Source organism: Lemur catta, chromosome 7 (assembly GCF_020740605.2).
Source record: "Lemur catta isolate mLemCat1 chromosome 7, mLemCat1.pri, whole genome shotgun sequence".
NCBI classification, from domain to species: Eukaryota; Metazoa; Chordata; class Mammalia; order Primates; family Lemuridae; genus Lemur; species Lemur catta.
This window is the reverse complement of record NC_059134.1, coordinates 61,935,036-62,079,214: the sequence shown is the minus strand read 5'-3', so window position 1 is coordinate 62,079,214 and position 144,179 is coordinate 61,935,036. Positions and strand designations below refer to the sequence as shown.

Genomic DNA, 144,179 nt, shown 5'->3' with positions numbered 1-144,179 from the left:
ACAGACAAGTTTTCCTTCATGCAAGCTAGATTCAGAACTACTTTATCCATTTCACAACAAAAATATCAAACACTTGTATAATACTTCCCATATTCCATAAATTATTCTAAGCATGCTACATATTTAAAAAATTGATCCTCATAATAACCCCATTGAGTTATGTACCATTATTTTTACATTTTATAGCTGAGGAAACTGATGGACATAAGTGTTAAGAACCTTGTCCAACATCACACTTAGTATAATATATGGTAGAGCTGAACTTGAAATTTTTGTGCTATTTTCCCTTGATTCTCTGGATACCAACAAAAACTCCTTCCCAGGTTTTTTATTTCTCTAACTAGATTAAAATTCCTTTTAGTCAAATTTTTGCTGATTTTGAGGCATATTCCAAATTTCATTTCTATTGAAAAAATACTTTTGTTTATCCAAGAGCACATTTCCCACACTGCTAACAGAGTGTAATGCCCCTAGTTGTGCTCCTGGTCTCAGGCACTTCTTTTCTTGTCTATTTTCTGCCTTTTGATCTTTATTTAAATTTCCAGTGCTTCCTCCCCTAAATATTTAAACATGTTTAATTCTCAATTATTTTAAGGAGAAACTATTCTAATACTCTTCTTTACAAAATAGACAAGACTTTTGTAAATTTTGTGTTTTACTCTTCTGCCCCTCCTATTTACTGTACAATCCATTATGATGTAACTTCTTGTAATTAAACCGCCTTACTGATGAACTCCTTGTGCTTGAATTCAGACTATATAATCCTAACTTCATCTTGCTAGCTCTTTCTGCAGTTTTACACATTACTAAGTAGGCCTTTGTGATAAGGGCTTGTGATTCAATTCAGTGAATTGGATTAACAATCACCCCAGTTAATGGTCTTGCTCTATATTCACATTCTTTGACCTATAAATTTGTAGTCCTAACCTCTACTACCTTGAGTTTGACTTTGAGACTTGTTTTGGTCAATGGGCAGTGGCAAACTTGATATAAGCATAAGCTTTAAAAAAATACATGTACTTTCCACCTCCTCTTTGGAACCCAGCCAGTGACATCCTGAGAAGAAGTTTAGACTTTCCCGCTAAGAATCCGTGACCATACATTTTTATTAGTCAAATTTTATTTTTAGGTTTTTTTTTCTTTTTAAAGAAACTATCAAAATATTTTCCAGAGTGGCTGTACCATTTTACATTCCCACCAGCAACGTATACATGATTCAGTTACCCCATATCCTTGCCAGCATTTTAGGCTGTTATGAGGTTTTATGTGATCCATTCTAATGCTTTGCATACCTGTCAAAAATCAGTTGGGCATATTTTTGTGGGTCTATTTATGGGTTCTCCATTCTGTTTTGTTGATATGTATGTCTATCCTCTGCCAATCCAGCAGTCTCAATAATTGTAGCTATTATATAACAAGTCTTGAAATTGGGAAGATTGTTTTCTCACTTTATTATTCTTTTTCAATTGTTTTAGCTATTATAGTTCCTTTGACTTTCCATATAAATGTTAGAATAATCTTTCTGTATCAACCAAAATTCTTCCTGGAATTTTTAGAGTAATTTAATTAAACCTGGGTATCAGTTTGGGGAGAATTAATATCTCCTCATTCATGAACACTGTATGTCTCTACATATATTTGTATTTTTAAAATTTCTTCAGTATTGTATAATTTTATTACGTAAATACTATAGAGGGTTTCTTTTGGATTTACATACATATAGTTTCTTATTTTCTTGCTTTTTGTAAATAGTATGAATTTTTAAATTTTCAGTGTCCATATGTTTATTGCTAGTACATGAAACTAGAATTGATTTTGTATATTTATTTTGCTTTCTATAACTTTATTGAACTCATTTATTAATTTTAGAAAGATTTTATTTTTTTGGTAGTTAGATATTTTCTATGTAGACAATCATGACATCTTCAAATGAGAGGCTTTAATTGCTTCATTTCTAATTTTGTGTCTTTTCTTTTATTATCTTGCTTTATTGGACTGCTAAAACTTCCAGCATTGTGTTATAAAAAGAGTGGTGAGATGAAATACTTTTGTCTTGTTTCCAATCTTGTACACAAAACATTCCACCTTTCAACATCAAGTACAATGTTGGCTACAGGTGTTTTGTAGATGCTCATTAATCAAGTTGAGAAAGTTCCTCTCGATTCCTATTTTTTGGGTGACTCTTATTTTTTAATTGATAATGGGTATTAAACTTTGTCAAATGCATTTTTTACATCAATAGATGATCATATAATTTTATGCATAAGTCTGCTACTATAGTGGATTACATTGATTACTGAATACTGAACCAGCTTTGCATCCCTGAAATAAACCTGACTTGGCATAATGTATAATTTTAAAAAATATTTTTGAATTCTACTTCTTCATATTTTGTTAGAGATATTTGCATCTCTATTGATGAGGAATGTTTTTGCATCTATATTAGTGAGAGTTTGTAGGTTTTGTTGTTCTGTCTTTGTTTTTTTTTTATTTCAGAATATTATGGGGGTACAAACATTTTGATTACATGTTTTGCTTTTGTGTGGTTTGAGTCAAAGTTATATTTGTGCCCATCACCTAGGTAACAAGCATTGTACCCATTAGGTATAAATTTACCTCTCCTCTCCTCCCCCCTCCCACCTACTTGGTTTCCATTGAGTTTTACTACCATATGCTCACATGGGTGTTGATGGATTAATTCCAATATAATAGTGAGTACATGTGGTGTTTGCTTTTCCTTTCTTGTGATACTTTGCTTAGTATCTCTAGTTGCATCCAGGTGGTTACAAAAGGTATTAGTTCACCATTTTTTTAAATGTCTGCATATTACCCCATAGTATACATATACCACATTTTATTAATCCACTCATGTATTAATGGGAACTTGGGTTGATTCCATATCTTTGCAATTGTGAATTGTGCTGCAATAAACATTTGCATGAAGGTATCTTTTTGATAAAATGACTTCTTTTCTTTTGTGTAAATAGCCAATAGTTGGCACTGCTGTTCAAATGGTAGGTCAACTTTTAGTTCTTTGAGGAATCTGTATACTGTTTTCATAGAGGTTGTACTAATCTGCAGGTCTACCAACAGTGTACAAGCCTTCCTTTCTCTCTGCATCCATGCCAGCATCTATTGTTTTGGGACTTATTAAAAAAAGGCCATTCACACTGGGGTAAGGTGATATATCATTGTGGTTTTAATTTTCATTTCCCTGATGATTAATGATGCTGAACATTATTTCGTATGTTTGCTGGCCATTTCTCTATATTTTTCTGAAAAGCTTCTATTCATGTCTTTTGCGCACTTTTTAATGGGGTTGTTTGTTTTTTTCTTGCTGATTTGCTTGAGTTTTTTGTAGATTCTCGATATTAGCCCTTTATCGAATGTAGAGTTTGCAAATATTTTCTCCCATTCTGTAGGTTGTCTATTTGTTTTGTTGATTATTTCTTTTGCTGTGCAGAAGCTTTTTGGTTTAATCAGGTCCCATTTATTTATTTTTGTTGTTTCTGTAATTGCCTTTGGGATCTTGTCCATAAATTCTTTTCCTAGGCCAATATCTAGCAGAGTTGTTCCAACATTTTCTTCTAGAATTCTTATGGTTTCATGTATTAGATTTAAAGCTTTTATCCATCTTGAATTAATTTTTGTGAGTGGTGAGAGATATGGACCCTGTTTCAGTCTTCTACATGTGGCTATCTGATTTTCCCAGCACCATATATTGACTAGATATTCTTTTCCCCATGTCCACTATGAGGAAAGATCAAATGGCCAATATGTAGATGATTTTATATCTGAGTTCTCTGTTCTGTTCCATTGGCCTATGTCTCCATTTTTGTGTCAGTACCATGCTGTTTTGGTTACTATAGCCTTATAGAATTACTTTTTCTAGACATGCAAAAAATGATGTTGGTATTTTGATGGGGATTGCATTGAATCTGTAAATCACTTTGGGTAGTATGGACATTTTAACAACTCCTGTTGTTCCTATCAGGCTTTTCAACATTTTTCACAGAAATTTTCCTGAGTAAATAAATTCTTTCTTATTCTCTATGTTTTTATGTCTCATGTTCTGGTCATCTTGATTAAGTACTCTAAATTTCCAAAACCTGGTTTCTTCCAGTACACACTATTTCATTCTTACAGCTCATTCATGATGTAATCATAGTGGATTTAACCTTAATTACCAGCCTGGCAGTCTGGAGAGTGCAGTAACCATAACCTTGTATGTGAGAAACTTTTTCATCACATTCTTGAATAAGGGTAGTGCTAGGCTCACGATATAAATGAAGGTATGTTCCAGTTTGTAAGTCAGATCCTCAGGAGCATCCTTCCAGATATCTATATTCCATGTTTCATAGTCCCAGATTTTCTAAACCATCATGGATATTTTATTAGCACAAAATTTTCTTATTGGTTATTAAACAACTATTGAGTTTTGAGGCTGAATTTTCATGCTCAAGTTTACTTCTCCACCATGTAACCCTTTGTACTTCCAAGAGTCTCTATGTAAGCTTTGCAATTTATCACACTTAGCTTTACTAAATATCAACTGCCTTTTTTTTCTCATCATTGTTCCACGTGGTTTCAATACAGCATGGTAATAATCAGTCAACTCCACTGTCCTTCTACCCATTGCCCACCCCCAGCCCCTTCTTTCAAGTGCCTGAAATGATTGCACTGGCAAGGGCATCTCCTTCCACAGGGACATTTGCCCACATCACCATTGGTGAAATCTTCAGCAATTGGGTCACCACTTGTGCTAGGGACTGACTGTGCCTTACATTGTATCATTCCACTCCCATTATGATCTCTGTTGGTTTTAGTTAAGAATTGGACTACACAGGATCAGTCATCCAATACCTTTATTGGGAAAAACACCTGTGAAATTCGAAGGCTAAGGAGGCTGTAGAAGGTGAAGAGAGCCTTTAGACCATGATTCAGCTCTGGTACCTGTGAAAAGAGAGAGAGATTGCCTAAGAAGTGCGTCACCTCTCAGTGCCGCTCTAAGAAAGTCTCAGGCAGGACGTGGGGAGGCCCCACACTTAGGTTGACCATTAAAGGAGTTTCATTTTTGGCCAGAATGTCTTACCTCTAGCTCAAATTGTCTTGCTGTGTCCAGTCATTGTCAGGGGCAGCTCAGGGAAGCATGATCTTTGTGTGAATGTCAAGGCATATTCAAAGGTGCAGAAGCCAGAGGCTTTCAGTCTACCATGCTACCCATATCAGTCAGTTCTCTTGAAGGGACTTGTGAGAGGTGCAAGTCCATGGCTACCACAAAAGAAAGAAAATACTACATAATCCCAAATAGAGAATTAAAAAAAAAAAACCTGCCATATACTCTTCAGAAACATCAATATTTGTGACAACAGTCATGAACCTATGTTATATAAAGCAAATTATGTCAGACACTGAAAGACAAATACTGCATGATCTGACTCATATGGGAAATCTTAAAAAAAAAAAAAAAGGAGCAAAAGAAAAGAAAAACTGGAACTCATAGTAACAGAGTATAATGATGGTTACCAGGAGTGGAAGGATGGGGGAAAAAGAAAAATATTGGTGAAGGGTACAAACTTTCAACTTGTAACTTTTTAGATGAGTAAGTCCTGGAGACCTAATGTATAACATGGTGACTACAGTTAACATATTGTGAACTTGAAATTTGCTACAGAGTAGGTCTCCAGTTCTCTCATCACACACAGAAAAATAAAAATGCAAGTTGATAGATATGTTAATTAGTTTGTGGTAATCATTTCACAATATATAGGCATATTAAAACATCATAGGCACCCTTTAAATATGCACAGTTTTTATTTATCCATCCTACCTCATAAAGCTGGAAAAAAATCAAAAGTAAAAATTGTGAGGAAATGCCCCATATTAAAATAAAGACACATGACAATCAAATGAAATATTTGATCTTGGGTTGGATCCCAAACATGGAAGTAATTGCCATAAAAGACAATATAGAGTTGTTTGTAACAAATTTAAATATGGACTATGAATTAAATTACAGTAAAGTATCAATGACATTTCCCTGATTTTATTGATGATTTTGTACTTGCGTAAATCATAATGTTTATTCTTAGAAAATGCACACTAAAGTATTGAAGAGTAAACAGGCACAGTGTCTCCAACTTACTTTCAAATGGCAAAGAAAACTAACATATAAATACATATACAAACATACATATGAAAAGAAAGAGAAGCTATAGAATAAATTCAGCAAAATGTAAAAATTTTGTGTATTTCGAAAGAATGTACAGCATGTCTTATTCTACTCTGGCAACACTTATGTAAACCTGAAATTATATCAGAATAAAAACTTACTTTAAATTTTGTTTCAGATATTTAGCAGGCAGTAAATTACTTAAACTGTTATGTTATTTTTTTTTATTTTTTTATTTTTTGCATTCAGTTTTACCTGTAAAATTTGTCAGATCTAAAATTTTATTATTTCTTTATTCTAAATAAATGTTCATTTTGTGGTTATATTGTATTTTTTAAAAAAAAGAACTCTTCAATTTTAATGTGCTTCAAACCCTAGAAAACCTGGATCTGAACCTAGCACATGCATAGAGATAAACAGGCCCACATAAAGAAAAAAATGGTGGCAATTCTCATTTTCTTTCTCTGTCTCCTTGTGTCTCAATCTCTCTCTCTCTCTCTCACACACACACACACACACACACACACACACACACACACATACACACACACACACACACAGTAGACAATACATATGCAGCTCAATGGCACAGGAAATATTTCTTGTGGAATTCAAATTTCTGAATTAAGAAAAACAGTTTCACTTTCTCCCTGGCTTCAGTGATAATCCTCTATATCCTTGTATGAAGTTATACACTTTTGACTGATATTGGTTTAAATGAAATTATATTCCTTAAACTAGAAGAATCCTCTTGTTTTCCATACTCAAGACTCTATAGTTGTATAGAAAACTGCTCTTCAATTTAAATCTTCAATGAATACTTCAGTTCCTTTTGCCTGAATATCTTTTCTGTGAAGGAATACAAGGTGCTACTTTGGAAATCCATGGTCTGTATTCCTTCTCTCTTCTCATAACATTTGATCTTCATTTCCTTTGTGCTTTGAAATCTTTTATTAAGTGGCTCTTGTATAAATTCCTGACATTTCAATTCTGCTGGATTGTAATGTGTAAGTTATTTTTTCTGGAATCACATGCCATCTCTATTTTGTTTGACTGAACTTCCCATTTATCATGGTAATTCTTAGATAATAGAAATATCATACACATATCTTTATTCACAGTATCAAACATGTATTTTCTTAAATTATCTATATGTCCTAAAATAAATTGTTATTAAGGAAAGTGGTTTTATGTGTCCATAGGATATTGGGGTTTTTCCTTTTAATAAAATCTGAATAAAGTCAAATAGATTCATGTTTGCGTGGAAAGCCAGACTAATAAGGAAGGTACTTCACATTATTTTCAACATACTTGAGAACTGATAGACCTTACCCTTTATATCTAACTAAAGGGCAAGTGACAGCATACAATATGTAAAAAAAATTATATCATCTGTAATGCATCTAGACCAAATTAATATTCATATTTAAGAGGTATCTTATAAAATATCTCAGCTAGTTAATGACACACTTTGAGCATGGCTCCAATGGAAAGCAGCCTGAATGAAATTGAAATACACGGCAATAATAGGTTAAGCCTTATTGTTGTTGTTCATTGGTCTTGAGATCATGAAAAAGAGAACAAAATTTTTAGGGTAGGGTTTTCACTGGGATAAAAATCTCACATGAGCCTTATGCCTTACAGGTTTATTTCTGATCTGCTAAAGATCTTCTCACCTGTTCAAGTTGCCTACGTTCTTGCATAGCCACAGTAGTAGTACCACAAGAGTAGGTATAGCAGAGGTGCTGGTGGTATAAATAAACCTGGTGAGTCAGTCAGGGTTTCCGCAAAAAAACAAAAGGTACATGCAATGTGAGTCCCAAGAGAATTTAATGAAGTTGCTATTAACTGAGTGGTAGGTGGGATTAAGGACACAAAAAATGGATATTAAAAAAATGATAGATACTGGATCTGGAGAGACTAATATCAAAATGCCTTTATCTCCCTCTTGGCCTGAAGGGGAAAGGGGAGAAAAACATTTCACTGAATAACCATAAAAGCTATAGCTACAACAGACGAGTTGATTGAGAAGTGTCATCAGGAACATACTCAGTCCGAACACTGATGGCAGAGCAGGGGCTGGAAGTGGAAGAGTAAATAGCACAAATTCTCTCTTTTGCAGTATAATCTTCTGTTGGTGCATCCCATTGGCTTAATTCAACTGAATGCCCCAAATTAAAGAAGACTGGGCTCAGAGTATATGAAGATCAGTCCTCCAGGGCACACAGCAGGGCAGAAAGGTCAGGGAGCACATCTAGGGAGGCAGATAGAACACGTAGGAGATCCTTGTAGTTACGTATATCTTTTGGGTTCCATTTGTTCAAGCATGGTCATTTCCTCAGTTTCTACTGAAAACCCCATCATAGTATGATTTGACTTTGCTCATATGTAGTGTTTTCTTTTCCAGCCTGTTCATTCTATGTTACCGGAGCGATGCTTGTTCAGGCAGACTGACTTTGCTCCCAAGTCACAGCTAACAATGTGCAAGCATGACTTGTAATTCTGCCCCAATCACTTATTTCTTTGGTTGAGTAGGTGTACGTGTGTGTATATATGTTTGTTATTATAGTCATTTTTATTTTAAGGATAAATAAAAATACAAATAATTTATTTTGCTTTTTTTATTCTTAGATTTGTTTGATAGAAAATATTTCCATATTCTCATAAATATTTATATATTTAGCTCTTGCCAATACTTCAGAGTATCTGTGAATGTTTTTTCTTTCCTTTTCCTTTCAGAAGTATTCACAATTTTTTACATATAAATACGAACATGACTCTCAAAGGCATTTATTGATTACTACATTGTCTTTCAAATTCTACTATCCTGTTTACAAGAAGCTAAAGTTCATGTACATGATAGAGAAGTGTTTTATTTCTTTTGTAAACCCAAACAAAGCACTTTTTGAAAGCCTGCCTTAAGTTCTCTGGTCCTAAATGCATAAACTATAGGGTTTAGGGAAGGAGGGATGATGTTGTGCAGCACATTCAGTAGAACTGGAATCAAAGTAGCTTTCATCTCTGCCAGGTGGGTTACTGAAATCACTACAACAACAGTGTAGAAGAAGAGGATGAGGATGAGATGGGAGCTACAAGTGCTCAGAGCCTTAGATGCAGCTTCAGCCGAGTTCAGTCTAAGCACAGACCGCAGAATCAAAGTATATGACAGTATAATAAGACTCAGATCACTCCCCATTCCAAGCCATGCCAGAACCAACTGGCAAATGCTGTTTGGCCTCCTGTCATCACAAGCCAGGCTTGTGACCCCAAGGTTAGAGCACAGACAATGCTCAATTTCATTCCTGGAGCAATAATTACGTTGAGCAGCAAGTACAGGCACTGGAATGACAAACAAGCCGTTTCTGAGCACCATGAACAGAGTAGCTTTTAAGATTAAGGAATTCGTGACAATTGATGGGTAGCGAAGAGGGTGACAAATAGCCATGTATCTGTCAAAAGCCATGCAGAGGAAGATACCAGACTCCATGCCAACAAAGCAGTGAATGGCATAAATCTGAGCAAAGCACTCAGGGAGGCTGATGACCTTGGCGTCAAACCAGAAGATGGCCAGGATCTTTGGCATGATGGTGGTGGCCAGGCCCATGTCCACCACAGAGAGGATGCCTAGGAAAAGGTACATGGGCTGCTGCAGAGAAGGGTCCTGGCAGATGGTGATGAGGATGAGGATATTTGCCCCGATTGCTGAGAGATAGAGTAGTGCCAGAGGCAAGGATAGCCAGTGTTGCCAGCTGTGAATGCCGGGGAGTCCCAGCAGGATGAATTCAGAGACCTGGGATTTGGAGCTATTGGAGACTTTGAGAGATGCAGACATGTTTTCCTATGAGAAAAAAATGTTTTTCAAAGTTGCTTCTCTGAGCATAATCATCATTAAATATTATTTTGAAACTGTCTTCATATATCATAGTTTGGTGCTATAACAAAATCAGTTTGTCAGTCCTTCTCTTTTAGTAATTTAAGATAAATAACAAGGAAGTTCTATGGCTTTAGAAGTGAAAATAAACTTAAAAGTCACAGTTATCGGTGTTGACTATCCAGGGAAATTTCACCATGAATCTGAAATCTCTATTCATATTGTCCTTATGTATCCCAGGTTGGAACCACAACACAAGTATGATTCTGTTTTGTTTCTTAAATGTTTCTATATATTTTTTGAAATTTTGTGGAATCCAGCAAATATGTTTTCTTCATATTTGTTTCAATGTCGGTTCAATCAGTTGCATATTAACTAATGATAACTACATTTTTTAAAATGTTAAATTATGGGAGTTGAAAATTTGAAGCTGCATCATTTCAAGTTCGTATAGAAGTCCATTATTGCTCTACATAACCTTTCAGAAATTTGTTTCCATGAACCTGTAAAGATGTGGAGAAATAAACCATGTTGCAGATTGCGATAGGGATAGTTTTCTTTGATATTTTGCTTTGTGCGCACTTCTGAATAGGTTGCAATAGCTTAAAAGAAGTGATCATGGCTGAATTTTTCAATTCAAGAAGGCTTACAGTAGAGGTATACCTTAGTTTATTTTTAATACTTAAATCTTAGAGAACCTATAAATACATATAAATATAGGATTTAGGTATAAGTAATAACATCTTTTTTATTATTGTGGTAAGAACATTATTATTAGATCTGGTCTTTTACATTTTTAATGCTGAACACAGTATTTTTAACTATATGCACACTCTTTTACAGCAGATCTCTAGAACTTATTCATCTCATATAACTGAAACTTTAGACCCCTTGAACATCAATTTTATCCTATTTCTTAAACGAGAATTACTTGTCCATAGTATGGAAGAAACTCTTGGAATGCTCAGAATCATGTTATAAATTAGAGTCATTATCTATCATTAAACTCTGCTGTTTTCCTAGTGCTTTTTATTCCCTGTGGTTGCCCTACCAGCCATACCTGAAACTAGCAAACCAGCCTGCCCTTGTCACAAACAATTGCATCCTTCTTCTGGAGGTTTCCTTTACTTCACTTATGCACCCCTTCTCCTTAGTCCTACTGCTTCTGTAACTGCCTGGAACAATTGTCTCTCATTTTTTCATGCTTATTTTCTGCCAACAATCTGATCTTTCAAAAACTGGTACTCCTTTGCTTGACATAATTCATGCCGTCACACTTTCTTTCAAGTAAAGTCCAAACATCTTAATGTGTGAATAAGCCACTCTAAGATATGACACAAACTCAGTTGAGTATCATCTTTTCTTTTAACTTCTTTGTATCCTACACTTCAGATACACATACTTGCTCTGTACTAAAATTATTGAGTTTTCAAGATATATCATTCTCAATATTTTTGCTGTGGTAGGAGCTCTTGCAGGTTTATGAGCAAGAGAAAAAAAACTGGATTGCTAATATGTCAAGTGTTTAAAATGATATCTTTAAGGCAGGATGCTAGAAATTACTTACATTAGTTATAGGTTTATTCTTGATATAATTACAATTAAATACAGAAAAAATCTGGAAAAAATAAAATTCTTTTGTGTATCACCATCAGAAGAAGATTCTTATTGACAACTAAATGTATTTCCTTTCAGATATTTATTGCTACCTCTATTTTTGAAAAAACATATGCTCCTTAATAATGGAATAAACCATTTTTCTTTAATAGTGAATATAATTTGATGAAAAGTAAAATCATCTGAATGTATCAATATCAAAATTAAATGAATAAAAAGCACAAACATGGTTGGAGATAAATATAGTTTTACTTTGGCCTTTTAGAGAATTCTGAAGGAGTTTAGCACAATATCTTTATCATGAGAACTTGATAGTATGTAATCCTTTTTATCATACACGACCTGAAATTTTTTGCCAAATGCTCATTTATTACTCTACATCCTCATATTATGTAACCTTTTATCTTTAATGCTGTCTCATTTTATAAAATGTTTTTTCCTAATATATGTATTATATAGTTAAGAGGCTAATTGTTTTTATATTTTTATAATTAAATTCGAGCATGACATAGAATGTAACACTGGTATGTAAAACAGTTAACATATTAATCTTGAAAATAATCTGGCAGGATTTTTATAGACAAGATGACTTCTAGTGCACCATAGGAGCCTGATATTTTCTAATTCTAACCTCAACCTTTTTTGAAAAGATTCTCCAAAGCTCTAGAGCTAGAGCAGAGGGAAGAGTCAATCTCATTTGCATTATATTGCTTAAACAACATAAAGTTTAGGACGAGGCATCAGATGCTCTGGGATTTAGCCAATGAGACCATGTGAAGGATTTAGCACTTACCATGATTATGAGCAGAGACTTTCAGTCTGGGGGCCTGGCAATGGCTGGAGTTACCTATTGGGAAAAGACAGAACTTTATGAGAAAGAAGCCTTTACATGAGATGAAGGTGTGTTCTTAGCTGAGATATGGTAAAGATATTATGAACTTCTGGAATTTATGGAGAGTAGTAAGCATCTCCGTGATCTAAGGATAATAGACCTCCTCTGGAGATATGAGGAGAAAAAAGGCCCATAGAGAACTGAATTTCTAGGGCGTCAGATCCCAATAGAAAAGAAAGTAAATTAACTCCGAGAAATATTTCCTATTAAAGTGAACTGAGGATTTATATAAACAGAAAAACACCTTCATTTATAAAATCAAGATGAGCCTATAATGTGTAGGAAATTTTGTTAGAGTATTTGAATTGTTCTTAAGCACAAAAATTAAGGGAATTCTAAATTCTGTGGTCAGGAGGTTTCTTCAAATATTTTTAAAAGACAAAGTATTCATTCATTCAAAAATATACATTTTGAGTTCCTACTGTTTTTAGAAAACAGGGTAGGCATATTGTGATCAAAAAAAGTCACAGTCCCTGTTCTCATGGAAATTGTGATCTAGAAAGGTAGAATAATATGTGAAAAATCAAGCAAACATATAATTATAGACTTAACTAAATACATTAAAGCATAAGAACCCAGTTATATGAGAGCATATAATCTATCTTGTCAGAAGAGGCTATCAAGAATAAATATGAGTTTTTTCTGAGGCCAAATGTTTGAGTAGAAGTTAACTATGGTGTATGTTTGGTGAATGGAGAGGGGAAGTATTTTAGAAATTTTAAAATGACATGCTTGAAGCTGTGACTTGGGGGGATGGGCGGGACATGGGCAATATATATAACCTGAACTTTTGTACCCCCATAATAAGCTGAAATAAAAAATAAATAAATAAATAAAATAAAATAAAATAATGCTTAAATGAAAGGGATCATGGCCTATTCAAAGTATTACAGTAAAAGAGGGTAAATGTGGCTGGAACTTCCAAGATGTGGTGGAACATGATATATAGTGTGAGATGATGCTTTTGAGGTAACAGAGGCCAGAGACTTGTAAACAAATTTATGCTAAAATAATATGAAGCACTGAAAGTTTTTAAGGATAATTCAGGCATAGAAGTAATGTGGAGATAATAGTAAATAAGACAAATACAAAAAAAGTAAGTAAATTAGATGTGCAGTGACAACAGTAACCCAAGGTGAAGACAGCAGTATCTTGAATAGGATAGAACAGTGAAGATAAAGAGAAGTAGATGGATTTTGAAGTTATGTTTGGGAGTAAAATTAATAATATTTATGACCTAAGAATAATTTTAAGGTCCCAGCATAGTCAGTGGGATGAAATGTGTCATTAATATACCTAGAGATGATTGGAGAAGAACCAGAGTGTAGGGAAAGAAAATGATATTGGGTGAGGTCATGACCAACATGAGGTGCCTGTCACTGAAGCATCCGAGTGAAGATAGTTTAGCAAATATATGAAAAAGTAGGTCCACAGAGTAAAGGAGCAATCTGACAATAAGTGGAGTGATCAGTTTGATATTCCATTGTGTATATAAACCACATTTTCTTTATCGATTTATCCATTGATGGACACTTAAGTTGATTTCATATCTTGCTATTATGAATAGTGCTGCAATAAACATAGGGGGGTGCAGATATCCATTTGATGTATATAAATTAATAAATGTGATTCATCACATCAAAAGAATGAAAGACAAAACCACATGATTATCTCAATAGATGTAGAAAAAGCATTAGATAAAATTTAACATGCCTTCATGATAAAAACTCTTAACAAATCAGGCATAAAAAGAATATACCTTAACATAATAAAGGCCACATACGACAAACCCACAGTTAACATATCGATGGGCGAAATGCTGAAAACATTTCCTCTAAGAACTGGAACAAGACAAAGATACTTTCACCACTCTTATTCAACATTACGCTGGAAGTCCTAGTCACAGCAATAGGTAAGAGAAATAAATAAAAAATCATCCAAACTGGAATGGAGGAAGTAAAATTGTCCCTCTTTGCAGATTACATGATCTTTTATATTGAAAAACCTAAACACTCCACTCAAAATCTCCTAGAACTGATAAATGTATTCAGTAAAGTTTCAGGATGCAAAATCATCATGCAGTAATCAGTAGAGTTTGTATACACCAATAGCAAACTAGCTAAAAAAAAAATCAAGAAAGCAATCCCATTTATAATACTACAAAAAATACCTAGGAATAAATTTAACCAAGGAGGCCTAAAACCTTTGCAAAAAAAAAAACTGATCCCAAATTCTTAAAAGAATTTAATTAGTGAGTGGAATAAGGTGCCTTTCTCCACTTCTATTAACCATTGTTTGGGTTACGTTGTTCAAACTTAGCCACACGGGTCCACTCCTAGATAATCACTAAGATGACCTGAAATGTAAGGAAGGGTATTCTGGCATGTCTCAAAATATTGGACTACTAAAAATTTTACTAATATGGTAAAATACTGAATCTGTGTAGTATTTATCTTCCAGCCCCTGGAGTGCATGTGTCTGAACGAGGCTTACAACATTCTTGCCACTCCTCCTTCATCTGTTTTGATTAACATAATACTTTCATTATACTGGACCAGGGTGATGTGCTAAGGAACTCCCAGACAGTCCAGATTTTTCTGTGTTTTTATAACAGAAAAGAGAATCTACACAGTGCTGAGGAATGACTATAATTATATATAGTTGTCCATGCCAGTGAATGCAAAAATCTTTCTGAACCTCTCTTCTGATACTAACAGATATGAGAAAGAATAGATTCACCAGGTCAAGTCTACATACTATGTACTTGAGAAATATTAATCTGATATAGCAGAGATAATACATCAGGAGTAACAACTGCAACTAGGACTATTACTTGGTTAAGTTTCTAGTAATTTAATTTCATCCTCAAAGATCAATATGATTTTTGTAGGGGGCAAATAAGATGGGACAATCACATTTGAATACTTTTGCTCTTTAGGGAATAATTAACCTCTGCCATTATCCCTACAATATGATGTTGTATTTTACTTAATATACTGGCCAGTGAGGGAGGGGTATAAAATTTCGGAGACTTCCCTTTAGTCTTCTCCTTTAAAAGAACTTTAACCCCAAAGACCAGAGAAGCACTGTGTAGGTTCTGCCAATTATTACATATGCTTATTCTAATCATGCATTTGGGGACTGAAGAAATAATCACTAGGTGGATACACAGATCACAGATCACATAAATCAGAGATCCTATTATGAATTATACCTGGGCCAGAATTTCATGTATTACCAGGCTCCTTCATGCTTTCATCCCTGAATAGCAATATCAACTCAGACACCATGTCCAACAGTCCTTGGGATGTTTGGGTATTTGCCTTTCTCCAAATAAATGGCTGTAAGATGATTTGTATTATTATAAGCCTCATCCACAATTATTTTTGAGATACATCTTCCTCTCTAGACCTAATCACTGCTAATTTGGACACATCCAGCCACTATACGACAACACCCTTAATATTCCTAGAAGTCCTGTGGTACAGTTTAGATGTTTTTAGGAATCAACATCATCTTCACAGACTTCTTAACAAAGGATCTTACAACCGTATCCTGACAGGCACAATCTGGATTTGATCCCAGCCCCAGGCTGGTTACTTATTTATTTATTTTGGCTAGAGATGCTTGTGATAAGAAACAGTTTTATTTTCCACCCAGCAAATCCTGCCCTCTCTATATTCCTTTTTTAAAAAAATAGTTTTAAATTATTTTTTAAATTTTTAGTTATTATGGAGAAATAATATTTGCATAAGTTTGTAGGGTACATGTGATGTTTTGATACAGGCATACAGTGTGAATTAATCAAATCAAGGTAATTAGGGTATACATCATCTGAAGCATTTATCATTTCTTTGTGTTAGGAACATTCCATTTCCACTCTTTTAGTTTAAAATATAGCCTAATTTATTGTTTATAGTCACTTTGTTGTGCTATCAAATGTTCATTTTATCTATCTATAATTTTATACTTATTAACCATCTCGACTTCCCCCACAGTGCTTACTACCCTTCTCAGCCTCTGGTAACCATCATTCTACTCTTTATCTCCATAAGATCAATTGTTTTTTATATTTAGCTCCCACATATGAGTGAGAACATGTGAGATTTGTCTTTCTGTGCTTGGCTTATTTCACTTCACACAATGTTCTCCAGTTCCATCCATGTTATTGCAAATGGTAGGATTTCATTCTTCTTGTGTCTATATAATATTCCATTGTGTACATGTATTATGCCACAATTTCTTTATCTATTTGTCTGTGGATGGAAAGACACATAGGTAGATTCCAAATCTTGGCTATTGTGAACAGTGCTGCAATAAACATGGTAGTGCAGATATCTTTTCAATATACTGAATTCCCCTCCCTTGGATATATACCCAGCAGTGGGATTACTGGGTCATATGGTAGTTCTATTAGTTTTTTGAGGAACCTCCATACTGTTCTCCATAGAGATTATAGAACAATCTCTTTTGATAAAAGCCATTTTAACTGGTGTGAGATGCTATCTCATTGTAGTTTTGATTTGCCTTTCCCTGATGACTAATGATGTTGAACATTTTTTCATCTACCTGTTGGCCATTTGTATTAATACATCTTCTTTTGAGAAATATCTGTTCAGATCCTTTGTTTATTTTTAAATAAGATTGTTTGATCTTTTTTTCTATTCAGTTATTGGAGCACCTTATATATTCTATTTGTTGATCAGATGGGTGATTTGCAAATATTTTCTCCCAGTCTGTAGGTTGTCTCTTTGTTGATTGTTGACTGTTTCCTTTTCTATGCAGAAGCTTTTTAGCTTGATGTGATCCCATTTGTCTGATTTTGCTTTGGTTGCCTGTGCTTTGGGAGTATTACTCAAGATGTCCTTCCCCAGATTAATGTCCTGAAGTATTTCCCCAAAGTTTTCTTTTAGTAGTTTCTTAGTTTTAGGTCTTAGATTTAAGTCTTTAATCCATTTTTATTTGATTTTTGTATAGGACAAGAGATAAAGGTCTAGTTTCATTCTCCTGCATATGGACATCCAGTTTCCTAGCACCATTTGTTCAAGAGACTGTCCTTTTCCACTGTATATTCTTGACAACTTTGTCGAAGATAAGTTCACTATAGATATGTGGATTTATTTCTGGGTTCTCTATACTATTTCATTGATTTATGTGTCTGTTTTTATGCCAGAATCATGCTGTTTGGGTTACTATAGCTTTGTAATATAATTTGAAATCAGGTAATGTGATACTTTCAGCTTCATTCTTTTTTGCTTAGTGTGACTTTGGCTATTCTGGCTCTTTTTTGGTTTGATGTAAACTTTAGGATTATTTTTTCTATTTCTTTGAAGAATGTCATTGGTATTTTGATGGGGACTGCATTGAATCTGTAGATTGCTTTGGGTGGTGTGGACATTTTCACAATATTGATTCTTCCAATCCATGAGCATGGAATATCTTTCTATTTGTGTGTGTGTGTGTGTGTGTGTGTGTGTGTGTGTGTGTGTGCTCTTCAGTTTCTCTCATCAATGTTTCATAGTTTCATTGTAGAGATCTTTCACTTCTTTTAAGTCTATTTCTAAGTATTTTATTTGTACCTACTATAATAAATGAAATTACTTTCTTGGTTTCCTTTTCAGATTGTATACTGTTGATATATAGAAATGCTACTGATTTTTTATCTTGATTGTATATCCTTCAACCTTACTGAATTTGTTTATCAATTCTAATAGTTTTTTTGTGGAGTCTTTAGGTTTCTCTAGATACAAGATCATATCATCTGCAAACAAGGATAATATGCTTTTTTAAGCAGAAAAAGGTATCAGTAATAAAAAAAATCTATATAGCAAGAAAGGAAGAAATAATGGCTATGTATGTTGAAAGTTTATATGAGGATTAGAATTTGAGAAAATTTACTTTTAATTATTTCACTTTTCTTTATGTAATTAAAATTAATGTAGTGCTCCAAGCATGAGGGTCAGGAGGTGTATAAGGGGGTTAACCTTAAGAAAAACCTACAACTGCAAGCCAGCAGCAGATAAAGCATAGACATCTAGCACTGAGATCGCAGTTGAAATGAGAAATTATGAAAAAAGTAATGCTTACAAAATGCATAGCTGTATACTTTCTTCAGAAGTTTTCCACTCTCTGAGTATATGACACATTATAGGATTGGTCCAGAGTTGGGTTGTAGGTTTTCATGCTAGCAAGATGGTCAAGTTGGAGAATAAAGAAAGCAATTCAGTTGACAAACTGTAGTGTTTAAAATTGTGTATAATTCTTAAAAACCTGTTAAGAATATCTCACTTTGAGGATTTGAATGAAAAACTAATACCAGTGCCTGTCCATGTATTGGTGATCTTCCTATAGAATAGGGTAATGATTGTTTTTCCTTTGAAAAATAGTATTCAGCATACTTCATTAAATTTGTTTATTTGTAGACTGCTTATCCCTACATGTCTGAAGTATAATAACCAAAACATTAATATTCCTGAGACTGGGAGGTTTCAAAAGCTGAACTTTGGTTTTCTACCTTTAGAACTAAAACTTTCCAAAAATGGGAAGGTCTGTTGAATGTCCATGAGAGAGTTTTATGTCCCCTCCACATAACAGGGTAGGATAGCATGAGAGAAATGAGAGAACAAGCAGAAAATTTGCACCATCAATAACTTCAAAATTAAAAGTGCTAATTTGTTAGTGAAATGTACTAGACCAATTGTCTGAAACTATTTTTCTTAAAAAATGGAAGGCTCAGTATGTGTAGAAACTGGTTTCCAATTCCAGTTTCATGGATACAGTTAGGAACTTTCCACCACATGAGTTTAACTAGAATCAAATTTGACTTTCTTTACATTATAAACAGATAGATAGATAGATAGATAAATAAATAGCAAATATTTCCCATTCTGATTGGTTTGGTTCAGTCACCATCCCATATAGGTCCAGGAAATAAGAGTTAATGACCTCTGGAAGCTTCTCCCACTTGTATAAATATATGAGACTATTTGAAAATTGCTTGTCAGAAGGTAATATCCAAGGTCATTCAGACTTAGCTTGGCTCCCTAAAGGCTGGAGATAGGAGTATATCTATGGGATAGAGAGCCCAAGTTTAGAAATGAAGAGTTATTCCTGACCTCTCCTGTACCCGCATCCTTAGAAGTCCTACTGTTTTATACTAAAGGATTCTAGGTGTCAAGCCCTTGTTTTGCCACTAGGTACTATTGTGGGTATTAGACCGATCTTCTCCCTCTTCTTGGTTTGAAGTTCTGATGGGGAAATATAGAATTTATGCAAAAGCACAAATCCCTTGCAGCTCTAATTTCTTTAACTGCGGCTTTATTGTCCTGTCTTCTGACTCTTGCAGATGGCAAGATAGCAGCTATAGCTTAAAGTATAAAATTAGAAATCCATGCATGGAGTATTGGGAGAGGGCCAGGGAGTGAAGACAGACCTATGGCTATGCAGAGGATCTTCTAAACTGCAGCAGGGCAGAAACTCCCCAGGGCACGGTTGGTTGTTTTCAATGTCTGGGTCCCACCTAGGTTGCCAGAATCTTCCTATGTTTACATTTTCCTGAAGGGAAAGGAAGAATGCTGAATCTCCTTGCCCTATTCTGTGATTTATTATTCTTGGAAATGTTTTTTCAGAGGACATTATAACCTATTACAACCTCTTTCCAGTCTCGAATACTGAAGATTTCTTAATCTTGAAAAGTTACTTTTATTTTGGATTAAGTCCCTTCTATATACTCCAGGGTCACTCAGATGCTTTGATTCCAATTCCCTGTCCCCTTTGAAACACTCTGACAACTCTTTCACGAATCTCTTTGGTCTTAACTCCATATACCACAGGGTTAAGAGCAGGTGGGAATAGCAGATAAACATTAGCCAAAAGAATGTGAATATGGAGCGGAACGTGGTGGCCAAAGCGATGTGTAAAAAAGGAGAAGAGGGCTGGTGTATAAGAGATGAGGATGACACAGATGTGGGAACCACAGGTCCCTAGGGCCTTGGAACGAGCTTCATGGGATGAGAGACGAAGGACAGCTTGTGCAATGAGAGCATAGGAGAGACCAATGCAGAACAAATCAACCCCAATGACCAACAGTGCTGCTGTCAGCCCATACACACGGTTAGGCCTGGTGTCCCCACAGGCCAACTTCACAACAGCCATGTGCTCACAGTATGTGTGTGGGATCACATGGCTTTGGCAAAAGCTCAAGCGCCCAATGAGGAAGGGACACGGGAGCATAAGCAGGGAGCCTCGCACCATAGCTACCACCCCGATGCGGGCAATGATGGTGTCAGTGAGGATAGTAGCATAGCGGAGTGGGTGGCAGATGGCCACATAGCGATCAAAGGCCATGGCCAGCAGCACAGTGGACTCCATCATACAGAAGGCATGAATGAAGAACATCTGGGCCAGGCAGGCAGAGGCAGATATACGTCCAGCCCCACACCAGAGGATGCCCAGTAGCTTGGGAACTGTGGAGAGTGAGGCAGCTAAGTCGATGGTTGAGAGCATGCACAGGAAAAGGTACACGGGCTTGTGCAGGGCTGGCTCGGTGGCAACAACAACCAGGATGGTTATGTTGCCCACAATTGTGGCTGTGCCCAGGCAGCACACAGGGAGTGAGAGCCACAGGTGAAATTCTTCCAGACCTGGGATACCCAGGAGGAAGAAAACAGAAGGGTCCATGTTTGTGTGGTTAGGAGATTCCATCGACGTCTTCTCTGGTTAGAAACCTCCACACAGTATCACATTACCTGCAGAGACAACACGGAATAAGGACATGAATGAGACTATAGTGACACTAGCTATATAATGTTTGGCAGGCTTCATCGTCTATCAAATGACAATAATAGTACCTATACCCCTAGAGTTAAAAGAACCACATGGGTTAGTATTTGTAAACAGGTTTGAATAGTACCTGACATACAATGCTTGTTAAATTAAATAAATGAATGTAAGAAAGGGTTCAAATAGCATTTAAATAAATGGGAATTATCTCCTAGCTAAGGCTTATTGTCCTCAAAGAAAGGGATGCACCTTATTAATTCTTCTTAAGAATATACCTGAGTACACACACACACAGACACACACACATATATTCTTTTATGGAGTATGAGATTATATGTGACTGTCAGTCTAGAATATAACCTACAAACATAGTTCACTGGGTAAAGTTGGACATTATTTTTCTTGACCTTTAAGTTAGAATAAGCTCTTATTTGGGATGCAGTGCTTAGTAATTATATTTTACATTAATATACCCTAGTAGTTTCCATAATGCACTAACCGACACATATTTTCACATGTACCTGTTCAACCCTCATCTGAAATTCTATAAGATGCTTCATCTGGCTTTCCCTAATTTGTTGAAGTTTACCCTTTTTGGACTTTATTCTATTTTCAAAATAGAAATTTCTAACATTTTCTAGTCTACCACTGGGTCAATCCTTTATTTACCTTCTATAATATCTGCAGTCCTTGATGATTTCAAAAAAGAGTATAGTCAAATACTTCTCAATCTCACCCTTCCACAATGGTAATATGTGTTTTGGTAAGATTACTTTGACTGATACCTAAACAGTGATGTCTTCTTGTGGAAAAAAAATTATACTAATCTCTCATTTATCCCACCTTTCCCATACCTCCAGCCCCTAAAGGGACACAATCCACAGCACGGAGTGCTTAAGCTAAATGGAATTATGCAGAATATGTGGGGCTATGGTAAGGGGAAGAAACAGAGGAGTAATCATTAGGATAAAAGCTGGGAAATCATTTTAGCTGGAGGTTTCCAAAATGGGAATGAAAACTTCACTGCCCAGAAGGTCATATCTCTCCATTGATTTAATCACAAATATTTAATGTGTCACACCATGTATAATTAGCCCTATTTTAGAAGCTGGAGATACTGTGATCACTAAAAAAAAGGCCAGGAAATTCAGAGAGTTAGAATATAGTCACCAAAGGGAAATCAACTCTTTGCCACAACTCTTTCTCACTTTTAGTGTGTACGTTATGTTGGATGAGAGGTAAACGGCTTTGTTCCCAAACAGACCGGCTACTATGCATACATGGTCACTGAAAAAATAAATTTAGAGAAGAGGCTTCTCCATTTTTGAACCACACATAAGTTTCTTTCTTATAATATAAGTGGATTTAAGAGAATAAACAACACTCAGAAAGGCCAAATATGTTGGTAACCATTTTTTGTTGTTATTGTTCTCACAGATACAGGGACTAACAGAAGAAGAGGAGGTTGGTGAAAGTACTATTCTGCTCACATCTCAGAACCAATAAACCACATGACCTCCAGAGAAGAGAGAGATAAACTCTTATAACAGGAGTGTGTATGAATCTTGCACACACTGCTCTGTGAGTTTATGCCTGGGTGGACAGAGCCAGCAAGTATCTAAGGTTCCAATCAATTTGAGTTAGAGATTGATCTTCCCTAAGGAGAAAATAAATAACAAAGTGAATATTTGGACTTGGCCAAATATGTGACCATACCTGATGTGATTTGCACATTCTAGACCTCCACCTAATATTCAGGCAAAAATGTAAGCCACATCTCATGCTTGCCTTCATGTACTTTTTGAAGAGGCAGGATATTTCAAAGGCAGAGTATTTTGGAGTTTCTAAAGCACCAAGGTGAGGTGGTTAAAAAAAAAAAGTGTAGGCATTGGAATCCAGAAAACTGGGAACAAATCTTTGTATTTACCTCTAACAAGACATAAATACAAAGCAGTGTTGCTTGAACAAGTAATTTTTCCTTTAGAATCCTACAGTTTTCTGATCTGTGAAATGGGAATAATAATACTTTGCAAGATTGTGAGAATTTAAAGAAAAGTACCTACTATGGTTTGAAGTGCACAGAAGGTGCCCAATAAATTTCACTTATTATTACCATCATCTTCATTACAATGGGAAAATAATCTCATATCCTATGCAAAATCCTCACTGAAGTTTTCTCAACCAACTAGAATCTAGTCTTTCCTTAAATGTTTCTATTAATATAATGTATAACTAGTTTACATTCAATGTAATTTGTTCCACTGTAGGGCCAACTGGTTGATAAACAAATGTTCTTTATAATTTGTTTTTCCGTTTGCCCTCTAGGATCATATAACAACCATCAGGAGATTGAAAAACAGCTTCCCTGGCAGCTCTTAGTTAAACTAGTTGCACTGAGCTATGGTTTTTATGATCCAGATTTGCTCACTGAACTCCTGCAGCTCTCTGCCCAACTGACCCAACACAGATAACGGACCTGGAGTCAAAGTGTAGAGGCAAAGGGGCCCCACTCACTACACCACCTCATCCACTCAGTTTATGCCAGATTTGTCTGCAGTGTTCAGTCTTCCAACAAATCCACTCACCCAGAGCTGGGAGGCTTAACTCGATGATTCCTCTTTCAGGTTTCTTCCTGCTCTTCGGATCTGATTATGCTTTATGACTTTTTTCCCTGTAGAAGCTGGACCGAGCACAGATTGCCACATATTACTTGATTACATTTGCTCCGAATTTGATTGATGTAAGTGAACATTACTTGAAATTCCTGTAGTCTTTTCTTTCTAAGGAACCCCAACCTTTGCACACACCAATCCTTCGTAGGGCTGTGCATTCTTACACTCTCACTCACTTCCATCACTCTTCCACCCCTCTTACAAGTCTTTAGTCTCACACCATTCCTGGTACAGAATATTTTGTGATATGGATAAACTTTTGTGACCCTTCTCACTCACACATCAGTTTAAACTTGTCCCTTGAACCCAGTCACTAATCTGACTCCTGTGACATTAAAGCCAACGCCTTCAGCAAGATAAAAGTTCTCACATCTCAATTGGGGGAAGAACTGGGGGATAGAAAAGACTTTTTATGCCCAGAAACTGCACCACAAACTGAAGGTTGTCAGCCTGTCTGTGCAAGAGCACAGCTGAACTTGGACTACATCTGCCTGTTGTGAAATACTGGGGAAAAAGCTCAAGGGAATCATTGGCAATTTCAGAAATAGCGTAGTAAGTACCTCCCATTTCTTCAATCTGATTAACATATTACTTGCTTCTTCCTTTGGTGGAACGCCCCCATTGTGCTCCCTCTCCAACCCCTCAGCCTAATGCCAGGGTTTAATTCCTGTCTTAGGAGACCTGCTGACTAAAACTCTAACTCAGACTACACAGAGGTGGTATTCAGCAAAATTTCTTTTTTCCTGGCCTTTAAATCTCAGTCTCCCTGCTTTTTTGAAGCAAACTTCCCACAGCCAGTTGCACATTTAGACTTCTCATGAAGACCAAGAAATACTTTTTCCAGAGTCTCGTCCTAGCCCAAACTCACATGATTCCAGGAGAGCAGAGATGAGAAGGCACAGCGTTGTAGGCGCTGAGGGCGCAGCATCCTCAGATCGCAAGAGCATTGCTAGTCTCTGCCCCACTCTCCACTGCCTGAAATCTACCTCACGGTCCCCCTGGGAGTTTGGTGGGTTGTACTAGGGAGCTTCTATGTTCCCTTGGAAATTGGGCATCCACATTTTTCTCTTCTGAATGTAGACGAGAAGAAAATAGGGAGATGAAGCTAGAGGCTTTTGTTAAAGAGGCAGAGAAGACATATTTGTAGTTTACTTCCTTGGAACTCTTTCTCTATTTTTGTTTTGTTTTGGTTTTAATTCCCCACATCTGAGTGCTGGCACTATTTATCTAAGGGCACTTAACATTTGAGGGCCACTGAGGCTACAAGCACTGTGGTTACCTGAATGCCGCTGCATTCCCCAAGGATCTCGGGACATGCTTTCCCTCCCGCTCTTCTCTGTGGTTATCCCTGACCCATTCTGCTATGCTTGCTCCTTCCTGAGACGCTAATAGTATAGAGAATTTACTGTGTATGTCCCCATACTGGCCACTGCTACACAGCTGCAGTGTGACTGACTAGCTTTGTGAAATGCCTTGCCATTGTTTTACATTACTTATTCAAGATGTAGCAAGGTGGCAATGGAACACAATAGGAAATTGTACCCATTTGTAACATTTAGGAGATACGGCTTTGTTAAAGGGAGTTTTTTTGCCATATGAGTTAATTATCTTAGGAACTGAGAAAACCAGAGAAGCCATACAGTAAATATTACCAAGCCCCTATCTTCTTGCGTCCTTTGCAAGGAATCTGTCCTTTGTGCTTATCTGAGCAAACTCTATTGTCAGAGATCTCCTTTGCATTAAACACACAGCCTAACTTTCTATAGGATTAAATTGCTGTTGGTAGGAATACTCCCACGCTCAGAGAGTTTATTTAGGATAGCCGTACCAGTCATGTAATTTACTCCACCATACATCCCAAGCCTTCTTCAGGTCATGAACATGTATCTTAAACTCCTATTCTCAGAAAAAAACAGCTCCAGCCATTATTTAAAACCCCACATTATGCAGGGAAACTGCCAAGAATTGTCAATGTGGAATTATAGTCTCTTTCTACAGTTTACCACGGTTGATCGCTCAGCACCTTTCCAATGCTCCCCTAGTCATGTTTTCCTCCAGCCACACCATGTCTAAAGGGCTCTTTCCTTAGCATGAGCAGTCCCCACACATGGATTCTGGTCAGCTGCATGCTCTTGATTTTAGCTCCTAAGAGATTCTCTAAGCCAGTGGTTTAAAAATTTTGGTGCACTTCAAAATTATTTGTACCTCTTGTTAAAACACAGATTGATAGTCCACATCCCTGGAGTTTCTGATTCAGTAAGTTGGGAGCAGGACTCCAAAATTTTTCTTTCTGACAAGTTTCCAAGTAATGCTGGTGCTGTTGGTCAACGAATCACACTTTAAGAACCACTACTCTAAGAAATTAAATATTTTTTAAAAAGTGTGTTTTCATCCTTAAAGTACTATCTGGTCTGCATTCCTGGTGAGTTCTGTTGTGCAGTGTAACTACCCCAAATATCTATAATAAGTCATCTTAAAAACCTAGAGCAGAACAGGCATATAGCAACTTTCCTTTCCCAGAACACTACCCTGAAAATGTTTATCTGTCTAAAGCTAAAGGTGCCTCCAATCCACCCCAGTCCTATTAATTAAAAGCAAAATAAAAATAGAACAAAAGTGAAATAAGCTTTTCAAATTCCTTTGTTCACCCTTCAAAACGAGTCTGCCTCTCAGCAAGTTTTGGAAAAAGTCCTGGATGGCACATTCCATGGAGCATATAATACCTTTGTGGTGTGTCAACTTGAGTAGACTAAACTACTTTTCTCAGAATCACTATCTGTTATGTTTCCAGTTAAGTGAGATTCTAGAGATAATCTCTCATGAAAGAAGATGGAAGGGAAGTAGCAGTCATTGTATGTGCATACACACAACTCCCAGTTATTCACACACTAATATAGGTGCTGCTGCAAAGAGATTTTGCTGTTCTACTAGAACACCATAATCAGTTGAATTTAAGTTAGGGGAATTATCTTGGGTGGATATGATTTAATGAGTTAGAAGGCCATAACTCGGGGCTTAGGCTTTCCTTGGGAAAAGAGAGACTTATGCCTATAGAAACCAGCTTCATCCCGTGCCTGGGGAGTTTCCAGCCAGCTTGTGATCTTTACTTCTTGATTTCTTACTCTATGTACTTCAGAGTCATCTAGTCAGCCCCCACAATTATTAAATATGTAAGCTATTAAATAATCCCTTGAATGTGTATGTGTGTGTATGTATATATATACATATATATATATCCTACTGGTTTTGTTTTTTCTGATTCAACCTGACTAATAAAAAAATATTATGCTTTGTTAATTTATTTCAATGTATCCATCAATGTATTCTGCAAGAAATTTGGGATGTTTTAGAGAAAATAAAGGACAAATAAAAGGAGCATTAGAAATGGAAAACAACACAAATTAGATAGCAAATATGAAAGCATTGTGTGATATTACTACAATTTCCTAATGAAAGTTAAGTATAAAATCTTAGACCAACGATATACTTTTCAAGGAAATATAATAAGAAGCAAGTAGTATGAGATATTGGTGAATCAAAAAATTAGAAATGTGGACCAAGAATGGTAGTTCATGCCTATAATGTCAGCACTTTGGGAGCCTGAGGTAGGAGGATCACTTGTGGCCAGGAGTTTGAGACCAGCCTGGGCAACACAGTGAGACCGTGCCTCTAAAAAAATTAAAAAATTAGCCGGGTGTGGTGGCACTCACCTGTAGCCCCAGCTATTCAGCTATTCAGAAGAGTGAGGCAGGAGGATCAGTTGAACCCAGGAGTTCAAGGTTGCAATGAGCTATGATTATGTCACTGCACTCCAGCCTGGATGACAAAGTGAAACCCTGTCTCTAAAAAAATAAAATAAAATAAATTAGAAATGTGTAATAAATAGTAAATCTTTAGAAGCACTTCTAAATACTTCTAAAGCAAGAATACATAGAAGTCCACTATCACCCTTACCCCTTCTATACTGAGCATTGTACTGGAGGTCACAGCCATGAAGTAAGAAGAAAAATAATAATAAAAAAATAGGAAACATTAATGATATTACTATTTGCAAAGAAAGTATAAGATAATCTACGCAGAATTTGTTAGACTATAAAGAGAGATCAACAAGACCAACAGTTACAAGATCAACATAAAAAGATGGGCAAAAATTTTGAAAAATTATGGAGTAAGAGATTCTATGCATAGAACAATATATTATTACAAAGAATGCCACACCATAACCCTGGATAAAACACTCAATATTATAAAGATATATGTATAATCTTCTCAAATGAATGCATAAATTAGATGGAACTCCAATTAAAATTCATTAGAAATTCTATTGAACTTGACAAATAATAAAATATATATTTTAAAAAGTCTAAGAATATCCAAGTCTATAAGAGCAGGGTGGGCAGACTTGCCTTATTAGACTTTACAAATTATTAAAAGATATAGAAGTTTGTTTCAAATTGTTACTAAAACAAAACTTGAAGAAAAAGAACTAAAAGCCCAGAAAGAGATCCATACATTTATTTGATATATATGGCATTATAATCAGAAAGGATAGAATGTAATAGTCAGTTGGAGTTGGTTATCAATATATTTAAATACATAATGAAATATGACGATTTCATGACCCCAAAACAACATAATTTCTAGATGGATTAAAGATAAATTCTTAAGTTTATATTTATATTATGTAAAAATCTTTCTATTGCAGGAATATATCTTAAAGACATTGGACAAAGAAGAAAAATTAAGATTAAAATGTATAAATCACAAATAAAGCAATTGATACATGTCTCTTCTTCATAGTTTATATTAGCATGACATGAAATAAAAGCATTCAAAGTAAATAGGTTAGGAGAAAATTGCTGAAACATATATAAGTGAAAAGGTATTCATAAACATAAAATAAAAATAACTCCAAGTCAATTTATAAAAGGACTAACAACCCATTACAAAAGTAGTCAAAAGTATATGAAAAGAAGTTCAATTTGATTAATTAATTAAGGTTAGCAGAAAAAAAAAATACAACTGTAAACAATAGTGAGATATGATTTCACATGTTTCAGGTTAGCAAAAATAAACCAAACCCACTGTTAGCAAGAATGTGGGGAAGTGAGGAATCTCATATTTTGTGTGAGTGTAAAATGACAGAAATATTTTAAAGAGAAATTTAACAATATATAGTAAAGGTGAAAGTATGCATAACCTTCAGCAAAGCAACACTGTTTATTTGTATATATTATGTTGTAGGATATTCCAGTATTATGGAGTTGACAAAGATTTTCTGCTTGAGCAAACTTTAGACCAAAGAGAGAGAAGTCACATAACACCATCATTTTATCATTACATTAAAACTGGGAACAGTCAAAATTATAGTTCTCTGAGAACTGCTTTTCAGGTCATGTTCTGCTTTGAATAAGAGGCCCAGTGAGATATCCTAATGAACGACTTCTTTCATCCTTTCTCCATCCTTGACCTCTGGAGAGTAATGGCTGTGCCCAGCTTACCCAGAAGATGAAATCATAGACTTCAAAATCTCCCTTATATCATGGGAGAGCCTTGGCCCAGCGTAATAAGAAGGCTTTTATATCTTGTGTCACAGGAAAGAGACAGAGGAGGAGAGCCCGGGTGGGCAGGAAACTCCTTCCCACAGACTTTTTCTTCCCAGCTCAGCAAAAAAAAGAGAAACAGTGTTCTATGAAGCACGAGATGGGAAGATTTAAGTTGTGACTTCCAAATGTCAACGCCCTGATTATCAGAAGAAAAGAAGCCAATAGGAAGAATATAGTAGGACATTTTTAGGTAAGTTATGATTTAAATAATTAAAACAACTACCCCTGCTTCTCCTTCTTTCAATCAGATTGTTTTCCCTAAATTCCTTCTATCTGGAGTCCCAACTGATTGTATTTTAATGGCATTTATTTATTCCCTAGCTGCTCAGCAACCTCTACCACAGACACCCAAAAAGTATTGCCTCTCTTCTGAAAGTTGAGCACATTTACAGAGGATATAAGGGGTTGAGGGAGTAAAAAATTCAAGAATTCAGGGATTTAAAGTAATGCAAAAACATTAGCAGGTATGACAAGGCTGAGGCAGTTTGCAAATCCTGGCTCATAGTGAGTACATAACAAGCACTAGTTAATGAGAGGAATCACTTAAAGGAAAGAAATTTAGCGTAAGTGCTAGGCAATAGAGCACAAATATAGGCAAAGCCATGATATGGACAAGGGAGGATAAGTGAAAATAAGATTGAGCTAAATACAAGTTTGTCAAGAAAAGAAAAGAGGAATGTGGAAATCATTCCAGGCAAAAGGAGCTGTTATTCATGGGTCCACCTCTGACCTTATCTCCAGGACTCCATGTACTTGACAGCAAAGTCACAGTGAATTTCTTACTATCCCCTCAATATACCTAAATTTTCTGATATTGTGTCTTTTCACTTATTGTTTCCTCTACCCAGAATGCTCTCCCCTCACGTCTCCATTGACTAACCTTGTCATTGTTTTGGACTGTAGCAAATTGTACTTCCTTAAAATTTTCCCTGTCCTCTATACAAGCGAGAGTCACTTCATGCTCCCTTAAAACTCTTTTACGTTTTAGGCATAACATTTATTGAATGATGTCACTATCTGTTCATTTGCAAATTTATCTACTGGAGAAAGAATAATGAAGAAGAATGAGGAGCAAAGGGGACAAAAAGCAGAGGACAAAGAAAAAGAAGAGAACCTAGTTTTGTGCACCCTCGCATGCGCAGTTCCCGACACAACTCTTGGGCTGCTCATTTTCAGCGTGTCTACACAGGGAAATATGCCCACGAGCTCTGAAACATAAGTTTCTAGGCTCCAATTCCATACATTGTGATTCAATCGGCGGAGGCTACGCATCAGTAATTTTTATATTCTTCAGGTATTTCTAATATGCAGCCAGGACTAAAATAGAAGTGTATGATGCAGTGGTATTTCACAGACCCACATAACAGGGAGTGGGTCTTTTAAAGGTTTGTGGGGAGCCGGAACAGTAAGAACAAGCACCCTGAGGCAGGGATGAACTTATCATGCTCAAAGAAGAGCAAAATGGCCAAAAGTAAAGTGAGCAAGGCAGGAGAATGGCAAACGATGAAGTTCAAGAGGTAAGCTGAAGCCAGATAATACCTTGTCTGTCAAGAGGGTCATGAGTATTCACGATCAGAGTACACCCAGTGCCTTATACATCATGGTACATTTTGTTTCTCATATAGTAAGAAGCCACCTAGGGTTGTGGTATCATGCTGTTTATATTTTTAAACATTTTAAAGATAATATGGCTGCTGTATGGACAATAAGCAGTATGTAGGCAAAAGAAAAGTGGGAAAATGAGTAAGAAGTCAGATCAGTAGTCCAAGTGAAAACTAAAGGTATCCTGGCTTGAATGGTGATGGTGAAAATGAGTAGTGGGAAGTCTCCCCAGAAGAGGGAATGTTGATGAGGCAGGAGAGAGGGGCATAATTGCAGGAATAAGTTTTTGAAGGAGGAAAAGGAAGTGTGATTCAGTTCAGAAGCAGATGAGTAAGCTTTAAATAAGAATGTGGCAGGTCATGCATTGTAATAGGAAAACACAGTACCAATGCAGCGGGTGCTACTTCGGTTGTTGGAAGAAATGAGAGAATTCTGTTTTGGTTTCTTCTATTTTCTTATAAAAAAGAAAGAAAGATTTTGAGGTGGAAAGTGGAAGTGTCAGGAGATGAAGGACAGTAAAATGTCTCACAGAATAAAGCTATGAATAAAAATATGTTGATTGTATGGTGTGTGACAACTCTGCTGAGGACTGTGGTTAAACTAGAATCAGTGACCGATCACTGCTGTGTTTCTTGGAAGTCATGGTCAGCTGCTCAGGTGTAGATGCAAAGCACGCAGAGTTGAGTTTAACAAGGATTACACCTTTACTATGCTATTGCAATTAAGGGAGAGAAGAACAAAGAAGTAGAGTGTAAGCACAAGGAAGTGATTATACCAATGGAACGTATTTTTTTTAACCTGGTGGGGAGGGAAGATGGTAACGGACAGGAAAAGGTGGTAGCATTGATGGATTAGAAATCCTTATGAAGTCAAAGAATAGTTGAAGTGGAAGGTACTGGTAAAAGTGAACTGGAGAAACCATGAGCTAAATGTAAGATCCCTAAAAAAAAAAAAAAAGATCTTAAAGGCATGAAGTTATTCTAGTATATTATTTTTGATATTGTGAGTGACTGAAATGAGGTGAAGAAAAACACCATGGGAAGTGAGGAGGTCAAGAAATAAATAACCAGGCTCCTTTTTGATTGCTGATATGAAATAATTATAGGCCACAATTATGACACAAGTAGTGACAGAACGGCATCAAAAAGCTAACTTGATATCTAAGACAGGTACCCAAAACCTGACTTGATAAGGAAAGGTGGGGGAGGATAATAGATAACTCAAGGAGAGTGGGAAAAGAGTGGTGTGATCTGACAGCTCATGTTTCAAAGAGGCCTGGGTTTTTAAAGTGGAAAAAGAAACAAAGATCTGGAAAGTATACTGGGGAGCAAGAAAATAAAATACATACCCCACTTCAGGATCCGTGAGCAGTGAGGCTTATAAAAGCAACTAACATTTGATGTGACTACAGAATGAGATATGTCCAGAGCATAGTCTGTTGTCTGTTAGAGAAAGAAGGTAAAGTAATTTTTTTAAAAAAAGTAACTTTTTGGCATCAGGCTATGATTTCTAAGGAGCACAGCATAATTTGGATTTTGGAAGTGACAGATAGGCAGGAAATTGAATATTATTAGGAGATTCCATAACTATTCAGTGAAAAAAATATTAGCAATAAAGCCTGACTAGGAAGACTAAGTTTTCTTGACGTGGCAACAGTAAACAAGGGTGTGAGATATGATGAGATTCATTGGGAAGGCATCTGAGGGTGAGATGAGTGTTCAGATGTAACTAAATTGTTTTGTTCAGGTCTAAATTATATTCTTCTGTGATACTGCTCCCCGGATAGATTGTGGTGGTGAAGGGTACAGGGGTGTTGTGTGTTGATGGTGGAAGATGGGTAGTTTGGGGGATGAGTGTTGGTTGACCAAAAGCATAAGGAGCTAGTGTCAAGGCTATGGAATAAGGGCAGTCTTGACAGGAGATATTCTATTTTGTACTTCTTTCTTAGCAACAATTCCATGTCTGGCAATTTTTTCAAAACCTGAATGGCTATATTTATGTTTATTTTCTCTGTGACAAATGGAAAATCTTAGCTGAGAGCATTGGTAAATTAAATTGAGGTGATATCTATTGGCCTTCTGGAAAGTAATGGCTTTTGAAGTAAATTGTACACGAAAAATAATTAGTGACATGTGAGAGCCCAATTGAGATTTAAAAGCTATAAATTAATGGGGGGGGGTTCTACCAGAACTGTGTGACATTTTGTATACATTATAATAATTAGTGTACTGAGATGGGGGCAAGAGTCACGAAGGACAAGAGAACAGAGATCTTGATACCATAAAAAAAATAAAAGTAGGTTTAGTGGGAGGAAAAGATAAAAGATTGGAAGAGTATGAATGCAGGGATGGTGATGGGCACTGGCATTGCAATCAGTTTATCTACTTAAATATTTAATTTACCCAGAAATGAGGCAGGAGTGAGGATCAAGCAGAAGAATATGACCTATAGGGTACCTCCCATATATCTGTCCATAATATCATTCCCATTCTGTCTTTATGTCTTGTTAGCTTCACAATCACTAAAAGAACTAGTTAATGCCCCATCAATTATTTTCTTCTTTGGTTGTTTAGACTAAACCTAGTCAAGATGCTCTACGGATGGAGACCAGCTTTAAGGATGTGGAAGAATGTGGCAGCTTAAATTCTGTGTACTCTTTTGTAGCAATTTTAACAAGTCCATTGATTTTAAGAGTACCAGATTTTAACTGATTTAAGTATAGCTAACAGAGTAATCTATAAGGAGTGCTGTACTACAAGCATTTTAACCAGTTAAGGTCAGCTATCTGTAAGAAAAGCAAAGGAGATCTTTAACTGGGGTCTGTATAAAAATAACAAGTATAATAATTAATAATGAGTAAACTCAGATTCTAGAGTGCAACTGGAATGACATATGACTACATTTTTTAAAAGTCAAAGAATATGCAGGAAATACTTAGTACAGCCAAATTTTATATTTATATTTCTACAACATGAAGGAAAATCCCAAGGATCTTCATATGTCGTGTAGTTTGTTTAAGCGCAAAATTTATTTTAATGGTACTACAGATAACCTGAAATGAATTTCTGGAGTCACTAGTTTCTAAAGGAGTAACTGAAATATTCAGTTATCCCCCTGCATTTCATGATGGAAATTATATCCTGTGACAGTGCTAATAAATTTAAAGATTCACAAAGTCATATCAAAAAGTCATGAAATTGTCATATGTGTTCTCTACAGTGGGCTTCTAATATAACTAAGGAGATCTGAGCCATATGAGTAGTAGATAAATGTCTCTGTCTCATCTTAAGCTTGTTTTCTTGTGTTGCACAGAATCTACAAATTCTCTTCAGCAAACTCCATGTGGGATGTTGCTTGCTTCTATCAGAACTAACTGTTCTCAGTGTTGACTTAGGCATGAGTGCAAAGTTCCTTCAAAGTGCACCTTGTATTACTATTTTCCAAGGATGCTTATTCCCTCTAAGATGTTCTTCAAAATGCTGATGACACTGTTATTCTGTTTATTCAGGCACAGATTTTTCTCTGTGTGTTGTTGGTCCTTTTCCCCCATACCATACACACTATTATAGATTGGTTTTCTATTAGAAGTCCAAGTGTAATGAGATTTTCCTCATTATGCAGATGTATGAACACCTGCTTCCTGTAAGAGCCATTAATCATCCTCAGGACTACAACAGCTCAGAGGATTTCTAAAGACAACTTTACATCACAGTGTTAAGTTAGGTCCCTAACGTGTGGAACTATTAACAGAAGCTGTGGGCTGAAATTGAATGTCTATGACCTAAAGAAAAAATAGACGGAATAGACAACATGTGGGAGAGGGAAGACAGCAGGTACCACAGAGGTGAGTATTAGTGGAAAAGAGTTCTTGATTTAATTATAATACCGAATGTTCATAGATCCCTGGAAGGAGAGAGAAATTTTGCTTAATTCATAATAGGAACTGGAAAATAAATAAGTACTCTTAGGTAGCCCAATGGACTAATTTGAAGTAAACACCTCATAATTAAAGGTATAAAATTTACACAGGAAGGCCAGCTGTGTTGGAAGAGAGATAGATGCATGAGTCAGGTCAAAAGCCTCCAAGGACTGTTCAGCAGGTGCAAATATGCATTGCCTGGAAGATAGTGGAAGACAGCCAACTTATAGCATCCTTACATGGACATTATATCTTTTATATTTGTCCAAAAAAAAAAACTCATAAAGTCCGAGGGGGAGGAAAGGAATCACCACCCAAAAGTGGATCTCTGCCAGAGGGACAAAAATAAAATCAAAGGAACTCAAAGATTTCCTCTAACAGCTCAGCACGCCTGGAACAAGGGGTGAGGAAGTATAGTTTCTCTCTTTCTGTATATTTTGGAGGCTTTTCAATGAGAAGGTCATGACTCTACTATTAGGCTCTTCCATTCTTCCAAGGATCAAATCAGTTTCTCCTATTTTTACTCCAACTTCAGAAAAATTTGTTGAATTATAGAATTGCTGAACTGAGGAGGGTGAGAGTAAAGGTTCACTACAATATCCCTTATACAAAAAAGAAGCCAAATCCCCAAAAAGAAGTGATTGTGAAAACAATAAAGATGATTAGAGATAGAATTGAAACCAGATTGTGGATTCTGTGAACCCAAGGAGGCATTCTGTCATTTTTCTCTAGGTCCCATTTCAGCAAGTCATTAGAACCCAAACCTGTAAAAACAACCCACTACCCATGTCTTATTGGCAGGTGCCTAAACAATTACCAACAGTTTCTACCATGATAATCTTCAACCATTCCAGCTTCATGACCTTCACTCTGATGGGCATACCTGGCTTAGAGTCACAGCACTTATGGCTATCTGTTCCTTTCTCCTCCATGTTTTTGGCTATCTTCATTGGCAACGGTACTATCCTCTTCCTGGTGGCCACAGAGCCCACACTTCGCACACCAATGTACCTGCTCCTGGCTCTGCTGATGGCAGCTGACCTCATATCCACTCTGGCTCTGGTGCCCAAGCTCCTCTGCCTCTTCTGGTTCAATGATCGGGACATAGCTGCCAATGCCTGTTTCACCCAGATGTTTTTCATCCATGGAGCATCCGTGGTGCGATCAGCCCTACTTGTTGCAATGGCCTTTGATCGCTTTGTGGCTGTGTGTGAGCCATTACGTTACAACACATTTCTGAGCCATTCCCTAGTTGGACGCCTGGGACTGTTGGCTCTAGCCAAAGGTGTGATTCTTATCCTGCCCATGCCTCTTCTACTTCAAAGGTTGACCTTCTGCCACATAGTCATTCCTCACACCTACTGTGATCACATGGCTGTGGTGAAAATGGCCTGTGGCCACACCAGACCCAATCGTATCTATGGCCTCTTTGTGATCCTACTTGTGGTGGGACTTGATCTGCTGCTCATTGGCTTCTCTTATGCCTTCATCCTGCAGGCTGTAGTACGTCTCAACTCTCAAGCTGCCATCTGCAAGGCCCTCAACACGTGCTCAGCCCACCTCTTTGTCATCCTTGTCACTTATGTGCCTGCACTCTTTTCCTCTGTTACCCATCGCATTGGTCGCAATATCCCACCTCATGCCCATATTCTCCTTGCCAATCTCTACCTTCTCCTACCCTCAATGCTCAACCCCATCATCTATGGTATAAAGATGAAGGAAATACGGGACAAGGTGAATAAATGCCTGTGCAAAAGAACTTCATAAGCTGTGGGTCCCAGTAATAAACCTGTGAGAAAATGAACAATAAAGACAACTGATAATGCCTTTGCCCAACCATCTAAGACCGAGTTTTATCTCCAGATGAGCTGTGGAAAGAATAGACGATGAGGGATTTCCTTTTTTCTGTTTCTTTTGGCTTAGACGAAGGGCCAATATGTTTGTAGTTTCACTGAGTATGAACTATAAAAGAAAGAGCCATATCTTTTTCTATGTCTATTTAACAGGGATGGACTAATGGTATATATCATCTGATGACACTCACATCTTTGTTCATGTTCATCAATTACATACAAAATTGTTATGTAAATAATCCAAAGTCATCTTTCATTGTCTCAGTAGACAGTTTGTATTTGCTTCATTCTTCTTTCTATTTTCTATTTCTCAAATTCTATGTGTCTTTTTCTAGCTAGTATCTTCTTGCTGAAAGGAACCTGGCATACCTGTTATCTTTGGATACCACCTCAACATTTAATAACTCATCAGGCAATTGGTCTTTTCACCAAGAATTTTTTTAGTGCAATGGCAATGTAGCATGTTTGTTATACTAACAGGATGATTACTATGGAATCTGAGGATAACATATGTGGACAGGATTCAGGAACTGCTGAAGTACATACTACAAAAGTTTTTATTGCAAAAGAAAACTGTATTTAGACGCCTAATTCAAAAGACTTCTATGACTAGGAACTTTATCATTAAAAAAGCATATGTAAGATGCTACCTGTTCCTGAAGTGATATTCCAGGGTGACTCAGATCCTGTACAAAGACCAACTTATATTGTTGTGATGAAGCATTGCATTGTTCATATGTTTTACATCATTGTAATGAGTGAAATTTCTCATTATTTAAATGCATAGAGCCGGGTGCGGTGGCTCACGCCTGTAATTCTAGCACTCTGGGAGGCAGAGGCAGATGGATTGTTAGAGCTCAGGAGTTCGAGACCAGCCTGAGCAAGAGCAAGACCCCATCTCTACTAAAAATAGAAAGAAATTATACGAACAGCCAAAAATATATATAAAAAAATTAGCTGGGCATTGTGGTGCATGCTTGTAGTCACAGCTACTCGGGAGGCTGAGGCAGGAGGATTGCTTGAGTCCAGGAGTTTGAGGTTGCTGTGAGTGAGGCTGATGCCATGGCACTCTAGCCCAGGCAACAGAGTGAGACTCTGTCTCAAAAAAAAAAAGAAAATTAAAAAAAAAATTTAAATGCATAGGTACCAATGGATTGATTACACAATGTAATAAGACAAATACAAAATTGGCTAGTTAGATAAATGTTAAACAAAATGGACAACAATATACACTAGGGAAAAGAAGCCCTATTCAATGAATAATTCTGGGAAATTGGATGACCACACAGAATAATCAAACAGGATCCACATCTCTCGCCACACACAAAAATTAATTCAAGATGGATAAAGGACTTAAATGTAAGGTATGAAACCATAAGAACTCTAGAAGAAAATGTTGGAAAAACTCTTCTAGATATTGGCTTAGGAAAAGAATTTATGAAAAAGACCCCAATGGAAGTCACAGCAGCAACAAAAATAAATAAATGGGACTTGATTAAATTATAAAGCTTCTGCACAGCTAGGGAAATAATCAACAGAGCAAATAGACAGCCTACAGAATGGGAGAAAATATTCACAATCTATACATCCCATAAAGTGCTAATAACCAGAATCTACAAAGAATTCAAGCAAATGAGCAAGGAAAAAACAACCCCATTAAAAATTGGGCAAAAGACATAAACAGAAGTTTTTCAAAAGAAGATAGACAAGTGGCCAATAAACATATGAAAAAGCGATCAGTGTCACTAATCATTACGGAAATGCATATTACAACCACAATGAGATATCACCTTACCCCTGTTAGAATGGCTTTTATTAAAAACTCCAAAAACAATAAATGCTGATGTGGATGCAGAGATAAAGGAACACTTATACAATGTCTGTGGGACTGCAAATTAGTACAATCTGTATGGAAATTCCTCGAAGAATTAAAAGTAGACCTACCATTCAATCCAGCAATTCCACTACTGGGTATTTACCCAAAGGAAAAGAAGTCATCTTATCAAAAAGACACCTACATGAGAATGTTTATTACAGCACAGTTCACAATTGCAAAGATGTGGAATCAACCCAAGTTCCCATCAATTCATGAGTGGATTAATAAAAGTAGTATACGTATACCAGGGAATACTACTCAGCCATAAAAAGGATAAAATAACACCTTTTGCAACAATGTGGATGGAACTGGAGACCCCTATCCTAAGTGACGTATCTAAAGAATGTAAAAACAAATACCACATGTACTTACTATTAGATTAGAACTAACCGATGAGCACACATGTGCATAGAAGGAAGTAAAACTCAGTGGAAATCAAGCAAGGGGGGAGGGGGGAAGAGGGGATGGGCAAAAAACCTACCTAATGGGTACAGTGAACACTATCTAGGTGATGGACACACTTATAGCCCTGACTCAAGCATTACAAAAGTGAGCTATGTAACCAAAAATGTTTGTACCCCTGTAATATTTTGAAATAATAGTAAAAAAAATTAAACAACATGAAACTATGAAGTATAAGAACTACTGAGAATTAGTATAATCACAATATTGGCACAATTTAAAGTTAAACATATGTGATTATTGATTTGAAAGTCAGGAAGAAAGATCTTACATTTCTACACTCCTTTTAAATATATATCACTATGTTCATGATTTGTATAATAATAATATTAATAGCATGGAGAATAAGAATGAGGTATATGCTCTTATCCCTAGCCATAACTTCTAACCAATCCTGATCTCCTCTCTACTCTGGTATATTGAACAATCTATAATCTCTAAGAACATACTTAATTCCTATGATCTAGAACAGAGAAGGCCCTCTGTACTGATTATTCCTTTCCATTTGATTTCACTTGGTCCTGACTAGCCTTTAGAGTAGGAATATGACTACAAACAGGGAAAAAATCATATTATCCATATAAGAGAAAAGAGAAATCATTCCTTCCAGCCAGTTCTGTTGCTAAATCTCTTAGTAAATAAATACCCCAGTTCACTCCTAACATAAGAGTGTTTTTACAGGGGATTTGTTAGGGAAAGGTTGGCATAGGGGAAGGAAAAGAGGTAAAGTCAGATCATTACTCTTAGTTGGATTATTTGTGCTTCTTTGTTCTTCGTAAGCCAGATATCCCACTGAAGTTTAGCATGGATAGAAGATTGATAGCTGACACTGATTTGAGGTCACCATCATGATCAACATGGTGGAATTCAGAGAGAAACTAAAGAAATAAAGTACTGAATAGTCTACCATCATCATATAGTTTTTGAGAACCAGGAGTCCAGGAGCAGTTCAGCAGATGATTCTAGCTCAGGTTCCTTCATGATGCTAAAGTAAAAATATCACCAGGGGCTAAAGTCAAGTGAAAACTGGGATGGGGCTGAAGGATCCACTTCTGAGAAGATATGCCCACATGGCTGTTGACTGGAAGTTGCATTTTCTTGCCATGTGGATCTCTCCATGGGGCTACTGTAGTATCCCCATGACATGGAATCAGTTTCCCAAAGAGTTAGTAATCCAAGAAGAGAGAAAGGAGCTTTTTTGACCTAGCCTCAGAAATGACCATATCACCTGCAAAACCAAAAATGTTTATTATCTGAAACTTTACAGAAAAGAGTTTGCTGACCCCTGCCTTAAAGAAATGTAGCAATCAGAGAGAGAGAGTATGAGAGTGTGGGGAATAATTACCCATAGTTTCCTTTTCTCTTGCCTGCCAAATTCCTTTCAGTGTCCCATAATGGCCATATGAATGTGCCACATAGATCTCCTACCATAGGGAACCTAATTGACTGAAGGGTCTAACTCCTACAATTTGAAATCTATCATTAAATCTGCACCAAAGTGATGCCTCCCTGTTGGCTCTCCCCAACAATGACTGAGTGTGGCAAGGATGCCACCATCATGCAAAGCAGCTATAGATGATTATGTAAATAAATGGGTCTGGCTGTGTTCCAATAAAACTTTCTTTACAAAAACAAGCAACAGGCCAAATTTAACCCACAGTCCATAGTTTTCCAATCCCTGCTCTAAAGTCACAGCATTATTTGTAAAAATGACTCATTGTAATCAACCCACAGTAGTAGACACTAATACAAGATTGGTTAAAGAATACTACAAAAGGGTTTTTAAAAAGTGAGACGAATCTAATATATACTATAATGGGTTGGTGTCAATATTACTAATAGGTTAAACAATAAATTGCAAAATATCATGTATAAACATAGTTCCACTTTATAGTAATAATACTTGTAGAATTTTTTTCACATTAGGAATAGGTATGAACACATACATATTGTACTGGGTTAAATAGCATCCCCCCAAAATTATGTCCACTCAGAACTTCAGAATGAGATCTTATTAGGAAATATGGTCCTTGCAGATATAATCAAGTTGAGATGAGGTTATACTGGATTAGGGTGGGGCACAATTATAAGAGGGAAATTTAGATACAGACAAGTACAAAGGAAGGATGATGTGAGAGGCACACAGGGAGGATGCCATGCAAAGACAGAGGCAGAGGTGAGAGTGCTGTATTTCAAGCCAAGAAATGCCAAGGACCATCAGAAGCCAAGAGAGAAGCGAGGAAAGATTTTCCCCTAGAGCCTTCAGAGAGCATAGCCCTGCTGGCAACTTGACTTTGGACTTGTAGCCTCCAGAACTATAAAAGAAAAAAGTTCTGTTGTTTTAAACCACCCAGTTTGTGGTAATTTATTACAGCAGCTCTAAGAAACTAATACATATGTCAAAATCCTACCAATTATCATTGGGGAGATATTTATATTCCACACTTTATATTTTAGTGTTTACGTTCCGTGTTGTATATTTTGGTGATCAGGCAAAAAGTGCTACAATAAGAAAGCAAAAAGTGCTACAATAAGAAAGTAAAAAGTGCACATAAGTTTTTCTCTAATAATTTCATTTATACGTATTTACATGTCAGTAATACTTTGTGCAAAAGACAAAATTTAGTCACTATAATAAGATACTCATATAACTTTTAAACAACAAAAACCTAGAAACAAACATCTGTCTACCAACAAGTGATTGCTTCAATAAGTGTTGACAAATATACAAAGGAATGCGATAGTCATTGAATATAATAACTAATATATAGATATTATTAAATTAAAAAAGGAACAAATAAAAAATTTAGAATAATGTGTTTCCATTTGTGTAAATCACAAATTATAATTCAAATTTGCCCACAGAAGTTATTTGTTGATTAACTTGAACTGTGCGGGGAGTTAGCTACGCTCCCCGCAAAGAGGTTTTTTCTCTTTCTTCGGATCAGGTCTCTAAGTTGACCACGCCAGTTTGCAGGGAGTTAGCTACGCTCCCAGCAAAGAGGTTTTTTCTTCTGATCGGGTCTCTCAGGCAGGGGTCATCGCAAAGGATGAAAAAATAGTAGGAAACAGAAATAATAATAATACACAGAGCCAAAGATATAGTTTATAAAGTAAAGGTTTATGAAAATAGATAAAAGGAGGGTATCCGGATGGGGATATTTCCTCCCGCCAGAAATATCGCCCAAAACTGAAAATCCACACAGGTATCATATAGGGTAGGTACAGGCTCCCGTTGCCAAGGGCAATGGGATTTACATACTAACAGACAGTTTGCTTTAGGGTCAAAGTCTTCTAAAAGGCTACTACAGATCCTTTAACTCTAACTAGGGGAACAATGATTTGTAAAATCTTCTTGGGGCAAACTTCTAAGTTTTCTGATAAGGCTATTACTTTAGCAAAAAACAGAGACATCTTGGCTCCGGTGATTGTGTTCTTGGGGACAGAGATGATCTCAGAAGTCAACATGAGCTGTGCTTTGTGTTAATTACTTTAACCGCATGGCTCCTTCTGGGCCCAGCTTGGGCATTAGCATATCTATCTGATCAGCTCTCATCTCCGGGGGTCCTTGCCAGCTCGGGCAACCCATGGCTCTAGAAGAGGCCTGTCTTGTCTTTCAAAACAGGTGAGAACCATAGGCCCAATTTACAGCTGTCTCTTTGAAATGCAGCTATTACTGACCAAGGAGACGCCCTCCTGAGATGAGGCAGCTTTTGAACTAACACATTTCTTTTTTCTTTAAGGCAAAGCCTTATGTGACTTCTGAAATCAAATCTTGTCTCCAGAAATACAGGGGCATTTCTATGACTCAACAGAACTGTATATCTTGTTCCCATAGAAGACAAGTAAAGATACCTATCTTACGTTAGGGATGCATTTTTCCTAAATTCACACTTAGTAACTTTCTAAAAAGTAGAATATTCTGTCACCAAATTTATAGTGGTCCCCAAACTGGAGCATCCACCCAGATGTCGATGGCTTATGGCCCAGTTTTAGGGTTTCCATTTATTTAATAGGAAGCCTGATTGCATTAGAGTGAGCAAGATTGTCATGATGCTTTGTTATTAAAAATTTAAAAATATAACCTATATATGTAACCTAAACATTTGTATGCCCATAATATACTGAAATAAAAAAGAAAAAATAAATATAAAAATAAAAACAAGCTTTATAAAACACCTAAAACCCAAAATTGATTGGTTTTATTATTAATATTATATTTAAGTAAATGACAGATAATTCAAATAAAATGGGATTGGAGAAGATTTGATACAAATTGAAATCATTTTCATTTATCACTAGTCAGCCATTGCTTAAGCTTTCTCTGATTAAATTCTAGGTATATTTAAGTAATTCAAAGTGGAAATTACCTGAAATCAAGCTGTTTTTGAGATAGTTCTGCTACACTACAACTGATACTGACAGTCCACAGATCATCTCAAAATCCCCTAAACCCCAGTGAAATTTTCTCCCATCACAGTCAGTAGTGTTTTGCATGACATGCTGGACTGTACTCTCCATTCTTCTGATAAAATATTCAGATTCAGTCCTCTGTCCCGTTCATATTTTACAAAGAATCAAATTTGTAGCTTTTTCCTTAGAACCATAAAATACAGCTAAGTAGAAACAAAAAAACTTTTGCATTTCATTGTATATCCTATCACATTTGATTGCTTTACCAAGTATGAATATTATTTTAACAATCACAAAAATGGATAGTAAAACAATAATGACATTCTTATTTAGTTCTGTGTGAAAAATAAGACTTAGAAAGAAGTAAGGATTGAGATCTATGGACATCTGCGGAAGTTCTTTTCTTTCTGGGAGTCATTTTAATATTTTTCAAAGACTACCTTCTAAGGTTACCTGAATTAGCAGTAATGGTTTGTGAAAACTGAATTCCTTAAATAAAGAAAAATTAATTTGATGATTTTGGTACTAATAGTCAGAAAATTCAGAAGTAAATAATTCAATGGAGTGGGCTCAAGGTATAAGCCCTCTATTATTTTCAAAGACAGTCCAGAATGTACTATAAAGCTTCAGTCACATTGATTGTTACATTTTTTTAATTTCAGAATATTATGGGAGTACAAAAGTTTAGGTTACATATATTGCCCTTGCCCCTATCCCTGAATCAGAGCTTCAAGCATGTCCATTATATTCTAAATCATATGTAGAAATGATAAACAATGTCCCCTAAACTTACTGAATTCCCGTAACTGGGAATGGAATCTGAGCTCCACATGTTACCCCAAGTACTTATTCATAACTTCTAAGACTCCACATAAATGGCCTGTAGAGTTTTATAATGAAGCTTTACAATATAAAACTGATTTCTAAAACTATGATCCTTAATAGAACATTCTTAGAATTATCTCTTTGCAAGAGATTCCTGTCATACACTGGAATTAGTTGAGACAAGCGGAAGAGTTAACTCTAGGAGTTTTCACAAATATGAAATTAGTTAAAATACATATCAATCTTTTAAGCCTAGGAGCTTCCCATTTTTCCTTTTCCTTTGAAGTTTCTCTGGGAATTAGAGATTATATTTCCTGAATATATTCCCTGGGCCTGCAAGGAAACAAGTCCTTTTGCTCAAATGTAAGGCTTCTACAGTAGGGATAATAACATAGTAACTCTAAATTCAATTTGGAAATTTCACTGTCCCTTCTCACTCCCCCTAAACAATCTTCTTCACTTCTTCCCCTTGTCTTGAACACACAAATACAAATACATACCTACATCTACACACATCTTAGCCTTGTCTTGGCATAGTAAGTAGTATTCAACAACTCATTGAAGGTGAGCAAGTTATGGTTTGCTCTTATGCTCTCCCCATATGGAAACATTCTACCCCATCTTACATGTGTTTCATATATGTTGTTATTCAAAGTGCTTTCACATGTATTATCACATAAAATTTGCCCAACCACTCTGTCAGGTATGGAGGGCAGATGTCATTATTTTTATTTCAGAGGTGATAATTGCCTTGCTTTAGACAATCGCCTTGCTGAGTCCAAGAAGGTCTCTTGTGTCTTAGCCTCTCTGACCAAGGCGAAACATTTTAGCAGCTAATCTGCCAATATGATGTATTTCTACCACTAGTGAATTCCTGAAGGAATTACATCCACTTAACATTTCTTTTTCATACTCACGAATGCTGGATTATCAGACAAGTTTCTGACCATGGACTGTTATGGGCTCTTTCCTCCAGCAACCATATTTGGTCACTTTGTCCCGAAATTCCTTAGTTTTCACTCCATAAATTATAGGATTGAGCATTGGCGGTACAAGGAAGTAGAGGTTGCCAAGAATGGTGTGGACATGGGGTGGAATGCCTCGGCCAAAGCGGTGAGTGAGAAAAGAGAAGAGTGAGGGAGTGTAAGAAATAAGCATGACACAGATGTGTGTGGTGCATGTGTTGACTGCTTTGTGGTGGGCTTCCTTAGAAGAGAGACGCATTATAGCCCGGATGATCAGCACATAAGATGAAGCAATAGCTGAGAGGTCCAGCCCAGCAACCAGCAAGGCCACCACCAGACCATATATCCGGTTGACTGTGGTATCCACACAAACCATCTTTACCACAGCCATGTGCTCACAGTAGGTGGTAGGGATGATGCGATTGGTATGATAGGGCATCCGCTGGAGGAGGATGGGCATGGGGAGAATAAAGAGGATGGCTCTTGCCAAACTCACTAGGCCAATGAGCCCAACACGACTATTGGAAAGGATGGTGGCATAGTGTAGGGGCTCACAGATGGCCACATAGCGGTCAAAGGCCATGGTCATCAGTACAGATGACTGCATGGCAGAGATGGAGTGGATGAAAAACAGCTGAACCAGGCAGCCTTGGTAGCTGATCTCACTTTGGGCAAACCAGAAAATGCACAGCACCTTGGGAATGGTGGTTGTGGACATGCCCAGGTCCGTGAGAGCTAACAGGCAGAGGAGCAGGAACATGGGCTTATGCAGGGAGCGCTCTGTGGAGATGGTGAAAAGGATCGTGCAGTTCCCAATCACGGTGACAAAGTACATGGAGGAGAAGGGGATAGACATCCACCTGTGTTTGTCTTCCATCCCAGGAATGCCTTGGAGAATGAAGAAAGAAGGATGGCCCTGCGTGGTGTTGCAAGTAGTCATGGGGGCACCCTAGTGAAGTTCCTGGGGGGAGAAATAAAATAACTACATGAGCATCAATTAAAAAGAAGTTTCAAAATGGAAGACAAATATTGGAATGTTAAGATGCACAAAAGTGATTCTGAAACCATGATAGTATATATTATAAGGCATAGCAATGTACTGTAATATTACAGTAGCAATAATAAAAATCCCTGCCTCTTGGTATTCTAGTCCTTGTGCAATCCCTTCTGGTGCATGAGGGCTGCGTATAGCAACTGGCTTGTAATAGTATAAAGGCAACTGATGTTCGACTCCAAGACTAGGGCATAAAAGGCAGTGTGGTATCTTGAGCTTTCTCTCTCTCTTTCTCTCTTGCTACTTGCTCTGGGGTGAGTAGCCATATGAAAAGTTCCACACTTTGGGGAACTGAGGCCTCTGCAAACAGCCACATGAGTGAGTGCAGAATCTGATCATCCAGCTCCAATCACACCTGCAATTCATTACAGCCAACACCTTAATATGTTGACTGCAACCTCTAGGAGATCCCAAGCATTAATATCAGAGAGGACATATTTTATGTTAAAGGTGTTTCTTAAGGACAAACTGGTTCATAATTCACCAATAAAATATCTTATTAAATATATATAAATATATTAAGAAATAAATGTGTATCTATTTAAATAACATAACTTGAAGTATGTAGAACAAAATTGGACAGAAATACAAAGAGAAACTGACAAAATATACACCCCTCTCAGAAACCAAAAGAAGAAATCCATCAGCAAAAGAAGAGTTTTATTTATTAAAAAGTGAAGATAACCTAAAAGCTTATAATAGATTCCTGCATCTAAAAATTAAGGAATACACATTTTCGGCAGATATGGGGTCTGAAGGAGTGGGAACCTGTGCAATGGTGATGAAGAATGCAGCAGGCAGTGGGGTGCTGCCCAGCTGAAGCTCAGGGAGCAGCCTACCACAAGGTGAGTATAAAGCCAACCCTCACCTAGAACCACTTACCTGAAAGTGGGGCAGTGAGAGAGTGGGCAGCTGGCCCCAGACACCTTCTGTAAATGTGTGTGTGTGAGCATATACCTATGTATGTAGGTGTATCTCAGCAGACATCCATACGGCTCTTGAAGAGCACACTCATGGCCCTGCATCTCTCTATTCCTCACTTTCAGGCACTCAGAATCCATGGTGTGGTCCTTTAAGTAACCTAATTAAAGGTCCCCTGAGTGCCAGCTCTTTGCTATCCCCCTCCATACATACACACCAGGCACCACTACTATTAGATGTAAAATTGACCCTAGAGGTTGCCTGAACTCCCAGGAGATGAGGCTAATTAATCTTAGAGATTCTAGACTGTTCCAGTCTTTGCCAATCTTTGAGGAGTTGGAGGAAAGAGAGGGTGAGCTTAAAGCTGAATCAATGGACAAATGGATAAAGAAACTGTGGTATATATATACAATTGAGTATTGTTCAGCCTTCAAAATGGAGGAGATCCTGCCATTTGCCACAATGTGGATGAACCTGGAAGACATTACACAAAGTTAAATAAACCAGCCACAGAGAGACAAATACCACATGGTCTCACTTACATGTGGAATCTAAAAAGAAAAAAAGAGGCCAATTATATAGAGAATAAAACAGTGGTTACTGGTGTTGGGGCTGCAGTGGAGAAAGATATAGGTAAAAAGATACAAAGTAGCAAATGTGGAGGATGAACATGCCAAAAGATCTAATGTACAATACAGGGACTACAATCAGTAACAGTGTATTGTGTTCAGGAATTTTGTTAAATGAGTAGATTACAGCTGCCCTTGGTACAAGGGGAAAATGGATCACTATGTGAAATGATGGATATTTATGTTTCACTATAGTAACCATTTTGCTACATATATATGTATCTTATAACATCATGTTGTATACCTTAAGTATACACAATAAAATTTATTTTTGAAAAAAGTTGAATTTACACTAGATTGGGGACTAGCAGTTTGGGCTTTCTAAAGGCCCTCATTCCCAAGCATGGCTAGGTGTGGGAGCTAGGGAAGCACTTACTTTGTGGCCGGAGTTATCATGTCCATGGAAATATCAGAGGTACAATTGTTGATGGATATCTTGGCAAAATAGTGTTAGCAGCCTCAAATTCTGTCTATCCCTAGCCTTTTTCTCTTTGTTATTCTCTAACCTTTGTCCTGGGCTGGTAGCTTTGCCCTAGACATCCCCCAGTGCATCTTCGGCAATCCATCTCCCCCCACCCCATCTTCACAGCCTCTTTTACCCCAACATCCTCCCAACTTCTGGGTCCAGATGCAGCCAGATTTCTTTGCTAGTTAGTTCAGAGAAAGTGAGTTACTAACATTTGTCAAAAATATTAAGATGTGTTTTATACTTAAACTTTCTTTGAGTTATTTAAATGAGCCGTATATATCATAAAGATTTGCTCATCTACATTTTAGGATTAAGTTTTCTATTTCTGTGAAGAATTTCATGGGTTATTTGAAGTCTTTCTACTTTTCTGATGTAGGCGTTTATTGCTATAAGCTTCCCTCTTAGTACTGCTTTCGCTGGATAACAAAACAGACTTCCAGTTTCTGATTCTACTTGTATGGAGCTCCGAAGTCACCATTCTGTCCTAACAAGTAAGAGCTAAGCAGACTGAAAAGATGAACAAAACTCTCAGGATTCTTAAGAGATGAGGACACAGGGCAAACCATTGCCCCAAGACGCCAGAGACAGGCGAGAGCAGGCGTCGTAGCTAACCAGCACAGACTCAGGAAAGCTCGCTCCCAGGGAAACACTTCTGGGGTAAGAATGCTGGACTGGAATTGATAGATGCTGGAGGCTCAGCGTGGGCAACTGTGAGGGTTAGGAGGTCCAGCTGTGCCCGGTCACAGGGTTAGGAGCTCCAGGTGTGCCCGGTCAGAGGGTTAGGAGGTCCAGCTGTGCCCAGTCACAGGTGACGCCACAGTTCTGGGAACTTGACCTCCAGGAGCTTGACCTCCAAGAGGTTGAACTCCAGGAGCTTGACCAGGTTGTTAGTGAGGATCAGAGAAGAATTCCCTCCTGTTGCCAGCAGATGGCGAGAAAGATCCACCCTTTGGAAGTGCCCTGGGGCAATGTGCTGTCAACACAGCCTGCCCTCAGGAGAAACTAGTTACCATCATGGAAGGCTGGAGACAAACTGACTGCAGGGAAATACCAACTTCGCTCAGCTCTAGCCTTCCATATGTGAAAAGGGAACTGCCCTACTCTAACCATGCTGACTCACCTAAGAGAGGAGGGGAACAAAAAAGAAAAAAAGTACTTGTAGAGTTCAGTTCAAAGGCAAAAGCTCATTAAGAGAATGATACCAAATTACAGGACTGTAGAACCCCTCCCCTCTCCCCACGCCTTCCCACCACTTTACTAAAGGCCTCTTTACAGCGATCCTTTTACCCAATGTCTCGGGTCTGGCCAAGGGGGAGAATACTATAAGACCTCCAAAAGATGAAAAACACAATTTGAAAAGAGACTGAAAACATCAGAACCAGACAAGGCAGGAATTTTGGAATTATCAGCCCAGCAATTTAAAACAACTATGACTAATGTGCAAAGAACTCTAATGGATTGTTAAGAAACCTGTTAGACAAATTAAACAGTTTATTTGAGCAAAGAATGATTTGTAGATTTGCCAGTTCTCAAAACCAGGAGAAGCTCGGAGAGCTGTGTCCTGCAGCGTGGGCAGGCAACATTTATGGTAGAAAACGGAAGTGAGGTTGGAAACGGCTTGATGGGTTACAGCTTGGTTTGCGGTATTTGAACATGGTCTGATCAGTTTGCTGCCTGTGATTGACATGAGCTTATCTGCTGTGATTGCCTGAGACTCAGCTAGTCCCTCCCATCCGGGGACTGGGGCAGTACTGCCTGCCCAGGCATCCACCCAGAAGGAGCCCTCCAGAGGACCCAGAGGAAGCCAAACCATTCCACGTGCCTGGTAAAAGGCCTGCACTCTGTGGACCCCAAAGTGGACCCTCATCCAGCACCAGCCCTATGGACCAAGGCCCAGGAAACCGTCCAGCCCACCCAAGAACTAGGAGAGATCCCTGCCCACTAGAGCCCTTGTAACAGGTCCACCAACTGGGATGTCCACTGTGGACCCAACCCCAGCCATGTGACCCTGATCCAACCCACTCAGCTGTGATCACAGGGAAAATTCCATCAGCCCAGAGACCTAAGAGAAGGCGGCCATAATGTGCCAAAACTGAAACAAAATACCCTGAACACTGTTTCTACCCTTCCTCCCACCCTATCCCTTGGAAACCACCCTTGTACTTTATGTGTCTATGATTTTAACTGTGTTGCACACTTCATGTGAGTCGAATCCTATGGTATTTGTCCTTTTGTGACTGGCACATCTCACTTAGCATGATACCCTTAAGGTTCACCCATGTGGTAGCATGTGACAAGAGTTCTTTCTTTTAAAGGCTGCATAATATTCCCTTGTCTTAATTTGGTGTATCTTAGTGGTCACCTAAAGGTTTTTTAATGCATTTAAACATGTTTTTACTGTAATTGTAGCCTAATCTCATAAAGTATTTTTCTGCTATCTAATTTAGATCACAACTTGGGTGTGTGTGTGTTTGTGTGTGTGTGTGTGTGTGTGTGTGTGTGAGAGAGAGAGAGAGAGACACTACAGTATTCCTCTGAATCTGAGTGCTAGATTTGCCATTACCCAAACAATCCCATTTAGTAAAACTTATTAACTCTTCCTTTACATATTTAAGAAGACAATTTTTCTTCTATAAGGCCCTTCTGGTATTGGATTTTCCTTATATCATTAACCTCAATCTTCAGTATTTTATATATTGAACCCTGACCTAGAGTCAACTCAATACTTTAGCTCAAGTTATTTCATATTTGCCATATATTCAAGGTCAGTAGGGATGGTGACAAATATTAAGACAATTTTTATTAAAGTAGTAAGTACCTTCATATACTCTCCAGTCTGTTTTACAGGTACTATTTTATTCCAGAGATAATTTGCTGCCCTTGAAAAACCCACAATTATCCCACTTCTGTGATGATAAATGATGCTTAAAATCACAGTGCAGTTTGTTTTCTACAGGGGCGCTTTTGCCTACCTATCACACACAAATCTATCTTGTACATAAGAACTAATTCCTAGAGACTCATATATTTAGAACCTATAGCTTTCAAATAAGAAATTATAAAAACAAGGGGGGTAGGTAATAACTGTATATAACATTAAATAATGTAACATAGCTGTAGATTTCCAAATGCATGTACAGACTGACTATGGAGTACTTTTTTCTGATGATGATTGGTGTAGAAATGTGTGAATTTGGGTGGCTTTTTACATTTTGCCTACCATTGCATGAAACGTTGGGGTTTCTTCAAAATATATGTGTCATATTTCTTTTGGGAGGGAGGTTGTTTTCTTCTGTTTCTTTTCTGAGACTCCTATAGAGCTGAATTTGTAATTTAGAAACATTTAATTTGTTAATCCTGTCTGGGACACTTAAGTAACATCTAAAGCATTATTGCTTTAGAATGTTCAAATAAAATTTCCTAACCAAAACCAAACAAACAAAACAAAACAAAAAAACCTATAGCCTCCCAGTGAACCACATTTTCCAGAGAAGGATACCTGGTGAACTTCCAAAATGAATTACTATGGGTTACTCAGAAAGCTCCCAGGAGAGGTAACTAACTCCCTCTTTCTATGCACTGTCTTAGGTTGCTCTTGTCATAGTAAGAAAAATAAAACTGATCATTGAACACCACATTTTAGGTGAAACAGAATATGGCTAGGCTAAAGGAAAAGGTCTCCTGGATCTCAAAAATATGCTAAAAAGGATTTTGGTCATGTTTTTATGCTGCTTGGGTTCGGTGATATATGTCCCTGGCTCCACAGCTTATTACTAATACTTATAGACTAATAAACACTGACTTCCTGGTAATTGTCTGTATTTCATTTGTTCAATGCATGCAGTTTAGAGTCTTACATACTACTGCATAGCTATTGTCATATCAAATAACTCATCAGATTATCCTTTAATAAAAGAAACACGCAGAACTAACTACAGGCTGTTTTCAGAACAACATTCTGATCAATAAAATTCTGAAAATGGTTATCATCTGCAATGCACAAACTGATGTTTTGAAGGCCAATTGCATCTGCTTTTGGCCAAGAGAGATCAGGAAAATATCCTGCAAGCAGTTATTAATAGTTCATGTCATTCTCTGTTGAACATAAACAAAATCTAAAGAACATACACGATACACAGATAGGACATTCTGTGATAAAGACTGGAACAAGATGGAGAAAAGGCCAATGGGAATAACTCTTCTGGCTAACATAGCTAACTGCTTTTTCTTTACCAATATTTATGCTAGCCTACTTTTGTCTTCATATTTTCTAGATAAAAAATATACTAAAATACAATTCCCAAATACCCATTTTTCTTGACCACATCTAATCTAGAATCCTCCCAAACTTCCAAGATCACAAGCTCACGTCGTATAAGAATCCCCTCCCAACTCTCCGAATTGCTGCTTCTGGAATGCTTTCTTGCTTGCTGCATCAAGATTAATAAACTTAACTTTTTGAGTGTAAATATATTCTTTGTGGTCTTAGGTTAGTAGCTTTAATAATTTCCACAGAGGAGATAATCTACACGGTTGTTTAATTTTCCTTCCCCCAACATACAGGAAGCACCATCTTATGATTAATTTTTTGATAGTACTTTCCCATAGAAATGGCTTAATTATTTAACATGGAAATCATGAGAAGATCAAAAATATTCTCTCAGGTTAGGGACAGGTTGCACATTTTTGCCTCAGCCCAATGGAAAGAGGGCCTAGAATCAAAATGGATCATAAAATTATGATTACTCCAGTGTAGAGAAGGCATAGAATTATTTTAATATGTACAAAATTTCTTCTTTGTTCCCATAATATCTTTTACATCATGTCATTTCACGTGCCATATTTTGTTGTAATTTCATTATTTCCTCTCTTTTTAGATTGTGAGTTACCTAAAGTCTGACACTGTGCTTTATTTACTGGTGAAATTATACTATACCCTGTTACATAGTTTATCATCAATAAATATTTTTAAATGGATGTTCACCTATAAGAATAATAAATGAAGAGTGTTTCTAAAGTTCTTGCAAAAGTTTAGTTCTCTTCAGAAAGTGGGTTTAACATTTTCAGGCCTGAATAGAGGAATGAGGAGTTATTGCTTAATGATTACAAAGTTTCTGTTTGGAAACTTTAGTTTATCAGTTTCTTTAATAAGGTTTAGGAAATAGTGGTTGATGGTTGCACAATATTGTAAATGTAATTAGTGTCACTGAATTGTACACTTAAAATGATTAAAATGACAACATTTGTGTTATGTATATTTTACCATAGCACAATAAAGAAAACTCTAGCTTCTGTTTATATGACCCTTATTCATTGAACATCACATTACAAACTAAGTCAATGGTGGGTAGGCTGAATCTCAGACCTTAGAAAAATAAAGATACATGGATACTAAAGTTGAAAAGTAGAATGAATGCCTTAAAAGATCAAGAGTGTCTGGCAATAAACAATATATGATGAAAAATTGACACTGGAGAATATTACTATATTGTAAAGAAGAATAGACTGGCTACTTGCTTTTATGTTTTCCAAAGGGGAAAAACACCCAAAAAAGTATTAATAGAATGAATTCCTTAAAAAGATCAAGAGTGTCTGGCAAGAAACAACATATAATGAAAAATTGACTCTGGAGAATATTACTGTATCATGTAGAAGAATAGACTGGCTACTTACATTTATATTTTTCAAAAAGGGGAAAAGACCCAAAAAACAAAAAAAAAAAATGGCAATTCTTATGGAAGGTAAGTCTGTGCTGAAGCATGAAGGCTGTTTGGGGAAGGATTCTTGTCACTCTATCAGCCTCGATAGCATTAGCAGGAAACTCTGTGTCCTGGCAATTCTTGTATACACAAAGGGCTGTTGGCTAATGGAGGTAAGTGAAAGGTTAGATCGAGTTCACAGCAGCCCTCAGAATGATGTGCATGTTAAACCCATCACTCTTAGACTATCAGGAAAAATGCAAAAGTCGTCAGTCATGAGGTGAGTATATTAGCTACAAAGTGACATCTTTTGAAGTACTTCCTTGAAAATCTTGTGCTGTAGATTTCCCGTGGACTTATGTACTTTCAAAGTTCTCACAATAAATCAACCAGAAGTCACCGATTTTAAGCCTAATCCCAGATCCAAGGGATCTTGGGCTCTCACAGCCATCTCTAGCCTAGTCTGATACTCTCACTGAAGACTCTAAGAAAGTGCTAACAATAATTAATTAATTAGTGTGTGTATGTGTGTGCGTGTGTGTGTATTCTAAATTCCTTAACTACCTCTAGCACATGAGATTTCTGTATGCAGAGAGAATAACTTCCTGGCTCTTACTTTCAAGTGTACTGTAATTATACATTGCCTCCTCACCTTTCCCTAGAAAGATTCAAGACCTACAGGCCTATTAACAGGCTACGTGATAATTTTACAGGAAAATTGTATTCTATGGTTTTCTGTACATATAGCAAGTGTAGGTGAATTGTTCTAAATACTTCAAAAACTCTCAGATAATACATGATCCTGGCTTGCTAGGATTAGCAGAAACAGCAACTTCTAGTCCAAGTAAAAGAGGTGCTGAAAAAGGTAAAAGATTAATTATAACTTTCCCCATTAGACCTTGGGGTATGTAGCAATTGTATTTACCTCCTCCCCATAAAAATGTCAAATATTCTCAGGCGGATCTGTTTGGTATTAATGCCATATACCAGGGGGTTGAGAACAGGGGGCACGAGGAGATAGAGATTTGCAAGTACAATGTGGATCTGAGGAGGTACTTGGTGGCCAAAGCGATGTGTGAAAAAGGAAAAAAAGGCAGGGATATAGAAGACAAGAATCACACAGATATGGGCTCCACAAGTGCTAAATGCTCTGAATTGGGCATCCTTGGAGGGTAGGCTCAGCACAGTCCGCAGGATCAGGACATAGGAAGTGGCAATGAGGACCACATCCATGCCAGTGATTGACAGTGCCACAGTGAGACCATAAATGGTGTTAGGCTTGATGCTGGCACAGGCCAGCTTGGCTATGCCCATGTGCTCACAGTAGGTGTGGGGGATGATGTGATGTCCACAGAAAGGTAAGCGTTCAATAAGGATGACAAAGGGGAAAACAAACAGAAGACCACGAACCACACCTGCCAGACCAATCTTCCCAATCATGGTGGCATTGAGGATGGCCGTGTAATGAAGTGGACGGCAGATAGCCACATAGCGGTCGAAAGCCATGGCCAGAAGAACAGCTGACTCTGTGGCAAAGACTGCGTGAACAAAAAACATCTGGGTGAGGCAGCCACGGTAGGAAATTATGTGAGACTCAAGCCAGAATATTGTTAGCATTTTGGGCAATGTAGTTGAGCAGAGTACCAGATCAGTGATGGAAAGTAGACACAGGAAAAGGTACATTGGCTCATGCAGAGCTGTGTCTGTCATGATGATGTAAAGAATGGTACCGTTGCCCAACAGAGCAAGGATGTACATGGAGCAGAAGGGGATGGCAATCCAAACATGCTGGTCTTGCATCCCAGGGATTCCAAGCAGAATAAATGCAGAAGGGTGGGGGGCAGTGTCATTGGGCACAGATGTAGAGAGCATAATGATGCAGAGAACAGAGGCTTTATCTTCCTAAAAGTGGTTGAAAAATGAAATTATATCACCTCAGATGTCATTTACTCCTCCTAAATAGTCATTGAATTTCTTGCCTTTCTTCATTCCCACCAATTTTACTCAAATTCATGCCTTCCTCACTTCCTGTCTGTGCTATTAAAATAGCTCTGTAACTAATATGCCCACTTTCAGGATTTCCATCTTCCAGTGAAGCCTCTGCTTTGCTGCCTAAATATTCTAACGTGAGTGTGATCAACTATAATGTAAATATAACCTCTCTAAGTGTGTGCTGTACAGCATACCTGGCATTAAGCTCCTCCATTGTATCCTCCACCGCTTTCTATCATGTTCTGGGCTCTGGGACATTGATCTCTATGGACTACGTTGAGAGTTGCTCACCCTCTCACTTATGGTTGAATTAAGCAATAGGAAACACCAACAGGAGAGCGGAGGGAAGAGTAAGAGTGAGGTTAGGTGTTTATTCCTTCAGCACCCTCCCAGCAGGGTTGTTGCAAGCTCACTGCATCCATGTCTAAACAGTATTCTCTGGCCCTGGTTTCCTCTAGTAACATCTTCCTCTTGTCCCTGAAGTCCAATGGTTGTAACAGTGCCTGCTGTCATGTACCTAAGGAACATCACAAGCACTTGTGATTTCCTTACGCACACCCACACTCTTGTAAATGGTTTCCATATTACATTCTCCTCAATTTACCTGAACTGAGTGTGCCATCTGTCTTCTCCCGGGATCCTGATACAATGGCATGCAGAGTTCTTCTTGACCTTGCTCTTGCCTACCTGTCTAGCATTATTTACCTCCGTATTTCACCATATACTTCATGTTCCCATCACACCTAAGTGTTGTGAAATGTCTAAAAACATGCTTTCTCACACTAGCATGGCTTTTTATTTGGTGCTTTTCCTGCACAGAATGGCTTTCTCCATTTGATCATTTGGCAAATTCCTAGTATTCACTCAAAAATCAGCTGAATATATCCACCTCCATGCAGTCCTTCTATCATGCCTTCTCCTATGGAGAGAGAACCACACATTTTCAACATGCCTCCCTTGGGAGATATAAAGTTGTTTAATAATTATGTGTATGACTCTCTCCCCATTACACTGTGAAATTTCTGAGTCTTATTTTTTCTCTATATCCAGCATCTATGACTTATGTACAACAACCAATAATGCTTAATGATTAATTAATGAAAGATTAAACACAGTAATTGAATTTTTTAAACAGACTTGGGTAAGTGACCATGATTGGAAAAATGATATTCCCTCTTGGGAGCCTTGTTTGTGAATCAGATACGATCTTCCCTTGCTAGTTCTATGATTTCTAACATGTTCTTTTTACTCTGTATGTTCTGAGAGGTGATCCTTATCATCTCTTCTTTAACACATGTATAACTTAATCTAATCTAATTTATGTAATAAATTTCTGTCTGTTTTCTTGATTAATCATATGCATTAGTTGGATTATAAAACATATCTGCCTTGGTCTGCTTTGCCAGCTTTAGAATATAATATTTTAGAGTAGTGATATTTTAGGGCCAGTTAGTCCAGAAGCCACATGAGTATGTGCTTCAGCAAACATCCAAGGAGATGAAGCACACCATGGGAAGGGAAGAAGAAAGGGAGAGACTGGAGCTTACAGGTAAGTTAAACCAGAGAAGGTTTCTCAGAGTGCCTGCTCCATGGTTTGAGGTTATGCCAACAGGAAAGGAAAAAGAGAAAAAATTCTGGAGCCATTTAGCCTTGGGAGACTCTTAAAGATGAAGTCAGAATCATCGTTCTTACCTTGTTGAAGTCCAGTCTTTGGGAGTCAAAGAATCTTGTTTTTAGAAGGAACATTAATATTAAGTTTATCCAGTCATTCTCACCTAAAAAGAATTTTAGAATATGGAAGAACCTAAGGGAGGATTGAAGTATTCTATAATAATTATAAAGAATATTCTTCCTTTAGTCACCTGCTCACTCAAAACTGCATTATCAAAAGACTAATAGTCCATTATGAATTTTGTTTGTTTTAGTAATTGTAATATGTATTTCTTATATATGACTTCAAGTTTATACTAACTTTATACTAACAGTCACTGTAAATTTTGTAGGTAATAATGTTATTACAAATTTTAATGACTAATAAGATTATTTTGTTTATATTTTAAAACCATGAAAATAGATTACTACCAATTTTACTGTACTTTTATACATCCTTAAGAATTCAAAAATTCAGTTATAACTTTCAAAAAACGTGATTATAAACATGTCAATGTGCATCTTAGAAAAAATATAAATGTTTTTGCTTCTATCCTGGTAATACCTCAGATTTTAAATAATAGATAAATTGAATATAATCTTGTCATCTAGTTGGGAAATAAATCACAAAGTGTATATAGTTCAATAATTATGTGATGCTTGACTTTCAAATGTGTTATACTAAAAAGTGATCACATGGCACTTCTTTGTACAATACATCTCTAGTAACAGGGAAATTATGCTTTCTTGAGGCAGCCGTTCTCAACCTCAGACCCTCTGAATTTCAGAATGTTTCCCTTTTCATTGAGTCAACATGTATAACCACATTCCACATTAAACACTAGGATTTCTTTTCAATGTCTTAGGCCTCCAATTTTATACTCTTTCTCTGGCTTCTCTTTCATTTCATTCCTTTGTTGACATTTTTTTTGACAGTCTTTTATGTACCAGTTATTCTTTCAGGTGTTATTAAATATACTGAGGAGTGAGAACATGCATGGTCGAGGACATATTAAGCTTATTGACACAATTAGTCAAATAATCTCCAATATATGCATAAAATGTTTCATAGATGTATTCCATTAAAAAAAAAGTTAAATGAGCCAGTTCCTACTCAGGAAAAGTTTCCCTGAGGAAATGAAATTTAGTTTCCAAATTCGAGTCTTCCTCAAATGCTTCAAACATCTCTTGTATGACTCAACTCCCGGTCTTGTTCCCCTCCTGAAGCTCTCTGCTGTTGTCTAGTCTGAAAAATAAGAGATCAGGACCTAGGTTCAGACTTCCTGGGTTCAAAATATTGCTCTGATGCAGTTACTTGCTAACTGTATTACCTTGAGCACTTTTCTTATTCCCCTCTGTCCTGTTTCTTAATATAAAATTCAGATAATAATACTTCCTAAGGTTTTGTGTAGGCTTAATTGAGAAAAAGCATGTGAAGCATCTATTACATATTAATAGTCTCTGTAACTTCATAAGCATTACCTATAATTCTCACTGTTATTTCTTATTTTAAAATTTCTGAGTTCATTGTTCTATGTACTCACCTCTCAAAAGAGTAACTTTCCTTTTTTAATATAGAGATGGGGTCTAGCTCTTGCTCTGGCTGGTCTAGAATAGCTTAAATTATGTGAAAAGTATAAAGTTAAAACTGAAGTGTAAAAAAAAAAGAGAGTAACTTTAGTTCCTCATTTTGAAAAACATATTGGCTTTTCTTGAGTCTGTAATACAAGGGTGAGGACACTTTGCTTTCACCTTCTCCTAAATCAAAGACTCTCTTCAAAGATTCAAGACTTGTCCTCAGTTAGCTTGGTTCGGGGAATTCTCACAAGATATGAAGTGGGATGGCTCCTCAGTAATTCCAATCCCAGCAATGTGCTACTGCACTGAAGTCCTCTCATTAATTTCCTGAGGTCAAAGAGCTATTGTGACATTTGGGATCCTTCTACCCAAAAGGAGCAAGTGCGTTCTAAGCTGCTGCTAAGAGCAGAGTAAGGAAGAAGGAAATTTTGTCTTATTTCTGTTAAAGGAAGAACTTTAGAGGCAGTCACCTGATTTTGCCCTGGATAAAAACAGATCTAGGGATGCTGCAACTGGATTTCTAGCTTAGTAGGTATCTAAGGTTTCTGCACACAAAATTCCAGGATTATTTACATGGAGGAAATGAGATTTTGAGGGTACCAGCTGTACTCAGATGCTGGGAAGACAGGAAATCAGATGAGTTTGCAGACTCATTTAGGCTTTCTGGGGACACCGTGAGGATCCTAGGTACTCAGGAGCAAAGTTACTCACTAGCAATATATATATAGCTTCACTCCTACCCTACTAGCATGACCAATATGAGTGAGATCAAGACACAACTATTGTGCTCCACTATAGTAATCATTTCATTGTTTATATGTATCTCATAACATCCTGTTGTATACCTTAGATATGTACAATAAAAAGGATTTTTTAAAAAATAAATTCTGACCTCATCATTGTTTTAAGAAAGGCTGCTCTTAGAGGTCCATCTGACTGGCTTGCCTTGAGCCCATACAGCAAATAGCAAGAGACAAAAGCTCTAACTGCAACAGGAAGGATTCAGGTGCAAAGCAAAGAAGGACTTACTGATGATCATTTTTGGCATACATCAAGGCAACTCAAACACCTGAAGAATTCAAGGAACTACAGTTTGTATAATGGGCAATCTGAGATGACCTTCAGAATAGCTAAGGACGTCAATATCTCTATATGATTGTCATCTCTATCTTTCACTACCTCTGCTTCTGGCTTTAAACTATCCTCAGCCTTATTTTCTGTCTACTTTATCCATTTAACACTTACCCCAGCCTCAGTGATCAGCAGTAATGGATAAGACTTGATCTAGCACAAGTAGCCTCATTCCTGAATCTGAGCTCTCATCTCATTTATCCCTACTCTGTGAAGGCTTTTTTGGCCCAGAGAGCCTGTGCCATGGCTCAGAGCACCAAAGGTCTCAGCTGCTAAAAGTAGAGGCAAATTTGCAAATAAGATCTCTAGGGAGAGAGCCATACCACAGTCTTCTTATAAACCCAGACATATTTTCAAGGCAGGAGAAGGGGTCTCCACTGTCCTGCCCTAATGGATTAATAGCCGCCTATCCTTTAGGCAAAAAACATAACCAAATTGTGCCAGAGTGTTGGGGACAGCAATTCAGGTACATGATTATAAACATGTCAATGTGCATCTCAGGAAGGCTAGCTTCCTGAGGATAGAATAGGAAAAGATATATCTTGAGTTGGAATTTGTACAGTGTCCTGTGTTGCCTAATCTGGTGCACATACTGCTTATTTTCAAGAAAAGAATCCCTGTGTCTAATTTGAATTCCTCCAGGTTGACCTTGAGCTTCATTCTTTATTTCTCTTCAAAATTTCTGTGTCCTTATTAGGGTTATTTGTTGTCTTTTCTTCTTCATCTAATTATACCAGATGATAAGCTACTTAATCAAAGGTACTGCTCATTATGGTTCAGTGTGAAGACACATACTTTTCCTACAATCCACTGAGGAAATGACACATTGGCAGTTGTTGATACAGAAGTCAGGGATTCAGAGAAAAGCTCCACACTAGAAATATAGATTTGCTAGTCATCATCATAATGACAATACTTAAATGAGGTTACATGAGATAAAAAGAGAGTGAGTATATAAAGAGGACTGAAGGCTAAACCCTAATATTAAGACATTATATGATGAGTGATTCTGTCACGAGAAAGAAACAGCTAAGGAGACAAATAAGGAGTAGCTATAACCACTGAAGGCCAGTGCAGAAAGTAATATTTTGAAAATGTATATAACATAATATTTTTAAAGTATATAAAATGGTGGTATAAGGGTGAAAAAATGTAATACATCTCCCTCATCCACTCCAAGGTCTGTGGCCAACACCTCTATAATAAAAGACAGAATAACAAAAGAAAAGCATAACAAATGTATTTAATTCAAGTTTTACAGGACACAGGAGACTCCACAAATGAAGGAACAAAGACTTAGGGAAAGCTGTCTCTTTATGCTGAGGTTCCATGCGGAATGGACAACTGTGCGGAACTGTGATTAGACAAAAAGGGTCTGAACAAAGGAGAACATACTGAAGGGAACTAGGCAAGACCTGTTTGTTCAGGTTCTTCTTGGCCTCTCTGTGCAGCACAGCAAAACCCCCTTCCGGTTATGAGGAAGGACCCTCCTGGAATAAGGGTCTGTGGCCTATTTTGGGGGGAGGAAGATCATTTAATGACCGCTCTATGTTTTATGCCTTGATTTGAGAGGGAAGAGTTCTCATTGCTATAACCTGTGGGAAATGTCACAGAGAACTTCTTGCTTGTGAGGCCCTTCCAGTGTGCTTCAGTTTAGAAAGCTCAGCCTGCCAAGACAGCATCCTTTGGGTTATCACATTCTGAGCCCCAGCAGTAGCATAGCTGAGTCTCAGCAGGGTCTTTATGTAGCTTGATCAGCAACTTTTTAAAGAAACTCTGTAGGAGTTAGACATACCATGTTCACAGACTCAGTCTAGAACTCCTAAAACTTCTTGTGAAGGAACTGCTGTATCTTCTGAATCCTTGGCCGAGATTACTTAATAGTGGATGATCAATAAATGCCTGTTGAATTGAAATGAATCCCCTTCTAACCTTAGATAACACAACCCTGGAGACATTTCTCACTGTGGCTGCCGTCTCCCCAGGTATGAAGGGGCCTGCCTTTTCCAATGCTTTCCTCAGGGGCCAATCTTGCTTGGCAATTCTATCTTTCCTTAGTGGTAAAATATCACTAACTTTGTTTTGAGCCTATTATTTATTTATTTATTCTTTCTTTTTCTTTTCTTTTCTTTTTTTTTTTTTTTTTTGGAGACACAGTCTCACTCTGTTGCCCTGGCTAGACTGCTGTGGCGTCTGCCTAGCTCACAGCAACCTCAAACTCCTGGGCTCAAGCAATCCTTCTGGCTCAGCATCCCAAGTAGCTGGGACTACAGGAATGCACCACCATGCCTGGCTAATTTTTTCTATATATTTTTAGTTGTCTGGCTAATTTCTTTCTATTTTTTTTAGTAGAGACAGGGTCTTGCTCTTGCTCGGGCTGATCTTGAACTCCTGACCTTGAGAGATCCTCCCACCTCAGCTTCCCAGAGTGCTAGGATTACAGGCGTGAGCCACCGCACCTAGCCTGAGCCTATTATTTATAGCACAGACTAACTATCTGTGTAGGGTAAATCTCTAACACACATTACATGCAGGTTTGAAAACCATAGATATCCACCTGGGGTATCAGTTTAATCAGGAAGGCTAGTTTCAAAGTCTGGTGGCCAACAATCTGAAATTTACTTCTTTTCCCCTTCCTTCTGCTGTAACAAAATTTCTCACTTGTTCTGAAAATCAGTTCCCACATCTATGAAAAATAATAATTACTTGGAAATGCTCAAAGACAAGGCCAGAGGAATAAGTTGGGTCACAATTTTTACCTTACTATGGAGAAAATAAGTCTTTCTCTATGATGATTCAGAATTTTCTTTCTGATTAGGCTGAATTACAAATCCAGGCAGATGTGCACCATGCAAAATAGTTATTTCATTTGTTAATTAAAACTAATTTGTTTCAACCCCTTCATTCAGCACATATTTATTGAGTGCCTATTATGTGCTAGAAACTTTGCAGGTGATGAGAATACAATGATAAACCAGGCAGACACTAACCTGGTCCTCAATGACCTAATGGAGGGGTAAACATTAAAAAACTACATATATAACTATCACCTTATTAAAGTTGTAGTACATCCTAAAATAAAAAGTACATTGTGCAGTGAGAATGTACACAAGAAATACTAATCTATTTTAGGGTGGAAGGGTGGCATACACAGGTTTTGAGAAAGAATTCTCCAGACAAAGATTAGGGTATAAAAGTATAAAATTTATTTTATCTTTTAGGAAGAAAGAGATAGGGAGAGTGAGAGAGTAGGAGAGAGAAAAGGGAAATAAATGGAAGAAGAGAGAGGGGAGTTGCATGGCGAGGCACCCAAAAAAGACAAGGGAGATGCCTGCACCGAGGATAAGAGGCTGGTCAGTTTTTACGGGAACCAAGAGGAAGGAAAAAAAAATAGTTATTTTTGTCAGTTGAAGCAGAAACAGCCATGGAGTGGAGTAATTAGCAGGAGGCAGCTGTGGGCCATCAGGTTGTCTTCCCTGTTTTTTCTGCTCCTGGCGACTTGATTATCTCTGAAACATAGTCAGGCTTTTCCCAGGGGATGTGATCTCGCCTCTCAGATACGGTTTGGGGGAGGAAACTGAGACCTGGAGTTTGGCACCCTTGCTGTCCACTCAGGTCTTCTCAGGAACTACTTGAGGCTATAAAACAAAGTTTAAAAGGCAGTGAGCTGGTGAATGTAAAGAGAAGGGTTTACATTTCCTTTCTCTTAGGTTCTTTTCAGATGTGAAAATGGAACCCCCTCAAGGTGCCTGTCAGGGAGAGAAAGAACAGAGAGAGAATAGAGGGCTCATTTTCTCTGTTATTTCACTAGCAAGGCTGACCATCTTTTCAATCGAGTGTGCAGGATTAAAGAAGGAATATATGAGGAAGGAATTTTAATTGAAGCCTAAAAAGGAGTCTCTAGGCGAAGGATAGGAAAGGGAAGAGACAAGGAGAAATTTGGTGTATTTGAGAAGCCAAAACTAGGCAAGTATTGTAGGTGTCCTGTAGTGTCAGTCTGCCCTTCAGTGCTGTGTTTGCCACCTTCTCCAAGATACAGAGCTATATTCATCAGCTTTCCAGCAATATCTTTTCAACTGAGTACATAGAAGAGAAGGGGGGGGCAGTTAAGACATGAACAACACGATGACTGAAATAACATACTATGGAATCTAAGCTGTTAGAGAAGGAAGAAAGGAAAGGTTAAAGATAATGGTTTGGAGGAAAAGATTTCTGATAAATTTTGAATATACAGCAAGCTTTTATTGAGAACACGCAGTTTCACAGGTACGTTCATTAGGTGGAGTATAAGAAGATGCCTAGGACTAAGTTTCTGCCTTCAAGAAGCTCATAAGATAGGTGTGGATGCACAAGCAAATAAATATAACAGTTTTTAATGGAGGCATAGACAAAGCAGCCCCTGCATGTGTCCCTTCTGAACTGCCTAAAGGATATGACAGAGCAATGAAAACGGCAACACGCACAGATGCACATGTGCACACACAGAGGGTCTTATCTCAGAATGCCAGTTTTACTCTTTACTTCTTACTCACAAGTAATTTAATATGTTCATCTTCATTAAATGTATGGCTTCTTTATCAGTGGAGATTTTAGGAAATAATTGGTATTTCCCAACGCAGCTTCCTAACAGGAGCATGGATGCCTCCTGCACCAAGTTTTATCTTATGTCAAAAATAAGACTCTGAGTATGGCAACATAAAAGAAAAATATCACTAATGGAATTACTTGCTTAAGGAGTCAGTGAAGGGCAAATGAAGTGTAAATAAATATTAGGTAACCTGCAAGGCTCTTACTTTTACAAGAGGTTGCTCTTTTTATATGACTTTCCGCTTTGTTGCAATGATCCCAAGGAAAGACAACACTTGTGCATGATCCCGAGGACAATGGAACCATCAAAGAGTTTCGAGGTACAAAGTGACACAATCATATGTGAATTATGAAATGCTCACTCTGGTCTTTATACAGAGAATGGATTGGGTGGAGCAAGGTTAGAACTCCTTCAAAAAGATTTCAAAAAACTCTCAGAGAAACAGGTCATCGGTTAGAGCCCAGTTGACCTCAGTGGCCACAATGAAGGTGAGGATGAGATGGATATACCCCCTGGAATGACTTAAAGCTACCTCATACTTAACGATATTTAACTTAGGTGTTGAGTTAATTTTGTTTGAGGATAATTCAGGTAAAATAAAAGATAAGCCACAGGTTTCTGGCTTTGGAATTCATGGTTTTAGTGCTGCAATTTACCATAAAGGAAGAGAGAAAAGAAAAGCACTTTTTACAGATGAAGGTGGTAGGGATTCAAGGTCAGTTTTGGAGAAATTAAGTTTGAGTGCCTTCTGAGCCATTGAGAAGTAGATGCTTAGATGTAATTAAATAAAGAACTCAGAGCTCGGAAACATACAGACCTGGGTTTTGATCCCAGATATATTAATTATATTTCTATTATAAATTTATGTCTCATCATTTGTAAACCAAATTTACTAATATTTCCCTACCAAAATTATATTCTGAATTAAATATATTAATACTTGTAAAATATAGGCCAAGAGTTGTGAAAAGCAAACCCTTAGACATTTCTTGGAACATACAACTAAAGAAAATATGTACAAAAGATGAGCAACTCTATGTAATCTCAGATAGGCAGGGAAAAAGTAAAGAAATAAAGACAAATGAAGGAGGCATTACTCATATATAAAATATAGACTGAAGAAGTGTGAAGCAGTAAGTTTGCTAATCATAGCAGAGAGAATTAATAACTACTTAAAAGGGGAGACAAGAGGTATTGCCTTCAAGTCATAAGCTGAGAAATACAGGAGTGAATTCCATGTTAGGAAATATCTATCCTTCAAATATTTTAAGATTAGCAATAGGAAAGATGTAACCCTCAGTTTAGTGCCCTTCTGTATCAACCATCAGCTTTTTCACACAAGTGGTGAGAAAACTAAACCAAGAAAGCCCTTGATTTTCTTGAACTTTGTAAGATTTTCTTTCTCCCCTCTCCCTCCTGCCTATATTTTGCACTTGGTTGGAATACTCAATTTTCAAATTAATAGCAGTTGCAGCTTTATTTTTATGTCTTCCTATGTATGTTACATAAGATTTAACCAAATCAATTTTACCTAAATTTTTTCCTTCAATGTCCACTCATTGTAACTTCTTCAAAGAAAAGAGGAGAATAAATTTGTCCTGGATCTGCTTTGTCTTCACTCCATAAACAATAGGATTTAGAGCAGGAGGGATGGCCACATAGAGGTTGGCAAATAGGATGAGCACACTTCTAGGGACACTGTGCCCGAAGCGATGAGCAAGGATGGAGAAGGCGGCAGGTGTGTAAAACATGAGGATGACACAGACGTGGGAGCCGCAGGTACTGAGGGCCTTTTGGCGGGCACTCTGGGATGAGAGTTGAAAGACAGCACGGAGGATGAAGGTATAGGAAACAGCAATAAAGATCACATCCGAGAGGACAGTCATGACAGGTACAGCAAATCCATACCAGATGTTGATGGAGATGTCAGCAGACGAAAGCCGAGCAACACCTATATGCTCACAGTACGTGTGCGGGATGATACGTGCCCTGCAAAAGGGTAGCCGTTTTATAAGAAAAACGTCTGGCAGGATGACAGAGAAGCTCCTCACAGTGATGCTCACCATAAGTTTGATGACCACCTGCGGAGTCAGGATGGTGCTGTATCTCAAAGGAAAGCAGATGGCCACATAGCGATCAAATGCCATGGCCAACAGGATGGCTGAGTCCACTACAAAGCTGAAGTGGAGGAAGAACACCTGAGTGAGACAACCAGAGAAGGTTATTTCTTGGGAGCCAAGCCAGAGGTTACTAAGCAATTTGGGCACTGTGGCAGTGGACAAGATGACGTCCGTGGTGGCCAGCATACAGAGGAAGAAAAACATGGGCTCATGGAGGCTGTGCTCAACTGCAATGAGGTAGAGGAGGATGCCATTGCCCAGAACAGCCACAACATAAATGACACAAAAGGGAATCCCAATCCACATGTGAAACTTCTCCAGGCCGGGTATTCCAACAAGGGTAAAGGAGCTGGGGTTGTAACAGCTTAAGTTATACATGGTCTCTGCAGTCTGGGATTCTCTGGTTCTTGAGCCCTGAGGACAAACCAAGTGTCAGAATGGGCTGAGAAGGCTAACAATTTTACTCTCTGCTGAAAATGAATGGGGAAAGCAACTGTCACATTGAGGGCTCCTATATTAGAAGCTCCTCCTGTCCCCAGGAAGACCTGGCACCTGTATGATTGGCAGCCTATTGCCCCTTCTCTTTGCCCTAGACTCACTTAATTTATTTGTATGTTTACTAGTAAACCATATGAAAGGGTTATATTGGTCATTCGGTAATTTCATATCATTAAACATAATAAATTGTGTTCCTTTCTCAATGCAGAATATTTAGGATAAGCCCAAATTCAAAAGAGGAAAAAAAAATAACAAGCAGGAGAATAAGGAAGGGGCAGGAAGGGAAGGGAAAGAGAATAATAAAAATATTAAAAATACCAAAGTGGATGAAGATGAACTGTGAAGAAAGGGGGGAAATTGACTGTTCTAGAGCAAATACGTTTAAGACAATGGGTCTAATAAAATAACTGAAGAATTTGGATAAAGCAGGAGAAAAAGTAACGAGAGAGGAAGGGCAAAAGGGCAGATTCCAGTGCTATGGATGGTGTGGGATTTTTTGTTCCACAGGGATTGAAACATGGTCAGATTAGAGTGTATGCTCACTCGGATGTGTGTATAAGAGAATCTGTGTACCAGAAAACACAAAGGGACAAGTGAGCAGTGTTATCCTGACTCAAGCAGAGAACAGGACACTCAGAGGATAATTTATGAATGAGGGGCAATGTTTTAAACCTTGGAGGATCTCTATTCCTCCATCTTAGTAGGAGGGACAACTCTATCAGTGAGTCTGACGGTGCCTCCATGGCAGAAAACACCTAGTGCTATAGGCACAGACAAGCAGAGAAGATTCTCACCTCCTGGAGATGAAACAAAGAATAACAAAGAACTGTTTACACCAATATTTTCATTTCTGGCCTATCAATATTTGGACCCCAGCTTTCTACTAAACAGAACCTGCCCTTGAAGTTGGCTTTGGCATTGAAAACACCCTTTGAGTTTTAAGTCTGTTTGTGTGACCTACTTGATAGACTACTTTGAACAGGGAAGGAAAAGGAGTCAGGAACATTGATACTGGGGAGCCCAGCATTGGAGAGGCCCCACAGAACATGCACCATGTTTGGGTCTTACCTTCCACAACAAATTTACAAGGCCCTTCAAAAAGCTTTTAAGGAAAGGAAGTGGATCTTGCAAGCAAGTCACAACAGTCTAGGTTATTGTGTTTGGCAGGGTTCTGTAGCCTTGATCATAAGGAAACAATAGCTCCAGCCATGTAGGATTTGGTGATGTCTCTGCCAAGTCCCTAGTAACAGCTTTACATCGTGAGCTTCCCTCCCTTAGTTCTGCCATTAACAGAGCCCTTACCCAAAGTGGGCATATTACATTTACCTAGGAGAAAGCAACTAGTCCCCGCTGTCCAAAGGCAGTCCCCTGAGTGGAAAGTCTGTTCTAAGATATGTCTCCAGGTCTGATGCAGACCAAACTCCTACAAATACTGTGCTCATTTGGATGACATAGAGCAATAGAGTCTTGTCCTCCCTAAAATGGTGACCTCCTGTGGTCTGAAAAGCAAAAGACTAAGAAAACCCAAAATGTCTCTATAATTTATGTTAAATGGCAGTTCGGCCTCTTGGAACACAGATACACTACTCCCTAACAGGAAACACGTTTCCCCTTGAATTTCAGGGAATATCTTTAAGAGGGGGAAAATAAACCACTAATCGTTAAAACTATAAAGAGTACCTAAAAGAAAACATCCAAACCAAGGTCTATTGGTTCAGTCAAATCCCATTCTGATCTCATTGCGTCTACCCAAAGAGCAATTTCCTCCTGAATTCCCTGCTGTACCACTGGTCACATAAGCTGGTGTGCACATGAAATCAAGTGTCCCACCATTGTCTATCTCCTTACTATAGAATCATTGGTGTCAAAAGGACTCGTTTCTCCCAGGGTCGTGTCCTTCAGGGCACAGCTCTGACCTATACACCGAGCAAACTAGAAGCTCTGTTATTTGATAAAATCACAGAGCCAGGTCAGGGCTTATCTCCTCATTAATTGACTGCAGTTTTCGACTCACCAGACTCTTCTGTCTCTTGATTTGCAGGATTAGTGGGAAGTATCTATTCAGAAGGAAGAAAGTAGAAATTTAGGCTGGGAAAGATTCTAGTGAGAGGCAAAATGAAAATATTTATGCCTTTTCCCATATTCCCAGGAGATAACTCAGGCTATATGGCCCCCTCCATTTTCTATTCCCACACAAGGGATGGAACTCACCATATTAATTCCTTTCCCTTAGGATAGCATATAGCTTGAGGGTTTTAGTGGCCTGTGGGCATCGGATTCCTGGGAGTTTCAGTGTAAGACAAATCAGACACAGTCAGTTGAGTCAGAATTCTCAAAAGACTAAGAATGTTCCTGTACTTTCATTGTTCTTTAATTAGTCTATTTGTATAAACTTGTACCAATACTATACAAACACAATTAAAATTATGTTTTAGTATACTTGATATTGGAGAGTAAGTGCTGCAATTTTTTCTTCAAAATTTTCTTAGCCATTCTAAGCACTTTGCATTGCCATGAAAGTTTTGTAAATAGTTTCTCAACTTGCAAACAGACACACACACACACACACACACACACACACACACACACGCACACTTAGGGTTTTTATCTGACTGATGTATATTTTTAATCTAGGTATCAATGTGGAAATATTGGACATATTTATAATAATGTATATTCTTATTATAAATATTTTAAATATGCCATGTCCCCTCACTAATGTAGCTTCTTAATTTCTTCCCTAATGTATTAAATTATCCATATGTGTTTCATATGTACTTAAAACATACAAATGCCTTTTCTTTGGAAGCAGAATATATTATTATCCTATAGCTACTATAGAAAATTACCACAAACGTCATGGCTTAAAACAACACAGATGTATTATTATATAGTTCTGCAGTTCCGACATCCAGCGTGGGTCCCACTGGGCTAAAAGCAAGGTATTGAGAAGGCTGCATGTCTTTTGGGAAGAAAATTTGTTTCCTTGCTTTTTCTATCCTCTAGAAGGTCCTTTCCTTCATCTTCAAAGCCAGCGATGTTACTTCTGCCCTTCTGCCATGATCATATTTTCCTTTGACTGCCTTATTCTGACTTCTTCTCCCTCTTTTAAGAACTCTGAGTGCATTTGAGCCATCTAGAAAATCAGGATAATCTCCCTACTTTAAGGTCTATTGATTAGTTTCATCTGAATTTCAGATGAAACTAAATTCCATTTTGCCATATAACTCAACATAATCACAGGTTCTGTGATTTAGGATGAGGATAATTTCTGGAGGGGCATTATTCTGCCTACCACACATTTTTATAGTTTGTAAATTATCTTTGTCAAATTTACTACTCTTGATTAATTTTAATTTGCTAGATATATTAGCAATAATACGTGCATTTAAATGTCTCATTTTGTTTTGTTATTTTCCCATTTGCTTCTTAGTGTTTCCATATTGGGGTATATTGCTGTATGGGTACATGTTACCTGGCTTAATATATCCTATTAGGTTTGCAGGATCATTTTGAGTGGGAAACTCCCTCTGACTTTTCTTTCTTCGTTACTTTTTTGCTGTACTCATCCTGCCAGTTACCTCAACCTATTCTCCTAAAAAAGTCTGTCCTAAACCAAAGCTTAATGTATTCGTTTGGAATCTAGTTCCAATAGTGAGTTTATGGATATCAAATATCTAGTTGCTGAGACAAAGGAAGATTGTTTCAGTTCCCAAGGTCAAAATGGATCTATACCTCATGCCTGTAATCCTAGCACTCTGGGAGGCCGAGGCAGGAGGATCACTTGAGCTCAGGAGTTCAAGACCAGCCTGAGCAAGAGCAAGACCCCGTCTATACTTAAAAATAGAAAAATTAGCCCAGCATGGTGGTACATGCCTGTAGTCCCAGCTACTCAGAAGGCTGAGGCAGGAAGATTGCTTGAGCCCAGGAGTTTGAGGTTGCTATGAGCTGTGCTGATGCCACAGCACTCTAGCCTGGGCAACAGAGTGAGATTCTGTCTCAAAAAAAAAAAAAAAAAAGTAGAATGATTTCAAATAAACAACCTAATTATGTTTCTCAAAGGACTCAAAAAGCAAGGAAAAAGCCAAACCCAAAATTAGAAAAAAAGACATAATAAAGATCAGCATAAATCTAAATGAAATATAGACTAAAAATAAAAAATGAAAAGGATCAACAAAACAAAAATTTGTTTTTTTAAAAAGATAAAATTGATAAACTGCTAGCTAGACTAATCAAGAAAAAAGAGAAGATCCCAAAAAATAAAATCGTATCAAAAAAAGGAGACATTATAGGTGATACTACAGAAATACAAAGGAACACTGGAGAATATTATGAACAACTCTAAACCATCAAATTTGATGACACAGTGGAAATAGATAAATTCCAAGATAGATATAACCTAACAAGATTGAACTGGAAAGAAATAAAAAACCTCAATAGACCAATAACAGCAATGAGATAGAATCAGTAATAAAAAGTCTGCCAACAAAGAAAAAACCCCAAAGCTGGATGGCTTTACTGGTAAATACTACCATTTTAATGAACTAATGCCAATTCTTCTTAAACTATTCAAAAAACCTAAACATTTCCTTAGGTCTCTGTATGTCCTCTATAATCCTCATATGTCCTGCTTGAAGAGGAATCTAATGAAATATCTCTAGCTTTGGGTTCATGGATTTCTAACATTTTCCCCTTTGAGAAAAGGGGCGAAGTAAGAGGAAATGTGGTTAGAGTGTGAGGGCAGAAACAGATTAAACGCCAGTCTGAGTAAACTTTAGGAGGAAAATAGAGAAGCTATGAAAAAATATTGGTTAAAATTTGTAAAAGGGGGTTACATAATTATTAGTAATACCAGAAAATATTTGAATTACATTATGTGACACAGAAATTTTGTCCACATTAAGAACAATAGAACAGAAACATGACATCACCAAGATTTTAATTCAATTAAAATTATATTTGTAGCCATCTATCTTGGTATCTATTACTCCTTATATACATCACTACCTAATAGATTTGGGACAATAAGGAATAAAATAGAAAAGTTCTTCACCTGACTTCATGAACCTTAGAGTTGGGGGTGCTTAGGGTGGGGTGGGAAATGGGGTTACTGATGCCAGCATTAAGTGACGACAGGCTGTTCACCATAGTTCTCCCCATCGCCTTCTCCTCGTGCATTTTCATTTTCTCACTGAATCCTCCTCTTTAGCTGTGTTCCTAGTTCCAGTGAGGACTTACTGAGGTGTCCTAATGAGGAAAGACTTAAAAGGGAGGCTGCAGAGTAGTACGTGGACTACAGCCCAGCTTTCTGGACCAGTTCTGCGTAGTGACTAGCAGAGAAACGAGAGTAAGGCCTGGCGCTGCTCAGGGAGGTTATAAACACTTTGGAGAAGACAACACGGGGAAGTTGGGAAGTTCTTTGAAACGTAAGAGTTTAACTGCTGTTGGTGTGATAATGTAGTATTTCTGCATGGCTCTCCAGATAAATTCCCAGCATCCTGTCCTCTCTGGGTCTGGGAGCCTTAATGGTGTGTCAGCTGCCCTGCTCTGCAACTTTTCTGTTCACTTGTCCTGTAACATTTCCAAGTCCAGACCAGGAACCTACTGCAGTTCTCTAAAAATCACTAACATTGCTCATTCTTCTCCTTGGGCCTTATGTCTGCCACCCAGAAGCAGAACCCACCTGTGAGATCAGGAACAAGAGAAGCATTTTGGAAGAATTTCCACAAAAGGCACCTTTCCTAGCTTTTAATAGTTGGTTGGGTTAATATGAAAGTATGTCAGAAGAAGTGGTGTGATGACAAGGTCCTGAGACTCATGAGAAAAAGGAGTTAAAGCAGGGGTGCCCCTTTATTTTACCACCTCTCTTTCAGTGACAGGCACAGCAGCATAGCAGATGGCTCTCTCAGAGGGCGGGACTCGAGGCCCTGCATCTGGTTGGTCCATAGTTTATCTTCCCCTTTCTCACCCTCCGCCCACAAGAATCTAACTTTCATTTCTTGCAGCTTCTCTGGGGCGAACTCCTCTGTGCATAACAGGCTACTGGATTGGTGCCTGAGTCCTGACCACAGCTGCCCTGGCCCACCTTCTCTCTTCCCGGAATCTCTACTTCCTCTTTGGTGTCTGAAGGTGTATTGAGTGATTTCTGGAGGGCAGAAGACTTTGGAACAAAAACCTGAATTTGCTTGGGTGAGTTTAACTGATCATGGGGAAAGCTGTTCCGAAGCAGGAAAAGGCCCAGCTTGCAGACTTCCTGCCCTCAGTGCTGACACGTGGGCAGTCTGGGGAGGTACAGCTTTGAAAAAAGGGAGGTTGAAGAAATGAAAGGGTTTGTTTCCTGGAGGAACAGTTATTTTTCCAGGCTGAGTTTCTCCACAGCCCCTTTCTAGTCTATAAATTTGAACTGCACTTTGCTGAAGAGAGCCAGAAGTCTCTACTCCAAAAGCAGACAGTCCCTTCCCCCAGCAACAGGGGCAAAGCCAGAGAAATCTTGAATCCTAATAGTTTAATGCCTATCAGTGTAATAATTTTGTATTTCTGCATGACTCTTCAGATCAGTTTCCATCAACCTGGCCTGTCTGCATGACATCAGCCTTGATGGCGTGACAGCTGATCAGCTTTTCAGCCTGTCGTCTGGTCACTCCTGTTAGAGCCCCAAGTCCAGACTCCAGGAACTACTGCATTTCCTTAAAATTCACTAACCTTTCTCCTCCCTCTCCCTGGGCCATATCTGCCACCCAAAAGATCAAGAAAAAAAGGAGCACTTGGGAAGAATTTCCAGAAGTGTCACCTTTTCTACCTTTTAATTAAAGAAAGAGTCGCTTGACTGATATTAATGATATGAAAAAATGTCAGAAGAGGTCCATGATAACAAGATCCTGAAGCCCATGAGAGAAGAGAGTTCGACAGGGCCCTCTGTTGAACCTCCATCCCCTTCCCTTGGAAGGGACAGCCTCAGCTTCACTTAGGCTAATTCGGGCATACAGAAGAGTCCAGGCAAAGCTCTTTTCTCTCACCCTTACTTCCCCTCATCTGACTAAATCTTACTGCATGGAGATTGTTTGGGGAGATTTTCACCTCTGCGTCATATTCCTTATCCCCCCTTCTGGTAATAAGTCAGTGTTCGGCACCTGTCTTCTCACTTAGGCAGTATACCTCTGTCATGCCATATGTCACAGAATTTTAAAGTTGATTCATTGATTTTTGCTTCAGTTTTTAATTCTGCTAGTATTACAGGGAATATACATTAAATGGTTATGCCATTGTGAAATATATTTGGTCTCACTTCCTGTTTCCTGGCATACAACTCCTAAAATCCTTGAAATCTTCCAAGAGACAATCTTTCTATATGCTAATGAATCGGCTGATGGCTGGCAGCCCCTAGATAGCTTCAGGATGGGGGCTGGTCTGCAGAAATACTAAGGCAGGATTTGAGGCTTCAGAATTTCACCCCACCCCCCAACCTTCAGGGAGGGGAGATGGGCTGAAGGTTAAATTGCATCATTAGCCAGTGATTTAATCATGGCTATGTAATGAAGCCTCCACACAACCCTGAAAGCACAGGGGTCCGGGAGCTTCCGGATAGTTGAGCATTTGAAGATTTCTTGAGGGTAGTGCACCTGGAGAAGGCATGGTAGCTCTGTGCCCTTCCCTCATGCCTTGCCCTGTGCATCACTTCATTTGTATTCTTTGTAATCTATCAGTAAATGTAAGGAGGAGAACCCTGATTTATTTATTTTTTTAAGACAGAATCTCACTCTGTTGCCCTGGCTAGAGTGCCTTGGCATCAGCCTAGCTCACAGCAACCTCAAACTCCTGGGCTCAAGCAAACCTACTGCCCCAGCCTCCCTAGTAGCTGGGACTACAGGCATGCACCATCATGCCCGGCTAATTTTTTCTATATATTTTTAGTTGTCCAGTTAATTTCTTTCTATTTTTTTAGTAGAGACTGGGTCTCACTCTTGCTCAGGCTGGTCTTGAACTCCTCAGCTCAAAGGATCCCCCCGCCTCGGCCTCCCAGAGTGCTAGGGTTACAGGCGTGAGCCACCATGCCAGGCCCAAGAACCCCGATTTATAACCTGTAGGTCAGAAGCACAGGTAAAACATCACAGCAAAAATTGGGGGCAGTCTGTGGGACTGAGGTCTTAAGTATGGGGTACACACTATCTCCAGATATATAGTATCAGAATTGAATTAGAAGACTCCCGGCTGGTGTCGGCTGCTGAACTTGTTTGGTGTGCAGAAGTCTTCTGTGTTAATTGGTTACAGAGAGTATAGGCAATATTGAGTTTGTTTGTTTCCTGCATAATGGTATTAGATGATATTATAATACTTAGCAAATGAAACAGTACAATTTTATTTTCCCAGCCTATTTAGGAAAAGTGATCCTTTCCATATAACATCAGTAATTTGCAGCTTCATCATGCTCAGAGAAACAGTATTACCCCAATCACAGACGAAAACAATTCTGTCTATATCCTTATTGCTTGGAGTTTTACAATACCTACTTATTGTCTTTTAATATCTTTGTTGCATGTCTTTAGCTTTGGGACACGTTGAGTTTGCATTCTCATGATCACAGATGTCAGAAGTCCCATGTGTAGGGTGCAATCACCTGACACCTATGGCAGCCAGCTGACTGGCGGGATACCAGGGAGGTAACAGTCATGTTCCCGTCTCTACCACCCTGACTTTTCTGGGGCCTTTGGGTCACACGTGGTGGTGGGATTACCCCCTTGTGTGGGGACTCTGGCTCCTCTGCATGGTCCTCTTTCGGTGTCTGTTATGGCAACAGCTGCTTTGACATCAGCCCCTTTGTAGCCCCACTATGAACGTAAATTTCACAGTCTCATGGCAGAATTCAGTGTCTGCTCCTCCCTCCCATATAGGCCCTTGATGCTTCTTAGAACTGGTTGGATTTTTAATGGAATAAGAGATAACTGAAGTCCCTACCCCTATGTTTGGCTCACAGCTTGAGTCATAAGCAGTAGTAGACATCATCACATGATGTAGGTCCCTGATCTTGCCATTCCTCAGAGCCTGAGTGCCAGGTCACCGTCCCTGCAACCAAACCCAATATGGCCTTGGCCAATTTTCAGTATCTGTACCCTTGGCTGAATTACTCCTTGTTCTTTATCTAATTCCTTTCATAGATGATGGGAGGAGTGGACAGTTTTTGTAGGTCTGAATTTATATCCTTATAGCCTTCATAACTGTTTCTTTCCTTTCTCAGAGCAAGGGAAAGTCTTATCAGTTGTCTCATAGAGGAGATTTTTTTTTTTTTTTTGCCATCAAACCTTGGCAACCATCTGTACATCAGTATCTATTAGGGTCTTCTCTTTTTTTGTTTTTTGCCTCATAGCCCCATTTGCCCGAAGCTTCTGACAGAGCCCCTGAGCCTAGATTGAGGCCATGGGGCCATTAATGAACCCAGGGCTGAGAGTCAGTGTCACTGTAAGACCCTCTCTGACTGAACACAAGAAGTAGTTTACAGTCTGGTTTGCCATTCCACTCTTGGGAGTTAACAGGACATAAACCATCCAGGTTCGTGTAGTTTAGCCAGGAGATGCAGGACAGGAGACATAGCTGGCATAGCTACCTCAGATGAGCTTTCAGTGAGAGTTTTACAGTGGTACAAAAGGTGCTTTATCCCCATAATCTCAGCTTTTTAAGAAATCAGACTAGCTGGATGTGTGTGAGACTACCATAGGTTGGGTAAGCCTAGTGCTCCGAAGGACTAATTATCTTGTGAAAGCTCATGAACATAGCTTCCAGGGACCTAAAAGAGACATATTTAGTTACGTCATGGAAAATCAGGTCTGTTTTTACCACCTGGAATTTAAAGTCTGCATATAATCTTCCCAGTTTTAATCTGCTTTACATATCAAGCTATTTTTACTCCCAATAATGTGGACTAGCAAGACAGCTAACATTCCGCTTCATTGTAACCCAGTAAGTTTCCCAAGGGAAAATAACACCAGGAGAAGGTAAGCCAATATTATCTTTTTAGGAAGAAAGACCCCAAACCTGATGTTAACCATTTGTTCCTGCCTATCCAGTCTAATTCCCGACCCTGTCCCTTCTACTTCTCTTTCATCTGCTCTCTGTTTTCTCCATTGCCTTGTCCTGCAAGCTGTCATCATCTTTCCCCTGAGCAACTGTGCCTGCGTCCTAACTGATCTTCCCTTTCTCACAGTGAATCCATCTCACCTTTCACAACTCCAGTGCAAAGCTAATGGTATTCTCACTTCCCTCTGCTAATTGATGTTGATAACTGACATTGATAATTTCTCCTTGCTCTTAGGAAAGAGTCCCTAAATTTATGTCTTTTGGGAAGTGTCAAATTTTCTGATCCCTGCAGGCCTAGCAGCTCTGTACACACCAGCCAAACCGGCGATTTAAAACTCACAGAAGATGCTGCATATCCCATGAACAGGTTATTCATATGTGGAATATCTGCTACCTAATATATTTGTCCTCTTTCTCATCCCATATATTCTTCATATTCTTCAGGCTTCAGTTAGAACCTTGTGTTTTCAAGATGTAATTCTTGGATAACCCTCTGTTTTCTTCATTATTTGATTCCCAACAATGTGTACATGTCTCTAGTCATGTTCATCACATTTGGTCTTTTGTGTATATATATATATATATATATATATATATGTATATGTATATGGCTGATTATTTAATTTACTATGACTGTTCAGAAGAATGTCAAGTTCACAGTGGTTGAAACCATCTGCTGATATTTGTGTTTTAGATTTTGGTTCAATTGCTAGCATCCATCATCAATGATAATTTGTCAAATGATCTCATCTAATATTTTGAGACTTCTCTCCCAAGACTGGCATCCATTTCATGTATGTTTCTATTTTTTTGGTCTCTGACATGTGTGTAGTATGAGTATATCTTTATCATCTCCCTCCCCATCATCCATCCATATGCATATACACTATACACCTATAGGCTCCTATCAAAGTCCTTGGCAAATTTCCAGGACAAGACTCCTCAGAAGCTCCCAGCTGGTCTAGATTTCTCTAGCTCCACACCACCATTGCTCTGGGGATGCATTTGGTCTATGCAGTTACCTCTGATTGTCTTTGATTGACTTTGTGGGGTAGGAAAAAGACCTCACAGATAAGGATGAAATTTGTCACGTGACATGAACTGGGAGTAAAGTGTTTGAAAGTATTATTAAAAAAGCCCTTTTTACCAGGTCACCAAATTCCTTCCCTTGCTTCTCTCCTACATTTTTTTTAATCGTTCAATATTTTGGTCTTGGCCTATTTTTCATTTATCCACAATCAGTAACCTTTCTATTCCCACCTTTCTTACTCTGCCCCCTTTTAACTTTCCCAATTATGCAGGCATCTGTGAGCTTAGGAACCTCAGCAGTGAGGACAGGAAGGATCAGGGAACGGCTGCTATGGCTTCAGAACTCCTGGTGAATTTAAAGGAGGAGGTGACCTGCCCCATCTGCCTGGACCTCCTGATAGAACCCCTGAGCCTAGACTGTGGCCACAGCTTCTGCCAAGCCTGCATCACTGGAAACCATAAGAAGTCCATAATAGACCAAGAAGTGGAGAGCAGCTGCCCTGTGTGCCGAATCACTTACCAGCCTGGGAACCTGCGGCCCAATCGGCATGTGTCCAACATAGTGGAGAGGCTCAGGGAGGTCAGGTCGAACCCAGAGGAGAGGCAGAAGATAGATCACTGTGCACACCATGGAGAGAAACTCCTACTCTTCTGTGAGGAAGATGGGAAGGTCATTTGCTGGCTTTGTGAGCGGTCTCAGGAGCACCGTGGTCATCACACGTTACTCATGGAGGAGGTTGCCCAGAAGTACCAGGTAAGGGACCAGAATGGTTGGAAGACAGGGCAGAAAATGGTACCTGATGGGAAATATCCACTTTGCATTTTATTTTAATAACCTTGTCATCATAGACCTGAGGCCTGTAATATTTTTTCCATCCTGTGCTTATCATCTAAGCCCTGAAGGACATTTTTATGCACTCCATGTAATTGTAAGAGAATAAACCTAAAGTACATACTCTTGGACAGAAGTAAATATTTTTGTACCTTAAGCTAGGTGGGTAGAGATTTGCTGCCCAAGGAAAGCTCTGTTTACTCCTTTCAGCAGGAGAGTAACTGGGGTGGATTGAGATACAAGTTCTTTCCTTGATATAGGATCAGATTTTTCTTCCAGGACAAAAAGAATCAGTCTACTCTTGGTGAGGGGATGGTGACTTAAATTACCTAAGACTTAAAGAACACATTCACCACCTTGGGTTTTCTTTCAAGTCATGGGATTCTAACTGTGGGGTTCTCAGAGCTTCTGCAAACTCTAGTCTCTTTTGAGATCAATCTGATTTCTTCCTTGTTCATCTTCTATCCAAGTGCTGAAAAAGCTCATAGCTTGACTCTGGTGTAATTCCTTTCTCACAGGAGATGCTCCAGGCAGTTCTGGAGAAGCATATGAAGGAGCAACAGGAAGCTGAGAAGTTGAAAGCTAACATCAGAGAAGAGAGGACTTCCTGGAAGGCAGGAGGAGACAATTCCTGAGGGAGTTAGCCAGAAACCTGGGCAGAACCTTGGGGAGAAACTCCCTCCCTCTTTGTTCCCTGACAGTTGATAACTCCAGAAGTCATTTGATTAGTCCTCTTCTTCATCCTTTCCCACATTGGGGTTCAGGGGTAGAGAGTATGGCACAAATGAACATAGCTATTTGGAGGGAGCTACTTACATGGAGGGACTGTCTGGTGAGGATGGCTGGTGAATTCTGAGTACCATTCTTGTGATGCTTTTTGAGTCTGTGTCTCTACTGGGGGAAGACTTTTGGCAATGGCTCATGGTTTTGCCCTCATTGTTCAAGGGTGGGGTGAGAAGTAATGCAGGCAGGTATGAGTGTCTTGGATAACTGTGTGAAAGCTAAGCCACACCCAGGGGTCCCATTTTGGCTCAGGGTGGGCCTCAGCATTCCAATTTAAGGTCATTGTTTTAGAATGTATGAAGGGATAATAACAGGACAAGTCAACTTCCCTAAGAATTTCTTCCCTGCTTCTATTTCCCTTCCCTGTGAGAACTTCCCAGAGGAAACCATTTTATTTCTGGCTTACAGCCTCTTCTTGATAGACTGAATGCCTCTCTTTTCTTTCTCATCCCTAAAGAATCAAATACAGTGTGACAGAGAAAATATCCAGGCACAGTTTGACAAACTGAGAGACATCCTACACTCTGAGGAGAACGAAGAACTGCAAAAGCTGGAGAAAGAGAAGGAAGATATTCTGGATAGCCTGGCAGAGTCTGAAAATGAGCTGGTCCAGCACAGCCTATCGGTGGGAGAGCTCGTCTCAGACCTGGAGGATCGGTTGCAGGGGCCAGCAATAAGGATGTTGCAGGTAAGACTTGAAGAGAAGCTTCAGTATCTGAGATTCAGGAAAAATGAAGACTGTTTTCCTTCTCTACGTTGCTGGGCTGTCTCTTGTGCCGACGCTAAAGTTCTCTGGGCACTGCAGTACCCTTTTCCTAATTCAATTTCAGAGGTTATAGGAATAATTGAATGTATACGTATCAAGGCAAAATCCTATTTTTATTAACCTATCAACAGCAGTACAAAAATTTGACCTTGGAGAGAAAATCAGTTGTATTGAGTGCTATTTTCTAGGCCCCTGTTCTCTGCAATCTAATGCTGAGCCTTTCTCAGACAGCTTTTCATTGCTCATCTTGGTCAAATACAAGCACTTCAGAATACGAGATGTTTTTGTTTTCCCTCTTCATAGAATATGTTGAAACATTACTTCTCTTTCTTTATGTCTTGAAAAATATTTGTAAAGTACTGGTATTATTTCTTCTTTAAATATTGAATAGAATTGACCAGTAAAGCCATCTCATACTGTTTCTTACTTTTGGGAAAGGTATGAAATTTTTAATTATTTACATGCATTGAGTTTATTTAGATTTTGTAACACTTCTTGAGTCTCTTCTTGGTAATGGATGTCTCCATAGGAATTTGTTCATTTCATCTAAGCTGTCAAATTTGTAGGCCTAAAGTTAATCACAAGAGTTCTTTATAGTCCTTTAAATTTTTATTTTTAATTTTAACTTCATTTATTTATTAAAATTGACAAATAAAAATTGTATGTATTTATTGTTTACAACATGTGGTTTTGAAATATGTATACATTGTGGAAGGCTAAATCAAGCTAATTAATATATTCATTACCTCACATATTTTTTGTAGTGAGAACATTTAAAATCTACTCTCTTTGCCATTTCAAGAATACAGTACATTGTTAAGTATAATTGCCAGGTTGTCATAGATATTACATGCATATATGTTATAACCTGTCAATATAGTATTTAATTATTATGTTAATAAATTTAAGTCTTTTAAAGTTATTAAAAATAAATTAGAAAATAAACTATAGCATATTTTATATTAACTCACATTTTATAGCATTTCCTTGTTTTAGCGTCTTTATGAATTTGAGTCAATCTTTGGAGCAATTTTATTTTTTCAACTAAAAATCTTTTTAAGAATATTTCTCACAAGATATATTTCTGCCATCTTCCAGCAACAAACTCTCTTAATCTTTATTTGGGAATATATTTTATTCTTCATTTTTGAATAATATTTTTGCTTTATATGGAATTCTGGGTTTGCAATTTTTTTTTTCTTTTGGAGCTTTCAACATGTCAATCTAGTCCTTTTTGGCCTCTACTATTTCAGATGAGGAGTCAGCTATTAATCACTTTCAAAGCATTCCTTATCTGATGACTGGTTTCTTGCTTGCTGCTTTGAAAATGCTTTCCTATGCTTGTAGCCTTCAGAAGTTTGTCTATGAAGTGTTTATGTGTGGATCTCATTTTATTTATTTAACTTGGGGTTCATTGGGCAAAGCTGAGTACATTAATGTTTTTTATAGAATTGTAAAAGTTTTTCCCAAATTATTTTTTCATTTTTTTCTATCTTCTTTCCTTCTGGAAGACCTATTACATACATATATTTTGGTACATTTCATGTCATCCCACATGTCACTGAGATTGTTCTTATTTTTTCAATCATTTTCCCTCTATGGTTTACATTAGAAACTTTCTATAGAGGCAACTTCAGGTACAATGATCCTTTTGTCTGCCATCTTAAGCTCATCTTTACCAGAAGAGCTCTTCTGGTAAATATTTCATTTTTGTTATTTTACTCTAAATTTTCAGAATTTTTATTTCTTAATCATTTCTATCTCCTTCTTGAGACTACCTGTTTTAGGAGTTATTGTTTTTATACTTTAATTCCTCAAGCATAGTTCTCCTTAGATTTTTAACTTATTTACAATAGTTGCTTTGATGTCTTTGCCTCCTAACTCCAACATCTGGGGTCACTTGGAGGTATTTTCTATTAATTGTTTTGGTATTTTTTCCCAAGCATGGGTTCTACTTTGTTGGTTCTTGGTAAATTTTATATATTTCAGTTGTAAAATAGACATTTTTGATATTTCATTGTTTCTCTGGATTCTCATCCTAGACCTTCCCAAGAAGTTAGTTTAAATTTTTTCATTTAGTTACTTCCCTACAGCTCCTGATGTATCTGCTGAGTTTAATTTTTAAGTGTGGCATCTTAGTTTTCTTTGTGTGTACACATATGTTTGATTGACCTCTAAACTCAAATAGAAGTTATGTTTAATCCCCACAAGGCAGTAAGGCGTGTGTTCTGTCTTGATGGATTTATTTTTGGATAGGTGGGTGTATTTAAAGTTCAGGCCATTTAAAAATCTGCCATAGGCTAGGCGCAGTGGCTCACACTTGTAATCCTAGCACTCTGGGAGGCAGAGGTGGGTGGATTGTTTGAGCTGGGAGTTTGAGACCAGCCTGAGCAAGAGCGAGACCCCCTCTCTACTAAAAATAGAAAGAAATTATACGGACAGCTAAAAATATATATAGAAAAAATTATCCGGGCATGGTGGCGCATGCCTGTAGTCCCAGCTACTCAGGAGGCTGAAGCAGAAGGATTGCTTGAGCCCAGGAGTTTGAGGTTGCTGTGAGCTAGGCTGATGCCGCAGCATTCTAGCCTGGGCAGCAGAGCGAGACTCTGTCTCAGAAAAAAAAAAAAAAAAAAAAACTGCCATAATTTATTCACTGATAGGTTGTTTCACTTCTCCTTTCCACATGTGTGTATCTTTACCATGGCCAGATTGTGTGTCATTTTGTCACTTTTTTTTTTTTTTTGAGACAGGGTGCTGTGTTGCCCAGGCTAGAATGCAGTGGCATCATCTTAGCTCACCGTAACCTCAAACTCCTGGGCTCTAATGATCCTCCTGCCTCAGTCTCCTGAGTAGCGGGAACTAAAGGGATGCATTGCCATATCCGGCTAATTTTTGTATTTTTTGTAGAGATGGGTGTCTCACTATGTTGCTCATATTGTTCCCAAACTCCTGGCCTCAACTGATCCTCCCATCTCAGCCTCCCAAAGTGCTAGCATGAAAGGTGTGAGCCACAGCATCTGGCCAGTTGTGTCACTTAATCCTAGTTAAATTAGTATCTGCAATTCCTGTTTCCAGCAACAATGCTGTGGTGCTTTTAAGATGGGCATCTGATCCAATGCTAGTAAATGCCATGCAATTCTAAACATTTTTGGTTAAAATTTAAGAGAAGTTCTCCTTTCCTCCTGGGTTTTTATCAGGAGATTCACATTTCCTTCATGTACTGAGAATAAAGTCAATGTAGAGAAATAAGTAGCATTTGGAGAATAGACCAGACCTTGATGACAAGGTTTGAGCTTCAAAATTCAGCTATGATTGAAGTTGTAATTGCCCTTTCCAAAATCCTTGTTACTACTTAATCTAGTTTCATTTGGTTTATGTCATACACAACATAAAATTTCTGATATTAATGAAAAAAGCAAAGGGGGTGTCTGTGTGTGTGTGTGCCCAGCAATTGGCCTAGTTCTCGGAGAAAACTTACCTGAAGGACGTAAATCTAGGGCAAATGACACCAAATACATTGGTACCAAACAAAACAGTATCTGTGATGATAAAGACGACTAGATGACCTAAAGTCATTAAGGATGTAGATTAAACTGGTAGGGACTGGAGTTCAGGGTAAACATTGTAGTTTTTAGGACAATGACTGAGTAGATATCAGTAATATTATAGACAACATCGTTAAGATAGAAAAAAGTGTGGTTGGTGCTACATATTCGACATCCTGAGACACTGGTCCTTGTGGCTTCTTCATTATTGAATATATTAAACTTCATTTAAGTGACAAATCTGAGTAAAAATTGAGAGCTGGAAATCAACTGCGCATATGTGTGTGTGAAATTTGAGGGAGTGGATGAGGTCAGTTATAGGTAATGTATAGAAGAAAAAAAGAGCGGCTGGAGAAACATCTGTACTTGTTTAGTACACTTGTTTGCTTGTACCCTCGAGAAAAAACATGTAAACTTCCTGAGGACTATTTATTCATCTTTAAGTCTCCAAAACCTCTCATAATGCCTGGCAAGTGATAGTGAATCAGTTTACACAACAGTTGAATGAATCAAAGAGCCATGCATTATTTAAATCATCTCATGGGGAACCATATACATTTGGATAAAAAAAAAATTGGGGGCCTCTTCTTTTTGCTTGTAAACATGACCCATCTGCAGATATCAGAAACTCCTTCCTCAAGGATGAAAGCCATTTCTACCTTTTAGTTAACTTGGTAACTTCACATGAGTCTTCTGGGTGATTGCCCTGAGTTTTATCTTTACTTTTTTGTCTTTCACACTGGAACCATCTGCATTCTCAGCCTACCAGGGGCTGGTGGAAATGTGATGAAGCTTGGTGAGGGAAGAGAGGCTACTATTTCTTAACTTATGTTTTCTCTCTTCTTCCTAGGATGTGAATGACGTCATAAAAAGGTATGTGTGGGAGGCCAGACATGGCCCTTTTGTGCTGCAAGAAGAAATTTGTAGGTGTTAGAACCGTCTCATGTTCAATTACAATAAAACATGTCCCTGGGAGGAAAATTTAGATATAGTGTTATCTTAAATTTCTGGTCACAAGTCAGGGTTTGAGTGTTTTATAACTATTGAGAATAGACCAAATTCTACGGTGGGATATTTGGGTGGTGGGGAGTCACAGAGTTTGCATCAGTAGGGGTATTGGGGATAAAGTGTTGCAGTATTAGATCCCTGTTACATCACCATTCTATTACCTACCTCTCACTCTGGTTCTGTATTCAATAGGTGCTTGACTTATTGTGGGAGAGATATATCTTCTTTTACTACCAAGTACCCAGATATGTCCATTGGGATAATTTCTATATATTTATATTTTTCTCCTGGGAATAGAAGAGACCGGGTCCTTCTTTATTTCCAAAAACAGACTTAAATTTCTGTGAGAAATATTTTGGTTTTGGTGTAAATAATTGATCCATTTTGTTGACATACTTCAGAAGATTTTGGAAAGGTGGTATCCTTGTGTTTAAAATTGCACATACACCTGGCAGTAACAATCTCTTCCAAACACATAAAATTCAGACGAGTATTAGTTTGGTGCTCATAATATCTCCTTTGCTGAGTGTTTATAATTTTTCCCCGAGACCCTGAAACCTCAGATGTTATCTGAGGACCTCCCGACTAGGCTTTGAAGATCTTGGGCTTTTCCAGATAGGGTTTCCACACTTAGTATGTCTCAAACACCCAGAGGCCAGGTTCTGCAAACTCACTTTCTGACCATCTCTCTGGGAACTCACATCCATAGCAATGATGTTTCCACACATTACATATTCTTATTTTTAGGCACTAAAATTTTGTTTTGTTTTGTTTTGTTTTAAAATCTATTATTTTATGATTTCTTATGAGTTCAAGGAGGTATAGAGGGAGAGGTTAATCATTTCATTTTAGAAGGAAAAACTGTGCTTCTGAAGAGGTTAAGACATTTCCATGGTCACACAGAGGGTAAGTGGAAAGGTGGACATGAGCACATTTCATCTGGTTCCAGGGTTAGGAGTCTGTTCTCTCCCTTCTCAGGATCTCCAGGGTAGAGAGTTCAAGTTCATTAATGGGGTGAAACGATAGAAAGTCCGTGGTGTTCAGAGGACACAAGGTCAGAGGTATGGGGGTCAATGTTTTTCATTCCTAGAAGTGAGACCTTGACCTTGAAGACACCAAAAACTTTTCCCAAGGAGCAAAGGAGAGTGTTTCAAGCTCCTGATCTGAGAGGAATGCTGCAAGTGTTTAAAGGTGAGTAGAGCTAGATCAAGTGTGTGGCTGTGGGATTCTAGTGGTGGCATGGGCTAAGCGGGGGAGAGGGCACAGTTTCTAGGTGTGGATAGAAGAGATAAGGGAGAACTGATACTGTGTGCTGATAATGTGGTCATATTTAATGGGCAATGGCCAGGTGCCTGGTTCGTCCTCTCATTCACAAGTTTGCTCTCCTATCATAGTCCCCTATTCTTCCCCTAGTCTATAGGAGAGGTGGATTTCTGTGCTGACTTTGCTTGTATTCAATATTATATTGTTTTATCATTTCAGAGCTGAAAGATGTCCAACGCTACTGGGGTAAGGAGAAATCACAGTATCACAAGCTACCCTACTGTCTTTACCTTTCAGAATTTTTTGTTCTCTAGTAGGTCTCATGTTTTAAGATCCATGTTTCTCCTTGCCACTCACACATACCTACCCCTCCCTATAACCTGTGAACAAGGTTTCTCTTGGGTTACTCTCAAGTTCTTCTCAAGATTCCTCTCATAATATCACCAGTAAGCCAATATCATATCCCTCATCTGACCCTTTTATTTTTTCCACAGTTTATGTGACACTGGCTCCAAGCAACAATCCAAATGTTGCCATTTCTTCAGATAACAGACAAGTGGTATCTAAGCGCATTTCAAGAGCTTTTGATAGCTTTATGATTGACAATCCTTATTATGACATCATGGGCTCCCCAGTTATCACATCAGGGAAACATTACTGGGAGGTAGATGTGACCCAAAAACGTGCTTGGATCATGGGCGTATGTGTTGAACAAGCCCTCCCACAAAATACTGTGTATGATCAGGGCATATATGTTGAACAAGACCACCCACAAAATATTTTGTTTGGTCAGGGCAAACGTGTTGGACGAGCCCGCCCACAAAATATTGTGTATGGTCATAACTTAAGAGGAAATTATCAACCACAAAATGGCTACTGGGTTATAGGATTGAAGAATACATTTGAATATAATGCTTTTCAGGATTCGGTCCCTTCTGGTTCTGTTCAGTCTTCTCAGCCTTTGATAGTGACCCTCTCCCTGACTGTCCCACCTAAGCGTGTTGGCATTTTCGTAGACTATGAGGCCGGCACTGTCTCATTTTTCAATGTCACAAACCATGGGTTTCTCATCTATAAATTCTCTACAGGTTTTTCTCGTCCTGTTCGTCCATATCTCAATTCTATGGAATGTCAATTCCCCGTGACTCTGTGCTGACCAACCCCTTAGCCTTCTTACACATTCGGCCACTTCTGTGCAGCACCTCTTACCCTGGGTGCCTCTCATACACCTGAACTCATCTGTGCCATTTTGACCATCTTTTCCTTGCTGTCTCCCTTCTTTCTATTTGAACTTCCTTTACTTAACAATAAGATGTACAGACTGCTTTGTGCCATGTCTTTCCCGGTATTTTATTCACATATCATAGCAAATTTGACTCAACATTTTCCATACTCCCAAGAAAAAATGACTGAGCCTTCATAAAGTAAGATCAGTATTGAGGTAACACTTTGCCAAATCTTTATAACCCAATTTCCTCTGATACTGACTAAGAAGATAAAGGAAAACTTTTCAACAAGCTTTCTATATCATTGTGTAGGAGTCACTGACTAAAGAATGAGCTTTAGCAGTGTGTCAGTTTCCTCATGATGCCCCTTATTCATCAAAAAGTTAAGGAGAAAATATCATAAATAGTATACATTAAGAGTAGAGGTTTTGTATCCAGAGTATCTGAGTTCAAATCCTGTCTCTCCATATACTAGCAGTGTAGGAATGAATAGCATACTCAAATGGCTGTGCTTATTGTCTTAAAATAATTTTGTCAGTGAAAACTTCACCCAAAAATGAGATCTGGTATTCTACTGCATAGAAGGTTGACTAGAGTTAACAATAACATATTGCATATTTCAAAATAGCTAGAAGAGAGAATTTTGAATGTTCTAATCACAAAGAAACGACAAGTGTTTAAAATGATATATATGATAATTACCCTGATTTGATAATTACACAGTGCATACCTGTATGGAAACATCACTCTGTACCCCCTAAATATGTAGAATTGTTGTGTGTCAATTAAAAAAAATAAACCTTAAAAACAAAACTTCACCTAATACTTTGAATCATTATGCAAAAATGAATTCATGAAGTATAAAGCATGTATCTAAGTGTCTCAATAATAAGTATTTGCTCTACTAATTAATAAAAAATACAAGCTGTGTTAGTGTATCATGGAATAGGTTGTGCTTTCAGGGCAACTAGGGTTGGATTTACTAAAGTCTCATTTTTTGGGTCTCAGATACCACTGTTAAGACTACTCCAGTTCTGCCTTTGATACACACACACACACACACACACACACACACACACATTTAGAGTTTTATTATAATTCTGGTGTTGCTATATATTAGCCATTATCAAGTAAACTAAATTCTATGGAATTCAGTTTATTTGTAAAAATAATAATGAAATTGACCTGATGTAGTATTGTAAAAATTAAACAAAATATTTTTAATAACTTATATCATTTGTAGCACATAAGCAATAATCCAGTATGATGTCTGTTAGTTTTGACTCCCTCACTGTAACTAAAGTAAATGATTTTAAAGAATATGTAATAGTTTACTTTCAAAATTATTTCCCTCACTTTGTTTTATGAAATAGAATAACCTGATTAAAGAATCACAGATTTTTATTTAATTTTAGAAAATTTTAAAATAACTATTTCTGAATAAAAAAATCTTTGTTCTATCAACTTCATAGCTGCCTAGTCTTATTTTTTTCATATTTCTGAGCAATTCAATTTTATTCTAAATCTTTTTCTCTGTGTGCCTAGCTTTAAAAATCTATTATACACAGTGATACAGGTAGAGTCATAAGTACAATTGTGAGATTTCTCAACAATGGTGTAGGTAAGTGTGTTGTTTGCTCCAGTTAGCCTCACTCTTTTCATTGAGGTGAAAGAGTATGGTAGTTTTCAGGCATGAAGAAAAAAACACCATTCTCTTTGTTCAGCGAGGGGAATTAATGTGTGTTTATACAGGGTTTGGTGGGATCCTCATGTCTTTTGGCATTTTTACTTCCAACTTTTCCCCAGCCAAGTTCTGAGCTGGAAATACTTTTCATGAGAATCTGTACTTGACCCTGGTTGGCCCCAGGGATTTCAAGGTCTCTATCTTTGGATGAACTTTGGTGAGAGAAGGGATTCCAAAGTGGATATTTGTAGTATCCATGTATGCATGTGCACACACCACTATCTCAGCACTCATCCATGGAAACTGGGGAAATCAAACCTATACATCCCTTTGACCTCTGCTTCCCTGTCACCCCATGGGTATGATGGCTGATGCTCTCACTCAGTAGGAACCATCTGTGCCATCTTGAATTATTGGCAAGTGACTCTTCAGAGACATTAATGCCTTTTCATTTACTGGAATGCTCAGTCCTACAGTTCAGAAGTTACAAGAAAATAAAGACCTGAATTTGTATATACAACAGAAAAGATCTGCACACTGAGAAATAATCAACTTTTAACAGAATCTCCTGGCCCTAGAAATGAATCTCTCTGCTGGAAATGTGAAGCGTATGCATTGCTTCCAGCCTCACTCCTTCTTCTCATTAAATGGCTAGAGACAGCATTCTAGGCTCAAAAAGCCTGATGGACATCAACTGTGGATTTTCTCTGTGCCTATATATTAGTTCTAAGACATTCCCCTCCTCATCACTTCTGAATCTCTGAGTAACAATTATGCCATCTTCCATTTCTGGGGCCTTGGGACTGTGCTGAGCCATTAATTAGGCAGATGTCTCCTCACAGTGGGAGGTTTGAGTGGGCTCAGGAGAATCTTAGGACATAAGGAGCTTTCAGCCTGTAGGACTATCCATGGACAATGTGTGGGCAGTGATACCTAGAGCCATCACCAAAGGGTGAGCAGAAGTTTGTAAACCTGGGGACTCATGATCTTCATTAGAATACACACAGGATCTGCACCCATTAGTATGGTATCCCACTGACCTTCCATTTTGCCCCAAAGGATGATTCTTGACAGTCTCTTCATTCTGACTCTTAATCTCTCCACATTGTCCAATGTCAAGTTTGTGTTTATTTGCAGCACACACAGTTTCTGCTTCCCTCTGTCATGCCTCTTTAAAGCTATGTACCCTCCCAGTTCAGGTTACTCATGTCTTCCTGGGATAGGAAGTGGGGCATTGTTTTTCTCCTCATTGTAGCTTAGACACTGAGACTCTACATGTACATTCCTAGACCCTGCATTAGTCAGAAGTTCTCCAGAGAAACTATGTATCTATCTAAAATGAGAGAGAGAGAAAGAAAGAAGTTGAGAGATTTTAAGGAATTGTCTCATGCAAATGTGGAGGCAATAAAGTAAAAAACCTGAGGATATACTCAGGGAAGACTTGATGTTTCAGCTCCCATCTAAAGGCAGTCTAGAAACAGAATTCCCTCTTTTGGGGGGACCACTCTCTTTTTCTCTCAAGAACTTCAACTGATTAGATAAAGCTTACACATTTTTTGGAGGATAATTTGCTTTACTCAAAGCCTACTGATTTAGGCGCAAATCTCATCTAAAACTATTTTCACAGCAACATTTAGACTAGTGTTCGACCAAATATCTGGGCATTCCATGGCCCAGCCAAATTGACACATCAAATTAAGCAATACAAATTCACTCATTGTCAACTTGGCACCCATGAACATTTTTTTAAATCATACTTAATTTCCAAATAAAGACGATAACAAGCCCATACTTCCATATAACATGACACAACTATCCTGTGCACAACAAACATGTACTAACGCCTACCCAGAAAGAATGTAAAGTTTTTAAGTAATGTTCACTCTTCTTGATATCCTATAACTTAAATACTATGTTGTAAATAATATTTTGTGATGTAAAGTCAATACACTTTATATGCTAAAGTGATGGAAAAAAATTCACAAGCAACAAGCAAAAAGTATCTAGTCACCTATGAAGGTAAGCCCATCAGATCAACAGCTGACTTCTCAGCAGAAACCTTATGAACCAGGAGACATTGGGGGCCTATTTTTAATATTCTTAAAGGAAAGAACTGTCAGCCAAGAATTTTGTATCCTGCTAAAATAGGCTTCATAAATCATGGAGAAAAAAAGTCTTTCCCAGATAAGAAAATGCTATGGGAACTCATCACCTCTAGATTGGCCCTATAAGAAATGCTCAGGAGAATTCTAAATATGGAAATGAAAGGTCAATACTTGCTATCATAAAGACATGTGAAACAATAAAACTGCTAAGTCTTATAATACAAGTACACAATTGAGACTACAAAGCAACTAGGTAACAATAACATCATGACTTTGATAGACTCAAGGTAAAGGGATAGAAAAAGATATTCCACAAAAATGGAAACCAAAAGTGAGGCAAAATAATGATATTTACATCACATAAAACAGACTTTAAATCAAAATGGTAAAAAACAAAAAAGACAAAGAAGATCATTACATAATGATGAAGAGATCAATTCAACAAGAAGATATAACAATCCTAAATACACATGCACCCAACAGCAGAGTACCTAGATTTATAAAATAAATACTAATTGACCTAAGAAAAGACATAGGAAAAAATGTAATCATAGTAGAAGACTTCATCAACCCACTGACAGATCATTAACGCATAAAATAAGAAAACTCTGGATTTAAATTGGACTCTAGAACAAATATACATAACAGACATTTTCAGAACACTCTAACCATCACCTGTCTCTCCTTCTGAGAAAATGAGAGGAGGAGGACCCAGGCAACTGTATGGTCAGGGATGCTGCTGAGAGTCTCTACAAGGGCAATGCCTAGGGGAGCTTTGGGGCAGGGCGCCCCTAAGATCCCACAACTATAGAGCCACCAGTGTGCAGAACCAACCTGGAAGAACCACAAGCATGCAATTTCAATATGTGACACCTGAAGCCTGGGTTGTGCCTAGCAAAGCCATAGGGGCAGGTTTGCCTGAGGCCTCTCATGTTCACTGCAGCATAATTCACAGCAGCCAAGATATGGAAATAACTGAAGTGTCCATCAAGAGATGAATGGAAACAGAAGTTGTATTGTATAGTGTATATATATACACATACATAGGAATATGATTCAGCTTTAAAATAGAAAATCCTGCATTTATAATGACATGGATGAATCAAGATGATATTATGTTACATGAAATAAGCCAGAGAAAGAAAAATACTGCATGATCTCACTGATATGTGCAATAAAAAAAAATCAATACATACAAATAGAGAGTAGATGCTGGTTACCAAGGGTGTGTGTTGGGGGATATGAAATGGAGAGATATAGGTCAAAGTACACAAAAATGCAGTTATTTCAGACGAATGTCTAGAAACCTAATTTACAGCATCAGGACTTAGTTAATAATATCATATTGTATACTGAAAATTTGCTAAGAGAGTACATTTTAGATGCATTTACCGCCCCCACACACTCACAAAGGCAACTATATGAAGTGATGGATATGTTAATTTACTTGACTGTAGTAATCACTTCATTATGTTTATGTATATCGAAATATGTAACACACCTTAAATATGTATAATAAAAATAAAGAAAAAAAACAATTCCACTGTCAGTATAAAAAGTTCTATAAAACAAAACCAGAACTGACATGGTCTTGACAATGGAGTCTGGGAACTTAAAAAATGAAACTTTAATAGAATCAACAGTTATTTCTCTGAAGGGCACAAACCTTGCACAGGACGTTAACACAGCATACACTTTTCCATAATCATGAGAGCAAATGTTTATTATTATGTACAACACAATTAAATAGGTACTTTACATTTAGTTTTAGACAATGGTCTTAAGAGTTAGGTGTGGTTTTAAATCCCAAATTGTATTTTAGGAAAAAGAAACCAAGAATTTATTCATCATTACACAGAGTATAAAACAAGAGACAAGAGTTTGAACTTAAACATTCTGTACATAAAATTTTCACTGGGTATATATATTGCTTATGTTTTCCTCTTCTCAACTCCTTGATGAACCTGGGATATTCTGGACAACAAACTGACACACAGTCAGACTCCTTACTTGATCTTGGTGGTGGTCATGTTGGTGGTTCCTGTGGACTATCACAGATAACATGGATGGTGGCTAACAGGCTTCACTAAGTCTTTTCAGATCAGTGATAAAGGGAAATATGGAGAAATGGGAGGTCAAGGATGTTATACTAATACTGCTCTGTCTATAGGAGAGATTAGATGTCTTTCTTTGGCCTTTGTGGAAAACAGCATGGAGGTTCTTAAAGAAATGAAAAATAGAACTACCAGATGACCCAGCAATCTCTCTTCTGTGTATATACTCAAAGGAAATAAAAAGTATATACTTTTTGAAAATATAAAAAAGAATGAATGAGTAAATAAGCATCTCAACCAAATACACCATAATATCCCAAGGAAGAATAGAAGTTCTAAAGCAAAAAAGGGAGACTGCAAGGAGGAGATGATCTGAATGATGTAGATGAGCTCAGATGCAAGAGATGAGCCTCAAAACAAGGGGTAGGTGGAGGAATGAGAAAGTCAGGAGCTGGGTGGGCACAGAGTCATGGGGGCTGGGCAGTTCCAAGGATTGAAATATGGGTAAGCAGGCGGAGAAAAGCAACATTGAGAGAACTTGAAGATGAGTGACCCATAGTTTGTGACATTGAAAAATGAGACAGTGCCTGCCTCACAGTCTAGGAAAACCCCAACACGGTGAGGAGGCACAGCCATGGAGAGAGTCAAAATCTCAGGATCAGAGGAGGAAGAGTCCTCAAATGCACTGTACTTAAATTTATTCTGTAACCCTATAACCCAGTAGCCAAATATAGGTCTGTATCTGGAGTAAACATTTTTATGATTTGTGTTTTTTCTAACACCAAACTTTATATTGCGGGAGTGTATTCTACAGTATACTCCCAGGATCCAAGCAGTCTTCTTGGACACATCTATTTCCCAGTAATGTTTCCCTGAGTAGAAATATTGGGATCCCAAGATACCATAATTATAAAACTTAACAGGCCAAATTGGCACAGATAAAACTTGTCTTTGATCTTCTGAAAGGACAAGATTCAAATTTAGGTTGACTGGATTCAGTGTGATGTCCACTGCAGGAAAAAAAAAAAATATATATATATATATATATATACATAAGATCAGGAGACAGACATGGAGTAGGGTTATCCAGTGATGTTGTGAGAAATGTATTATGTATATGTGTTGAGAAGTGCAGAGAATATATGAGGCTAAGATCATAAGATTTCACTGAAACCACAAACTTCTCAAAAGTGATAAAAACACAGCAATCTAAAGGCCCTGTAACTTCTTACCCCAGTAGCATCGGACATCTGTTAGCTCTGAAATAATAAAAGATTCAATGATGTTGATTAGAAACAAAGGAATAAGCAGTTGTACCTATCTCTTCTCTAGAGTAGGGGCAGAGGAGAGGGGTACTATGAAGCTGTGAACTGGAGAATGAATGAACCAGATACTCAGCCATTCTCTCTGAGATATAAGCACATTCTCTCATTGTGGAAGATCCCTTCTTCTCTGGTCTCCCCTCCTCTTCTATTCTCATGTTTAAGCTATATCAGACACGCGATTTACTTGTTGACACCACAGGAATCCCACATTCACAATTCTCTCCCTCTCTCCTCACCTCTAAACTCTTGCAGCATCCCACTCAGATCTGGAGCATGGAATACAGTCTTCAGTTTCTTGGAAATAGCTTTTGGCTTTTTCAGCATCCAGATCTCACTCCTAAGGATGAAAAAAATCGTGATCCTCCACATCCCTCATCCTGTGTCCATCCCTCCAACACCACTGGCTTTCTCTCCTTCCACATCATTGAGATACTTGCACCCTCTTCCCTGAAGACTCTGAGGAGGGGAGAAGGGAGAGAGCCCTGACCCCCGATCTAGAAGAAATGTACTCACGTCTACCTCTCCATTTACTCTCTGTGTGAAGTTGAGAATGTCTTCACCTTGTGAAAGTACAGTTCCTTTGTCTAAAAGTGGAATAATTAAACCCTCCTTTGATACCTCATGGAAATAATGCATAGGAAAAACCTTTGCTACCTCTAAAAATGGTATACGATGTGTGGAAAACTCTGCATCTCAGTGGGTCTTCCAGAGAGGGGCCAGAGATGTGGGTTTCCAGGCAAATCAAGAGTGAAGCTGCAGATCATGGCTGTGATGCTGGTCTCTGTATGAAAAGCTTATGGACCTGTGCCCTAGACCAAAGCTTGAACTCCAGGGGTGTAGCCCACATCTGAGATTTCAGATTCTCTGGGAAAACTTATGAACACTTAGCAAAGGAGAAGTTATAACCACTAAACTAAAAATGGTTAGAATTTCATATGTTTGTAAGGAATTTGATGCTGCCAGGTGGGTTGGCAACTTTAGACACAAGAGTTATACTTTTTCATATGAGCTTTGAAAGTGTGTGAACAGGAAGAGATTATTTATTGGCACCAGTGTCAAAGCCTTGAGGCTTGGATCTGCTTTTGGAAATCCAAAGAGAACCTTGTAGAATGACCTGGTCTCTTTTATTCCCATGTACGTAAAGTAAATATAAAGTTGTTGTCCCTATGTCGTATTTTAGGACTTGATAAGGCCCCCCCTCTGATATGACAAGCACCTATGAAATGAAAGATCCAGAGCTGGATGCAGACAGGTCAAGTAAATGAGTAAAGCCACAGGAGTCTGATAGTAAAACTTCTTATCATTAATACCCTTTCTGAACTTCAACCACCAGATTTACTACTGTAGAATCTGATCCATTCTCAATATGGAGCACTCAAATCCTCATCTGTGACCAGCAATTTAAGAAAGTATGACATCCAAATTTCCCTACTCTGGGAGATTTTTTATTCTGATTGACCACCAAATAAGTCTAATGGCTACAAACCTTTTTTTTGGAACACAAAGGCGTCACTGCTGGCCACCTATACATACCATTTTATGATTCCACTTCTGTCCTAGGAAGAAGAAAGAAAACATGAATCAAAGCATATAAAGATTGGAGCAAGATTAATGAAACAAAGACTAGAAAAACAGTAGAGAAATCAGAGAAATAAAAAATGAGTTATATGAAAATATCAACAAAATTCACAAACCTTTAGCTTTACACACCAAGAAAAAAATCAGGAATGAAAGATGGGACATTACCACAGACCTTACAGAAATTAAAAGAATTATAAAGATTATGAACGATTGTATACCAATAAATTAGATAACCTAAATGAAATAGACGAATTCCTAGAAATACAGAAACTACCAATACTGATTAAAAAATATGGAAACTCTATTCATAGAAAATATGAATAGACTTAAGACATGTAAAGAGATTGAACTGAAAATCAAAGTCTTCATGCAAAGAAAAGGCCAGATGCAGATGGCTTTATTGGTGAATTCTGCTAAAGTTTTAAAAAGAAATAATGCCAATCTTCACAAATTCTTTAAAAAAATAGAAGAGGGGGGAACACTTCCTAACTCACTACATGAGGCTCATCTGACCCTGATAATAAATCCAAAGACATCACAAGAAAAGAAAACTATGCCAATATCCCTTATAAATATAGACACAAAATACCAGAATATCAAAGCCAGAAAAGTATAAAAAAATTATACATCATAGCCAAGTAGAATTTATCCTAGAACTGCAAGAAAATCAATGTAATATATGATTTTAATAGAATAAAAGATAAAAACCACATGATGACATAATAAACACGAAAAAAAGCATTTGACAAAATTCAATGCACTTTCATAATAGAAACAAAAGTGGAATATTAACAAATTAGGAATGGAAGGGAGCTTCCTCAGTCTGATAAATGACATCTATGAAAAACCCACAGCTAACATCATACTTCATGGTGAAAAACTGAATGCTTTTTCTGTAAGTTCAGGAAAAAGACAAGGATGTCTGCTCTCACTACTTTTGTTTAACATGGTACTAGAGGTTCTAGTCAGGACAGTTACTCACAGAAAAGAAAAAAAGGCATCTATATTGGAAAGAAAGAAGTAAACCTATCTCTATTCGCAGATGATATGGTCTTATGTATAGAAAAGCCCTATTCTATCTACTACCTATAGGTGATCTCTTCCAATCTTAATTTCAGCTCACACATAGGTGCTCTTGATTTCAAACGTTATGTGTCGAATCATCTTTTATCTCTAATCATGACCAAACTCCCTAATCAGGTAAAAGAATAAGTTCCTTGATTGTTCATTTGCCCTCCTTGGAGGCTAACATCTAGATGTGGGATGTCAATTCCAAATATTTCATAATTTTTTATCTATTAAAATTGTTTTTATTGCAAGTGACCAAATAGCAACTCCAACTGAATTAAATAGAAAAGATGTCTGAACAAGTGACATAAACACAGTAGTTCTTTCATGAAGATGCCAGTTGAAAGAGCTGTGAAGAGTTTAGGGAGGAGCTATAAAAACAGGCCTTTGTTTTCACTGAGATATAATTCAAATGCCATAAAATTCACTTTTTACAGTGCACAATTTAGTAGGTTTTAGTATATTTACAATGTTGTGCAACCATCAACACTATTAAATTCCAGAACATTTTTTTATCACCAAAAATAGACTGTGCACTCATTAGCAATCACTTGCTATTTATCCTTCCCCAGAGCCCTGGCAACCACTATATAACTTCTGCCTCTATGGATTCGCCATTTAAAGACTTTCATGTAAATGAAATCATACAAAAAAACCAACAAAACCCATAACTGTGTCTGTTTCTTTCAATTAACGTTATGTTTTCAAGGTTCATCCATGTTGTAACATGTATTATTACTTCATTCCTTTTTATAGCTAAATAATACTTCATTGTTTGGATATAACACATTTTGCTTATCCATTTATCAGTTAAGGAGATTTGAGTATTTTCATTTTTGCGCTATTATGAACAATATATAAGTTTATATGTGGATATATGTTTTCAATTCTTCCACGTATATAGTATATATGTAGGAATGGAACTGCTGGGACATAGGGGAACTCTGTCTTTAAGTTTTTGACCAACTGCCAAGCAGTTTTCCAAAGAACCCTATTTTACATCGCTACCAGCAATTCATGAAGGTTTCAATTTCTTTACATCTTTCTGAACACTTAGTATTGTCCATTTATTTGATCGTATTCATCCTAATAGGTGTGAAGTGGTGAACTGTGATTTTGATTTTGTATTTCCCTGATGATTAATGATGTTGAGCATCTTTTCATGTGCTTATTGACCATTTGTACATCTTCCTTGGAGGAATGTGTATTCAGGTTCTTTATCCATTTTTAAATTGTGTTGCTTGTCTTTTTATTTTTGAGTTGTAAGAGAGAGATAGATAAACTGTATATTAAACCTTATTAAATACATGACTTGAAAATTTTTCTTCCACTCTGTGGACTGCTTTTTCACTTTCTTCATGGTGTCCTTTATAGCACAAAATATTTTAATTTTGATTAATTCCAAGTTATCTACTTTTTCTTTACTTCAGCTTTTGATGTCATCTCTATGAAACTATTGCCTAATCCAAAGCTACCAAAATTTATATCTATGTTTTCTTCTAACAGTTTTATAATTTTGTTCTCATATTCAGGTTTTTGGTCTACTTTGAGTTAATTTTTGTAAGCAGTGTGAGGTAGGGGTTCAACTTCATTCTTTTGCATGCAGATATCCAGTTGTCCCAGCTTAAGTTGTTGAAAAGACCTATTGTAGTTTTTTGCTCAAATTTGTTTTGTGTTATAATTGCTTGGAGAACCTGGTGAAAAAACTCAGGCTCAGGCCCTGTCATACTACAATGGGCCCGAGTATGCAAAGTCTTTATTAGCACTGTAGGTAATTCTAATACATTAAAAAAAGTTTAGGAACCTATGTTCCAAAGTAATCTGAAATGAAAAAAAGAAGGAGACAAAAGTCAAGAGGAATAAAAAGAAGCTGAAATGTAAGCACCAGAGACAAAGGAAATAATTCAACAAATGAAAACCAATTGCGCCTCTGCTTGGTACCAGAATTTAAAACAGAAACATTTGGTAATAGAGCAAAAAAAAAAAACCCCACAAACAAACAAAAAAACAACATGAGGGAGGAAGCAGATAGACAAAAAGTCAAGCAAAAAGTACTTTGTAGAAAAAAATTATTTAAATGTTAACATTAGTTCAAGTTATTCTGTCAAGTCTCTATAGATTTACACCAGCATTCTGTCCTAGTCAACATACACACACACACACACACACACATCGCACTCAAGTTTGTGTGTGCCTGTCTACATATTTTCCCAACTCTACCCCGGAAAGGCTCTATGTTATATCATTAGACATTTTAAAAAATTAATGAGATATTGGCAATAACAAATAGGCATATTTTAATTTAAAAAGAAGAACACATCTTAAACCTGAAAATGCATGTGTTTGCCTGTGACTGATCTCAGTAAAAAGAAGACTGACAAATGTCCAACACTAGATCACAGATAGCAGGGGCCCAGAGACTACCACTGGATACTATGGCTCTTCTCTCCAAGGTCAAATGTGTTCCCTTACTTCATAAATTACAAAAAATGGGATACACTCCTAGAATGCTTATATTCAATCATCCCCATGATATCTGGAATGGATGACAAAGAAGGGCATTGCAAGGCCAAAGCAACCTCTTGGTGTCACCACCCGGATAAGAGCCCAAGGACATAAAAGAAAAGGAAACAGACCGTGTTTCCAGAATTTCCGATTGGGTGATTCTTCTTACCTGCAGCAGCTCCATTGTTGACCACTGACCCCGAAGCTCCAGTTCTGAGATGAGCTCTTTCAGCAGCTGTCTCTGCTGAGCTAGCTCATCCTCAGCCTCTGCCAAGTTGTCCAGTGTCATCTTCTCCTCTTCTTCCAATCTTTGCAGCTCTCTCTGCTCCTCACTGTTGAGGATGCTTCTAAGTTGATTAAATTCTGCTTGTATCCTTTGTCTCTCAGTCTGTACCTGATACTGCCAGGATGGACAAGGGAGAGAGGTAATGAGTCTGCCAGGCTGAGGGCCTGTGAAAGGAATTAGGAGCCAGGAAAAGAAATATTTTCCATAGATTTCAAACCAGGTGGGGAGTAGAAGCAGAAAAGTAATTTTCAGGGAAGATGTTTTTTTCCTATAATTTTCCCTTCAGCGCCTACTAGAACAATGACCTCAGACTGTCTTACCTAGGCCAATCCTGAGACAAAATGAGGCTTAGTTTGTAGACAGCTGTCCTGGACACTCATGACTTTCTGCATTACCACACTCTCAATTGGAACCTAGAGGAAAACCCTGATCCTTTGTTCAGTGTCTTCTACCAGAAGTATCAGAGCTTCATTGGAAAAGAGAAATGGAACACAGTATTCTGCAGCCTTCCCCACCATTGAGTTCATCCTCGTGCTCAATTCCAAGTACTGTGTATGTGTAACATGCCCACTTTCCAGCCCCCAGCCCAGAGAGGGATAGGACAAAGAAGAAAACTAATGAAATCGCTTCAGGACTCATTCACTGTCAAGGAACAAATAGGAGGCCTCCCTGGATTAGGACCAAAGGTCCTGCAAAGATTCCTGTCTCAGAAATCCTCAGAAAGAGTTCCCTCCTGCCTTCCAGGAAGTTCTCTCTTCTCTGATGTCAGCTTCTAACTTCTCAGCCTCCTGCTGCTCCTTCCTTAGCCTCTTGAGGACTGCCTGGAGCTTCTCCTGGGAGAAAAGAATCACACCAGAGTTAAGCTATGAGCTTTCTCAGCACCTGGGTAAAGGACAAACAAGTTGATCCCAGAAAAGACCAGTTTACAGAAATTGTGAGGCTAATTTTTAGAATCTCTGACATGGAAAAAAAATCTGAGAGTCTGAGAAGGTGAATCTATTCTTTATTCCTGGGTGATAGAGGGCACCATGCCCTCACCAAAAGTGGCCCGATTCTCTTTTCCTTTATAGTAAGTACCCTCCTGCCAAAAGGGTGGGTCCTTCCCTCTTATCAATGCCCTTTCCTCATTCAGTTACAGTGTTTCCCCAGAATCATCCTGCTGAGAGGAGCAGTGAGAGCTAATTCTGGGAAAGAATTCACCAGCCATACAATGAAAGGAGGGAAAAACCCAAGAAACCTCTCTTACTCTTGGCCAAGAGACTGTTTGTACTCTAGGCTCATTCTTTATGCAAATGGAAGGAATACACAGACATGTACCCCAGGCATTGGAAGCTTAGTATAAGGTAAAAGATATACATGGAACAAGATCACAGAACGAGTGACTATGGTGTCAAGGGGAGTAAAGAAGGATGGAAAGGTGAGATTTCCCACCAAGTACCATTTGCTGCCCTGTCTCTTTCCATCCAGGGCCCTACCTGACATTCATTGACTAGTTCTTCCATGAGGAATGTGTGGTGACCACGGTGCTCCTGAGACCGCTCACAAAGCCAGCAAATGACCTTCCCATCCTCCTTACAGAAGAGTAGGAGTTTCTCTCCATGGCGGTCACAGAGATCTCTCTTCTTTTCATAGTTTGGGCTCAACTCGACCTCCCTGAGTCTCTCCACTATTTTGGCCAGATGCCGATTAGTCCATAGGTTCCCAGCTGAGTATCTGGTACCACACACAGGACAGCCACTTGTCGCTCCTGGGCCAGTCACTGCCTCCTCATCATTCACAGTGATGCAGGCTTGGCATAAGCTGTGGCCACAGTCTAGACTCAACGGTTCTGTCAGAAGATTCAGGCAGATGGCACAGGTCATCTCCTTCTGTACATTTGGCAGGATTGTTGAAGCCATCGATTGCACTGCTTCCCTGGCTTCTTCCTGCCCTAACTGCAGAGGCTCTCCTTGCTTAAAGACTCCTGGATGGCTGGACAGATTGAAAGGGGATGGTATAAGAATGATACAAATAAAAAGGTTTCTAACTTGCCCACATCAAGGACTGGCCAAGGCTGTAACACTGGAGGACAAAAAAGAAGAAATGGAATTCAGTGTCCTAGGTAAGCCATTAATGCCTTCGGGCTTTGCACTTGCTCCCTGCTCAGCCTGGAATGATCCTCCTGTTGATATTTGCATGACTTTCATCTATACTTCATCCAACTGACTCCTCACGTGTCCCCTCGGCAGAAGGGCCTGCTCTACTAGCTTATCAACAGCACAACCACAAAATCGTCACTCAGTGTGCATTTGTCATCTGTCTCATTATCACCATATAATACATGGTATCTATCTTTAAAAATACCTACTTTTCCTCTCCTAAAATATAATCCACACATAGGTTGTACACTTTTGTTTTTTCACTGCTGCATCCCAAGTGTCTAGAACACACAGGAATACAATGTTTGATGAATGTGTAAAGAGCCTCCCCATCTTTTCATAGATGATTAGACTTTTCTTATCAGTGTTTCACTATTTCTTTTCACCATTTAGAAATTCTCAGATAGCTGAGCTTTGGGACCACAGATATGGTTTCCAGTGAAGAAGTGTTTACTTTTAACATACCTGCCCACACAGAGTCCTTGCATGATCTCACACACTTCCCAGAGACAGCAACAGAAACAGCAATGACCACAATATGGAGATAATTTCATCACTAACAATTTCTTAACCACTTACAATTTAGAAATTACTTTGACCTATTTGTTCTTCCTCCAGAAATCCTTGAGAAATAAGAGTGCTCCCTTTCTCCTAGATGGAGAAATACAATCAAGTGACTTACAAAGATCACTCAACTCAATAGGCAGAATTGGACTGAACATAACATCCGATCTATGTTGGGTGCAACCTCATATATGTAAACAAAGACAAGCATACGTAAAGCCTGAAAGAAGCAGACCAGTACCCAGTGCTATGACAGTGTAGAAATGGAGGAATCTAGGCAAGCTGGGAAGTTCGGGGGGATCTTGTGTTTTTAGATGGTGGGATTGTATCATGACCAGGAAATATGTCAAAGATGTTGATAGGAGCCTAAAGGTGTATGTTTGTAGAGCGCAGGAGATGGTGCACATAAAGCAAAGATTGATACGCACATAAGATAGCTGAGAAACAGAAATATCCAAGAGATGGCTGGTAGTCATGGGAGAGAAGTCTCAATATATAAGCAGAGATCACATTTTGGAGAGATAAAGTTCTATCCTGTTAAAAATCCACATCTACTAATTGAATGTGAATTATTCATTTATTCATACAGTAAATTCTCACTGAAAATAGATTATCTTCAGTGATTAAAATCCACGAAATGGATTAAAGTACACAAATCCAAATTGAGTATAAACAGATGGTATTAGCCATAATAAAATTAATAGCTAAAAAAGACAGAAGCTAATTAAATAATCATTAATAAAAGAGTAAAGTGACAGGTGTGATAAACACTACCATACAGAGGTATATGTTTTTGAGAAATCAAATAATTTGCCAAATAGGAAACTATCTAAGATATCCTCCTTGAATAAGTGAGAGGTGGACTGAAAGCTGACTGGGGAGAAAGGGATACTGAATGAGAAAGAAAAAAAATATTTTAGGCAGAAAGAATGGCATACACGAATGCCCCGTTGATGGAGGACATAGCATGACAACATCTTCTGAAGTTTTAAAATGCCAATGTGGCTGGTATGCAAAGAACTGCCAGGTTTTCACCATCACAAGAGCGTGAAGGGACATGGATATTTGACACTTTTCAAATGATGTCAAAGTGACAGTCTCTTTCCAATGAACGGGGCCTGGGGGAGTGATGGAAGAATGTAGAAAAAGTTGTTGGAGGAAATACAAGATGAGAGTGAGAAAGAGGTGAGATAAAAAAGACAAGATCGGGAGTTAGATTGCACATGTGGGGAGAAAAGGGTTATCATTAGGCTAAAGTCCTGTTTTTCTCTGACATTGGCATTCCCTTTCCCAGTATTTTATTTTATTTATTAATTCTTGGTAAGCACAGGCCTCACAAGAGGGTTGTGACTCTTGCAACAAAATAGTCCCCTAAATTCAGTGACCTGTAGGTTCTAAATTCAATGATCTGTAGGGTACTAAATCTAGTGATCTGTCTGTCTGTGACACACAGACACACTGGGAAGAAAGCCAGGGGACAATAGAGGCAGAGATGTGAGTAATGCAGCTGCAAGCCAAGGAATGCCAAGGATTGCTAGAAACCACCAGAAACTAGGAGAGAGGCATAGAACAGATTCTCCCTTAATGTCTCCTGAAGAAACTAAGTCTGTCACCATCTTGATTTTGGACTTTTGGACTCCTAAACTGTGAGAGAATAATTTCCTATTGCTTTAAGCCATCCAGTCTGTGATCATTTGTTACAACAGCCCTAGGAAACTAATACAATTGAAAGGGTTTGATAGTAAAAGATCTGGGATATGTAACAACATATAAAACTTCCCCTAGCCTACAAAAGAAAGGGTAGGGCATAACAAAAGCTGTACAGAGATAAATCTAGGCCTAGAGACCTGCCTACTTCCCCAACTATCCATGTAAAGAAACTAATGAGGAAAAAGGCTGAAAGGGGTCTGGCAGGTATAATCCAGCCAATGGGATAGATACTAAAAATCATCCAAAGGCTAAATGCTGGTAGCCCCTGGCTACAGTGGCTATTGGTCAGACCAGGCTCTGATGATTAGTAAGACCAGGGGTTTATACGTCATGCTAATATGCACCCCTGTTTGTGACTGAAGCCATGAGCTACCTGAGGATGTGGGGTTCTCTATCTCTTATTCCAATTAGTATCCAACCAATGCTGAGAAACACCAAGGGCTTACAGAAGAGGGAGTAGTGGAACATGCATTCTGCCATGGGGTTGTGAGCTCATGTTCACAGTAGAGCCGCACATTAATGTCAAAGCAGCTGCCACCATAATGGCCAAAGAACAAGGAAAGTGCAGAGGAGCCAGAGTCCCATGTATGGGAAATGACCCCAGCACTGCTCAAGAGTGACCCAAGCCCAGCAGCAGTCAGGAAGGTAGAGATGGGAACATGAGCGCCATCTGCCTGATAAAACTCCCAGGTCAGCTGGCTACCACAGGTGTCAGGTGATTGCACCCTTCATTTGAGTCTTCTCCTAACATCTGGACTCATGATAATGCAAACTCTGTGTCTCTCTGCAGGTTAGACAGTAAAATCAGAGTGTCTCTGGGAAGTGGCATGTAGGGAAGGATGTCCTTTGAAGCTTTTAGACAATATCCTAGACAATTCTCCTGGTCCCTGGGTCAGGAACTGCCAGTAGGAAAAGCAGAACCTGTTTTGGGCATCTGGAGACCTGGGGAACTCACATTCTCCTACTCATCCCTCTATGTACAGAGTTCCCGCTTCAGCCACTCCTTAGAGTCCAGAGCTAAATCTGTACCACATTAATGACCCTCTCCCCAAGAGCTCTAGTGTTCTGGTCAATATATTTCAGAGAAGTCACTTTTTAAACACAGGACCATTTTCATTTCCATTGAGCTACCTGAAGTCTCTTCCTTTTCTTTCAGTTCATCAGAATATGCTGAAGGTGTTTCCTTCAAATTAGTTCCAACCACCTCCATGGCCACCACTCTGGTAGAAGCCACCACCTGTATTCCAGGAAATTGTTCTCCCCTTGGTCTCCCTGATTCTGTCATTGCCCTCTTCACTCCGCTCTCATCATTGTTCTTATATCAGTGGCCCCAGTGGTCTCCTTAGCACATGTCAGCCTTGTCACTCCTCTGATCAAAGCCACACCATCCAGAGTGAGACCAGACTTTAGAATGGTCCAGGTAGGTCCACGTCACACATACCCTCCCACTGCCCATCTCCCAGCCCACTCCTCCCCAACCCATGCTAGTCCTGTTTCAACTCTAGGGAGAGACCATTAAAGCCTTTAAATTCCTCTCATTATTAAGCTTTCATTCAAATATTTCCTTCTCACAATGTGGCCTTCGTGAAAACGATTTAAAGTTGTAAGGCCTTTAGGACGATTCTACAGAATCCTTACCATAATTCAACTTCTTAAAAATGTTACTCCATAGTATTCATCACCTTCTTGTGTACCCTATCAATTACTTACTGTTCGTTTATGGCCATTCCTTAACTAGAATGTGGGCTCTCATGTGTATTTTGTATTTATCGAATGTTGAGTTGATGCTCATTGAACTATTTCACATCAGCAGCCTCCTTCAGTTCCTATGAATTAAAGTATAAATAAATAAACAGACAAATAAATCGATTTTATCCTATGTTGGGCCTTGTGCTACTAGACCCTGGGGTGACAGCATGTGGGCAGACACGGCCCCATCCAGGAGTCAGGCAGAGACTTGCAGGAAGGCAGGGACAGTGAACTCCGAAGAGTGGGAGCAGAGGACAGGACAGCATGTGTTAGGACGTCTGTGGCATATCAACCAAGGTGAAAACTGCTCACGTGCGAGCTTAAGATGGGGCATACTCAGTGTCAGACTTCTTAGCAAGACCAATGTATCCTTGGGCTCCTTCTGAGCAATAACCAACTCCTGTTAATAAGTTCCAAGTGAGGAAAAACACAAAACAGTAAGAAACTGAGGTAACAATCACTGCAAAGGTGTGTCCAAGAGGAGGAATGATGAAGGTTTAAGTTCTAAGGCAGGTGAGTTCACCGGTGCCACACGGGCTACTGAAGTGAGAGTAAGCAGGTGTACTCAGGCACGCACAAGTAAAGTCCTGAGACTGGAGCTCCAGGAGGACACCGGAGAAAAGGGGACAAAGAGGCAGGCAGGAGTCAGATCATCCAACCTGCTGTCTTCAGGCAGGCCAAGGGCTGAGGATGTGTCAGGACAGCCACGGACAGCCCCTCAGCAGTTGCTAGGAGGGAAGTGAAGACAACCATATTCAGTATTCCCCTGGCCAAGCCCTCAAGGCTGAGGCTCTACCCGACGCCCCAGACCAGCAGCGTGGGTTTGCACACCCTTGAAAAACAGGGACGTCCTCTCACCAGCTTCGGAGTAGGTAGAAGGGAGCAGAAAAGAAGATACCTTCTGTTTATCTCTTTAAAAGAGGGAGAGAGAGAGTGAGAGAGAGAGAAAGGGAGGGAGAGGATTCCTGCTCCCCTCACAAGGTGGGAAATCAAAACTGAAGAATAGGAAGGGGACAAGGGTGGGTGGATTCAACATAGAGAAATAAAGGTCCCTCCAGAAAACAAACACACCTTCTCTCTCTTCAACACTGCTTTCCAGGCCGTCCCTCCCCAGTCTGCACCTGAAGCAGGAAGCCTGCTTTTCTTCCCTCAGAGCAGAGCTGCCTCAGAGCCATAAATCAAACCTCACTTAGAACTTTTTTCCTGGAGTCCCTCCACCCCCACCCCTTCACTCTCGCCCCTTCACCCCCACCACAAGCCTCCCCACAGACCTGCAGACCCCAGCGGAGGAATCTGGGCTGCCCCTTGAAGCCCTGAGGAAAAGCCAGGGGCAGGGGTGGTCAGGATTCACTCACCAAAGCAGATCCTCTGGGGGAAGCAGTTTCTCCTTCCTGGGGAGGAGTGGCTGAGAAATGAAAGTGAAAGTCTTGGGGCCTGGCAGGAAAAGGAAAGGGGAAGGAGCTTCTAGGTGAAATGGACTGTGGCCCTTTAAGGCCTCTAGAGAGAAGGTAATGTTTTAACCCAGTGGTTCCTGAGGGGAGAGGAGAGGATTGGCACTGGAGGGGACACTTGGCAACATCTAAAAAGATATTTGGTTGTTATAACTAGGGGGGATGCTACTGGCATCCAGTAGGGGCCAGGGATGCTGCTAGTCATTCTAGAATGCATAGGACAGCTCTTGCAACAAAGAATTATCCGGTCCAAAATGTCAGCAGTGCTGAGTTGGAGAAGCCCTGTTTTAACCTTCTCTGCCCCCCAGAACCTCCTCTCCTGCCTCTTTCATGGATATGCACGGTGTTTCAAATCAGTCTACTAATTTGAATCATCCTTCAGCTCCAACGTTTCATTTGCCCCTGTCCCTACATGACCTCCTAGGAGAAGGGGTGGGTGGGTGGAGGAGGGGTGGATGGTGCTGAGAAAGGGTTGGCCACAAAGGACCTGGGGGACCTTTTGGAGTGTTGGAAATGTTCTAAATCTTGATTGTGTGGTCGTTACACAGGTGCACAACATTTTCAAAACATATCAAACTGTGCATTCTAAATAGGTGCATATTATTGCATGTAACATGTACCTCAATAACACGGATGACAAAGAAAATGAAAAGTTTTCCAGGTGATTCTTGTGTGAATCTGAGGCTGAGAACCATTGGTCTCATAAGTGGTAAACTGGGGCTCTGGAGCCCTGGACAGAAAAGGTTACTTTGAAACTGAGGTAACCTTGAAACCACACCTAAGGGGAAGGAACCTGAAGAAGAGAATCCCTACCAGAAGTCACCCCCCTCTTCTTGGTCACAGGGTGACGCCAGCACATTGTGCCTCCATGACCATCGTGCTCTGTTTTCATGATGAAAATAAGTTGACGGAGACATTCTCTGTGTTTTCATCAAGACAATCCTAGTCTCCTACCTCCTGTGGAGCACATCACATAACGAAAAGTGCCACTTTGGGAAACTGACTGACAAGGTGCAGTTGCCTCTCCCAGCATCTCACCCATGCTTGGGAATCAAGGACAAGTTCCAGGCAGGACAATTATAAACTTGTTAGAAGTTTAACAACATTCCCATAAAAATATCCATACCCAATACATTTGTAATATGCTTTGACCATTTTTAAGGGAGTCAATTATTACCTCCCCATTCAAATTTCTTCTTCTTACTTCAATATTGGTAATTTATATCATTTGGATAGTAAAGCGTCAGACAGATTGTTAAATCATGAGTTGAGACGTGTATCTACTTTAGCACATCAGTTCTGTGCGCATGGCATCCACTGTTTCATCACTAATTTTGTTCACTTGGGTTTTTCTTCTATTTTTTAAACTAATTTCTCCATGAATTCAATGGACATGCAACCACTCCATGTCTTTAACTTCTATTCGTTATTTTCTTAACAACTATTAGTATCTACCAACATATAATATGTTAAAAGTATAAAAAAATTGCCACTTTTGGAAACTGTCTTAGGATATCAGGAGTTCCTCTGGTACCTAGAGCTGTGCTTCTGGGTGGCAGAAATGGCCTGGACAGAAAAATTAGCAAGTTTGGTACATTCAAGAATCTGCAGATATTTCTGTGGGACTGTGCTTGGGGCTCTCAGTGCACAAAAAAGAGGCTGACAGAGATGGGCAGGGGTCAAATCCTCAAGCCTCATGTAGATAGGAAGAGAGAGAGAGCGAGAGAGCTGGGAAATTACTGAGAGACACCAGTGCAGCAGTAAAGCATCAGGAACTTCTGGCTTTACTAGCACCATTTCCCTTTGGTCCCCAAGCCTTCCCAGAGTGGGGCCCAGCAGGGCTCTCTTCTCTGCCAGCCTCTGCTTGAGGACTGATTCAGAAGCCTGGCCCACCACAATTCTGATAGAGCCAATTAATCCAACCCAGCTTGGACTTTCAAACCTCAGCCCCATAGGTGCAGCTCCAGCCCATCCATCAGTGAGGAAGATCTCTTGAACCTTTCATACGGAGCAGCACAATTACTGAATGAGGGGGGAATCTGGGCCTCTCTGAACACAAGGGCCACCTGTGAAGCATCACCTGTTAACTTTAGCCTTCCTATGACACACTAAACAATGAAAATGCACTTTTGTCCCATATTAAATATTAATACTGTTAAATTATATTAGTTTGTTAAAGATGACCACTTGGAATAATGGCATTTTTGAAATAACAAAAAGAAAATAACAAAAAGAGGTTAAAGACATGGACCAGAAAGATAAAATTTATTTATCTACTACTACAAGGTGTTTTCCCCTCCATAACTTGAAGAAAATATGAGTTTTGTAAGTCTCCAATATTCTCAAGAATATCTTAAAACACTTAAGTTTAAAGATAGGGTCTTGGACCATATGTGTGTGGTCCTAGTGGCAAAGCCACCCAGAGGAGAAAAACAACTCCCCGTGTCCCACCCCAGGGCGAGTGGATGAGAGTCACTTGAATTGGGAGGAGCCTACCTCAAGAGGGGCACTGTGGGCCAGGTGCAGTGGCTCACGCCTGTAATCCTAGCACTCTGGGAGGCCAAGGCGGGAGGATTGTTTGAGCTCAGGAGTTCAAGACCAGCCTGAGCAAGAGTGAGCCGCCGTCTCTACTAAAAAAATAGAAAGAAATTATACAGACAGCTAAAAATATATATAGAAAAATTAGCTGGGCATGGTGGCTCATGTCTGTAGTCCCAGTTACTCGGGAGGCTGAGGCAAGAGGATTGCTTGAGCCCAGGAGTTTGAGGTTGCTGTAAGCTAGGCTGATGCCATGGCACTCTAGCCCGGGCAACAGAGTGAGACTCGGTCTCAAAAAAAAAAAAAAAAGAGGGGCACTGTGGAGGGGAAGGGCTGAGGTGCTGACATTAAAAACAAAACAAATAAAACAACAACAACAACAATAAGAAAAACTGATGTGGTGTTGGAGGCAGGATCAAGATATTACCCAGCATTATTGTTAGGAAAATGAAAGATCCCTGGAATTTCACACAAACTACTGCAGGTTCTGTGTCTATTCCAATAAGGATTTCAGATTGCTAGGACTGAGAAACTTCTGGTGACCATCTGGTGACAGCCCCAGATACCGCTTCTTACATATTGTCCATGGACCATCCTGCAGGTTGAGGGCTCCTTGTGCCCTGAGATTCTCCTGAGCTCACCCAAACTTTCCACTGTGGATGTTGCACCTCTAATTATGACTCAACACCCCAGAAATACCTAACGGCATGATTGCCACACACCCCTCCAGAGATGGGAAAGGGAAGCCCTGAACTGACTCTTGCGTGGTGAGAACTCACGCTTGGTACCCACTAGGCTTTTTATTTTGAATGCAGATCCCCTCCTCTGATCTTTTCCTGAGAATAGAAAAATTGGAGGCAACTTACAGGCATCATGGTCTTGTCAGCACAGGGTGCCATTTCGGAGGCCAGGAGGCTCTGTTAAAAAGACGATGACCCCTAGTGTGCAGATTGTGTTCGTGTTTGCTATTCCAAGTCTTCTCTCTGTAACCAGCGTCCGTCCCATTTTGAGACTACGGAGCTGAAAATTCTGAGAATGAAATACATGAATATTCCTGGAGAGTTTTCTATCAATAATTCAAGAGTGTGCAGGACATTCCTAGTGAGTCAGAGCCTCGAGCACTGTAGCAGGGTTCAACGGGAAATGGATAGAAATGGATTTCCCCTAGTTTCCATGGAAGAGTGCTGGAGATAGTAGTGTGTGTCCACACATAGAGGGATTGGATATATAACTTGGAATCCCTTCCCTTAGGTCACCAAGAGATGGAGACAAAAGAATTCCTGACAAGGCAGAGACCAGAGCAGAAACTGCTTTGTCTGTTCCAAAGTAGGTATAGGGGAAAGTTGGAAGTTAAAATGTCAAAAGACACAGGGATTCCACCATGCTGCGGGAACACTGCAGCAGTGGCATTTGCCCTACTGTCCCACTGGAGGAGCAGAGCAGGCTTCACCTCATTCCTGAGGACTACCATCGCCTTTCGCCTCACTGGAAAGGATTAGGCTAACCAGGAGAAAGATGACCCTGACCAACACCATTGCCTAGGGAGCCTATGACGGCACTTCTGACCCTCCCACTATAGCTGTAACTCATAATGTGAGCCAGCAACCTGAAAAATGGAGACTTAGCGGGGCAGACAGACAGGGGGTTCCAATGAAAGAGAACTACTACAGAAGTAGAAATGTATATCAGAGACTTCCTGTTTTAGTTCCAACATGTAAAAGGCTTTAAAGCCACTACTCGTATCTTCGCAAAAAGAAAAGCCTGGACCAACTAAAAATCAGTTTTTAGACTCATCAGAGAATTAAGGTCACAGGACAAATTGCCATTCCAAAATCTGGAGACAGGTGGGTAAATACAGAGAAAAACAGGCTAAATCTACTTACCTAGAGCAGAAGTTGCATGAGCCATATACACTGGTAGAAACACTTACATGGTCATTTTGACAAATTACTGGAGGGTGAGTGTGTACTAGCTTAAACAGTTAGGAACTCCTGGGGCCACAGCCCATACTTTCTTGAAATTTACCTCCAAAAACCAAATCAGGTTCCCATAGTGAAAAGACAAGAAAAAGATCCTTTCTTTTCTCTAGCAGATGGAAGGTAAAAGAACCATTTTGAAATATGCTCAGAGCACCCCCCCCATAACAAAGGCCTACTCTCCATTGGAAAAGACTTTACCAGAGCCTTACTCCACCTAGGGGGAAGAACGTTGCTTCACGATCTTTAACTTAATATTTACTATTATACAATACTAGTGGATTGAGGGTAGTATACTCTTGTATAGTCATGAGATTATCACTGCAACTGTTTTGGGGACATCAAAATATTGATAATGGAAATTCACAGTCCAATCTTTTTTTTTCCTCCAGAGTACATACCCCATTTGTGTTTGATGTTATTCATAACCAAGGCTCAAGAGTCAAAATAATCATGTACTTGTTTCCATTATTTTATAATAGATTAATCAATATGCAAGGTATACAGTTCATCATATTAGGCTGATTTTCCCACCACTTCTTTTACTTTATATCTCCATTGGCATTCCTGACTGTGGTATTAACATTAGCATATGGAATTATTTTGTTTTTCACATAAACTTTCAACTTAAATTTTTCATCACTGCTTTAGTGAACATAAGCTAGGGACCCAACTTTCATATTTCTTAGTACCATTTATGGGCAATATAGTTAGTTATAGGAGTCCCTACATTTTGAATATTATAAACTCCTTTTGACTGTTTCATATAAAATATTTACATTTCATGTGGTTCCCTGACCTGTCTTGAAATATCTTGAATATTATTAAAAAGGATTTGTTCTGTAAAATTTGGATTCAGTCAAAAGGCTGCACTCAAGGGTCCAGAAGGCCACATATGGCCCCAAGGCTGTAGGTTCCCCACCCCTGGCTCCAAGCTAATACAGAACAGTCTCCATATAAAGTGATTGACAGATCATGGCACAAATATTCAGTGGCCATAGGTAGCCAAAAGTGTGTTTTTTCCAAAACTGTATGTGCTCATTAGCAGATCACAAAGCTCAAAAGTTGTTTTGTGCTGCTACCCACAGCCATCACTACAGATTCCAGTCGTCACCTTCCATGTGTTTTTGACATGTAAATCACAGGGATTTGGATTTATTCCATGATCCGAAAGGCAGAGCCACCTGAATGTTCTGTAGTAGCACAGAGTGCTCCTGTTGCTCTGAAGACCATTGAACTTGATCATGTTTCTTTGTTACTTGGTATTTAGTAGCCATTACTGGGGAAGTAAGGAATATGGTGTTTCCATAAATCAAGTGTACCTACTAACTGTTGCTTGCAGGTATTGCTAAATACAACTGTTTCCTAGACTAGGTGTATCTTTGGTTCCACCCATTTCTGGTATTTAAGGGAATTTTACCGTCTGAGCAGACTCGTCATTACTTTGGATTTGCATTCTGTTCATGTACCATTATCAACTATACTACCTTTTCTGATATATTTTGTGCTTAGTTTCACACTACTATCAGAATGTCATGTATAAAATGAAATATAGACAAGCGGACTCCATCAGGCATTTTGCCTACTAGATTATACTAAACAGGAGACTGTAAGTAGACCTGAAGTTAAGACTGTAAAGTGGTATCACATTCTGAGCCAAGTGAAGACAAATTAGTCTTATTTGGCTTTACTGATAGTACAAACACATATATGTAAGTATTAGCCAGATCAGATATATACCAACCTATTTTGTTTCATGCTATCAACTCATCAAACAGGCAGCACAACTGGTGCTAATCTGTTGACTATTCAATTAACTACCTTATTTAATTCTTAGTCCATTGTCGAAATTCAAAACTTCTTAACAAGTCACATTGATTACTTAATGAAGAGAGAATTTCTAACACCCCAGCACTCTCTGTAGTCCTTACTATATTGTGTAATTTTCTTTCACCTTGTAACAATCCATACTGTTTATCTGTATAACTCATTTTGGTTTTGGTTAATGGTAGTAAGGCAATATGCAAATGTTCTACAATAATAAGCATAGAATTATCACAATTACCCTAATTTAGAAACTGATATTTACTATGTCAGAGCAGTGCATCCATCCAAGACTACAGGAGATAACCAATGGCCAACATTTAATATGCGTGGGTATTTAAATTGCATGGGTGTGGTTTCTCCTTGGGAAGTTTTAGCAACAAAATGTGCTATTACCACATCTTTATATCAACAATATCTCTCAGCCAGGCACCGTGGCTCACGCCTGTAATCCTAGCACTCTGGGAGGCCGAGGCGGGTGGATCGCTCAAGGTCAGGAGTTCGAGACCAGCCTGAGCAAGAGTGAGATCCCATCTCTACTAAAAATAGAAATTATCTGGCCAACTAAAATATATATAGAAAAAATTAGCCAGGCATGGTGGCACATGCCTGTAGTCCCAGCTACCCGGGAGGCTGAGGCAGTAGGATGGCTTAAGCCCAGGAGTTTGAGGTTGCTGTGAGCTAGGCTGATGCCACGGTGGCACTCTAGCCTGGGCAACACAGTGCGACTCTGTCTCAAAAAAAAAAAAAAAAAAACCAATACCTCTCAATATGCTTTACCTCCTATGATAATAGTTTTACCAGTCGTTTTACGTTTGTCCTCCTTCTCTCAATGATTTTATTGTTATTGGTAAATAGATGAAGTTATCATATCAATGACTTCCCTGGCAGTAGCAAGGTAAGGAGAGAACCCATTTACAATCTGCCTCAGGGGTTGGCGTAATCAAATCACAGAGCATATGTTCCAGGTTTGGTTGTCCCCTTCCTTCCTTAATCTTCTAATACACTCTCCACTAATTCCACTCATATTGTTCTATCTCCTTTAACTTACCGTATTACCATTTGATCTTAGGTTAGCCTTTAAATGAAGAGGCTTCAGTAACCCTACTCCATGCCTGGGTGTATGAGAGCAAATCATCTCCTGCCAAAGGCCAGATCATCTTTATGATGTCCTAAATTTAAATAAAAAAGAGGAGCTTTGGGGTGAGAACTGTTAGCATCAAGTCATGCCCACATTATATATAACCTTTTCTACAGAGGGTAACTGGCAAGTTCTCCCTAACTGTAACCATAATCTCAATTTCTTAAATTACATGGTGGGATGTTGGTGTGTTTCAGCGATCCCCAACCTCTTTGGCACCAGGGAACAGTTTCATGGAAGACAATTTTTCTACAGAAGCAGGGACCCCGTGGCAGGGTGGGGGGGAGTCAGAGCTCAGGAGGTGATGTGAACAATGGGGTGCAGCTGTAAATACAAATGAAGCCTCACTGGCCCACTGCTCACCTCCTGCTGTGCTAATGGCCATGGACCGGTACCATCTGCAGCCTGGGGTTGGGAACCGTAGTGTCAGATGAATATAACACAGCTTGATTTATTTTCTATAGTCCCGTTTCCACTGTCTCTCCATATTTCCCTTTTTCTCTGTCCCCAAGCCTCCGCTCTAAGTCAGGCCCTCTCTCATTTATGCTTTGATTATGGGCATAGTGTTAAAAGCACAAAGCAATATACAGTAATAATCAGCAAAACTTTTGGTAAAGTGTCAAATAGTAACTATTTAAGGTATGCACGTGAAGCCCCCACTTCAAAAAAAGGTCATGGCTGCAAACTTACTCTCATAATTTCCCCCAAGTCCGTTTGGGCAACCTTCCCCAGGTCTCACCTACAGAATTCCAGCAAGTACTTTGGCTTTCATTGGCCATTTATTAGACACCTCTTTAGGTTCTCCAAGTGAACTTATTTGAAGTTTACTGTACAGGTAGAGCAGAGTTGGGCTAACCCCTTTTGCCTGGAACTTATTGCATGGGAAAGTAAGAGGGAAGGAGACGTTTATGAGAGTAAGTTTGTAGCCCTGACCTTTTTCTGAAGTGGAGGCTGGGCAAAGGCCTTCTAGGCTTCACATTTTTAGTGTAGTCGAAACTGCTATGAAAAAGAAATCCAAAAAATATTTAATGGATCAGATACTAAGGAAATTTATTTCTTAGTCTCAGTTACTTGGGAAGCTGAGGCAGGAGGATCGCTTGAGCCCAGGAGTTTGAGGTTGCTGTGAGCTAGGCTGATGTCTGGCACTCTAGCCTGGGTGACAGAGTGAGACTGTGTGTCAAAAAAAAAAAAAAAAGGAAAAAAAGGTAAAAAAAGGGGTGTGTGTGGAGAAGCTAGAAGAAATCGTCCTGTGCTTCATATTAGTCATATTTTCTCTTTGCATTTTCTTCCCCTTCTGAGAGAACAATGTGTATCGAACTGATCATTTTCTGCTTCCCCTCTCTTTTTTTAAACTTCAATTCATTTGAAAGATACATTTTCTTTAATTTTTGATTGCTACCCTTAAATTTATAGATGAAGGTGGAAGATTGTAGAAGAGTAAAGTTACAATCTCCTTCAATCTGAATTTAAAGCTCCTCAAATTAACATTACATTTTGTTTTTAGAGCTCAATCCTATGTATAATTACACAAACACAGCAATTCCTTTGCTCAGTATTGCATTTTATAAAACCTGACAAAAGATATCACAAGAATGCAAAATTACAGGCCAATTCCTTTCATACACATAGATGAAACAAAATCTACAAAATGTGTTAGCAAAAACGAGTCCAGTATTGTATGTAACAAATAATGGTTTATTACATGAATCTGTGATAGATTTAACAACTGAAATAAAAAAATCTACTTAATTTACTATAACAATAAAATTACATAAGATTATCTCAATAATTATAGGAAAAAAATCTGTGGAATTCAACTTTTCATTCAGTACAAAAACTCACAGCAAATTAATAAGAGAATTTTCTTTGATCTCCTACGTCAACTAAAAACCTCCATTGAATGCCATGGTTGATGGCAAAATGTTGAAAAGCTCCTCCCCTACCCACGGCAAGGTCTGTAATTAGTCAAGGATGCTCACTGTCACCACTGGGCACATCCTAATACTGAGTAAATAAATGTTCAAAAGGGAAGAAGTGAGAACACGAAAATAGGAGATCAGAAAGGAGGACCACGTGCAGACAGGCCGCAGGGTGAAGGGTACTGCTCAGGTTGGTGGGGACAGCAGACAGCAGAACGTTCAAAAGCTTGGGCCACGCAGGGTCATGGGAACTACACAGTCGCAAGGATTAAAATACGGGCACAGGGTGGTGGGGAAGTAATATTTAGAGAAAGTGTAGATGGGGAAGCCATGGTTCGTGACATTATAAAAGGAGACAGTGCCAGCCTCATAGTCTAAGAAAACCCCAATCCGGCGAGGGCGCACCGTCATGGAGAGCAGCAGGGCCGCGGTGGAGTCCTCGTAGGCCCTGTACACGTGTTTGTGCTGGAGCCCGATCACCCAGTACCCACTCTGAGGCTGGTATCGCGAGTAAGTGTTGGGATGTTTAGCATACTGCTTGGAAGAGGAGGTGGGCCCCACTGAATTGCTGCACACGCCCAGGAACCAGGTGGTCTTCTTGGCCACATCCACCTCCCAGTAATGCCTTCCTGAGGAGAAGTACTGCATGCCCAGGACACTACAGTCATAATGCTCTTCCGGACAGGAAGGCTCAGATGCCTTAGCACCCACGAATCTCACTTGTCTCCGGTTTCTAGACAGGACAAGATTTAAATTGGCCGTGTCTGGGTTCAGAGTCACGTCCACTGCGGGAAGAAGTACAACAACAGCAGATGAGAATGGGTATGTGGGTGTCGTGACATTGAGAACAGGGGACACGGGAAGTGGCTGGAGGAACTGGGATGCCGTGGCGGGGGCTTTGACGCCGCAGACCTGTGCGTGTGTGGGTAGGTCCAGGGAGGAGCACGTGAAAGGGGAACGCATGTGTCAGCTCAAAGAGGTCGAGTCTCTACTTACCCCAATAGCTCTGCACATCTGTCAGCTCTGCAATAATGAAGGGAGTCAACAATGTTGAATAGGACCAGTGGTCTCAGGTCTGGTCTCCCACCCCTTATCAGATTGAGAATTATAGGGAATTCTGTGAGGATGTGAACTGGCTGTGTCATCTTCCCCTAAACACAAACTGCATCTTCTTCAGCATGCTATGTCCCTCCCTCTGGGACTTCCCCCTTAGCCACTATTCCCACATAGCAACTATATCCTCTACCCTGTTTATGTCTTCCCATGACAGTAATTCCACAACCAAACTCTCTCCCCTGAAGCTCCTTACCTCTATACACTCGCAGCATCTTCCTCAGGTCCGGGGTTCGAAATGTACTTCTCAGCTTGCTGGGGAGAGCTTCTGGCTTCCTCAGGGTCCAGAACTCACTCCTGGAGAGGACAGACCTCGTGAGTCCCCACACGCTGACTGTCCCCCTCACTCCCAGGCCCGTCAACGAACTTCAACACTTCCCTGAAGAAAGTCGACATCATTCTGCAAAGAGCCCTGGCACTGGAGCCAGAAGACCTGGACTAGAAACTAGCTTCTCACCATCTGTGGACTCTGGTAAGATGTAACCTCCTAAAGCCTCATTTTGTTTGTTTTTCTGTTGTTGTTTTTAGAACAATACCAAATATAATACAAATACAGTAATTTTCCTTCCTCTGTGTCCTAGAGATAGTATGAACTTCGGTAAAATAATGACTGGGAAATCCTTTGCTACCTCTAAAAAAGATATAAACTATTTACAATGTTAGTACCTATCAGAAGGGCTGAAGACATCTGGGTTGCCAGGCGGAACACCAGGAACCTGCTGCTGGGGCTTTGAAAGTGTCAAGTGAAGGGCTTCCTTCAGGAGAGTCTGAGCTTAGGCCCCAGGGTTTCTCAGAAGCCCAAGGGAGAAAGGCCTTCAAAGCAGCATCTTAGGATTCCCTGTCTCTGGGAATATTACATCAGCTGGAGAAAGAGACGTCCTCACCTCCAAACAGAGAGTGAAGACTTCTGAAGGGACAACGGGCTTCATATTTCATGTGTCTGTGGGGAGCATGAAGGTACCAGGTGTGTGGGAAGCTTTAGATGTCACCCTGGTTCCATGAGATTCCAGAGTATGTGATAGGGAAGAGAACATGTTTTGTTCCAGGGCCAAAAAGCACTACTCTCAATATCTCAGGCCTATGTTTTTACTAGAAACGAGACAAAAGGAAATCTGAGAACTAGGTTGCAAGGCCTGGACTGCTTCAAAGCCAAAGGAGAAAAGGAAACTTATGGCAGATGTCCCAAGAGCAAATTCTTGGGCCTTGGGAAACCATGCTGATGGGAATTTCCGTCTGATAAAGTGCATGCTCAAAGAAAATCCCTGTGGTGTATTTTTGAGGTAGCTATAAACCACGAGAATCAGGGCTAAAAGCAGGTGCAGAGGTTTGTGGAAAAGGAGTCACATGATGCGGTCCTAGAGGAGTCACTGACACTGTAATACTTTATTCTTAATAACAGTACTATCCCCAATTTGTGACCTCCCATCACCCAAATCCTCTTACCACCAAAGCCAGTCCATTCCCTTTATTTTAGAAGCCCCAAATTCTCATGTGATGAGCAATTCGAGACAGAACAGTCTTGAATCTTCCCTGTTTCCCTTTACCACTGACCACGGGATAACTCTAGGAGCACAGGAATTGTTTGTCAGTCCAAGGGAACCACCTCATGTTCTCCTACACATACCTTTTTGAGACTTCACTCACATCCTAGGAAGGAAAAAGACAGGTTAAGTGAAGGAGTAGTAGGTCATGTCTCATCCACATTCCTCATTCTCTCTCTACCACCCCACGGTGTGACAGGAATAAAGACAGTCCCAGTGTGGAGGCCACAAGCAGAGATAAAAACTCAGTGCAGATGGTCCCTGAGAACCCATGCGAAAAGACATCAGAAAACGACTGAGTTGATTCATAAGTACCTTTATTTCTACAACTGTGTGTGTGTGTGTGTGTGTGTGTGTGTGTGTGTGTGTGTGTGTGTGTGTGTATGTGTTATATGGATAGCATCTATCATTTGCCAGGCATTGTGCCTGGTCCTAGAGAATCTCAGATGATGAAGTCGTAATTTCCACCCTTGAATAGCTTAAATTCTATTCTAACTGCCTGAGACACAGGTTCCTGGGCCTTAAATATGGCTGTTTCTCAGACCTCACCTCCTCTAACCTCCTACCCAACCTTTGCTGACTTCATCCAACCCCTTGACGTCAACACACACGGGTTGATGATTCCCAAATGTGTACTTCTGCTGAGATGTTCCCCGGGATCCAGATTAATGTATACCCCAGCCAACAAGCCACGAGCACCTCAAATTCAAGATGTTTAAAAGAAAACTTATTAATGCAACCGTTCTCTTATCTTCCATTCTCCTGACTGGCACTAACATCCACTTAGTCATCAAATACTGTCACAAAAACTGCCATATAGTCACCCTGACACCCCATCTTTGGCCAAGTCAGTCCGCTTCACACCCTTAACTTCTTTTAGCTACCCGCTGCTCACCTTTGTCACCACCACTGCTGCTCTTATTTCAGTAGAACTGTCCGATTGTCTATTTGGTCCCTCTTAATTCTGCTCTATACACCTCAGTGACTCTGAAGAAAAGGCCAACGGTGTGATCTGTATAACAGAGGAATAACTATTTTTTCTGCATTGGGGCTATTTATGGTTGCATTTCACAGAAATACAACTCAAACTAGCTTGAACGTAGGAAGTGGCAGAGGGGTTGGATGTGTCAATTTGTACTAGATATCCATGATTATATCAATCTTAAATGATAGATGTACTGAGGAACATAAATGATCAACTAGGTGAGCTACTTCATGGCTATTTCCCTTATGTTGGCTTTAATCTCAGTGCTCACATTATGAAGCTTGTGCCTTGGCTACCAAATCTTAGCGGGCAACAATGTCATGCAGATATGGAAAAGAAAAGTATCACAAGATGGAAGAATTCTGGGAAATTGATTGTTAGGTAACACTCAAGTTTAAATGTCCTTTGAGCAGTCATATGACTGGGTGTGGGAGTATCTGCACTACCAATGTGAATTGATGATTTGTTTTCTTTTTAATTTTTTTTTTATTTCAGCATATTATGGGGGTATAAATGTTTAGGTTACATATATTGCCTTTGCCCCACCTGAGTCAGAGCTCCAAGCGTGTCCATCCCCCAGAGGGTGCCCACCACACCCATTAGGTGTGTATATACCCATCACCTCCTCCCCCCCACCGCCCGATACTCAATGAATGTTACTACTGTATGTGCACTTAAGTGTTGATCAGTTAATACCAATTTGATGGTGAGCACATGTGCTTTGATTTGTTTTCATTTAAGGGAAAATTTTTATAGTTCGAGGAGTCTGTTGAGGAGCTAGAGCAAAGGGGTGAAGAAGAAAGTATTAGGGTAACCTAACACCAAAGACAAGAACAAGAGGCCAGGAAAAACGAAGATGTGAAGCAGAAAGCAGTGAATAAAGAAAAGCTCTACTAGGTAGAAAGTAACTACCCCATGACCCCAATACTAGGACCCAAGAATAAGTAAACAAATAATTATTCCACTACCAAAGAAAGAGCAAGAGGAAAGCAAGAAGGCAAATGAAAAAGGAATAGCAGAATATCACAAGATCACGCTATTCACTCTACATAGAAAACAGCTGCTCAAATGTCAACCTCAGTTCATGTTCCTCTATCAACCCTCTCTAGACTCGATACCTTGCACCCACCCAACCTACATACACTTGGGCCAGAGCCCAACCCCCAGAGCCCTACGGAAGAGAATAAAAGCAAAGAAGGGCTGGTAATCACATAAAAATTCTCAAAGAACTTGAATTTGGCATGTGTTTGACTGTAACTAAGCTGGGCAAAAAGCAACTGACAAGTCCCAACACAGCATCCGAGACCAGTGCCCGATGAGCACTGGTTCCCACCCGGGGAGAACAGCACACTCCCTGGGGCTATATGGAAAAGGTTTTGGTTGTCACACCTGCGGTGGTGGGGCTGACATCTAGTGAGGAAATGCCAAGGACGCTGCTAACTATCCCACAAAGTGCAGGAGAGCCTCTCACAACAAAAAGTTACCCAGCCTAAAATGTCAATAATAGTGCCGAGATTGGAAAACCCTGCTATAGAACCTCACTGGATACAACAGATGTTCTCCATGGTATCAAATAAACTTTTGGACCACCCTTTAACGGGTCTTTCCTTAGCATTTGTAGTCTAAATTATCTGTTTTACCCCGTATGTCTGAAGTTTAATAGGGAAGAGGCACTACAGGGACAAAGGGATTTTTTTGTGTATCCCTCAGAGGATGCCAGTCCAATGTCCAAGAAAGGAAGGGAAGTTATTCTCTCTTTTCCTCGACACTCAGATCCGGCTCCTTCACGAGTTTTACCTGCAGCAGCTCCATCGCTGAGCCCTGGCATCGACGCTCCAGTTCTGAGATGAGCTCCCTCAGGGACTGGCTCTGCTGGGCCAGCTCATTCTCAGCCTCTTCTATGACATTCAGCCCTTTCCTCTCTTGCTTCTCCAGCTTTTTCAGTTCCCGCTGCTCCGCTTTGTCCAGGATGCTTCGCAGATTATTAAACTCTGTCTGGAGCCTGTGTCTCTCAGGTGCCATCTGATTCTTCAAAAACAGGGAAGAGAAAGAGACTCTCGTCTGCTGGGCTGACGGTCTCCTCTACAGGGGACTGCTTTCCTGAGCCAGGCTTCACTGGCAGGGGAAGGGTAAATGCCTGCAGGTGCCAGCCTGCAGAACCTGTTCTTTCCTTCTGTTCCCTCTTCAGCTCTCCCCAGACCATTAGCCCCAGGCTGCCTTATCTAGGCCTTCTAGATATAGAATCTGATTCCTGGGTGAGGTTTAGATTCCAGGTAGCCTCCCTGGCCTCTCTTGAGTCTGTGTCAGCTTCTCCTTCCAATTCTGAGTGTCGATGTAGGGATCACTGGCCTGCAACTAACCTGTCTTTCCCAGGAGGCCAATGAGACTGAAACTGTAGAATAAGATCCAGAATTATGAATTCAGGGCAACCCCCAGCCATGGTTCCTCTCCTATGTGATTATCTCCAAAAACCTTGGTTGACTTCTGATATGTTTGCTATCCAGGGTTGACTTCTGATATGTTTGCTATCTAGCTACCCCTCGGCTCCCCCTGTTTGGAAAGGATGCAGCCAGGGACTAGGCAAAGGAAAGCTCTTCTAGACATGACATCAGAGGACAGACAGGACCAGGACTCCTTTGCCCTAGGCTGCCATGACCTGCCCCGACTCCTCAGGAGGAGTCCCTCTTGCCTTCCAGGATGCCCTCTTCTGTTGGATGCCAGCTTCTAGCTTCTCAGCTTCCTCCAGCTCTTTCTTCAGCTTCTTCAGAGACTCCTGGAATTTCTCCTAGAAGAAACACATCAGGTCAAGCAGGGGTAAGCTTCCAATTGCCTCACTACCCAGACAGGGAATGAATGAGGCAGAGGTTACGCTGACCTCCCAAAAAGCCTATCTTGCCCTAGGATGAAAAACCTCAGGCCAACATCTCTTTTGTACACAGGGATGGAAACCAACAGGAGTAGGCTGATTCTCTGTCCTCCTGGGGAAAGCGCCTGAACGCAAAGCACCTCAGTTTTTTTACCCTCATTGCCAACATATTTCCCACACTCAATCCACCAGGACCCCTTTTTGCACCCAGCAGCTCACTCTATTCAATCTTATGCAGCAAAAAAGAAATTAAGTCTCTACTCTTGATCGGGAGGCAGTTTCTAGATTCATCCTCTAGATAAAGGGGAGGACTACAAGAAATTAGAGAGCATGATAAAATTTAAAATCTCCCACCAAGGACCCCATCCTCCCCATATCCCTCCATCCTGAGCTCCCACCTGGTACTCCTGGACAATCTCCTCCATTAGGAACGTTTGGTGACCATGGTGCTCCTGAGAACGCTCACAAAGCCAGCAAATGACCTTCCCATCTTCCTTACAGAAGAGCTGGAGCTTCTCTCCATGGTCTGCACAAAGAATTACTTCCGGGTGCTTCCCCAGGCCCAAGGCTACCTCTTTGAGCTTCTCGGCTATGTTGGCTAGATGGCGATTGGGCCGGAGGTTGCCAGGCTTGTAGCTGGTCTGGCACACAGGGCAGCTGCTTTCCTCTTCCTGGTTGATCACCGATTTCCCGCTGTTCCGTGTGAGGCAGGCTTGGCAGAAGCTGTGGCCACAGTCTACGCTCAGGGGTTCTGTCAGGAGCTCCAGGCAGATGGGGCAGGTCACCTCCTCTTGTATGTCCACCAGCACTGAAGTCATTGTAGCTACTCTCCTGGCTCCTGCCAGCCCCACCTGACTTCTAAAATACTTCCTGCCTAGATTAATAAGCAAACAAAAAAGGGTCAGGGTAAGAAAGGGGACGGGGGGGATAAAGGGATGCTGACTGTCCTGTCCTGGATAAAGAGGCCAGACTCCTGGGGTAACAATGGCTTTTCATTTTAATTTCCAACACTTTCTTTACCCTGGCTCATATGAGATACCAATTTCCACCTTATCAGAGCAGGGATCATGATTTCCTCTTCCTCCTATTGGATGGAGGGATAAACTCAGGCCCTGGGGAAGAGGGTCTTGTGTGAGCCACCACCTGTCTGATGTTTTCTCAGCCCACCAAAACACAACCTTAGTGTTAAAAGCACCAAGACTCACTGCTGCTTTGGGATTCTTGCATTTGCTGTTCCTGCTTCAAGGGCGACCCTTCACCCTGATATGTGCATGACTCATTCAGTTTTTACCTGTTCTCGTATCAGCAGGATCTAATGTTCTGTCTAGCCTATCTAAAGCACACTCTCCATATATTGACCTGCTTTATTGTTTTACTTATCACCACCTGATACAGATCTTTAATTGTCTGAATCCTCCCAGTGGAATGTAAGCTCCATGAGATCAGAGACTTTGCTTTTGTTCATAGTTGTATCCTCGGTAGTCAGCCCAGTGCCTGACACAGAGGTTCTCAACTTTCAATGAATAAAAACCGAGAACCTCTTCACCCTCCACGAATGACAAGACCTTTCTTGTACGCTCTTTCACTTCTTTGCCATCACCCTGGCATCACTTTCTGGTATGTGATCTCCAGGATCAAAGGTCTCAATGATTATGTAGCCACTTCTGCCTCCTAACTGCCCTGCTCCACACAGAGCCCACCTGTCCCCAGACTCCCCTCCCAGAAAAAAACAAAGAAACAACAATGACCGCAATAAGGGAAGGTAATATTTTTACAACTAATGCTTCTGTGACCAGTTGTGATTTAGAAATCACTTTCTCCTGCTTTTCTTTATCCCTCATAGGACAACTCTGCATAAATAAGAGTATTCTTGGCCTTTCAACAAGGAGATTAGAGACATTAAGTGACTTTTAAAATCATGCATTTTGTAAGTTGCAGAGTTGGCATAACCTAACCTTTCAAGGATCCTAGTCAAAGCTCAGCCCACAACCTTGTAACTTCAATCAAAGACAGTACAGGTAAAGGCAGTAAAAGTCAGGCACAGACCCAGTGCTTTCGGAGTGTGGAAATGGGAGCAATCGCATTTGAGGATGGGATTTCACTGGGACTTGTCATAAACTTCGACAGTATGGTAAGATCCTAAGGGGGCTTGTGTGTAAAAGGAACGTGGGCAGGTAGTGCAGTTGAGCCCTTATATCCTCACTGAGAAATACTATCTTCATTCTCATTTTTCTTGGAAGTTTTCAGTTGCTAAATTATACTACTGTTGTTTGAAATAACATCACGAATACTCTTTAGACATTTAATCTTTTCTTTTTTTACTGTTTTCAGCATTGAGCCATTTTCACTGGAAGCCATTTGTTCTGCCTGCCTAGTTGGAGTTGTGTTTGGGCCACTCCAGAGCCAGTGTGCACTGCCTATTGAAGGTGCACTGACGCTGGTCCCAGGCATGACCCTGTCATATTGGACAGGCCACACTGTGGCCAGGAGCAGGTGAAATTCCACAATTTGTCTCTGGCTGGTTTACCAGCAAAAGCAAATGTACGCTAATATAAAACATGGCCAGTGTGGGCATAAGACCACAGGGCCCTGTAAATTGTAGCAATTTTCTCCCATCTCGAGGACCTGATAGGTTAAAAAAAAAATCAAATTGCCTGCCAATAACAACACTCCCATCAGAAGAAAGGGCCTCAGAAAATGTTCCAGATAAGGGGAAAAAGGTTATAGGACATCAACGTGGCCCAACGGGGCAACGGCGAGGAGGGCGAGATGGGCGTAATGAGCTGAAAACTGGGCTCGGTACTGCCACCTAGTGTTCAGTGGTGCTCCTGCAAGTCACGGACTGGGTCATCAGCTTTGTCCTGCTTAATATAATAGCAATGCTAACAGGAAATATTTATTGAAAGCCCATAAGGTACTAGGCAAGAATTTAATTATTTTATATGTAGTAACTCAATAATTCCTTGTAATAATACTATGAGTGTCCCTTAGATTCCATTTCATGATTGTATAAACTGAGGTTAAGTAGCTCCTTCAAGTAGTAGAGCCAGTTTTGAATGCAGATACTCAGGCTCTTACTATTCTTTTATGATCCTTATCTCCATGAACGGTCCAGAATAAATTATTAACAAATTAATGAACTCTGCCCATCTAATTGGTATTAATAACTGGTGTTATAGAAGTACTTATCTATCATCTGAGATACTGTTTAACCAAGTCAAGCACACCTGTGGGAACTGGACATTTAGTTGGTTTGTTAACATCTCATACCACACCCACATCACCGTACTTGTCCACTGCACTATGCAGGTATATTGCTGTTGTCAAACTGTCATTAAAAGGACAGAGACCCAATCTTTCTTGCTCTGCCATGTACATCAGACCTCAGCACTGCACCAAACACAAGAAATGAGCAATTAAGTTATAATGGATTTAAAATTATAACTTATTGCTGAGCTTATAGTTGGACTTGACGTTAGCACTGGAGTATGGAAATAAATGTGCTATCTTTTGAAATTGTTAATATTAAAACATAATTGTGGTAGTATTATACTTACTATTTTAACTGAAAATCCACTCCACCCTCTCTAACACACACACACACACACACACACACACACACACACACACACACCACTTTCGCTTCAGGCAAAACTGCAGTTGGTATACACAATTCTCTTGACAGAGATTTTCTAATCTCATAAATGCAATGTCCTAATAGCCCAAACTGGAAAGAATCCATGAGATCACTAACTGGTAAATGGACAAATTGTGGTATATCCATACAATGACATATTACCAATTAACTCAAACTGGTGACACATGCAATAGAATAAATCTCAAAAACATTATGCAAAGTGAAAGAAGCCAGATACCAACGATAAGTTACTGTATGATTCCATTTATATGAAATCCTAGAAAAGGCAAAGCTATAATATTTAAATATACATCAGTGCAAGCCAAGGCCCAGGGGTGTGAGAAGGAGATGAACTGCAAAGAGGCAGAAAGAAATTTGGAGGGTGACAGAAATGCCCTTTACATGTCATGATTGTATTGGTGGTTATACAACTGAATACATGTCAAACTCACAGAGTTGGCCAAGTGTGGTGGCTCCCACCTGTAATCCCAGCACTTTGGGAGGCTGAGGGAGGAGGATCACCTGAGGCCAGGACATCGAGACCAAACTGGGCAACATAGCAAGATCCCATCTATACAAAAAAATTAAAAATTAGCTGGGCCTAGTGTCAAGTGCCTATAGTCCCAGCTACTCAGGAAGCTAAGCCAGGAGGATCACTTGAGGTCTAGAGTTCAAGGCTGCAGTAAGCTATGATTGCACCACTGTACTCCAACCTGGGTGACAGAGTGAGACACTGTCTTTAAAAAAAAAAAAAAAAAAAAAGGAAAATTTTTAAAAAATAAAAAACTCAGAATTGTATGCTTAAAATTTTTAACTTAAGATGTAAACTATAACTGAATAGAACTGAAAAAAGAAGAGGAAATACAGTAAGAAAAAGTAAAGGATTGGGTTCTGATCTTCTAAGCATAAACTATATATAACTGTGTTGTCAAATATAGTAACCACATGTGGCTATTAGGCTCTTGAAGTGTGGCTAGTCAGAAATGGGATGTTTTAAGTACAGAATACACATTGAATTTTGAAGATTTAGTAAGAAAAGATAAAGCACTCAATAATTTTATATTGATTATGTGTCCTAATAATATTTTGCATGTATTGGGTTAAATAAAATATATTAAAATGAATTTCACCTGTTTCTTCTTACTTTTTAATGCAGCTAGTAGAAAATTTAAAATTCCATATGTGGTCCCATTCTATTTCTATTTCATTGTATGTCTTTTTTTTCCCCCCTATCGAATGTGCTACTTTAGATATCCAAGACAGAGAAAGGTTCTTGAGCAGAAAAGATGATGTAACAGTTGATGTCTCTTGTCAAAGGGTTTAAAGTTGAGGCTGGGGAAAGGAAGAAATTGTGAAGGAGGAGAGTATACAGTCAGCAGAGGTTTGAGTAACCCTTGCCCACACACTGTCAGGCCCCTGACGGTCCACTGCGGCTGAGTGCAGCCCAGAGGAGACATGGGAGGCTGACAGTCTCCAGCTAAAGCTATGCCTCCAGAGCAGTGCCAATGGGCTGAGAAAAGGCAGTCTGGTTGTGTGAATAGTGAGATCAGAGGAGCCTGAGGTCCCAGAGCCCCATGGATCAAATTAGCAGATGAAAGGGGCCAAATTCAAGACTGAGTGGGACCAGTTAAATTAGAAGCAGATGCCTGAAAAAGAAGGTCATACAGTCTGCTAACACTGGCATCCACTGGAGCTCTTTAGACATAATCTCAGTCTCACCCAGACCAATTCAGAATCTGCGTACTCAGAATCTGTGCATTAATAAGATCCCCAGATGATTCATATGCACATTAATGCCTTAGAGAAAGGATTCTCTTTCCCAAGTGGATACAATTTAGAGGGCAAAACAACTAGAAATGGGGGGGGGAGGAGTGCCAGAGAATGAACTGCTATTTAGATGGGCAGGATCTATTAGAACGGAAACTCACATTGATACCAAAATTGCTTTAAGAATAAAAATCAGTGACTGAGCAGGGGATACCAGGGCTGGTCCAGGCTTGGGGCTCAGAGTAAGGGCTAGGAATGAGAGGAAAGGGCTCCTCATCCCCTGACCACTGGGAGCCCTAGTGAACATGGAGTACTTCGGTGGTAACTGCATGTTTTATAAATGAGTTGGGCAAGTGTTCTTGTGCTTTGGGAAGAACATTATTCTTAACCTTTGTGTAGAGTTATATTTCACTTTATTATCTGGAATTAATTACCTAACATATAGCATTCAATAGATAGATATTTGAGTTGGGTCCTGGCTGATGCCTGTAATCCTAGTACTTTGGGAGGCCCAGGCAGAAGAATTGCTTGAGGCCAGAAGACTAGCCTGAGCAAGAGTGAGACCCCCATTTCGACAAAAATAGAAAAAATTAGCCACTCGTGGTGACATGTGCCTGCAGTCCCAGCAACTCAGGAGGCTGGGGCAGGAGGCTCACTTCAGCCTAGGAATTTGAGGTTGCAGTGAGCTATCTATTATCATGCCAGTGCACTCCAGCAGAGGTGACAGAGCAAGACCCTGTCTCAAAGTAAATAAAAAAATAAAATTTGAATTTTAACATAATCAGTTTCAATTTTTTTAAGCTCCACTTCAAAAGAATACCTCTGGCATTTAAGAATTGTTTTGAGGCTGGGCGAGGTGGCTCACACCTGTAATCCTAGCACTCTGGGAGGCCAAGGCAGGAGGATCGCTTGAGGTCAGGAGTTCCAGACCAGCCTGAGCAAGAGCGAGATCCCCGTCTCTACTAAAAATAGAAAGAAATTATCTGGCCAACTAAAAATATATATAGAAAAAATTAGCCGGGCATGGTGGCGCATGCCTGTAGTCCCAGCTACTCGGGAGGCTGAGGCAGTAGGATCGCTTAAGCCCAGGAGTTTGAGGTTGCTGTGAGCTAGGCTGACGCCACGGCACTCTAACCCAGGCAACAGAGCGAGACTCTGTCTCAAAAAAAAAAAAAAAAAAAAGAATTGTTTTGATAATGCATTCTTTTTAAAGCTAAGCATGGAGTTTGTTAATAATAATGACCGTAATTTGAGTGTTTACTATTTGTCAGGCAGTCTCCCATATGTTTAAACCTCTGCCTCACTTAATCGTCACCAAAATTCTAAGATATATATATAGATATATATATATATATCTATATATATAATTCTGAACATTTTATGGATGGAAGAAAATGAAGCTCGAACCGGGCAAGTAACAGTACCAGGGCACACGGCCGGCGTTTAAGTGTCAGAACCGGGATCTGAGTACCCGCGGTCTGGCTGCAGCATCCATCTATGCTCTTAAACCACACGTTCGTGTCCGGAGGGATTGACTGATTAAATGTGCGCTCTAACCTCAGTGAGCTCCATTTGCAGTAAGGCAGAAAAAAATTATCTATATCATGAGTTTGAAAAGGGAAAGAATCTTCTTTCTTTCACTGCCTTGTCCTCTCTGCCAGAGGTGACAACAAGCGGCAGTCACAGAACGGTAGACCCCGCCCCCCGTTTTACTGGCACCTCTGGGGACGAGAAGTAGCGTCCGGCGGCCACGCGCTTCAGAGCAAACCAAGGCGTCCTACGCCGATTCTAAGGCACAGAGGGCGCGCGCTCCGCTCTCAGATCTAAACTCAAACGCGCGTTTCCTCTCCTTTCGGAGGAAGGCAGCGCTCCCCCCTCCGCCAACCTTTGACCTTTGACCCGCAGGTCGGGCAGAGCGTAGTCCTCCAACTCGCCCGGGGAGGAGTCGGGACCGCGCCGGGCGGAGGGCGAGCGGCGCTCACTTCCTGGAGCGGCGAGGCGGGGGGTGGGGGGGGCCGACCTCCGAGGCCGCGCCGGACCGACGGTGTGCGGGTATTCCCTGACGAGAACCTTCCAGAGCGGCCTCTCCTGCATCCTTTAGCTTCCACGATCGGGGTTGAACTCTCCTGCCCTTTACACGGCCTATTCCTAGCCGCAAACGCGCGTCTTCGGGGCTCCTTTCCCAAACTTGAGTCAACTCAAGACGGCAGAGGTCTCCCTCTCTGATCCTCCATTCCGAGAACCCCCAGCCCAACGTGCAGCGCGGGCCAAACTCTCTATGCTCACTGGGGGCCGTGGCGGCTGGCGGGAAAATGGGTTTGCCAACTAACCTGGAATCGCGGCCCGGGTCAGAGCCGGGGATCAGCAGCCGCGGCGTCCTCCACAGACCCCGGGGCCGGGGCCGGGGCCGGGGCGGGGCGGGGCGGGGGCGGGGGAGGTGCCGCCGGAGGGGTGTGTGTCCGGCCCGGCCAGGCCTGGGGTCCCGCAGCTCCAGGGGTGTGGTCCTCGGTGCCCCATCCCAGGAAAGGAAAACAAGGTCTTTTTTGAAGGCAGAAACGCAAACCTGTGCCGCTTACCTGATGCACAGCAAGTTCTGAGGCCTTTGAGAACACCCCAAGGCCAGAGATGACGCTTGTAAATTGTCTTCAGTTTACTGTAGTCTTCCAGCGTCATGTAAGGGTTTAATAACACTGGTAATACACCTCTGCTCCATATTAACATATTAGTTAAAATGTCTAAATAGATAAAAATGTCTAAAGTTCTACGAGTGAGTCAAGGATGAACGCTTGGCATAATGGCATGTTTTGCAAAAACATTACTAAAATTTATCAATTTAAAAATACATATATATGTATGTATACCTGTGTATCTATAATTTTAACCTATAGAAATGAGAGCCCATAAATCTTTGTTTATAGGGCCTATGAATATACACAAAGCTTACAGAGCCTCGGAACTGTAACTATAAGGTTTCCACGGCACAGCAACTCCGAGAAGAAAAAAAATGTCAAACTTGATGATTGTCACCTGATCTTAGAAAGTCGGTTAGAGGATGGAGGTATAGAGGAAGGAAAGACTGAGGTGTTCAGATAAAAGCCAGGATAGACAGGATGTTGCCATGGACAAAATTGGGTTAAGTATCAAGAGCTTGCCTTCAATAGGCCCTCTGACCTTCAAATAGAAGGTTATCAGAATCTCAAAATGGGAAGTGCAGACATGTGTCACTATTCCAGTGAGAGTACCTCAGATCCTTGGGGTTAAGAAGCCAAACAAAGGGTACTTTGCGTCACCTCCATCACAAGGGTTTTATGTGCAGTTGCCTCCACATTGCCCACGATGATGCTGCAGGTTGAAGCCTGCTTATGCCCTGAGATCCTCTTGGGCCCACCCAAACTGCCCAGTGTGGACATCAACCTGCACAGCACACTTTTAAGTCCCCTGAAACATAAGATGGTATAATTGACACCCAAAGGGTTAGAAGTGATGGAGAAGGCCAATACAGAATCCCTTCTGAGACCCTTTTCTAAGAGCCAGTATAACTGAAGTAACCTTACAGGCTCTGTAGTTTTGTCAGCAGAGGGCTTTATTTGTGAAGCCAAGAGGCTCAGTTAAAAAGAGCATGTTTTTCAGTATGCAGAGTTTTTCTTTTTATTTGCTAACCAAGGCAGTTTTCAATTTCTCATCTTGAGCTGGAATACTGGGCATTCTGACGATTAAAAAGAAATTAATGTACTTGGCAATAATTCAAGGGATCTTAAAAAGTTAAACATAAATTTACCATATGAGCCAGTAAATCTACTCCTAGGAAACTACCCAAGAGAAATGAAAACATATGTTTTCGTTTGTGCACAAACATGTGTATGCAAATGTTCATAGCAGTTTTGCTCATAAGTATTAAAAAATGGAATAGTCCAAATGTTCATCAAGTGTTGAATAAATTAAAAAAACAATTAGTACATCCAATACAAGGGAATTGTATTAGCATTAAAAGAGAACCAAGTATGTGGGATTCAGTGGCTTAGTGGGATGGTGTGAGGCATTTAGCAGGACAGGTTTGAAGGTTATGGGGCCACAGATTTGCTGACAGCCCCAAGTCCGTGAGTACTCTAAGCACTTGCAGCTCTAGATGCATCAAGGGATCCAGCCTGCTAATATAACAACACTCAATATATCCCAGGATTGTTGCTTACAGCCCAGGGCAAAGGGCCAAAATTTCTTAATAGCAGGAACTGGTATTAATATATTTGACAGTAAAAAGCTTTCAAAAAAAGCAAATAGGACCACGACCAAAGGTGCAGAGAACATTTTCACAGCCAAATAGTGATTAAAAACACAGATGCTGGAGATAAATTTTCTGTTAGTAAATCTCTAACATACTGTATTCCCTGTGAGGAAATCTCTAATGTAATATATCCACAGGAAATAGATTTCCTGTGAATAAATCTCTGGTATATATTTTTTCAGTATGATTTGTTTGAAAGCAATATTGGATGATTCCTTGTGTCAGAAATGTCTCCTCTTCTCTCATTGAAAACCCTCCTCTCATTATTACCACCCGCTGGGAGCTGATGGAAACAGAAGGAAAAAAAATAGATGTCACAAGGCAGAGACTAAGACTCAGGGTAGTTTATTCTTGAGCATTCAGCATGACAGGGATAGCTGGATGTTCTGTTAGACAGAATCAGTTATTAATGTCTAATAAGAGGAGGAACTTCAGGAAAACCAAGTAGAAACAGATTTCAGTGAAGATTTCTTGTTCCAGAGGCTGAAAAGTGCTATAAAAACAAGCTGTTAATTTTGGTTTTTGATGCTTGTGGTTATCAAAGATGGACCGAATTAATATTTTCTTTTTTCCCTTCTTTCCTATCTGCCTTCCTTTCTTCCTTCTTTGTTTGTTTATTTTCTTCCCATTTTTCCTTCTTTCTTTTCAGCTTTCTTTTTTTCTTTCCATCTTTTCTTCTTTCTTTTTTTTTAACAGATGCATATTAAACGGTATATGTGGTGCAGCATGGTATTTAAGTTTATAGACTCTGGAACCAGTTTTGTCCAGGTTTAAATCCTAGCTTATTTACTGACTGTATGATTAGGGACAAGTTACTGAATATCTCTTGTACCTCAGTTTCCTTATCTGTAAATACTGAATAGAGTGATTGTGAAGACTAAATATGCAAATATATGTACATACTTAGGACAGTGCCTGAGACACAGTAGGCAGTCAATTAGTGCCATTATTAGCTACAATTATGTGCCAAGCATTTGGCAGAGCTCTGAAGTAATACAGATGAATAAAACATGAATTTTGCCAGGGTGTTCACAATCTAGTTAATCTGGAGAAAGTCAAATCAATCTCTTAAACATAGTTTCGGGGTTTTGTTTGTTTTTGTTTTTGGTTTTGCTTTGCTATAATCTCATTTTTTCTAAACCTTCCTGGATAATTTCACCCACTTCCCTAGCTAATAAAGCCCAAACATTAACTGTGGATCAGACCTCTCTCTTGGCTTCAGAGACCACTTGAATAACCTACAGATAGAACAAAAACAAGATGTCTAATATTAATGTTTATTTGACCACCAACTCATTTCTTCTCCTTTCTTTTTTTTCTTTTTTTTTTGAGACAGAGTCTCACTCTGTTGCCCAGGCTAGAGTATCATGACGTCAGCCTAGCTCACAGCAACCTCAAACTCCTGGGCTCAAGTGATCCTTCTGCCTCAGCCTCCCGAGTAGCTGAGACTACAGGCATGTACCACTAAGCCCGGCTAATTTTTTCTATATATTTTTAGTTGTCTGGCTAATTTCTTTCTATTTTTAGTAGAGACGGGGGTCTCGCTCTTGCTCAGGCTGGTCTCGAACTCCTGACCTCCAGCGATCCTCCCTCCTTCTCCTTTATTTCTTATCTTGATGAATGGCACAACAATTCACCGTTAGGCACCTCGGAAACGATGAACTCTTCTTGATTCCTCCCCCTTCCATACCAACATTCCATTTTTGTCCCTTAAATGTATCCTTTTGAACAACTTTTACCCATTTGATTTACTTCTCTTTATCTTTACTGTCATAATCTTGTACCAATGTAATAGACCAGTCCAGTATTCTGATAATTTGTCTTCTTGATTCTACTCTGATTTCTGTTACAAGATAGTTTAAAAAAAGTGTAATCATGAAATTTATAGACATATAAAATGAACACATACTAAAGATTTTATTTAGTTAATTAATTAAAGAGAGAATCACCAAGATGGCATAACTATTCCAAAGAAGAATTTAAAAACACACACATATATAGGCAATCAGGAAAACCTGCAACAAATTTACAAGTAGATGAAAACAAGTCAAGATCCACAATACATCTACATTTGAGAGAGAATTTATTTGCATTTCTATGGACAAAATCATTTGCATTACTATCAGCTTAATACAATGTACATAATTAAAAGAGCTCAAAGACAATAAAAGCAAAGAAAACTCAACAGAGTGCACTAAATAGGACATCCAGTAATCATTTTTGTCTATTTCAAAATCTTTCATAGTTTTTTCCTCTAAGACTCCATCTACAGTGGCTATTAGACTGACTCATTTAGAAAACAAATAAATATACTCCATTGACTCTCTTACAAATGCAAACCTCTCAGCGTGAATTTGTGAAGAAAAGAAAAACTTTGGTTACCTGAAATGAGAATGGTGAAAAAGCCTGTGGCAAGAGTTACAGCTGGAGGATGAAACAGAACAATTAACAACAGTTCTGTGTGCCTTTGGAAGTTGAAATCTAGCACATAGGCAAAAAGAGTCATGGAGGATTTTTATTTTTGATATCTATGTGTGAGGGGAAAAATTATATAGTCTTTTATTCTTAATATGACAGCTTTATTGAGAACAGTTTACATACCATAAAATTCATCCATTTAAATTGCACAATTCATTGATTTTTTTAGTATATTCAGAGTTGTGCAATTATCTCCACAATCAATTTTAGAATATCTTTATCACCCTCCCAAAAAACCTGTATCCCTTAGCAGTCACTCTCAGTTTTCTTTCTACTTCCTCAACCCCTAGCCCTAGGCAACAACTAATCTACTTTCTTGCTCCATAAATTTGCCTATTCTATTCATTTCATATAAATGGAATCATACAATTTGTGGTCTTTCTTTCACATAGCATTATATTTGCAGGGTATATCAATGTTTATCATGTATGAGTATTTTATTCCTTTTGATGGCTGAATAATATTCCATTGGATGGATTTTTGTACATTTATTGATCCATTCATCAGTTTTTGGACATTTGGCTTGTTTCCAATTTTCAGTTATTACAAATAATGTGGATATAAATTTTCTTGTACAAATTTTTGTTTAGACATAGGTTTTTATTTCTCTTGGGTATATACCTAGGAATAGACTTGCTGGGTAATGTTTGGTACCTTTTGAGGATCTGCCAAACTGTTGGCGACTGTACCATTCTACGAATGTATAAAGGGTTCCAATTTCTTCACATCCTTGCCAATACTTGTGTATCTTTTATTAAACTCATTTTAGTGAGTTTGAAGTGTTATCTATTTGGTATTTTGATTTGCATTTCCCTAAGGGTTAATGATATTAAGTGTCTTTTCATATGTTACTGACCGTTTGTATATCTTCTTTGGAGAAATGTCTATTCAGATCGTTTGCCCATTTTTAAAATAGGGTTATTTTTCTTTTTATTATGTAAGAATTTTTTTATATATTTTGTGTATTCTAAATACAAGTCCATTATGAGTTCTATGATGTATAAATATTTTCTCTCATTCTATGGGTTATCTTTTCACTTTCTTCAAATGATCATATCATTTGATTCACTCACAGTATATTTTTATAGGGTATATGTGATGTTTTGATACAGGCATACAATATGAATTAATCAAATCAGGGTGATTGGAGTATCCATCTGTAGCACATTTATTTATATGCTAAGTAGTGTCATAAGATAGATATTAATATAAATATATATTATTATTTCCCTTTTAAAGGTAAGCAAGTTGAGACATAGAGAAGTGAAGGAACTTGGTAACTTGCCTAGAATCAAACAGTTAGTAAATAGAAGAGTCAGAATTCCCACAAAGATCTGGAACCCAAAACATGATCACTACTCCTTACAGTTTTCTCCTCTACATAACAAGAATGCTGATAACTTCTATCTCTAATTTTCATTATCATTGTCTTGAGGATTCAGAGAGCTATATGGAAAGAAAGAGGAGAATGAACAGAACATTCATTGAGTGCTTACTATGCAGTAGATAATGTAATGTTATATCATTCTCATCATCTTTATAGATGAGTAGAAAATTAAGTTCATTGATATTATGAAAACTCCCAAGCTTATTGAACAAGTAAGTAGTATATCTGATTTTTAAATCCACCTCTTCTGTCACCTAGCACAGTTCTCTCCTCTACATGACAGCGAATCCCAAGTATGAGAAGAACTCCCTGAAAGAAGAATGTAGAGCAGAAAAATGACATTAAAATTTTTAAATGAGAATTTTAGACGCATACACATATTGCATAACTTCTATAAGCAGGTTCTCATGCTTTGGGGCAATGGGGATAAAAAGCCTTTTAAAATAATCTTTTCCCTCAAGGAACGTACGGATGAGACAGGGAGTTAAGGCACGAACAAGAGATGATCTTTGATAAAACAAGAAGGCACATGCTCATAATTCAACAAAATAGTGATTTAGATCAAAGTGGAACAGAACCTCAAAAGATGGATCTTTTAATGTGGGCTGAATATGGGAGTGGGCAGGGTTAAGATGTGAACTACATTTTCAAGGGCGAGTTGGTCTTGGACTAAAACTCACGCTGAGTTGTTCTTCTCAGTCTCAGAGAACATCAAGCGAGGCAATGTTATTGTCCTGGTATTAATAATTAATGATTAGTGAGCAAGTTATTAAATTACATACAGATATTTATATTTTTAAAAATATCCATTAAAGAATATATAAATCCATAGCTATTATATATGAGTAGGTATTCTGACTTCTAATTTTAATGATGAATATAATTTTTAAATACAAAGCATATTTGGATGGAAAATAGCATTCAATCCCTATAAAATTATCTATATTTTGAGGAAAACTCTTCAGAACATGTAATGGTAATGCAGGTTTATTTGATTAAAGTTTTTGAAATTATAGGTTCATATTTAAGCCAATAAATGGATGTGCCCACCTATGTATGCTGCTGTGTGTTAGTATTTCTGAACTTCGATATATACACCTGTGTGATCCTGGATTTTTGTAGCTGGTAAAAAAAAAATAAATATACCATGAGACTATAAATTTTTAAACTTGACAATTCTCAGAGGTTCCCCCACAATGAGAAAGATGTCGAATTTGCCAATAAATGTCAAAATTATATATATAAGTGATTAAGAACACAATAGGGAGTTAATGCAAGTAGATGTTGAGAAAAGTCCTATTTGGATGGTAAATTTGGGGTAAGTCATCACATTTCCCTCTAATTAGTTAGTTCTTCTTGAGCTGATGGGAGATAAGACCACATTTGATAATAGATAGAAGAGAATGGGGTGGGTATTACCATAGATTTCCAAGAAAAGAAATCAGAGGTGGGTTTGAGTAGAATATATCTTTAAATAAATTGTGACATGATGACAATAACATGGGGATAATTGGAAGATATAGAGATGAGAATGGAGTGAATATAGGACAATTGCTAATTTTAGGAAAGGATTAGGTTGAATCCAAGTTGGGAGCATTTATTTAGATTCTTTGGCCATATTTGAAAACATCTGCTTAGCCCCTTCCAAAATTTGCTTGGTCCTCACTCCATAAATAATGGGATTGAGCATAGGTGGGATGACCACATAGAGGTTGGCCAGGAGGATATGGACATAGCGTGGGATACGTCTCCCACCAAACCTGTAGACAAAGACAGAAAAGAGGGCAGGGATATAGAAGAGCAGGATGACACAGACATGGGATCCACAGGTGCTCAGGGCCTTGGAGCGTGCCTCTCGAGAAGGCAGGCGGAAGACAGCTCGGAGGATGTGGATGTAGGAAACAGCAATAAGGATGATGTCCAGGCCTGTGGAGAGGAGAGCAGCTGCCAACCCATACCAGACATTGATGGAGATATCAGAACAGGACAGACGGGCGATGCCCATGTGTTCACAAAATGTGTGTGCAATGATGTTGATCCGGCAATAGTGCAGGCGCGTGAGGAGAAAGATGGATGGAAACATGATGATGAAGCTGCGGGTCAAGGTGGCAGTGGCAATCTTCCCAATGACCTTACTCGTGAGGATCATGGCATAACGCAGAGGGGAGCAGATGGCCACATAGCGGTCAAAGGCCATGGCCAACAGGACAGCAGAGTCGGCCACAAAGAGAAAGTGGATGAAGAACATCTGGGTGAGGCATCCATCAAAGGAAATGTGGCTGGAACCAAGCCAGAAGTTGGCCAGTGCCTTGGGCATGGTGGAGGTGGAGAGCAAGACATCAGCACTGGCCAGCATGGACAGGAATATGTACATGGGCTCATGCAGGCTTGACTGGGAGATGATGACACAAATTAGAATGCCATTGCCTGCCAGGGAGGCTATGTACACGGTGCAGAAGGGGATGGAGAGCCAGATGTGTAGGTGCTCCAGCCCAGGGATGCCAGTGAGGAGGCAGCCTGTTATGCGAGTATCAGAGTTGTTCACAGCAGCTATACCATTAGCAGATAAAAGGGCCATGATTTTCTGCAGAGCCCTCCTCACCTGTGCCACAGGGGAAAAATAGCTTCAGACTTTGAACACATTAGCAGAGTGCCCATAAAGGCTTGCAAACAACCATAAGGTCTGCACATATTCATAGACTTTACAATAGTTATGGACTCTGCACACAGACATATTATCTATAGACAATCACACAGAGGCTCTGCACAAAGTGCACAGTTACAGGCTCTGTGTCCTTATTCAGAGGCTCTCCACACAGCTGTAAGACTCTCAGGAAATTACAGGGCTCAGAATCATTGCCAGACTCAGCACAGTGCCACAGGTTCTGAAAAGAACAGGGATAGCTAGAACATCAAAAACAATCTCTACAATCACTTTGGTTTGGGAACTATAATGAGCTCTGCAGCTCTGCACAGAGGACTGCAGTCCCACACGGAAGAGCCATTGCCTCTGCTTAACAGGCTGTGTGGATGAATAGGGTTAAGGACTGTGGGCACTATTGGCCCTATATCTCCTTTCCCTTAGGCACAGATGCTCTGCTAAGCATGGAGGCAGTGAAAATTGCTATGCTATTTAGAAAGAACAATGGAGAGGCTGTGAAAACACCCGGGTCAGAGATTTGCTCTGCCAGCTATTGACTATTCACACACACAAATACACGTATGCATACTTACATATATGCATCCATATGTGCATATATGTATGTATACATATGAGGGCTACTACCTTTGCAGGTGACAGAAGCACCTGCATACATCTTTCTTCTCCAGCTTGACTCCAGCTACCCTCCTGAATAATGAACCTCCAAGGCAGCCTGTGCTTTCAGCGTCTGCCTATTCTCCATCCCAGTGATTTCTGCTTTCACTGCAGTTCAGGCACCCATTGAAGTTTCCACACCTCTAAGCTGAACAAGTCCAGTGTCTCCACTTCAAGTGTCTATCCGGCAGATCCTTTTCTTAAACCTCTCACTCCCTATATGCCCAATGCCCCTGTCTATGGGTTCCTCCTCCTGTCATTTTTGGAAACTTTTTTACCTTCCGATGTGCTTCCTCCAATTAAACATCTCTTGGCCACCAAGGAAATTTACATTGTTAAAGAGTAGAATCAGGGCAGAGGTAGACTATTTAAAGTTAAATACTTTAAATACAAGAACAGAAGCAGATTTTATTCACTTTTACTTGGCTTCAGGCTTCAATTCTGCCAGCCTGAATTCGTGGTCAGAAACTTGCATGATACTGACCACGTTTTGCCACATTTTTTTCCCTCAGTCATCGACAATACTTTATCTAGCTCATATTCCTAGTTTGCATTCTTAGGTACTGTATTTTTTTTTGATAAATTCGTATATCTAATCTATTACAAATTTGGGCAATTTCCAGGGGAACCTCTCTGTCATCCTTGAACTCATTCCTTATTGGTTTCTCAACATGCGAATATTGGCTCCAAACCGTCTCTTCCCTCCTCTCCTCCAAGCCCCAGTACAGCAGATGGGCCTATCTCAGCAATAACAGAAAAATCCAGACCATCAGGCACGAAGTCCTTTATCTTCTTTTCTCTGTTCTCTGGCTATACTCCTCCATCCTTTAACTCTTCTTTTTACTGGAGAAAGTATTACTTCTACTATTTCAGTGAATTCATATCACCTGTTTTTGAATCCTTTACCTGACTCCTCTGTCCAGGAACTTGACCTGATTACCCTTTATACATGGTTTTCCATAGTTTAACTTTTCCTTCCACTGTTCCTCAATGTCTGAGGACAAAACCTATATGTGATTTATGATTTTTGCATCCTCCTTGGGAGCTAGGGATTAGTTACTCACCAATCTCTCCATCCTCACCTGGAAAGCAACGCTCTTGACTGTTCTTTTTCCATCCCGCTCCCCAGGAGAATGTAATTCATGGCAACTACCCTAACCTAGTCCTCTCTTTGTCTTCCTGTCCCTCTGTGAGCATTGCCACAGAGCTGTCCACTTATCTAATACCCGTTTCTCACCCTCCTATCCATCCTAAAAATATCTGACCCAGACTTACCTCCCCAGTGCCACCTTCTCAGAGTCTCAGTTTCTTAATGCCACACAGTTCAGCCTTCCTTAATATATAGAACTAAATCTCAGGTCTTGCCTTATGCAGTGTTTATTCTCGCCTCTCCTTTGGGAGCAGGGATTCTCCTGCCTCTGTGTGCCCTTTCTTTTCTCAGCTCCAATTCCCTTCCTAACCATTAGGGCCGATGTGCCCCCATTTAACACAAAGGTAAGGCACATTGGTATATGCTTTGGCATAGAGCCAGATAGAAAAAATCTACTGATGCACACTCTGAACATCTGAGGGCTGGGGAAGGGCTCAACAACTCAGAAGCTCTTGGCCTGAGAGTTTTGTTAATTTTTTTTTTCCATTTCCTATTCCAATACTAGTTCTCTTCTGTGCCTTCAATCCCACTCTTTATTCTCTTTTTCTTTTCCCGTTGTCCTTCCTAAAGCATTTTTCTCTTGAACTTTCTTCATTCATCATCTTCTTAGTGTTTGTCTTCAAACCCATGTTTCTTTTTCACCTCAGCGTTCTCTCTTCACCCCTCACTACAGCTAAAAATCTGTTACATTCATATGACAACCTAAAGGGAAGGATGTAGAGGGAACGTTTCCATCTTGCTCATTCAAACATTTGACAAAGCTTGACTGATCCCTTCTTTGGTCAGCATGTGAGGTGGATAGATGAAGGAATCATGTCTCCTTGACATGAGCAGCTGCCATTAATTACACTACAGAAGTGAGTGCACAGTGCTGGGGGAGTCCAGAGTCCAGAGGGAAAATTATTCCTGGTGTAGTTAGGGGAGGTCAAATTGTAGTTAGAACTGAGAAGAGTGTGTGTGTGAGCATGTGTGTGTGTGTGTGTGTGTTTGTGTATGAGGTTATTGTGAGAGCCAGTTGAGACAATGAATATGAGAGGGCTTTACAGATGAAATAAATGGTGATGTTAATGCTTTGGAGAATATGGGTTAAGGGGCAAGAGGGAAATGAGGACACTAGAACCAGAGAATCTTTATTCAATAAATGTGCTGGGAAAATCGGATAGCCACATGTAGAAACTGAAACAGGATCTGTACCACTCACCTCTCACAAAATCAACTAAGATGAATAACAGACTTAAACCCAAGGCATGAAACTGTAAGAATTGTAGAAGAAAATGTTGGAAAAACTCTTGTAGACATTGAATTGCAAACTAGTGCAACCTCCGTGAAAAGTAATATGGAGATACCTCAAATAGCTACAAGTAGAACTGCCACTGGATCCAGCAATCTCATTACTGAGCATCTACTCAATGAACAAAAGACATTCTATAAAAAAGACATCTGCACTAGAATTTTATAGCAGCACAATTCACAATTGCAAAGATGTGGAAACAACCCAAGTGCCCATCAACACATGAGTGGATTAATAAAACATGGTATATGTATACCATGGAGTTCTACTCAGCCACAAAAAACAATGGTGATCTAGCACTTCTTGTTTTATCCTGGATAGAGTTGGAACCCATTTCACTAAGTGAAGTATCACAAGAGTGGAAAAACAACCA

At 39.3% G+C, this 144,179-nt stretch overlaps 10 protein-coding genes and 1 long non-coding RNA gene across 12 annotated transcripts; 2 read left to right on the top strand and 9 right to left on the bottom strand.

Annotated features, from left to right (window-relative positions):
• Window positions 1-9,044: 9,044 nt before the first annotated feature.
• LOC123641609 (olfactory receptor 56B1) lies at window positions 9,045-10,004 on the bottom strand. Its single transcript, XM_045556491.1, has one exon. It carries the CDS (start codon window positions 10,002-10,004, stop codon window positions 9,045-9,047), a length of 960 nt encoding a protein of 319 aa, XP_045412447.1.
• A 10,285-nt stretch (window positions 10,005-20,289) lies between these two features.
• On the bottom strand, window positions 20,290-21,255 carry LOC123641607 (putative olfactory receptor 52P1). Its single transcript, XM_045556490.1, has one exon. It carries the CDS (start codon window positions 21,253-21,255, stop codon window positions 20,290-20,292), a length of 966 nt encoding a protein of 321 aa, XP_045412446.1.
• A 14,708-nt stretch (window positions 21,256-35,963) lies between these two features.
• LOC123642049 (putative olfactory receptor 52P1) lies at window positions 35,964-36,899 on the top strand. Its single transcript, XM_045556976.1, has one exon. It carries the CDS (start codon window positions 35,964-35,966, stop codon window positions 36,897-36,899), a length of 936 nt encoding a protein of 311 aa, XP_045412932.1.
• An 8,592-nt stretch (window positions 36,900-45,491) lies between these two features.
• LOC123642047 (olfactory receptor 52K1-like) lies at window positions 45,492-46,466 on the bottom strand. The gene has a single exon (XM_045556975.1). The coding sequence runs from the start codon at window positions 46,464-46,466 to the stop codon at window positions 45,492-45,494; it is 975 nt and encodes a 324-aa protein (XP_045412931.1).
• An 8,753-nt stretch (window positions 46,467-55,219) lies between these two features.
• On the bottom strand, window positions 55,220-56,170 carry LOC123641932 (olfactory receptor 52D1-like). The gene has a single exon (XM_045556873.1). It carries the CDS (start codon window positions 56,168-56,170, stop codon window positions 55,220-55,222), a length of 951 nt encoding a protein of 316 aa, XP_045412829.1.
• A 7,725-nt stretch (window positions 56,171-63,895) lies between these two features.
• LOC123642341 lies at window positions 63,896-79,819 on the bottom strand. 2 transcript variants are annotated; one of them, XR_006736440.1, is made up of 3 exons: window positions 79,473-79,819; window positions 69,870-69,912; window positions 63,896-64,287 (listed from the first exon to the last, which is right to left on the bottom strand). It is a non-coding gene; the product is annotated as an uncharacterized LOC123642341 (long non-coding RNA). The 2 variants fall into 2 exon arrangements; XR_006736441.1 differs by lacking the exon at window positions 63,896-64,287 and adding an exon at window positions 70,067-70,135 and having other exon boundaries at window positions 69,896-69,912.
• On the bottom strand, window positions 66,794-67,735 carry LOC123642338 (olfactory receptor 52H1-like). Its single transcript, XM_045557337.1, has one exon. It carries the CDS (start codon window positions 67,733-67,735, stop codon window positions 66,794-66,796), a length of 942 nt encoding a protein of 313 aa, XP_045413293.1.
• Window positions 73,851-89,188, top strand: TRIM5 (tripartite motif containing 5). Its single transcript, XM_045557336.1, has 8 exons — window positions 73,851-74,044; window positions 79,225-79,706; window positions 80,303-80,398; window positions 81,025-81,255; window positions 85,729-85,751; window positions 86,977-87,077; window positions 87,369-87,395; window positions 87,644-89,188. The coding sequence occupies exons 2-8, from the start codon at window positions 79,284-79,286 to the stop codon at window positions 88,303-88,305; spliced, it is 1,563 nt and encodes a 520-aa protein (XP_045413292.1). The 5' UTR covers window positions 73,851-74,044; window positions 79,225-79,283; the 3' UTR covers window positions 88,306-89,188.
• Window positions 89,189-94,431: 5,243 nt separating this feature from the next.
• On the bottom strand, window positions 94,432-125,331 carry LOC123642340 (tripartite motif-containing protein 34-like). Its single transcript, XM_045557339.1, is given in 15 exon segments — window positions 94,432-95,228; window positions 95,451-95,477; window positions 95,780-95,880; window positions 97,077-97,099; window positions 100,867-101,097; window positions 101,721-101,816; window positions 102,459-102,884; window positions 102,886-102,935; window positions 114,983-115,009; window positions 118,990-119,016; window positions 119,303-119,403; window positions 120,731-120,753; window positions 123,430-123,660; window positions 124,322-124,417; window positions 124,897-125,331. Coding segments are annotated over 15 exon segments (2,445 nt in total). The 5' UTR covers window positions 125,317-125,331; the 3' UTR covers window positions 94,432-94,662.
• Window positions 117,857-119,389, bottom strand: TRIM6 (tripartite motif containing 6). Its single transcript, XM_045557338.1, has 2 exons — window positions 119,303-119,389; window positions 117,857-119,016 (listed from the first exon to the last, which is right to left on the bottom strand). Exon 2 carries the CDS (start codon window positions 118,954-118,956, stop codon window positions 118,213-118,215), a length of 744 nt encoding a protein of 247 aa, XP_045413294.1. The 5' UTR covers window positions 118,957-119,016; window positions 119,303-119,389; the 3' UTR covers window positions 117,857-118,212.
• Window positions 125,332-139,646: 14,315 nt separating the features above from the next.
• On the bottom strand, window positions 139,647-140,659 carry LOC123641638 (olfactory receptor 52B6). Its single transcript, XM_045556516.1, has one exon. The coding sequence runs from the start codon at window positions 140,625-140,627 to the stop codon at window positions 139,647-139,649; it is 981 nt and encodes a 326-aa protein (XP_045412472.1). The 5' UTR covers window positions 140,628-140,659.
• Between the last annotated feature and the right edge of the window lie 3,520 nt (window positions 140,660-144,179).

Bases quoted from the DNA above. Each gene is read 5' to 3' on its own strand.
- LOC123641609 (XM_045556491.1), bottom strand. From the start codon at position 10,004: ATGTCTGCATCTCTCAAAGTCTCCAATAGCTCCAAATCCCAGGTCTCT.
- LOC123641607 (XM_045556490.1), bottom strand. From the start codon at position 21,255: ATGGAATCTCCTAACCACACAAACATGGACCCTTCTGTTTTCTTCCTC.
- LOC123642049 (XM_045556976.1), top strand. From the start codon at position 35,964: ATGATAATCTTCAACCATTCCAGCTTCATGACCTTCACTCTGATGGGC.
- LOC123642047 (XM_045556975.1), bottom strand. From the start codon at position 46,466: ATGACTACTTGCAACACCACGCAGGGCCATCCTTCTTTCTTCATTCTC.
- LOC123641932 (XM_045556873.1), bottom strand. From the start codon at position 56,170: ATGCTCTCTACATCTGTGCCCAATGACACTGCCCCCCACCCTTCTGCA.
- LOC123642338 (XM_045557337.1), bottom strand. From the start codon at position 67,735: ATGTATAACTTAAGCTGTTACAACCCCAGCTCCTTTACCCTTGTTGGA.
- TRIM5 (XM_045557336.1), top strand. From the start codon at position 79,284: ATGGCTTCAGAACTCCTGGTGAATTTAAAGGAGGAGGTGACCTGCCCC. The intron at 85,752-86,976 runs GTATGTGTGGGA...TTTCATTCCTAG, and splicing joins GTGAATGACGTCATAAAAAG to AAGTGAGACCTTGACCTTGA. The intron at 87,078-87,368 runs GTGAGTAGAGCT...TTATCATTTCAG, and splicing joins AATGCTGCAAGTGTTTAAAG to AGCTGAAAGATGTCCAACGC.
- TRIM6 (XM_045557338.1), bottom strand. From the start codon at position 118,956: ATGCGTTCCCCTTTCACGTGCTCCTCCCTGGACCTACCCACACACGCA.
- LOC123641638 (XM_045556516.1), bottom strand. From the start codon at position 140,627: ATGGCCCTTTTATCTGCTAATGGTATAGCTGCTGTGAACAACTCTGAT.